Genomic DNA, 134,703 nt, shown 5'->3' with positions numbered 1-134,703 from the left:
GAGGAGTTCGGAGGGCGCGCCCGCATGCTTTGTTAACCGTTTGCTCGGAGAGTCCCGTGCTGCACCTGGAACACGAGGGGATTGCGTCTGGTTTGCGCTCCCGTACGACTGTACTCGATGGATGTCGACACGTGCGGCGGTCAGGCTGATCGATGACCCCGCACTCGCGAGCGGTCAGTCGCATCCCGATCGCTCTGCTATCACTACTACCATGGTTACTGGTTCCGTGAACTTCACTTATTGATTCTCCCACCCCACCCCGCTCCATCCACCATGTTGAGAATTAGGTCTACTAGACTGACTGTTGTGTCTTGTTCACACTGTGTTCAAACACCAGGTCATTTCCTCGCACTCCTCCAATTTAGAATTCCTTCCTATTGTCTCTTTAACACAAGCTCTTCGAATAACCTTTCTCAATAAAAAAATGAAATGTATTAACTGTTATATGATAAAACATCAATCGTGCTTTTGGTTGATGGGCCGCTAGGATATGCTCAACAACCGTGGGATGTATCGACATCAGAAATGAAGACGACTCGCGAAGGCTTCATGAAAACCGTGCCAGTAGAAAAAGTCGGCTAGCACGCCGTCGGTTTTTTTTTTACCTCCACATGATTTGTGACTTGGACCGCATCACTCTGGTGCTTAACCTATGACTGTCGCTCCCTTCCCCCACCCCACCCCCTCCTGATTTATGCCTCCGATGAAGAGTACACACAGTCCCTGTGATCCGCCACGTGGCGCGGAGGACAGAGCGTGCGCGTTGGTGGCACGCGCACGCCACCGCAGCGTGGGGCCCCACCGGCCACGTGGATAGGAACAAGGCCCACAGCAAATGTTTAATAAGGGGGGGAGGGGGGCCCAGGGGCTGTTATAGCTTTTTTTGGGGCCCCCTCTTTGTAGATTATCTGTCTTTCCTGGACTGTTTTACTACCGTCCGTATATATAATAGGGTGCTTTTAAAAAAATGTTAACACTTTATTGGGACTATAGTTTTTTATGGAAAAAGAACGGATGATACACTGTAACATTTTGATTTAAAGCTTTCATGACTGCAGGGATTCATATTCTTGGTTCTTTCGGTAAAAGTCACGTAGAAGGCAAACAATACAATAATAAAAATATATAATACTGTAACATGCTAACAAATGTATTTTAATAGCTTCAAAAAGTCAAAGAGCCTCCACTCGTTCGCCATCGTTGTCAACGCGTGGCCTGGAATCTTCTCTAGGTGGTCTCCAGAGCTCGGAAGGTGACATTTCTTGTGGTGTTGTTGTAAATTCTCTGAAATGTTAACATCTTTTTGAAGCACCCTGTATATACGATGAAGCAACACACACCATCGTGGTTTACCTCGGTTTGCGCTGGTAAATGTGATTCAACGAATTGTCAATGCTGAATCAAAGTTAAAACGAACGAAAACTGGTTTGCATTTGGCACATCCCTGGCAGTCGTGCACATTGCGCTGCTACGGCTCTAAACGCCACGTTACCTGTTGGATTCATCACAGTGCTGCAGTATTGCATTTGAACCGTTATAAAGTAGTGCTTTTGTTCCTTGTGTTACGCCCTGGACTGCGAGCCCGGCCCCAGTTGCAACCACGCTCAGCGAGAGCGCCGGGCGGTGACCGCGCAGTGCAGAGGTTCTGCCATCTGTGCGGTTCCACCGCGGTGCGCGTCTTTCCGGGGTGGCGATTATCAGCTGAGGGATTTATGAGCGACCACACCGGACGCACCGCTACTCTCACCGTAATGTATTCTTTTACCACCAATTGGCAAGCGGGGTTTTTTTTTGTATATATATTTTCTTTCCTTTTCTTTCGGCGTAGTATAAACGTTCGCATCAAAGTTTACACGTGCAAGTGCGCCCCGGCCGCATCTTCTTTTTTGCGCTAGTGGTGCAGCAGTATTAAGCGATTGTTTTCGCAATAAAAGCGATGGACTTTAATCGGCGGTAAAACCTTTATCTTTTTTTTTTAAACCCCTCCGCGTGCCCCACTTACGGAGGCCGCGCGCACTTATTGCACAGTGTGGTCGCGATTCGTTTCAGCGCAAATCGAGTTGCCGCGAAGGGTTCACGAGTTCACGAGCCCGGGCGCACGGTGCGTGCCTGGGCTCTGGCCCCTTTAGCGCCCGCGCCGTTATTAACGCCGATCCAGCTGCGTGATTTGTTGCTTCATTTGAGGCTCACGGCGCAGCGCAGTGTCTCACTGAACCCCAGCTGCTAACTTTAGCACTAAACACCGCGGCAGGTGGGCAGTCTGTACTTAGTGGAGGAGGAGGGGGGGGGGGAGTTAATCCCCAGAGTTCTCTGGTGGCACTTTATGACCTCGACAAAGTAGCATAGCCGCCGCCGGAGCCCGGACGCAGTCGTGTCTCGGTGTTGACTTTGATTTCACCTGAGCCTGTGTCTGACTATAAATACTGCAGCTGAGCGGGGCAGGTGCGCGCATCAGGTATGCAGCCTCGGCCCCACTGCTGTTCATTGGAGTCGGGGGTCTAGGGCACCGTCTACCAAAAGGGAGAGGCCAATGTAGAAAGACCACGGGAGCCACTCCCGATGTCTCTTTTCAAAGGTCACCGCTATCTCCTGCCTCTGAACCCACGAGTGGCGACGCCTGCCAGCACCCGATGCAGTATTTATGCGGTGAGAATGATCGTAGGGTTTCTGGGTCCCCTTGATTCGAGGAGGCGGTGGAGGCGTTTGCTCGAACAGACCACGGACATTCGCGCCGGTTGATTATGCAAGTCGGGGGGGGGGGAACTCTGCACGAGACAAGGCGGCCGTGTCACCGAGGCCACTGTCGGCCGATTTAAAATTTAATGGAATGAGAGCGGACGCCTCGATGGGCACGCTGTGGGCCTGATGCAAAGCGGTGGAGAGTGATACATCAGAGTGAAGGGGGCTAATGAGCCTGTGGGAAGGTTATTTGGGTTCAGGGAGCGGAGGGACGGAGTGCGCGGCGTGACAGGGCGGAGGAGAGGGAGCAGCAGCAGCAGCAGGGGGAGGAGGAGGCGGCGGCAAGGGGACTTTGGTTCGTCATCTGTGAACTAACGGGCGGCCCCTGAGCGAGAATCGCGAGCGGCCAGCGTCGGCTTCGGATCTTCAGTGTGTCACAGTCGAGCGGAAGAGCAGTTGTCGCGGTGCGGGAAGTCAATGGCGATTGACCCCAGGAAACGCATGATTTTCAACATTGCACTTCCCACCACGGGAGGGGGGGAGTGGGGGGGGGGGTGATCGTCGATTGTAATGAGTCGCCCGTGATCGGTGCGGCAGAGAGGGGAAGAGAAAACCCCGTCACTTGTTGGTGCACGTGGTGTTAATGTAACACTTGTGGCGTTCCACTGCCAGATGAAGGCCTTCGCGTGAGCCGCGTCGGTCATGGGTAGGGGTGGCCACCTCTGAGTTACATGAAATTGGGACATATCATGGGGGGGGGGGGTGGAGATAATATATCACATTATTGGGGGAGGGGTGGGGGAGTGGGCAGAACTACATATCATACACAACTGGGACCTTTAATGGCCCGAGAAGACGTGCGGATTTCCCAGGAAAATCGCCTCGACAGGATGACGATCGTGGCACGCAAGCAAGGGCAAAAGGGTGGCAACCCTCGTCATGGGCTTGTTGGATCCACGTGCTCGGCCACGCCGGTCCGTGCGGGTTGGTGGCGAGCGAGAGAGGAAGGCCCCTCCCCCACTCCTCCTGTGTCGGTGTGGCCGTCACTGACTGCTCCGACGTTCGCACTGGCCAGGAAAGAGGCTCGCGCAGTCGAAGTGGCTCTGCCTTTCGCGCTAACCGCTGCTTCCACCGCTCCTCCTTTTGTGCCTTAAGCAGGGTTGGTCCAAAAGTCAGGAGGCGCAGGGTTGTAACATTTATTTTAGCGAAACACGTAGGGTCATTGGGTTTATGTTCAACAAATGTTGAGGCTGACCGCCATTAGCATTAGTGCGTGCATTCATTATCTTTTGAAATGAATGTAGGGCTGTAAAAAAAAAATCCACGTGTAATCTTCAATACATTTATCAATTATGTTTTGTCTCAAGCCGTTCAGGGTGGAGTTTTTGAGGTGACCTCACAGGAGAAAGAAGAAGAAGAAGACGTAAATATTAACAATGATAATATATAAAATATGAAGTTAAAGAATACAAATGTAAGTGTTTTAATGGCAGTGTTAAAATAAATAAAATAATGTTGACTTTTGACCACTCTGTATAACTGCACCAAAGTCAGTGGGGCTTTTGTTCGAGAGATTGGTGGGAGAGGAATTGAGTTTAGCTGTCCCCCGATTGTCCTGTTGTTGGTTCCGCCAAGACTAACACCTTGATTGTTATGCACTGCGCTGGGATCAGAGCAGAAGGTGAGTGGGGGTGAGGATGAGTGAAGAGAAGGGTAGAGGGCTGAATGAATATGCGAGTTGGAGGGTGGGAAAGCAAGGAAATCTCATGAAACGTTTTCCCACGGATCATCTTTGGAGCGTTCGACAATGGAAACAGCGGCCCCGCACGAAACAAACCCTGCAATTTTCCTCAATTCCCATCAGTCGTTGCAATTAAATCGCGCAACGTGCTTCGCACAAGAAGCTATACGGTGGAAGGGGTGGTGGGCCTGGCGTGTGGAGCGGGAGATAAAGCGAGGTGGTTATTTCACGTCTCGGAGCGAAGCTGGATGTTTGCTGGGATGCGAGGTTGGGGCACCGCGTGCGACTCCACGCTCGAGCGAAAGCCTCATGACGTTTCGCGCCGGGGAGAAATTCATACAGACTCACAACCTCTGACCTCCTCCCCCTCCCAAGCGCGATACGATGACGACGTCTTGTTAATAATTAAAATCCCAATTCATCATAAGTCAGCCACTGGCACGCTTGATGCTTGACTTTGTTAATTCAGATTCAACCTTTTGTCAGTAGTGCTGCATCAGCCGATATGTCTTGTTCGCCAAATGGAACTAAATCGACAGCCGAAAGTGCTGGAGATAAATGGACAGTGTTGGCGAGTTCTTTTCTTATTTATTCGATCACTCCATTGCACAGCTCACAGGACTGTTTACTGACATTCTCTAACCTTTATGCCTTCACTGTTGAAACTCGAGAGCACCTCAGTGCTCTCTCTCTTTCTCTTTCCAATCTGTCACGTTGCAACAACGGGCACGGAGGAGCGCTTTAACGCCACTAAGACATACTTTGGCATCGGCACACGGACGTGCAGTAAAGTATTTCTGTTGACTTTTGCAACTAAAATATTGAGACGCTGACTTCTTTTACGGCCAACGCTGTGGAATTTATGACATCACTACATCATGCTGCCCGGGACGGTGATCTGGCGCAGGATGTTTCCCCGTGAGTGATGGAAGCCGAGATTTGAGCTCAGGTCTTCATCCTCACTTCACTGAACAGTTTGATTGGATTTTACCCCCAAGCCGATCCAATCTTAACCCTTCCACCGACGTCCAGCGCCCAATTTACGGCCACAGTAAAATGTCCACTTAAAACGCGTGCCATTCAAATGATTCATTCGGGGACGTAAATTCACTTTTTCGCACCATTAGTTCATTTCTCCCCCCCCCCCCCCCCACTTCGAGGGGAGACAGCAGCACCGCTTGATTTCCGCAAATAGTGGCAGCCTCGGCACGGGAGAACGAGTGAACTTGTAAAATAGAAAATATTGTCTGTCGTGGAGTGCGCCGGGTATTGGAAGTGACAGGGTTATCCAGCATACATCTTATTTCCAAAGGTCAGCTGTAGCCTCCACAGCCACAGTTCAGAAGATGGTTTGAAAGGTGTGCAGTCTTCTGTGCCATGTTTGCGGGGCATTATATAAAGTTTTAACCCTGTGATGGCGATATTCCCCGTGTACAGGCGGAATGCGCAGTTTAAGACGACGTATAAGGCGTGAAATACTGCCGGCTTGTACGCACGATCCCGACCAACAACAAACGGTACAGCGACGTCATGTGTTGTTGTGTGTAGGCATGTCTGTATTTCACGTCGCCTATGGTGAATGCTTTCTTTTTAAGGCGGCGTTTTTTGACAATTTCGTTGAGTTGTTTTGTTGCTCGTGCACCACTGCCAACGTGGCACCGTCACCAAATAATTAGTTTCATGTAATAGAAGCGAGGGATGAGTTTGGAAATTAAAACGTTTCGATTTTTTTTAAATTGACAGTTCAAAAAAATTCCGATTCTTTTTAGATCACTTCCATTCTGTACCCATGTGAAATGCCTTCGTTGTAACAAAAGTTACGTCACCTGATGCCACGTGACACCGCCTTTGGAGGAAAACAAAAACCCACAAGTGACTTCCAGTGTTGGGATCAATCCGAAAAAAGCAAAACATTTGAATCATCCAAAATGTCGCATCTAGACCTAAGTTTTGTATTTTTTTTCGGATGAATTATAAAATAGGTGGCACATACCTAATCGCGATGTATAAATTGTATGGTGCAGTGGTGCCACAAAAGTTATCGGGCTGCGTGATGATCCTCGCAACTTGAGTTTGATTCCCGGACAGGGCTAACATCAGTGGCAAATGAAATCTTAACTGCTCCTTAGCCTCCACTTGTTTTCTTTTCATCACTAATTCACACTGATCAGCATAGTGGTGAAGTATTGCTAAACAACCTCTCTTGATACAGCTGGGGAAGCCTTCAGTCGGGGCTATAAAAAGCAGAAAAGGGTGCTGTGTATAGGAAGATTTAAGGAACGTTTTTCACATCAGGAGTAGCTTTGATATTGGAACTCCAGCCTCATCAAGAATGTTGTGTTCGTTACAAACGCGAGTTGATGTCCCAATTGAAAAGCCAAGGAAAACGAGCGAGAGCAAAGGAGCGTTATATAGGGCTCCATCGTGACAGCCTCAGACCAGTCATGCGGACACTTTATTTTCCAACTCTGTGGTCAGAAACAAAGCGATTATTGAACACCTTCAGCGTCACGGTGCTCACCGTGGGAGGCGCAGGACATTGGTTGGCAAGAGCTCTTCACGTCTCAAGTGACAGCATTCCAAACGTCGGCTCGGTAATTCACCACGAGTTTGTACAGTACGATGCAATGTCATCTCGGCCACCCGGTTAATTTAGGCAGTCGATTGCTCTAACGATTATCGGTTTGATTCCTCCACCGTTCGAATGAGATGTGCCGCCGGACGGGGGAATTGGTGGGGCAAGGGCTTGCTGAGGTAATTGGCATCATCAGCCGTGCAATGCTGGGCGTGCCTTTTAGGGGGGTTTCCCACCTTCGGGAGGCAGGATGTAGGGGCGTCTCTGATTTTAATGAGGCCCTGAGAAATCGATCAGAATAAAGTAGTCGAGGACGATGTTTTGATGGTATATCGACGAATCCATTCCGGCTCGAAGCGCAATCGTTGCGACCCGCATCTCAGTAAAAACGCTGCGCTGTCCAAATATCCCACGAGTGAGTGAGAACACTCTTTCACCAAACCATCTGTTTGCAGCATCAGCGTCGGCAACTTTTTTGTTGCGAAATATTCATCATTCCGCGAATACGAACGCGACCGTGGCCTGCTGTGTCGTTAGCCTCACGTCCTGCGTGTTTTCACCTCGCGCCGCATCATTTTCACTTGCCAGCGAATAATTGCGCGTAAAAAAATATACAGTTAGGGGTCAAAATGTCCTGCAAACACTCTCTTGTCTCCCTTATGTCCACACCATGCGCTCATTGATGAAGGGGAATTATTATTATTATTCAACACTTACAAAAAGCTCCGGCTGCCAGGTTTGCGCCAGCTCTGTTCGTTTCATCGTGGGTATTAAAGATGCAAAAAGTGCCCCCAAATGGGCCCTCTTCCCTCGAACCAAAGTGGGTTTCCAGAACACGTGTACGGACATGCAGTTGCCAAGGGTGGAAATGGTTCCGTGACATCTTAGTGACACCGCATGTCGCAAGCGGGCTAACGAGCGAGTGGCCGTGGGTTTCGAAGCGCCGCGGGAGGGCGCGCGGGCAATTCCTGCGACCGTCGGCGTTGCTACGCCGCCGTCGCCGAGCCGCGTCCCGAAACGACGGACTTCGTCGCGCGCGCGCGGGAGAGGCGGGGGTGGAAGGTGCAGCCACGCCGCTGCACTCAAAGCGGCACCCATGGCCGCAAGAGTGGACGACGTTGGTCAACCGCGACGCGATTTCGTTGCACAGGACGAGATATGGTAAGCACCATCTTTCTTCGTTTGGGGTTTGTTTTGTTACTTCTCATATGTATGTAGACAATTTGTACTGAAGGCAGAAAGGGGAACGCGTGCATACGCAGTTTTCGAAGACATGATGCAAACTGTTTAGAAGAAAGGTAAGTGGTTGCAAGGTGGATTACCGCATCGCAATGTCGTGGGAGGTGGCTAAGGGATGCTTTCATCCAGCAGTGGATTAACCGTGGCTAATGATGAAGAAGGGGGCTTGGGGAAGGCCCGTTGCTTACGAGGGATAATGACTGATCGTCAAGAATAATGATGGAGTGGCAGCCAAGGATTTGAACGTGTCTGAGATGGAACAATAGAATAATCTCTCGTGCAGATTCTTAGGCTAATTATTATATTGCAGAATCATGAGGAATCGTGGCAGCTTCGTGGATGTCTCCATTCAGCAGACCATGGCTGTTGCTGATGATGATAATGGCGTGCATAATATTGTATATATTCTTTATACTTCAAGAAGTGTGCTCTCATGCAATATTACACTGATCTCTTGAAAAAAATGTATAAATCCCCAGTGGGTTTAGTCTGATAGTAGAGTATAAGAAATGTCATGCCTGTTTTTAAATGTCATCTTAAATGACAAGGGCATTTAAAGATAGAAGCTGAACAAACCCACATCCCTTTTCAGTCCCAACCCATCAGCCTCTTTATATTTCATTACGCTTGCAAATTAATAATAAATATATGCGCAGCAGGGAGATCGGTTCATGTGCAGGCATCCGATGGATGAATTACATCGCAGGATCGAGAGAGATGGTGATAGCTTGTGGAGGCCTTCATCCAGCAGTGGATTGACCGCGTGGCTGATGATGACTGTGATGAGCAGTGAGATCATTGTTATGAGAATAGGTTTTACCCTTTCTGGCAATAAAACAGTTGTGTTAAGATGTTAAAACACCAAGCTGAAACCTTTTGCAACGATTCATGTCTGCATTAACCACATATACTTGTGAACATGCAAAAAAACATGCTCTGATTGTATATGATGCATTGTCTTCGAAACTGATTCGTTCAAACCAGAGACAGCTTTCTTTAGAGCCTCGTCTCAAACAGTGTTAGACCAGAGGATATCATTGTTACTGTGTACAAAATTGCCAGTGCGTATGATAAATTGTGACTCATTTTCAGCCCCGCAGTAACGGTTCGAGCCTCTGAGGTTTTTTTGCCTTTTACGCCGTCAATTAATTGAGCAATTTAAAACATTTAGCGAGAATCGCATGCCCAATAAACGACGGCTCCTTAATGCCTCAGTTCTCTTAATAAGCAAGGTAACTTTCTATGTAGGTTGCCATTAAAAACACGTATAAAAATAAATTAACCTTGATCTTACATTTTTAAGGGAACATGGTAAAACTATAAAACTAACCACCCAGAGCCACCGCAGAGTAGCCCACTTCTGAGAACACAGCTCCCGGAATTTAGAGCCTTTATTGCTTCGGTCTTAAAACACGAGTCACAAAAATAGTTTTCGTCTAAAACTACAGCCCTATAGTATATTGCTTGTTCATATCACTGCTGGCAGACGTTCCTAAAATTGCAGGCTTCTCTGGAAAGACCTTTCTAGAGGATACCTGGTCTACTCTTCTACACTGGCCAGATGTGATGAAAGAGGTGAAAGTACCCACACTATGACCCTACTGCGCCAGACTTCGCAAAATACTGCTGGGCGAACAGAGGGAAGGGCGATTTTGCGAAACCTGCACCGTTGTTTCAACTGGCGCGTCGCGACATCGAATGGCACAGGCCGGTCTCTGTTGCAGGTCCAGTGTACCAGAGCGTTACACCGCGACAGCATTCCCTTTTCTGCTAAAGGCTGTAATTTAAAAACCCCATGTGAGAAGAGTGTGCGACCACTCACTGCTCTAGCACTCAAAAAAACAACACCCGAATGTGCGTGGCGGTCCATTTACCTTGTGCCTCCACGCCGAATTATTTTTGCTAGATTCTTGTGGCATTTCTCAATCTCTTTGTTATTTTTTTTTTAAACCCGACTCTCTCCTTCAATTTCAGGAAACGTCACGTTAATGCCGAACTGGAAGCGGCAAAGAGGTGGCCGAACACGTGGGGCTTTCTGACTGCCTCTCCGCAGGAGGTTTGTGAATTGCTTGCTAAGTGAAATTTACAAGCTATTTCGCACGTTAAATTATAGGGGACGTTTTGCTCACAAGTGCTCATTTGTGATGCAATTTCCCCCAAATTATTTCAATTTCTGGAACATTACCTCAACCAAAAATTTGAGCCAATACATTTTGATGCAATTACCATATCTTGTTTCCTGGCCGAGTTCATTTGATCTCGGTGTGTGAATTATTTTACAGTTCCACACCCAAGGCGAGATTAAGATAAAAGACATTTAAATACAAAACACACGAGGGCTCTGTGATTCAAACAACTATCAAAAAATGTCACCGCAGCACAGATGAAAGCTTTCATAAAAACGTGCGAGGTGTCCGGAACCATGCGCATGTGGGGCTCGATGTACCGCGTATAGTTGCAATTCTCTGTATTTCATGGGCCATTAATGATGAAATATCGGCTTTATTAATATTTAATGTAAAAAAATAACATTTAAATTAGAATCGCATAAACAAGATTTCATGCATTTAAATTTTGACGATTCATCAATTCGTGCGTCTTCGCTGTATGTTTTGAGTTTTCGCGTTTTTTTTTCTTGTTGCGCTGAAGGTTGCGTGAATTTGGCATGTGGGACTGCCAAATTACGGTGAAGTTTATAACGCAATTCGTAATTTTATTACATATTTTTTTTATGCTCAAATTTGGCTAAGCCAAGTTGACTAGGGGATTGTTTACAACTCGCAGTAGGCTTAATGTGAGGGCGACATTGTCACGCCTCCGATTGGCACGGTTGGCTACTGTACGATGCGAAGGAAGTTCAACATACACGCAGTTGCCTGACCTCACAAATCACCCGCCTGCGGTGGTCATCATCGCAAGACTCCCTTTCGGGAGAGCCCTGGCAAGTTTTCGCAGTTTGGGGCCGATCTTCCAAATGCGTAATCCCGACGAAGTCATTTGCAGGTACATTTTCAGCATTGGGATGATTTTAGCCAATACCTTTATATTGCGTGTACGTGGGGGAGGGGGTGGGTTAGCTAAAGGAGGGAAAAAAAAACGAATCCTGGAGGAATTCCAGGTGGAACAGTGGGAGAACGTACATACTCCACACAGAAAGGGACCCACGTCGGAAATCAAACTCAGGTGCTTATTGCTGTGATGGCACAAGTCAAACTATTGTGTCACTTTGTCACGAGCATTATTGCAGAATGTGAATGGTCTGAAAATCTGCAAAAAAGTTCCGAAATTGTCCTTAAGAAATCCACTTATTGGCTGAGAGCGACCTCATGACTCCATGAGACCAGTGACAAAGTGTGGGGGTAGGGGCCACGATGGCATTGAGAGCGACCTTTGACACAAAAGCTGACCTGTACAGGCTCACCACAAACTCGAACTATGGGGCCTTACCCATTTTTTATGTTTCTAGCACACACAAAGAAGAAAGTGTGCCGAGAGGTTCAGTCGAATTCAACAACACGAACGCCGCTGTCTATTTGTACTTATGTGTGTTGAACTTATTTCGCACCGTACGTAGCCAACCGTGCTAATCTTAGGTGCGGGCTAAAGGGCAACATACTAAACACAAAATCGGTTCTAAAGAATTGCGTTCACAATCTAGATTCCAAAGCGTGGCTTCCTAATATCCACTGTGGCGCAGATGCGCTGCGATTGACAATTTTGCTTAAATCTATAAACTATTTTTTTTTATTCAATCAGGTCAGTCCCACTGAGGTATACAGCTATTTTTCAAAGGCGACCTGGCCACAAATTATAGCTCAAAGCACGTGGCTTATCACGTGGAAATTTATAGCAGCCAAATAATCTCACGTTGAGCACCGGGGGGGGGGGGGGGGGGAGGGGGGGGGGGCCGGGCGGCTTAGCGCCGGTGATCTCCTTCCCGCATTGTTGTGTGCGCGTTCCGTGACGGACCAGTCGCGGGTGACACGGAGCTGGACGGGGATCCGGTGGAGCTGTGACCGACAGCGCAGTGGCAGCCTCCTGCGCTTGCTGGCGAATATAAACGCGGGGGCCGCGAGAGCCGTCGCGTCGAGCGGCGGCGGCGGCGATAAAGGGAGCCTCGATGCATGCGCAGCCAAGACTCAATTCCCGTGACTTTTTATATTTATTTATTTGGTGCATCCCGCTGTGCTCTTAGCTCTCTCTTTCAGAGGCACTTCTGGCCACACGTGACGGCTCATTGAAGTGGCTTGTATCGTATGTGGGAATTTATAATAGCCAAATAATCTAAAAGGCATGTTTCGGGATAGAACCCACGACCTTATGCATGCCAGGGTAGGCAGATTACATATTCTCGTTTAATTGTAAATGTTTCTATTAGAAAACGGGATGCATGTGCAATCCACCAATGAGCGTTCTGACCAATTTTATACCTCCCATGTCATGCGTGTCAGATGAACATATTAAAAATACATAAAATGCAAAATATAATAATCCCATTGTGACATTTTTTCATGCGAATCAAATGAGATTCGTAAATAGTTTGCTGTATGGCCTTATCAATAATTCAATTTCGAATGCCCTATTAACCTCGACCAGTGTTATTCTTAATGTGCTTTTCATGTGTCGCTGCAGCTGCTTAAAGATGAAATCCCCCGTGTGGAGAGTAAGTCGAGAGATGAAATTCCAGGTGATGGCCATGCGACTCCTGCCACTCCAGCCAAATCAGCAGAGCAGCAGCGGGAGGTACGCTTGCTAGAACTCTTCCCCTTGTTGAGGAGAAAGTACAAGCCAAAGTAATTTCTTTCAGAAAATTAGCATCGGCGGTAAAAATTCCCATGTTTGTATGGCGGCGGGATGTCTTCGTCTATCGATAAGACAAGTATGGCAGCCGTGTTGGGCACCGCTCCCCCTTGCCCCTCCCCCCACCCCCGCCTCCTCCTTTCGCTCCCCCTGTTTCTTCCCTTCCACCCCCCGGCAGCACCGGCCCCCCTTGGCTGTCCCCCCACCCTCCCTAGGGGTTAATGGCCCCGGATGGATGATGGGCCACCTCATCCCTCAACTCGGATTTCAACTCGTGGGGCCTGCTCGCTCTACCGCTGAATAACCTGGCTTGTTTTTTCTTTCTCTCCAAAGTCTGATCCATCAAAAAAATCCATGAGCTACAAAACTCAGAACCGTCCGAAAAAAATGGCGCAATAATGTTGAACACAAAAAAACATCTATGCAGGGTGGCTCAGCAGTAGAGCGAGCGACTCGCAATCAGAAGGCTGCGAGCTCAGATCCCTGGTTGGGGGTTGACTCAGCACATCATCCCGCCGGAGTCAATGCAGTCGGTACCGCTTTGCGTGCAAGTCAAACGGTGCTTATCCTGCACGTAGCGGATACTCTCTTCACCAACACGCGGAGATGGTCCTTTAGTTCCACCTCTGCCACAGCTCCCTCCTTCATCCACGACTCTCTCCTCCCTTCACTCCGCAAGACGTTCCCTCTTATCCGCTCGGCCCCCGTCTCCCATTCCCTCCCCCCTCCACTCATCCTTGTCTACTCATTCCCAGCCACCAATCCCATATCTTCGCACCTCGGGGAACACGTCTCCTCATCTCCAGCCACAAATCCGATCTCTTTACACCTCAGGGTGCTCCCGGTAAACTCTGGTGTAGGGGGTGTAAGGTGGCAGGGAACGCCGATGTTGTGGGGACCGTTATGGAGGACTGTTACATATGGACAGACTGCTCCCGCCTAAGGAATGCGGACTTTCCACCACCGGTTCAGGGCTGTAAACGGGAGATAACCGGCACATTAATGGTCACTTTTTGCAGAAAATCACTTTGCCACGAGGGTATTTTGCCCGTTTGTAGCCAAGGAGCAGAAATTGCGCCCATACCCGTGGGCAACATTTGTTTGCACTCGTCCCTTTGTTGTCACCTCGTCGTCGTCGTCGTTGTTGTTGTCGTTGTTGACGTCTCGCCATGCAAGGTGGTGGACGCCGCCCCCGTGGACCTGCCACGCACCTCGCAGGGCGTCATCGGATGGCGGTTGGATGGGCCAGGCCCGTCCCTCGACCACTACGGCCCCCGCGCCCGCGGGAAACGCGACCTCTGCAAGATGCTCAAGTGGCCGCGGGAGGGCTTCGATTAGCCACGTGCACGCGGGCAAGTGGGTAGCACGAGGCCAAAGCATGTCGAGCAAAAGCTTAGCCGCCCCGAGTATCAGAGTATGTATTCATCCCGGGGGAATCCGATGAGCTATAGCGCTCTTTTTCACAGGTGTCCAGTAGTTTTCACAAATCCGAATAAACACAATTAACTAAATAACAGAAACAAGGCAATTCATCTCACCAGTGTCTGGCTTAACTGCAGCTCTGTTCACTTATTTCACTAAAGCTCTATTTTTGTGTCTCTATTTCTTATTGTTGGAAGGGCGACTGGCCTCCAACTGCCCAGTAGCGACGTCCTTTATGAGCTTCCTCTAAATATTACCCAGTGGCACACGCACACGCATCAAGCCTCCTGTACTGGTGGTCAGGGTCATGGGGTAAATCGGGCACGTGCCTCTTATCAACCAACATTTAGTTAAAGCCGAGTTGTTTTTTTATTGTCAATCATCGATAATAATCGTTTGACGAATCGATTAATGAGAAAAGTCATCGATTACTGGGAAAGCTCGTGCGATAATCGAAGCAAACGCCCATCCATAGTGCCGGCTTCTTCTCTTCACGAGTATCATCTGAGAGGTGTAGCCAACTGAATAGGCCCGAGGAAAATGAATATATCTTATCAGCTAACCTATTCATAAAGATGTGTTAAGTAGGAAGTCAATGTTTTCATTTTAGTGTCTTTTTGCCCTCATCTGCAATGCATAATCTGTGGAGGAACATTTTTGAGATCTTTTTTAACGATATTATTGCAGTGCAGCGTGCATTTTGAGATTTCAGTACAGATTCATGCATTAACTATCGTGTGATTTTACCACTCATTCGTGTTTTTCCTTGGGTTATTTTCTCTTTCAGAGGTGTAACGATGCATTGTCGACTCATACACTAACATTGGTCCTGCGCTTACAATAAACGATGGATTGCAGGTGTACAAATTCATCTTAGTATTCGTATATCTTATACATTTACTTCCTTGTGAGAAAGAATTTGTTCTCAACTGAAACTGCGATTACGGATGATGACAATTTATCGAATTGCCGCTGTGAAGAGAGCATCGGTGTGGTGAAGAGTTACAAGTCGACCTTAAAATGCTCATGGAAATGGAACGTTTGGCAATTGTGAATAACAAGAATGTGGATGCCACCTTTGCAATTGATATAATATCTGTGCTGATATCGCTTCGCACTTCGGGGCCTCCGACAAGCCTGTTAGGTTTTATTTGTTGTTGTTCGGCAAATCCTTTAATGGTGGACTTCTCTGTGGACCACTGGCTTGGCTCTTTGCGGTTTTGATCTTCATCTCTCGCGATGTGTTTTGTAGGCAGCGCGCGTAGCTGACCCTGCTAATCGGCGGTTCGGGGGAAGGACAACAAACTAAACACAAAAAGCAATCCTATAGTGTATGTATGTTGAACTTCTTTCGCACCGTGCGTAGCCGACCGTGCTAATTGGCGGTGCGGGGGGGACGTACTACCTTGAAATTTGCAGTAGTCCACCCACCAAACCTCTCTTGGGTGTCTCTTTGCAACCCATAAAAAAACGACAAGATTCATGTCCTTAGGAAAAGCTCCAAGCAAGCGGAGAGCGAAACGTCGGAGACATCACACTCCCCCCACTCCCCCCCCCCTCCTCCCAAAAAAAACACATTGAAAATCCGTCTCATTGTGTGCGTTTGTGATTTTTGTTTTTTTCACTTAACGCACAGCAGTTGGCCGGAGCGAAAATGTGAAATTGTTAAGGCCTCTTTTAGTGCGATTCTGCGATCCGTCTTCTGACCACTGTATGAAAAAAGGGCAGAGGGAGTTAACATCGTAGTCGAGGATTGCTGCTGCTGATGTTTAGTGACAAGGGGGGGGGGGGAGGGGGGGGGTGTCATTGCAGCCACTAGTACGCCTGCACGGCCGTCGCCCCCGCCGCAAGTAAAGTGTTTTGCGATCGTCGGGCTAACTGAGAACTAACGGAGTCCCACAGTCGCGAGCTTGTCACGTGATGTAAAAAGGTTAACTTGACATTTCGTTCCGGCGAAGTAGATCTTCTTTAAGAAAACTTATGTCGAGGATGATAGGAAAATTAGTTTTCTTTGGGTGGGGGGGGGGGAAATGAAAATCAATCCATCATTCCCCTTCCCACGAATAGATTGACTGGTTTGGTGATAAAATTGAAAGAAAGAAAAATGTAGTCTTTCATCGTGATTAAAGCTTGAAAGAACACTCAATACCAGTACAGATGCTGTTTGGCTCAACAAGTTGGAAATTACTTTATTGTTGTTGTTCAGCTGTGGGCTCAACTATGATAGAGACCCCCGCAACAAGGACACTTTCCAGTGGGAGGTTGCAATGTTCGGGTGAAAATCCAAAGGTAAAAACAAATTTGTGCGCGCTGGAACTGCTCACAAACGCCACTGCTGGCTTAAAAGGGTCTCCACGAGAGGGAGCTGTAGGAGGTTTTTATTTGTCATCATTTTTTTCTGGATTAGATCGCGTAAGTGTAAATGTGTCGTTTACTCGCCGCCACCCGACACAGCCAATTAGTACGGTTTTGTCACGGTAGAAAAAAACGTGACAATTTAGTTGCTACTTCAGCCCTCTGGTCGGTGTGTTTGGAGGGTAAATCTACAACATTTACAATTTGAGTTCCCTGGCGTTTCGCCGGTGATAACACCCCAGCATCGTCTGGCGATTTTGCCAGAATTGTGAACGTTACTTGGTCTGCCCTTCCAAGTTGGCCAGACACCGCCACACGTGACCTGTCGATCGACTAACTGCGGTGTCCCCATTTACACAATTTATATACGGTATATACTGCCAGCTAGAAACTTAGCCCCATGGGAGGTAACCATCAACGTGTTTTGTGAACAAAGAATGTCCCCTTAGAATGTCATTAAAAAAATGTCATTAAAAAAATGACATTCATACTGCGTGATACAAATCAATGAATGCTTCATTGTTATGCAGTAGCAGAAAATCTGTGCAATGATTTTCATCTCAATGATGTGGGAAAGGTAGGCCACATTTAATAGCTGCCCGTGCATGGGCAGCGGGTGCTATCTAAAGAGTTTGCTTCGGCATCGTGTGCCCAACACCAAAATTCAAAGACATCCCACGTAGCCTACACAGGCTCTTGGGGCAAGTACTGTTAGCGAACGCCCATGAAGGTCGGCACGGCGTGCAAGGGGGTTGTTGGTGTAAGCCACTGCACCAGGACCAGTTCAGATAATCACCACTCATGTGGCTGTTTCCTAGCGCCACTAACCACTACACCACCGCTCCACATTCTCCAAGTCCCGACCTTTGAATGACCTTTCATAGATACCAGTTGGCCACACCTTATGCACTTACTAATGACAATTTGGTAAATGTGGAATTTGTCATTCTCATTGTGCAGGGCTATCGCGAAGGCGCTATGTTTCACAGATTGGAAGGGAGGAGAGGGGGGGCAATGCAGCTGTGAGGTTTTATCCAAGACAGGAATTTGCGAGGAACTTTTCAACTTTGGACCGTGACGCCGGCAACATTTTGGTGCGTCACCTTTTCCGACGAACGTCACCGGGACCTTTAACATCTACTTTGAAGCAGACAATGAATACTCGTGCTCAGAGCACCCGCAGTGTTAACCAGGGGCGGCTGTTGGGTTCGAACCTTGAAACCTCTGCAAACGACGTTGCGGATACGCTATCGGCTCAGCCATGTCACCCGCAAAAAAAATTTACTTGACAACAAAGACATAAAAAACACACTTTTAGTTAAGTAGCACTTGGCAGGGTTACGTGTGTTTATTTAGAGACCAACTTGCCATTGCATCAGACTTCAGAGTTCTACAAACACGGCTATTTAAAAACCACAGTGTAAAGAACACGAATGCTGATCCTTGCCCACATGGCTCTGCCTGCCTGCCTGCTGGCCCAAGTTGAACCAAGGTGAGGCTGACAGACACTCTTACAGACAGACACTCTTACAGACAGACACTCAGACAGACACTCTTACAGACAGACACTCAGACAGACAGACACTCTTACAGACACACTTAAAGACAGACACTCTTACAGACAGACAATCTTACAGACAGACACTCTTACAGACAGAAACTCAGACACTCTTACAGACAGACACTTACAGACAGACACGCTTACAGATATACACTTACAGATAGACACCCTTACAGATGCACTCTTATGGCTCCGTTTTATTTTGTTCTGATGTCCCTGTGGCATTTGGGACAAAACAGCAACATCCCACATCTAGATTTACGCGACAATTTTTAAAAGAGAAAATCACTGCAACTGAAAATTAAACTATTTAAGGCATAACAGTATAGCACCGTAGCCACGCTTCACACAAAGAGAAAGATCCACTTGAAGCTCTTTTCAGGCTGCTGCAGCCAATGCTGTCTGTTGAGCACCTATGAAGGCCGGCACAGCACATGATGTAGCGGCACGAACAACGCCACACCCGACCACCTTTGTCTGCCAAGATAATGAAGGCTCAATCAACTTAGGGGAGGCCCAGGACTGGTTAACGTATTCACCGCCAATGTTTGCCATGGCCTGGAATCAAACTCCAGTTGCCGGTTTTGTAGTGTGGTGGGATAACCACGATGTTACCACTGTCCACATATGAAAGACAAAGATCCCCCGTATAAACTGTTGGGGCAAGTGCTGTTAGCGAGCACCGATGAAGGCCAGCATAGCACACGAGGGGGTGGGTGGCCAGCACAACGCCTTGCCACCTTTGTCTCCCTAGTGGTGATGTTTACACATCGCACCAGGTACTCATTTGAGGCCGAGTCAACCTTGGGGAGGCCCAAGACCAGTTCAAACATTCGCCACTGTTATTGGTCGTGAGCGGGAATTGAACGCGGATCACCAGATTCATGGTGAAGTGCGCGAACCACCACGCTACCGCTCCCCGCACACGCGCGCGCTTGCATGCACAGACATGCGCACGCGCAGACACATGCACCCACACATTCCCAACAGGCTTGTAACTCCCTTGAAGCCGCAGTCTGCAGACAGCACACGTCACACATGCAGCAACAGTCATTGCACATGGCCCGACTGATAACATCTCCAGCGGCAGGCTGTCTCAGTCCACCATCTAACACGGGTGCACGCGATCTAACGCAGTGACACACGACGCAACGCAGGAGCATGCAGGGCCGGATTTAGGTGTAGGGGAGGCACACGGGGCATTTGTCCCGCGGCCGACATCTCCAGAGAGGCTGACAGGGGGGAAAAAAAAACTAGGGACTGTGTATGATTATTATTGTTTTAGCATGATGATTATTGTTGCAGTATGACCAATATATGGACTCCACGAGTCCAGCGACCAAGGGGAAGACCTACGAACAGACGGTGGGATTCTGTTACGGCAAATCTTGGAGATCGCGTGTCGACTGTGTGGCAGCTGCGAGCTTTGGCGGAGATCGCTTGCGAGATGTGGTGACATCAACAGTTTTGGGCGTGATGACATCTTTATGAACAATATAAACGATCGCATTTTTTAATGCTGTTTATTAAGTTGTTTTGCATTTCATCCTTCAAGTCTTCCCCCCCCCAACTGGCATAGATTAAGCCTCTCCTATCGTGCTGACAACAAAAAAAAGATGAACACATGGACGCGAGAACACACGCGCAAGGTTGAACACATCATTCTAAGTGATAAGCAAACTAAGTGGGCTTGGGAGGGACACGTCGTTAGAAGGGATGATGACCGAAGGTCAACAACATTCATGGAGCTTGCATCTCGGTCATGGAACACATCCGAGAGAACGTCCACTCGTGTAGTTGGAGCGATTTAAAAGCTCGCGTGCGCGGACGCAAGGTGGATTGCCGCATCGAGGGACCACGAGGGACCACGAGGGACCACGAGGGACCACGAGGGACCACGAGGGACGTGTGTACGTCTCACTTCTTTCGCACCGTGCGTAACCGTGCCGACTTTTGGCGAAGCCGTCGACCAGCAGTGGGATCGATGACGTCCGGTGATAACGATGGTGCTCACAAGGAACTAGCTAAGGATAGAGCGAGGGACTCTTCGCGTTCTGCTCCGGCGTCCCCCAGGGGGAACAGACATCCTAAATCCGGCAGTGAGTGCGCGCGCGCGCGCCGAGGAGGAAAAACTCCGCTCGGGGAATTCCATGCGCCCGACCTACAAGGGGGGTTTCCAATCCCCTCCGCCGGTGGGGGTGGGAGCGGGGGGGGGGGGGGGGGGGGTTGGCTACTCGCAGGGGTCACTGCACGCGTGGCCGCAAGTGGTCTGGCAGCACTTCTGATCGTCGCTGCAGTCCCCGTCGTGCTCGCAGTACTCGGCGCACATCCCCGTCGTCTTGGGCTGGGGGCACTTCCCGGGCTTCACTGAAGAGGAAGAAGAAAAATGATCATAAAGAACAATATTTCATATTTTACCAGGTGTAAGGCCCAACTGAGCTATACAGATATTTTTCAGAAGCGACCTGCCCACAAATTGTAGCGCAACGAAGTGGCTTGTCACGTGGGCATTTAGAGCAGCCAAATATTCTGAACGCGCGCCGATTCGAAATGTGGAGGGGAAAACCGGAGGGGCCCGGAGAAAAATCCACACGACCACGGGGAGAGGCGAACACGCAAACTCCGAATATGCAAGCGTCGGTGGTCGGGATCGAACCCACGACCTCATGCATACCGGGCGAGGTTAGTTAACATCTCGCTAAAGGGCCGCCACCGCACACTGTCACCACACCCGCCACGTAACAATTGTCCACTTTATTTAGAATTGCATCCATAATAATAATAGTAATAGCTGTCCCATGTGTTTTTGCGGTGTAACGCGGGTTGCTCCGCGCGATGTCCGACGTTTTGCTCCACGTGCCGGGGAGCTCATTTGAACAGTGGCAGCCAAAAGTGGGGGGTGATAGCGAAGAGGATGTCCACCGCGGACATGGAGTGATGAAATCATGGGGCCAGTTTGACCATACTTCACCACGCCAATCAATAGGGGTTTGGTGAAGTGGTCCCAGGACCAGTTAAGATACCACTCGCCACGACCGGGAACTGAACTCAACTCAATGGTTTCATAGAGCAGCGGTCTAAAAATGTACGCCTCCACGCCACTCAAATGTTGTTCTGGTAGAGTATTAACAGTAGTAGTTAAATGATGCACCGACTCATATCTATTACAGTATTAAGCTCATGATATGTGACTGAATCACATGTTTGAGAATTGGTGTTTTTCCATTTGTACATGTTGCAGGTAGTGGGTTCATGTTACCACTGCAGCCACGACAGCGGGCTACCATTCTCAAGTACTAATAAAAAAATCAATTCTGAAATTTAATATTGATCCTGGATTGTGAAAATTCTCTGTAAAGTTCCAGCTAGGTGTGGATCGTTCCACCGCTGATAATTAAAACAAATTCCTCCAAACAAATGAAGGGCGTGTGAGTTGCAACTGAGATTCCCCTCCGGGAAGGTTGTGTTGTAATTGTCAACAATATTTGTGTTTAACCAATGCTGACAGCACAAACCAAAAATAAGACATTTCATTCCAGCGGCACGGACCGTGCATGGAAAAATTACCGCACTAAAAGACCCGGAGGTGGCATTCCTCCAATGGGCAGTCTCAGAACATTAATTAGCGGCCGAGCTTCTGGTGCGGACGCCACACTGAGTTATTCAAGCGCTGGGGCCAACGGGCTGCCAGATGCAATTTGGCGCGTGGCACGGCCACGAATTCTCTAGCCCATCGTGGAGCATAATCAGCAAACTGGTGGGGGGAAATGGTTCTTTTTATATACATTCTCTCCATTAGCCGCTTGAACATCCTTCCCTGCTCACGTCAACCAAAACCACCGCAAAGCGGCAGCTTCGCAGATCACAAAGGCGGCTATTGTCAGCGCAACGTGCGTGGGCGAGCGGGCGGGCGGGCGGGCGGGCGGGGCGCTGGCACCGCGTTTAGAAATAGCACCTGTTGTTGCCCGGCGCGTGCCGTGCCGCTGCTGCACCCCGTGCGTGGATTTCGCAGTAGCGGCAGGGTTCGGTATCGAGCTCACCCGCCACCCGCCACCCGCCACCCACCCCAAACTGGTCGTGTCCGAGGTCGGCCGCTACTTTTTTTATTTGGTATTCTTTGTCTTTTTCTTTTTTTACTTTTACCCAAGCTCTAGAGACCAACAACCTCGAGGGGTGGGCTCTGGTGACTCCCTCTGTTGGAGGCCCCTTTCGCCAGCAGTGGCACCAGCGGGAAATTGCAGGGCTGCACCCTTTACAGAATGTTATCCCAACTTTTGCTGTCAAGTTGCCCCGTCTCGCAGACGAATTGCAACCCGCGTCCCCCACGGTCACGGGCCGGAGGGGGCCAGATGAGGGTATTTGGACAGAGGTCCCGTTGTCATTGCTGGTCGCAATGGCCAATGCCAACCACGATACATCACTGCCGCGAGGATTTAACAACACGCAGAGATTAAAATCTGTAAAAGTGGAGGAAACCCATCAAAACAGAATAATAAGTGCAGAATGGAAAAAACAAACAGAAAAGATTTAACAACACACGAACATGGGGAGCATTGCATGTGCAAAATATCTCCGCATATCCAGAACACCAGCTCAAATGAACTGAACGTCTGGCCAATTGCCGTTTATAACCACGGACTCAGAGAGTTGGGGAAATGTTGCCATCCCAAAAGACACTGCTGCTTGTTGGGATAGCCACATTTTCTCAACTCGTTGAGATGGCCACAAATTCAGTTATTTTGAGCCTGTGAGCTGGATAAGGCTGTTCAATGGCTCTCCTAGTGACGTTAAAGTTCCACAACCTACAACACCCAGCAAGCACTGCTGGTCACCCATCCAAGTTTAAACTCGGCTCAACCCCGTTCCCCTTCTGATATACGATGACATCAGGTGAATTCAGGGTGGCTTGGTCTCAAGCAGCCGGTCTCTCACCAGCATTTCTCACCGTAAGTAGTGACACCCAGGAGGAGGTCTCATTCCCATTGATGGGGGGGGGGGGGGGGGGGGGTTGGGGAAATGTGGCGTTCCCAAGCCTGCATTTGTTTTCCCCGCAGCCACCGTTGAGACCGGCTCACCGGCCAATGGACGTTAGGGGGCAGCCTTACTTACCCGAGTGGGCCTTCATGCACTCGTGACCACAGCCATTGCTGCAGCACTTCTCATCACCGGGGCACTCCACATCATCCGTGCAGTACTCGGCGCACATGCCCATTCCGTGGCGCACCGGGCACACGCCAAACTTCACTGCGGCGACAACACAGGACACACAACATGCGGCCGTGAAGCCTCGCAACACGAACAGCAAGGGGCTTTCCTCGAGGCGCCCCAGTGGCGAGATGTTATCTCCCTCGCCGGGTAGGAAGGAGGTGACCGGTTCGAACCCCTACGCCTGTATATATTTGGAGTTTGCGTGTCTCTCTCTCTCTCTCCGTGGTTATGTGGATTTTGCTCCAGGTCCCTCGGTTTTGACCCTCCACATTAAAGAGACATGCGTGTTTGGATTACTTGGCTACTATGAATTCCCACTTCGATGAGCCGTCATGCGTGGCTAGGTCACCTTTAATAAGGCGCTAATGCAGCTCAGTGGGTTGTACCCAATTGATAAGATATCCTTCAGTTTAGTCCCTCGCTCTGTGCTCGTGTGTTTGAGAGTCGCGCCACGTGCTGCTCTCCATAAAGTCTGCCGTTGTCGTGTCCACGCGCGAGAAAACGATCGTCATGAGCTCAAATCGCTCTCCGGATTTCAATTCCTGGATTCAGCACAACTGTGAAAAAAAAAACCTACGCTGGAGTGAGGGAGCTTCGTTTGATTCGTCCAAGGGGAGGTCAATGTTTTGGACGAGGGGACGGGGGGGGGGAGGGTAGAGAGGTGCAACAAGGTAAAGATGTTACTTGGTTTTTTTTGTTTTTTAAACCCCTTCTCAGCCACATTTGAACTCCACAATGATCTCCTTGGCTCACGCACGCCTGTCGTAATAACGATGACACAGCCTACCGCCTATTTGCCTGCAGCATCGTTCGGCCCCCGTGATGGTCAATGACAATTGTAATTAGGTGAGAATGTGTACCCATTAAAAAGGGATGTCGATGGCGGTGTTTTCTTCTTTCCCCCGTTCCATGTCACGTTCCAGGTCATACCAATCAATTTTGTTCCTTTAGACGGTCTCATCATAAACAAGCTGCTGGCCCTAACAAGGCACGCTACATAAAGATTGTTGTTAATAGGTTTCGTTTTTGTTTCACGCTGGTGAAAATAACGCACATAAACGTGCACGATATTATCCACCTTATCACCGTGTATTTTTTTGTGCGTGTGTGTGCAGGCAGGTCAAAGGTTCGCCGTGATAGAGGCCAATTAGCGCCTTTCGGACATCACCCTGTTACCCACGAAGAGGATGACACACACCCAGCCGCCACGACCAAATCAACGTGCCCGACCTTCGGATGTCGGAAAGCTAAGCAGGTTTGATTGAGCCTGCTTAGTACTTTGATTGTAGACTGCCTGGGAATACGAAGTGCTGCGGGCTCGGGTAGCGAGGTGGCCGGGAAACAACTGCACGGTCAAAGGGATTCTTGAATCTATGTACGCAGACATTTGAGTGTTACCACCTCCTCGTACGCATGGTGAATTTTCTCTCGGTATTACAGTTTCTTAAAACATGCCATACACCTATTACTGGAATTGGGCAAAGCATTCCAATGTATCAGGGCCACCCCGAAAAAAATTCTTAAGACTCAGGATTTCCTGGCTTAAAGAGAATTATTATAAGGGCTTTTTTCACATGGCCGTGACAGCATGCCCGTCAACCTTCGTCTCTCAGTGGCTCAGTGAGCTGGGTCACTGAGATCACAGGGGAGCGCCATGAGAAAGCAGCTGACTCGAGCAGAATGACCCTTACGGCGGCTAGAAGATGGAAACAAAAGGTTGATTAGACTCCATATTGTAGCAATCAAGTGGATGAGTAATAATGTTGCTGATGCGTATGTTTCCGTGGTTGTGCTGCATAGCTCTCCGAGGTGTCTGTCTTTTTTTGTCTTTTTCTATTACTTCTTTCGCACCGTACGTAGCCCAACCGAAGCGCGTACCTACGACGGGGGTGACACACACGGGCCCGCAGTCGAAGACGCAGCACTTGTGCAGTGAAGAAGGACAATCCTGGTCGTTGGCGCAGCCCCTCTGGAACGGCTTCTCGAGCAGCTTCTTGGGGCAACTCTTGTAGCCATCTGTCACAGACGCTCACGCAGAGACCCACGTCGGCCGCCGCACTAGCGGAGTGGCACCAGCGGGGTGCCACAGCCTCCTGCTGGAAAATAATACGACCTGTCTTCCACATACTCCCCCTCCACCCCCACATGCTTCCACTCTGCATCAACGCTGGAGACATTGTCTGTAGTGTTTACTACCCAAGAGGGAGATGCCCTCACGCTCCCCCACGCCCCCGTCTCTCGGAATCACTCACTCCGCCAGTAAAATTATGACCGTTCCCAACAGCTGCCCCCCCCCATACCCCCCCCCCCATCCCCACTTCCCCCACCACCCGGCCCCACAGACTCATTTGGAATTCGCTGTGTGCCCGGTGCCTTCCATCAATTAGAGGCACGTGCACGCCTCATTAGAGCCACCACACCGCCTGCACGTGGGGGCTCTGCGCGATATCGCACCCTGACAGCGTGGATTTCTTCTTTTTGGGGGAGGGGGAGATTTTATGCGCCGATCACAGCTAAAGAGCGTTAAAAATAAAAAAACCCTCCAGGTCTAACAGCGCATCGATTCACAGGTTTTTTTATCTCGCGCCGTGATTCGTTATAACATTGTGGAGGTGGTGGTGGTGGTGGTGATGGTGGTGGTGGTGGTTGTGGTGGTGGTGGTTGTGGTGGTGATGGTGGTGGTGGTGGTGGTTCCATTGCCTCGAATCGTATGCGTATCAGGCATTGAGGCATATCACTGATGGCTGCCCAATAACAACGGGTGCATTCTGATGGGACTAGCAGACTCCACTCAGCTACGCTGATGACATGGAATGGCTTACAACATTAAAAGTACAGTTGTAGCCTGTTGCTTTGTTTTAAAACACCATAGATGAAGACGTGAATATTAATTTAAGGGGTTTTTTTTTCTTTTCGTATATCACGTATTTAACGGGGTCAGTCATGTCACCCCTGCCAGCCACTAGAGGAATTCTCCATTAGCCGCTATGTTAAACGACTCACACCGTGGTGCTCAACTCCGACAATTCATCGTGTTATCGGGGACGAGAGGCGGTGTGAGTGAGTTACCGTCTCTCTTAAAAAGATTTCCCTTGCCCCTCCAACAAAATCTTTATCATCGTTTGGAGTGGAAGACGGCAACTTTCGCGTGGCCCACTACTCTGTTAAAATGAAAAATCACCACTAATGCCATCAACCCGGCGACCTGACATTGATCAACGATCTCCCGGTCTCCAGAGCAACAGCTCAAATCACAGTCAACAGGGCTTGCATTCCCTCACGGAATATTTCCCGTGACTAAGTAGCCCCAGCGATAGCGAGAGGCAACACTGGATCCCAAGTAAACGTGCCAATGCTGCTGGGCCAACATTGGCACGTTGGCCCAGCGTTCCGTATTGGAATTCCAGGCTCGGGGGCAGACGCAGCTGAAATAAAGCAACGGTCATCGCCGTGTGCTGTCCAGGATGCAATGAAAATTTCGGGACGGATAAAAATAAAGAAAACGAATCCCAGTTGACGATCCTTGCCGCAGGTTTCAACAACTTTGGGATAATGAATGGAAAAGCACGCGTGATGAAAATGTGCGAGGAGACAGCGTGACGTACGGCGGTTACAACATATGTAATTACAGTTTTAAAATAACACACCTAACCTTAACCTTAATGGGATTTTTTTTTTACTCAACACGAAGCCTCAACCTTAATTCTATAAGTAGCGGCAGCCAAAACCTCTTATTAACCTTAATGTTTGAGAGTAATGGTATAATGTGTACCATTCAACCGCACACCACTGTTCCGGCTATTAGCTACAATGAGGAAGTTATAACCCATAGCCTGGTCCAACTTAAGTAGTTTTACCAATTACCGGGCAGGCTATTACTGGATAATTGATAACAGAATTGTTTAGTTAGTATTTCAACCGAATAATTAAGACACTGGTGGAGATGATTTTTTTTGTTATGAATTTTAACTGCGTTTCAATTTGCACCCCGGTAATGATTTGTGTTCTCAGACACCATCAATAAATGTAGCATTTCCAACTTCCCGCCTAACCAAACGGAGCGCAACCAGCACGGTGGCATTTTGTTCGAATTCCTTGTGGAAGCCGTGTCAAGCCGTGCAACGCAGAGGGTTATTCTGAAGCCTGGCAAATATTTTTTTGAAAGGGTGGCCGGTCGGTTAGATTTTTTTTTATGTTTTTCTTTCTCAAACCAGGAAAGACACCGAGTCCCGCGATTTTATTTCAGGAGACTCTGCCAAATTTTCGGAGGCGACGTCGCTATGTTTAATTCCATATGCGTGATTTGCAGGTAACTGTTAAGCATTTGGGATATTTGGCCAATACAAATGACATTGAATGTTACAGGCGGTGAGGGGGGGGGGCGGGGTGGCGTTTCTGTGGGAGGAAACCAGAGAACCCAGAGAGAACCCACGCAGCACAGGCGAACATGCAAACTTCACGATGAAAGGCGCCCGAGTCAGGAGTCAAACCCAGGATTTTGCTGCTGTGAGGCACACGTGTTACCACTGCACCACCCCGCCGTGGCGATGTGCAGAGATGGCGAAAGACATGGCGGTAGTATTGCATAGTAGCGTGATAAGAGGTTGCCGACTCAGTACTCTTGATTTAATGAGGGGATGTAAATTTAAACGAGTGAATTGTAATGAATTATAATGTACAGCCCTCTGTCCATTCACTGCTGATTAAAGGCCTCCAACGTGCCGTATGAAACATGGGGCTTGCTTCAGCATACTTCACCATGCTGGTCGGTGTGGTTTAGTGGACAGGGGGTGTTGAGGGTCAATTCTGGTTCAGCTTGCCACTGAAGTTAGCCGTGACCCAGAATCAATGTCTATAAAAGGTAAAAGTGCAAGGTTGCACTTTTACCTTTTTACCCATCTGGGCTGTTATATTCCCCCGCTGCCACTGGAAACCACATTTAATTTCCATACCCGCCGGTGCTCAAATAAAATCTGACCTGCAACACTTTTGGAAGACACCTCATTCAACCAACGTTGCAGTTTTTCCATTTTAAGTCCTCCACCACCACCACCACCACAACCACCACAACCACCAACAAAACAAGCAAGCCAACGCTTCACTCACCAGGGCCGGACACATAGCCGAAGGCTTTCACGTAGCCGACCGCTAGCAGCAGGACCGCGCAGACGGCAAGACGGATCTCCATTATCGTTCGGCCGGACGGGCGGCCGGGCTGGCTGGGTTCGGGCGAGCAGTAGCTTCGGGCGGCAGGGTTGCGGCCGCTGTGGTGTCCGTGGCAGCTGTGGTACAACTTTGTCCCCGCTCGGACGTTGTGTGCCGCCGCTCCAGTATCGCTGACGTTGACGCCTTCCCTATTGGGTTTCAGTGCAGCTGCCCTCTGTTACAAACTGGGGGGGGGGGGGGGGACTTTTACTTTTGTTCGTCTTTTTTTCGGGTTGTTCGTGTGCCCATTAACAGGCCGAAGCATGCGTTGCATTAAACCCAGTGAAAGCAACGCATTGTTGACGACTCGGGAGCGCGGATTTTGATATCCGTTATTCTGGGAAGCAGAAAATATCAAATAGCTTTTCCAGACAGGTTGGCCGTGGTGTCGCTGGCAATCGAGTGGGGGAGGCTCGAACGGGGCAGCAGTAACACGAGTGACAGGGCACCATCACTGAAAGCATAATGGAGGCAGCAATGACCAGCAACTCGGTGACCAGTTAAGATCTGTCGAGTCATGTCCTCATTGTTAAAGTGCACCAAGATAAGTTTTACAAAAAGTCCATCAATAAGTAAGACACCGCCACATTCAGGAACTCAACAACAAAACTCCACATTGTGTAAAGCTGCAACATTATTCTGATTTCACGATCTTTCCTACTTCACCGCTGTTTTGCACCCAATATCGTGTGATGTGATGCGTTATCCTGTGATATCATGTGACGATGCGTGTGATGCATTATCCTAACCTTGTGATTTTTGTGCCGGTAGTAGTGTTGATGCACATTCTTGCCATTCGAAACTTGACCACTGTGTACAATTGTTTTTGGTTGTGTTCACGCTTTTTTTGTAAATCGGGTCCCTATCAAAATGTATTGTCCAATGGGTTGTATCTGTGCCAAAACAAACCAAAAACCATACCAAGCTAAGAAACAACTTACTTTTATCATATTAAATATATGCAGCTACTGAATAGTGACTACATACTGTGCCTGTTTGTGCACTCTGCGCATTCAGCATAATCAGCGTTTATGTCACGGTGTTAAATAGACAAAAATGCAGTCAATTATGCCACGATTTTGTCGGGAATGTTGAGCGTTTCTTAGCCATGTATGCAAATGTTTGGAGGTGTCCAAACACTCACGACCCCCACAGTAGCTGCTGCTCCTTGGTACATTTTTACCGCATACCTGGATACGCAGCTGAACAACCCTGCCATTTCTACAATTAAATACAAGCACGTTGTTTATAATAAATGTTTTTATTAGATTACGTAAGTATAAATGTGTCGTTAACCCGCCACCACCCGACACGGCCAATTAGTCAGGTTTGTTATGTAAACAAAAAACGTGCCAATTAATTACTGCAGCCCACCAGTGTGATGGAAAGTAAATCCACAACATTTACAATTTCAGTACCGTTACGTTTTCGCAGGTAATCAATTACATCGTCGGGCGATTTTGCCAGAATTGTGAATTGTGAACACAACCGGTAGGCTGAAGTAGTAACTCATTGGCATGTTTTGTTTAAGTGACAAACCTTAGTAATTGGCTGTGTCGGGTGGTGGCAGGTTAACGCCACATTATCCTTACACGATCTAACCCAAAAAAACCTTTATCATGAATAACATTGGTCGTGAAAGCCTACGGTGTCAAACAGGCAAATTGTTATTAAATTAAGACTCTGTCCTCCGATCTGCAAAAAAGCAGAGATATGTCTTTCTTGATGTCGCCTTTTATTAATGAGCATGGTTTGTGCATTCACGGCATGCCGTGACACAACACTGCCCTCCGCTGGACTGCGCTACCACTTTCATCTCTGCCAGAAAAAGAACATTCACTCGGAGCATCTGCGACCGTTTACACACATTGTTGACTGGCCACCGGTCAATTGGGAAGATACAAAATAATGTATGCATAGCCATCACGCTCACACAAGCATGCACGTTGCGCAAGGTGGTCCTCCTTTACCAGGAAGTGGGAATTGATACAAAAAGCCAAATTCTGGTCACGATGCTTAAAATGACTCTCCGCTGTGTTTTTGTTGCTGTCGCTGTTGGGTTGTGCCGCACGTTGCCCTCGTATCGTGTCGGTAGTACAACTCGAAAGCACATGGGAGAGCCGTACAGCACAACGACGCAAACCTAGACAGCAGCAAAGCTGAACAAGCAGTGAGCATCCGCAAACATCTTCAAAATGATTGACACCAGTCATGGTAATCTCCCAATATAACTTTATTTTTACATCGTAAAATGATTGTTTCTTTTTGGCGTCAAGTACGCATTCGCTACACGATGCTCATAACTCAGTACAGTCGTAGAATGTAATGTACATTATTTAAAGTGTATTGCAAAGACCATTGCTCTCAAACGCAAACGACGTGCGTCAAAATCACCCACCCAGGAACCTTCAAGATCGTCGACCCCAATTCCGAATGTTTAACCGATGGCGTAAACAGCATGACAACACGAAACCCGGGTTTATAACGTACAGTATTATTATTTCACGATTTACAGCTTTTCTTTGTTTAAGATTTCTAACGGTTACCATTTAACCAGACCACACACACACAGACCGGCCCCCACAGCCACCCCCCCCCCAACCACACCCCCACCACCGCGTTTTCAAGCAGAGTTACAACGGCGGCGGTAACGATAGACGATGATTAGCAGAGCACTGGGGCAGCAAATTCATACATCAGTCATTGAGATCAGGTTGTGTTCGAGAAACATGCGATCCTTTTCTAAAGTTACGGATCAAAGCTAATCCAAATGCATGTCCAAAAAAAAGAGGCTTTACATCAACAATTAAAACGTTGGCATCGAGAGATGAATGGACTGCCGGACGCCCGAGCTGGAGAAGGGGTTGTGGTGGCTGCTCTAAATTGTCAGTCGCTACGAGCCGTTTAAACCTGAGCCACGCTCCGCTGCTCAATAAGCAGCGGCCCACCACCAATGAGAAGAATAAACACAGCAACGTCCAGGATTGAGTGCAACGCGTTTCTGTTGGGTAAAACAAGAGCGGCGGTGACAAACATGGGAGTCGGCAATAAAGGCCACGCAGCACCATGACACCGATTCTGCGACAGTGGCGCTTGCACGGCGCTCCCCCGTCAAGTGGCAAACAGGCACGGGCTCCCCGCGGCCGCGATCCGAAGGGGCGAGAGTTTGGCGGGCGACGGTCGCCGCGGCGTTTCCGCTCGTAGACATCTCGTCGCCCAACATCCGAACAAATCTGATCGCAGCAACCTCCAACCAAAATCGCAGGCCTCGCATCGCGGCCCGATGTCGAGCACTCTCGCCTCGTTTGAAAAGAACGGCGGCCTCAAGTCCCTCGCACGAGTGGGACGTGGAACAGTACGGTGCGGACGGTTGGTGCGATGGGGTGGTGGTGGTGGTCGTGTGGTCTGACGCTATTGGACACAAAGGTTTGATGGCGGTATGATTGTGTAGAGCAGTGGTTCTTAACCTTTACGGCAGCCTCGCACCCTTTTTGGTTCTCAGTCGTAAAACAATGTATAATGTTAATAAATACATAGGGTTTAATTTGTGTTTCGATTTACCTTCTAAAAAAGTCTGGTATGTCCCGCATCTCCAGAACGGGCATCTCACACCATCAGGGGGTGCATGTACCCCAGGTTAAGAACTACTGGTGTAGAGAGATAGTGTGGTGGTGTGTTATGATTGGAGGGGGGGGGGGGATGATGTGGGGTGAAGTGGTATGATGGTGTAGTGAGATGTGTGGAGAGATGTGGTGTGCATAGATGGTGTGAAGTGGTATGATGGTGTGGTGAGATGTGTGGAGAAATGTGGTATGATGGGCATGACGGGCCTCCTGAGTAGACTCAGCCGATCAATTTCAGCTGCACACTGCTGTGGGTTGCAGGAGAGAGAACTCTGTCCCATCATTCAGTTGCCCACCAAGCTACCGAAGTCGGCTCATGGTTCATGCGTTGCAAGCAACGGTTGCCAATTATGGTTGCCCACAAGGATTGCCCTAAAATGCCGCTGCTGGCTCCATGGCCTTTGCATTCACGCGAGTGTCCGCGGTCTTTCAAACGTGCTTAAGTTGGAGAAAGAAAAAAGTTTTCGTTGTTGAAAGGATGAATTAAATTAGAACAGCTTGGACATTTAGTAACTTGGTGATGCATTTACAATGCCGTCACAAAAAAAAAACCTTTCACAAACCGTGTGAAAGTGAAGAGCCATTATTTACGCCCGTCCGTTTTATCAACTTTAAACCTCCCACTCGCACAAAGGAAAGCAATTCATCCGTGTGTCAATAAAAATATATATCTGGCACATTCCATTATGTAGAGTTATAATGACGAAAAGAATGACGAACCAACTCCAGTCTGGATCCACACAACTGTATAATTATATTACTGCCCAAGCTTGCCTATTCATATTTAAGACTCAGCCAGACAAGCAGTGCTGAGAATACATATTCATTGTCTCACACACACACTTGTACCTCGATGTACATTTCAGCATGAGCAGTGTTTACATATTACATATCAAGGAATTTATGAGGACAAAAAAGGTGAAGAAATAACAAATGTATAGCTTCAAAAGCCTTTCATACTTGAGAATCTCATAGAACCTTGTCTCAATAGGGCCATGAGTTAAGCGACATGATTACATGAAAAAATATGAACACATGTAACATTGTGGAAGATACAAATGCTAACCTTCAGCCCATTTTTATCAATCAGGTTATGTGATGGCTAGAGGATGCGGCTCGCAATCAGAAGGTTATCAGTTCAAATTCAGGGTCAACAAGATGCATACTGCTGCTTTCTGGGGAAATCAACAGTGGTTGTATTTTGGAAATAATTTTTAGTTTTTACAAACGCTGACATTCCTGCTTAGTCAGCATTATTTTCACTGCTATGCAAATTACATCATACAAATTTAAAGTGTGTAGAAATGTATATACATGCACACTGTGCACTTCCATGCGTACCTCAAAGTGCACCTAGCCTGGCACAAGTGCCATGGTGACATTACCAACCACTTAGTGACGGACGGTAGTTATTATTCGTCACTAAGTGATGGCAGTTGTTATTATACACGCACAACAATTATAGGCACGTGTATATATAAACTAATTTCTATACACAACATAGACTAATTATAAATGTGTGCGCATGTATAATTACACTCTAATATAAACCCACACACACGCATGTGTGTACGTGGGTATATATGTAATCTTACAAAACAGACACTGAAAATCAATAGGGCCGTGGAACAGGTGGGTTTTATTCCCAGTCAGTACTCTCACCCAGGGGATTTTAATTATTTCCAACCAACTGTCCTCAGTGTCTGCCTGCGCAGGAATCCTAACTTGGACTTGCCACAAATTGTCGTCTCATTGAGTGGAGCCATCGGCAATTCCGGGGGAGAGAGAGAGGAGCGAGGTGTACGTAATGTGCAAACACCAGAAAAAATTGCCATTAGTGCTACCTTTTTTTTTACTAAAAAATAACATCCGTAACCTTCACTATCCATGCGAAATCATATTTAACAAGCTGACAGACCAGTTCATTAACCATTTCACCAATGGCATTATTATAATTTTAGCAACACTCCAATTTATTCAGACAAAAAAACCGTGTTATAATTGGGCTAGCAGCCAGTGCGGGTCAGAGGGCCTGGGAGCCAAAACAACCGCTGGTTTTGCACACCGTCAAATGTTTGGAGTGCCGACGCAGGCTGAAGTTTAATTGTTTTTCACTTTACTTTGGGATATTTGTTTTTGCCGACGTCCAAGCGAGAGGGACATCATATCGCAGACGGCTCCTCGCTGGAAGGGGAGAGCAGCAGTCTGAAGAGAGGAACGCCCACGTGCTGACCGTGGGGCATGCATCTCGTCGGGCAAACTGTTCCCATCCAACTTGCCAACATCCCGCCCCCAAGCTTGCCTTCATCTCCCCCCATTCCAGTGGAATTACAATAATAATAACAACCATAATCATTTAAAGCCCTTTGTCAATCCACTGTTGGCTCAAATGTGCCTGCACCATGTCGTGTGTGAAAGGGGGGATATCTGAACATGGTTCATCAGCGTGGGATGAAGTACAGTATGGTCAAACAGCGGGTCGGTGAAGGGGAGGTCCAGAAATCGTTCAGATCCCACTCACCACCGATATTAATCAAACTCAGGTTGCCAGGTTCATTGCATGGTGCGCCAACCACTGTACTAACACTCCACCCCTCCCTGTGCAATGCCCTCTCCAACGAGGCTCCTTGACAAGCACGCATTCCTGACACTGTTAAGCACGAGGCGCAGCGCTCGCACCACCCTGAAAGACTCTTCCACACCAAACCGCAAGCTGCGCCAAGCTTATACCACGATGCCGCGCGGCTTCGCTGGAGCGCAAAACGGGTGCGCGTGGGCGAGTTTTCTCGATCACAGCGGGTCTCCAAAGCAAGCGCAACTTTTGATTCGGAGATCGTTGAGCGGGACTTTCATTTGTAGCGTGTGTGCGCGTCTGTATTGGGAAATCCATGTGGTCGCGATTACTTGCATCATGATTGACTGCGCATCCCCACAACACACGCTCTCTTGTGTTACTCCCGGCAGACGGGGTCTGCATTGGAAACAGATTGGCCCATCTGATGTTTCCACGCCCATTGCTTTCGCAACCCCGGAATATGACCTTCATGTGGCGCCGGCTGGATTTGCATTACGGACCATGGATCTGTGACCTATTGCGCATGTGACATATTAAACTTAGCGATTTCTTCATTCAGAATCCAGAGATCAGCACAACCATCAAATTACATCGAGCAAGGGGTGCAATTATGCGTCATAGCGCTCAAGTTTCATTCTGACAAACGTACGAGCTTATTATTGGACGTTACAAAGTTTTTCAATCACCCCCACATCAGGTATGAATGTCTACAAAAGATCACCAGCTTTAAATATGCATATTACCCGCGCCTTGGCTCCTTCAGCTGAGCATCAATAACTTAGGAACACAACACTCTCTGCCAGGCCATTGAACATCAGTAAGAACGGCGGGAGTAGCTTTACAAATCTCACGGCTGTCTGTCAAGGCATCAGATTATTTAATTCCGTTACGCCACTTTCTGACACTGCATTAGACTTGTATTTCTTCGCGCACTGACCCATGCAGTCTCGTTCTACTCAAATGTGCACGTGAGAAAAAAAAATAGCCCGAACGACACGAGTTATTATTATGAACATGATGTACAAAAAAAAGGTGTAAGGCTTAAATGATTGCTACAGGATGTCGGTGATCTGATACCCAGCATAAGGGCGATTCAACCGTCATGATATTGTCGAAGTCCAATGGAAATAACCAGAAACACAGAATTGGCATGAGCTTCACACTATCATTTTGCCGCATAATTTGAAAGGGGCTGATACACATCCTCCGCCATTTGGTCCACGAGAGAAAGGACAGAAGGAAAAAGAACAGAACAGGCCATACGGGATTTTCAGCTGCCATGTAAGCGTACGAGCAGCTGCGCACAACAACAAACGAGCAACACTGTGAATCGCATGACGTTGCAATGAACAGTCACTTCAGAGCCAAATTAATCAATCACCCGCCCGCAACCCCAAAATCAAACACGCCTGATAAACAAAGTTCGTGCGCGTTAACACCGCTACCCTGTTTATATTTATAATAAACTCAACTGTGAAATTTACCAGGTTTTTTGCCAACGTTAACGCTGCAATGTTTTGCTGTTGGGTTTTTTCTTTCCCCCTTTTTTTCCAAAAGAGGAACTCGTAACCGCGCAAGGCATTCTCGCAGTTTACACTCAGCTCGGGAGCTTTTACATCGTGTGGAAGAGACTCAGCGCTTCCGCCGCCTTCGCTCTCACCGAGGCGGATGGATCCTTGAGCAAAATAATCACAGCTGGGAAAACACAAGGCGGTCATACACAGCGCTGCGTCAATAAAGGCACGGGTTGAACTACGGCTACAAATTAGACGGTCATAAAAAAAATTATAACTGCCAGGCAGCGACGAAACCGGCTTTTAGGAGGGGAATGTTGGTCCGCAGGGAAAAGCCTAGGTCTTATTTTATGCATGCACAGACACACGATACATTAATTTACGTTCACATTCAACACGAGCAATGTGAATCTATATATTGCATACATAAATTACGCGTTCGGTGCTAATGTGGTTGCGGCTGGTTTTTAACGTGGAAGCAGGAGAAATTCGTTAAATGCTTAAGTTTCGGTCCGATCTTTGTCAACAGTACACATTTTTTTGATTTGCTAGAGCAGTGGTCGAAACATGTGCCTGACACTACCCGAGCTTCCTCTCTCTACCTCTGCCACCCTGGCACCAAAATTGGTCCCCGTACCCTGTTGCCGTGCAGAGGCCGACACTCCCAACCCGGCCCGCCAGAGCTCAGGCGGACAAAATTTTATAGCGCGATGGCGGCCGCACAGCGCAGCGTATGAGATGGATTGCGCAGACGGAACGCTGTGTGCCAGCGCTTGATGTGGCATCGGCACGGGCGGCACTCACCCCCGCACACGTGCTCCAGCGAGATGCTCTGCAGTGTCTCATTCGCCACGTTGCCCAGGAAGAAGCCTGCAGGCACACACGAAGACAAAGATCCCACCCCACCCCGTGTAACCTACGCAGATTCGGGGCGAGTGCTAAGAGCGAACACCAATGAGAGCTTGTGGAGGAGAGGGTTGGTGGATCCCAAAGAGTTAGGAAACTTAAAATCCTACTTTGAGTTGGTCAGGAGATGTCAGTACCACAGGAGGGTCCATAGACCCACGTTGAAGAATAAAGTTTGGTTTACATAGCGTCGTTCATGAAAATTGCATCTCAGATCGGTGTGGAACCACGGACTTGGACAATTGCCCAAGCTCTGCAATTCTCTATATATTAAAATATTTTCAGGCAATTAATGAGTGTGTTCACATGCGGAAAGAAAGGGGAGCACCAGAAGAATCCCACACGTGTGAGAGGGGGTAACACTATCCCATACAGAAGGGAGAGATAATATTAGTCCACACTTTTCCATCCCACCATCTCCTGTCAAGCCAGGGCTACGGCCTGGACGCCGCAGGGAAGAGAGTTCTGCAACATTTGTGCAATCCACAAACCCTCGTCTCCACAGTGCTGGATGACAGGCGTGCGACACACCTACCCAGCTATGTGTGGCATTTTGAGAGTTAACCGTTTGTTTGCGTTTTCGTCGGGTAGTCCAGATGCCACCCACGTAGAGTAAAAAAAAACACCCTTAGATGAGGAATTTTGAGAAACATCAGAATGCAGGATCCTACTGAAAAAGAGTGTTGAGACTCATCGTCATCATTCACTCCGTTCCCAGCAGCACACACTGTCCACTCACCGACGAGCATCACAGCGTTGCCCCGGATTTCCGCCCACGTGCTTTTGAAGAACGACACACAGCTCATCAAGTAGAAATTCACCTTGTCGGGAAAATCCTTGATCTGCAAAAAAACAAAATAAGGAAATTTATGCGGACAATTAAATGAGACACCCAACTCAACGAGTCACGGAGAAGTGCACGTTTGGTGGGAGTTTGCACGAAGCCACTGAGCTTTTATAAGGGACATTCAGAAGGAAACGCACGGGAATGAGTCTTCAGTCGTTTGGAGTTTATATCCACATATTGCCGATTGGGATCAACAGCCACCACTACAGGTGTTGGCACAACCATAAATGAAGTTGTAATCGACTTTGTGCTCACTGCATTAAATGTTTGATTTTGTCTTTCTCCCCACTTGTGCCGCTGGCTCCATGCCCAGAGAAGTGTCCATTCAGAAGTTTTGCAGGGAAGTATAAATCATTGTGTGTTGTGCGAGCAGTATGCAGAAGGAAATATTCACAGAACTATTTCTGAGAACCATTCATGTGACCATTTACATCCACATGTTATGGGGCAGCGCCATTACTTAACCTGCCCGAGCTGAGTTGCACTGCAGGGAGTTTAATATTTGACAGTGGTTTGTGCTTGTGCAGTGTTTTCAATTTCTCATGTGACACGGTTGCTTTTGCTTTGCTTTCTGTTTGCTTCATTGCTGTACATCATTCTGTCTGTTTTTCTTTCGTCACTTTTGGTGACCCAGGTCACGCCTACAAAAGAGATTTATCTTGGCCACTTGAGCCGTCTCCTGGTTAAACAAAATAAACTTAAAACTTGAACGTGGTCGCACACCACGCTGCAGACGTGTGTGTAGCATGCCTGTAAACCCGACATTGATCATTCTCAGAGCTGGAATTTAGGCAAATTAAGTGAAAACCCAAATTTTCTGTCACGATTTTTTTTTTGTGCAGTCATTACCCTTAGTGACTGTACTGAGACCATCAACTCACTACACTTGAGATCCCGGGGAATAATCTCGGGCAAAGTGCTCCGATTCAAACCCAGGGTTAGTGCTCTGACAAATGAGCCACGAGCTAGATCAACATTGCATGCAAGATTAACGGGTGCATGACGTTCCTATTAAAAATTCTGGCCTCATCCTCACAGCGAGCACCGTGTTTATTTTCATGTGAAGCCGGCAGTATAGTTGCAGGCTGCCCCGGCACTGCCTTACAATGTACTTGGCCAGGTCGTTCATGAATTCCCCGTAGTGCAGGTTGGCATCCTCCAGCAGGTGCTTCTGGAACATGGTGCCAATGGCCTCGGAGCCCAGCAAGGAGCCGATCGTGCGCAGGGCAAACTTGCACGCCTGCATGGCACAGGAACCGCGTCAAGTCCACGGGCACACAACCATCAAATCGTTAGTACAGTCGCTGTTAGCGCCATTCTCATAGCGCGATGTTATCAAGAAAGTGTGCCATGTTTCATCAGGCGATTATAGTCTGCAGAAGGTTCACTGTAGGGGGGGAAAGGGGGGCGATGTTGCTTCGTGGCTTTACCAAATTATCAGAATCTGAATATTTATTTATACTGGAGGAATCTGATTAGATGCAGAGCTCCGTTTCACGGATGTCAAGGAGGTCATTTGCGAGTAGAACCTTCGCACATTCCGCACGTGACGCCGGCGGACATGGCCGTCTATTTCTCTAAAAACTTTGCGGGATCTTTAGCGTCCACTGTGAAGCAAACTGCGTGTATTTTTGGTTTAATACACCCGTGGTATTAACCAGGACAGCCGCCGTGAAACTTGAACCGTGAACATCCTCTGCAACAAAGCGGAAAACGGGCTCTCGCTCGGCCACTTTCACAAGGGTGGTAGTTCTCAACGAAATCATACGACATGGCAATGCTTAAAATACAAGGCAAAAATATTTGTCATCCTCATCATTATACAATGTTTTACAAGGTGAAATTCTATATTGTTTTTGGGAAACTGTTATTTTTGGCACAAAGCGATAGCAACCAGCCATTCTGCATTTACAGGAGATGACAATTTACAACGCACGTTGCCTTGACAACACTGGCAAACATGACAGTCTCAACTGTGCTTGTGAAATGGCTTAAGAGGAGTCCCTGCATTTACATTTCAAGGTTCTCATAAATTACTGCTTTATAATCCAAGATTCAAAAAGCAATCACTACTCTGTTCATCATACCACTTTGGATTGCCATCGGATTTTACCCTTCTTTTAGTCCTGCGAGATATTTTGTTCTACAAAGTTAAGACCTATACTCTTTGGCTCTATTCTACGTGACTTTACCGAATAGAACCAAAGAGTATGGATCCTTGCAGTCACGAAAGCTTTAAATCTAGAAAAGTTAAGACCTGACCACTGGACTAGTAGGTTTTGCTTTTCCCACTTGAATCAAAAGAGACGGGAGCAGAAATGAATGGTGGGGCACTGTAGGGAAAATCACGAGCGAACAGGGGAGCAGGCGAGAGGGACGGGGGCGACGACGTTCGCGTAACCGCCTCTCACCTTGCGTACGTCGGGGTGCTCGTCGTTGAGGTGCAGCAGGATGCTCACCAGGTTGGTGTGCACCTGCTCCAAGAACTGCCCGCGGGACTCACCGTCACCGAACTTGGACAGGTTCCCGAACAGCACGAACGCGGCGGCGCGAACGGTCTCCTTCTCCTGCGCAACCGCACGCCGCGCGTTGGGACACCATCTCGTTTCTATTTGCTTCATTTCCGTGATTTAATTTTAATTAGTTTTACTTTTGTCATTTTTGGCGAGCAAGGCAACTGTTGCAAGTGGACACCATCCTGGTCCCCTTGAGTTCTCACCGGGCTAAACAAATAAAACTGACTTGACACGCAGCACGTTACGCACGGCACATTTACATGTAGCACATCACACGTTGCACACCGCGTTACGAAACTATGCAACATCATACAGCGCACACTGCACAACAAGCCAAGCATCACGCACAGCGTGCCACGTCAAACACAACACATCTCGCACACCACGTATTACACACCGCGCAGCAGGAATTACACACACAAACAGAAGCTGCATGGATCCAACATCACACAGTACACGCATCATGTCACACGTCAAACACAATACTCTCGCAGCACACACATCAATGACATCGCACACAGCACACCACATGCCCTGCGCCCCACACTCCGCACATCAAACACTCAACACACCCCACAGATTCCACATAGCATCAATGCACCTGTAATGTTTTTTTTTTATCCACTATTAATCTAAGCCAACACTTGTTGTAGCAGTCTTGAAATGGCTTCAGATACACACACACAGACTCCTAGAGTGCTTCTCACTATTATATCCTATCTCACCCTGAGTGCATTTGCAGGCATGTTTTGCGTGGCACACATTGAACACAATTACGCACATTGCTTTAGCAGCTGCCTAATGCCCAGATGCCAGAGCTAATTTTCCTTTTTTAAATTCCAATCTCGCCGAGGACTTAATTGGCTCTATTGACATTTAACGCTGTGATTTCACTCCAATTGTTTTAATCATTCGAGCGATTTCAGCAAGCGGAGAGGTCACACGAAGAGGCAAGACGCAAGAACAAACAAGCAGCGACAGCCGGCTACCAGCCATTTCGTCAGAAAACAAAGCAATCAATTGGCCAATAAATCAAACCAACTTGATCAATGTTTTAATCTTGTTACTCCCTTGCATTGTTTTTGAATGCTCTTTAAAAACCGAAGGAGTAACCAAAAAGCGTGCACGAGTCACGCCTTCGCTGCGCAATGCCGCACACAATATCCCTATCACTTCCCACCCCACGCCCGTAGGGGATGTCAAAAACCAGAACGTTCATTATAAACAAAACACAAAAACCCCTAATCCGTAGCCGCCCTAATTAACACGATTAACCCCTGACCTTTTCGAAGAAGGGACGGATGCGCAGAGCGATGTTGATGAGGATTCCACGCACGTTGCTCTCATCGACGCGCGCCAGAACCTTGGACAGGCCGGACATGGCCTCCAGGGTGATGAGGTCATCCGGGTCTTCCTTATCGTCCATCCCGGCGATCAGCGCCGACAGCACTGTCGTCGAGTACCTGTGAACCTGACGTGCATGGACCCCCATAGTGTCGCGCGTGTGAGGAGTGAAGCCATTATGTCGGGGTTTCCATTTTCTTTTTAAGTATAAGAATTAAAAAAATGCATCCCTGCAATTGCTTGCTCATCCCCACCGCTGGCAGAAGGATCTCCCTGTCGAGAGCTTATTTTGGCACATTCTTCCACACCAACCTGATGTGTTGGAAGAGGTAACAGTACTTACCCCACCACATGCAAGCTGCCAATCGACAAACTGTGCCGAACCCATTTATGCCGCTGGGTGAACAGAGGCGGGGAGGGCAGTTGTTTAAGAACATTGCTCCATTTGTCTCAACTGCAAAGCCGGGAGGTGGAATTGAACCGGTGGTCTCTGGATTCCAATTCCAGCGTGTTAATAATGATACCACGGCAGCATCCCCCTAGATAATTGACTTACTCGAACAAAAACATTGCACTGCCACATTATTTAAATAAGTTGAATAACTCAACCATTTTGCAAACCGGAACGGTTTCCCTTTAACAGGTGCTGGCATAATGCTCTATAATGAACACACTGTTCGAATGCCAGCCACAGCTGACATCAGTGACGAGTGATATCTGAACCGGTCCTGGATCTCCACTAGGCTGATTTATTCCTAAAACGAGTACCCCCCGTGCCATGAGTAAAACATCAGCACTGGTGGAGATGGAGGCGGCCAAACATGGTGGTGGCCAAACCACCTCCTTTGCACGCAATTCCAGCCTCAATACGTGCTCGCGAACAACTTTCCCCAAGAGCCTTTTACAGGCTTTGCAGGGATCTTTGTCTTTGCCGAAGGTTCCCTGTGCCCGTGGCCCCCGCCTGGTGGCCCACGTACCTTGTGCGCAGCGCCCGTCGCAATGTTGCCGAGGCCACGGATGCACAGCATGCGCACTACATGCGAGTTGTCCACCAGTCGTCCCAGCAGGTTGTTCATCAACACGTCCACCAGCAGCAGATCGGACACCGCCTGGTGGTTCAGCAGCTGGAACAGCAATGGAGAAGTCGAATTGTCTTTGGATTTTTTAATTGCACTGAGAATTGCAGCGGGCTTCCATCGATGATTACGGTTGGCTACGTACAGTGCGAAAGAAGTTAAACATCAATACAAACACTGCTTCCTAAAAAAAACTTAGCCATCGTGAATGTGCCAAAACAAACCAAAAGACATCCCAAGTAACTTAAAACGTAGATATCCATAGCACACACAGTGATCTATATCTGTGTTTTGGGTACGATCAACATGGTAGTTTAATGCCAAAATCATTGTCGTTTACCCTCCACGGCCCGCCGACAAGATTGTCACGAAGCTCAAGGCATTTTCTGTGAATCGTCATTACGTGCCGATGGCGAATTCGGTCGTGAAAAGTCTTAAGCCACCAGTGCGAAGCTTTACAGCTCAGAATATGCGTGTAAATACTATATCTGTAAAAGTGACAATCTTGTCGGGTGGTGGAGGGTGAATGTCAATACATTTTTGCATCAAACTACCACGTAGCCTAACCCAAAACAGAGAGCCATGTGTTGAGCTGTGCAGTGTTGGTAATATGATGGGCATCCAAAAATGAAGGAGATTTTTGATATATATTATTTTCTTTTTGGTTATTCACAAATACATTTCAATTATGTTACAGGCATTGAGTCAGAAGGCAAAACTAAATCTATTTGGAGCCATGCAGCTAGCAGTGCACCATCCTGCGTGAGAAAACAGGGCTAGAAAATGTAGTCGCAAAACATCTTCGGAAGTCACCTTAGCAGGCCTCTAATTTTTTATGGCCTGAAAAAATTGGTCATAACATTTCAAGCAAGCCAAAATTGTTACATCTGAAAGCTGTAATTTAACTAAATTAAGAAGAAAAAACCAACAAATTGAATCATGTTATTTTTGTGCAATCATTGCTGGCCCAGCTGAGAATATTAACTCACTTCACTTAAGAATCCAGTTTATTCATGGGCAGCTGTCCAGATTCAAATTCAGGGTCTTGGCATTGCTGGCTCTGTGCTCCAACCTCAGACCCATTCAGCCACCTCCGAGTAAATTTCATACATTTGTTTCTATATATAGAAGTTATTCGATCCGATCTGCAGGCCCCATCTGGTGGGGTAAAGTGTGGTAACTTCCATCTCTTGAGAGAGGTTTGGCCAGCGTGGAAGACCCTAACATACCCTCTAGAGAGGAGTGCCTCACAGAGAAGTCCCAGGTGCACTGCGGAATTTTCCAAAGTGTAGGAAAGTAAGAACCTTGCTGTTCACACGCCAGGAAGAGACGAACTCGACATGTCGGTCAGTGGCCAGTCAAGCTCCCCCTCCCCAGCCCTCTGAACTCCCTCGGTCGCTCGTGCACAGTTGGGTAAACAGCCACTTACAAGCGGCGTGTATCGTCAAGATCGAGCAAGCTCAAAAAGTGTGCCGTGGAATGATAAAGGTTGAGAAACAGCACTGCTCTAGAAGCCCTTCCACCAACAGTGACATGAGCAGGACATATGCAGGGCTGCACCTTCACCTTTGAAATGAAGCTATTTGGGTCAAGACTACAGACAATGACAGGAGCTGTCTCTCTGGCGGGGTCATGCTGCTGCGACCGGCTGCAGTTAATAAGGAGCCTCTGTTGGCTTGGCGAGCCCGCCGTGGCTTGATGGAGACTGGCGGTGACGGCACCTCTGCGAAGAAGGCCACCACCGTGATCCGCTGTCGGTCGTAGACGCTGGAGAGGACGGGCGCCAGGCTCTCGGTGATGAGTGTGAGGCGAGGCCCCGCGTACGTGGCCATTGCACTGATCACGCACGCAAACACGCGCGCACGCTCCAAAACGGTCCAGCGCGCAAGCCCTTATCAGACTGCTGGGGAGAATGCTGTTAGCGAGCACTAATTTAGCATCACATATATATACACACACACACAAAGACAATATGATAAAGACCACTAAATATAATTCACTAATACACAGCTGCTGGCAACTGTAGTATTAAGTGTCCAGCTTGAATTGTTAAGACAGCTGGTATTGTCACGGAAGGCCCATGCATGTCATTGAAAGCTGCCCATCTGCTGCATAATACGCTCTCTAGAATGTGGAAACGACAGACAGCTCCAGTTCTCCTAATGACCAGCACTGCTGTCCTCTGCTTCACAGTTATATGCCTCACAGTCTAGTGTGGCACTCACCCAGCCACCGAATCACCCACCTCCTCCCATAGCCACCAAACTAGTCACCCAACCACCCACCAAGCCACTAAGCCATCCAGCCACCAAATTACTCAGTCATCCAACTACTCACCCAGCCACCCACTCAGCGAGCCGTCCAACCAACCAGCCACCTAGCCATCCACCTGCCCGCCAACCTACTCATACAGTCGCCCACCCACCCACTCACCCAGCCACCCACCTCCCCGGGGTACTCACCGTGCCAGGGCAGCCACCCCCTGGTGGTGCCTCTCCTCGTCGATGATGAGCTCCCATTCCTGCTGGCTCTCCATTGCCTGCACCACGTCGGCATTGCCAGCGCGGCTCAGCATCAGCTCCAGGGCTTCGATGCTGCACCTGCAGTGCGGCAGGGTTAAGTACTATGTCGGCTTCAGCCCTGGCAACAGTGGCGGCACGTGCGGTGTCTCGTAGACGGCTGTGCATGATGGCACATCACGACGAACATTACTCTCAGTGGCTGATTGGATGCCCCTGACTATTTGCAGCAGAGGTCACTTGAAGGGATCTCTGACAGGGCACTGCAGTATCCACTTCAGTGGACTGCTCCCGACAGTGATTGTTTTGTGTACTGCTCTGCGAGAGATCAAAATGGATACTTGGTCTAAGCAAGATTGGGATAAAATTGGTGAAAAAATTAAAACGTGTATTTTTTTTTAAAGGGAAAACATTAAAAGGGTTTTAAAATGTGAAAGAAAAGATCAATTAAAAAACCCTGCCTTCTCATAATGTTAAAATGTATAAAAAATATAATACGTGTCACTGGGTCTCCATTAACATGGAGGGAAAATTACTTCACCTATTCAAATATAAATTGCCCTGTTTGTATTCTTTTAAACCGTTTTGTAAAATAGAATTATTTCTCCTCAACAGCCGCTACTGAAGTTGTGTGCCGTGATTTACACCTTGTTTACATAGTAATGTCCTGATTATAACTATTTGATTGGATTTAATCTATCACGGGCAGCTCATTTCTGCATCCATTTGTATCCTGTTCATGAGGATACATTTATTTTCAAGGATGTATATACATAACCAGCAAATTAAATACATGAGCAATTTTAACAATTTGATGCAACGGAGGGTATCCATGCCAAAGTTCTAAAAGTAATATCATGGACAGAGATAAATGGAAAGACATAATTGCCGATGTCTTTGTGGAAAGGGCCTGGCAGAGGGTGATATATATTAATTATGATTTATGTGAAAAAATTTAAACAAATAAATAATAACTTATAAAACCAAAATGTGAACTGTAAACCCAGCATCTACTGGTATAGTGCAATTAAATTGATTTATTGTACATTTACAGCCATTTTGTCAATCCTCTGCTTGATGAGGGCCTCCCCATGACATGGGTATTATTCGGCCATACTTCACCACGCTGGTAAGTACGAGTTGGTGAAGATGGGAAGCATACCTCATGGGAGCATAATCCAGCCCAGTACAATGCATTTTCCTGCACTGTCTTCTGTTGCCCACAACAAAGCCGCACAGGAAAACTCTAACAACCAGGTATTGCCATAACGCAACGTTCAACACGTGGACATATTTATTGTTTTACTTATAGATATTTACGCGTGATTACCCGGGAAAGCGTCACTGTGCCTCAAGAAGCTATTTTTCAGGAGGGTCCTGCCACGTTTTTGCAGTCGAGGGCCATGTTACTGCTGTGTGTAGACCCAATTTGAGTAATTTAAAGAAACATTTTCAGCATGTGGATGTTTTGGACAATACCAGTTACACTATATTTTTTTTTGTTAAATCTACATTGCAAAATGGACCGTTTATTTTCTAGAGATTGAAAAGAGAAGTTGGTATTTTCTCTCTTTGTCGCCAGGCCACGTTGATATCCCCATCGACCACCCCCGGTTACCCACGTACTGGCAGGCGTCCATGGGCTTGGCCACTCTGGGCAGCCCGTTGGACTTCTGGTTCGCCGTGAGCTCCTTGGGCAGCTGCAGGCCAACGGAGGAGCCCAGCCGCACGAGGAGGGTGGCGAACAGCTGCGGGTAGACGCCGCCCATGACGGCCGCGCACTCGGGGATCGCGAGCACGCCCTTTATCGCGCACGTTATCTGAGACACGACCGCAGACACAAACGCGCGCACGCGCACACAAACGGGCACGGTTGGCTAGAGACGGCAAAAGGGCTTAGGCTGATGGCGGGGACGGCTCCGAGGCCCGGCGGGGTGCCACTTTGGCTGCAAATAGAAGGCCATCGAGCACAGCAGGAGGTCTCTTTGCGAAAAATGCACAATAAGTGGATTAACGTTAAAAGGAGTTAAACTGACGTGGTCACAGACGTTATTTTTTTTGGTTAACAATGCACAGAGCCGACACTGGGTCGTCGTGAGGTTCAGACGAGGGTTGCTACATCTGAGCTACAAATAAAATATATCATTAGGAAGAAGATCTCACAACAGCAAAACAGGGGAGAACTGCATGTTAATGCATTGCTTTGAGCGGTTGGTCATTACACAGCCGACAAAAACTGGCACGTTTAAGGTCCCGGTGGCAAGACTTACAGATTTCCACAGCTACCTCAAAAAGAGGACGATCCTGGGAAAACCAGGACAGGTGGCAACCCTAGTTGAGAGGCAAGAGCGGCACCCCACCCCCCACTCATCCACTGGCTCCCCGCTCACCGCTAGCGACGGAAGTGTGGCGAATCGCAGTGACAGCTTCTTGTTCCGAGGGTCAGGCTTCTCCTGGTAGGGCAGCTGCCGACTCAGAGCTTCAATGAAGTTGGAGAAGATCTTGGCAATGGTCGCCGCATCCGATCCCAGGCACCGCCACAGCTCCTGGGCGTGCCTGCGCGACCGCCAACCGGGGCACAATCTCGTCAGATCAACGCATTACAGAGAGAGAAGCAGCCACTGAAGGTTGCCACCATCCCTGGCTTTCCCAGGAGCACCCTCTTTTCAAGGTTAACTGGTTCTAGGAAATCTCGGAAGTCTTCCCGGCCATTAAACGTCTCAATTTTGTGACAAAACGCATCGTAATACTTCCGTAATCGTAATAGCAAACAATTCAGAACAAAGCGTTCACATGCAGTCGTCCCCGCTTCTGGTGTTGTGGAATGTTCTTTTCCAATGATATGATTAGGTTTATTTGTTGCCTCACCAGGTTGCAACCCCAAGCGGTTACTTGCCAAGTTGTATGCACGGCCGCCCGCAGAATAAACACATCCTGACACATGCATGTGAAACAAAACAGCGGCTGAGCAATACAAATATTTAATTAGTTGATAATTGTGTTGACAGTTTATTGTGCTCGGGTGACCGTAAAAAGTTATTCTCGTGACTGTACTGTGTTCAAAGGCACCGAAGTGTGCGTGGTCTTATCAAACCTTGAAAGCTAAGCAGGGCTCAGTATACACAGTGCTTGGACGGGCAATCACCATGCACAAACAGGCCGTCATTAGTTGTAGGGGTAAACAGTGGGCGGTGGAGGCAGTGCAACAAATTACATTGCTCTTCTGTACTTCTTCGCTCCAAAAGCTATGCTTCCTAGCTTAATGAATCCATACCAAGCAGCATTGTGAAGCGGGGCAAGAAAAAGTTAAGAAAAATTAATAATAACTGCAGTAGTTATGGCTGAGAGGGTTATTGTAAGCGAACTTTCAGGGCACCCGACTTCCTGGATCACTGGATCCTCACGTTTGATGCTTAGGGGGGATTTGAACGAAACCAGATCTCCCAATCCTCCTGCTGCTTGTGCTGCCCTATTAAAAGCTCGATGATGAACGGGACGATGCAAACCAAAACCCTGCGCACGAGCGGGCAACAGGTGTGACAGCAAGGCATGCATGTACGCGTGGCACGTGACGTGCGTGTGTGGCATGTGGCGTGTGTGCGACATGTGGCGCGCGCGTGCGTGTCACGTGATGTGTATGTACAGTGTGATGTGTGCAATGTGACACGTGGCATGTGCATGTATCACTTGACTTGTGTGTGATGCCTGAGTGCGAGTGGCATGCAACGTGGCGGAGAAGGGGTAACACATTGCGCTTCGAGTGACATCAGAACTTGCCGTGTTTGTGTGTGTGGCATGCAAGGTGTGTATGTCACGTAATGCTGGTGTGTGTTATTTGACATGTGTGCGCGGCATGTGACACTTGACGTGTGCGTGCGAGGCATCTAACGTGCGTGTGTCACTTGCCATCTGTGACATACGAACCACATGCAACTACACGCTCAGGTGCGGACCCAGCTCTACACACGCAGAGTGTTTCGTCACGTGACGCGCGCGTCGCCTGACACGTGTATCACTTGGGCACGTCACTCGACGTGCGTGGCAATTGACAGGTCACAATTGGCGTGTGTGTGTGTGTCGCTTGACGTGTGTGTGCGTGTGTCATGCAACGCACTCGTCATAGGGCAGGGGGTAGGTGAGCAGGACGGCGATCGCAGCTTGCAGGTGGTGCTGCGCCAGCAGTTGTGCGGCCTGCAGGGCCCCGTGGCGCACGGGCTCGGCTGACACCTGCTGCAGGTGGAGGTGCAGCGTCGCCAGTATGCTGCCAACCTGCGCCCAGTGCGCACGCGCGCGCCACGCGCCACGCGCCACGCACAAACGCAGTCGCGTAAACAACCGCCATCATGACCTCGACCGCAGGCTCAAACACGGTGGCCACAAACACGGGTGGCCACAAACGCGACGGCCACAAAACACGACAGCCACAAATGCGGGCTCGTGCACACCGACAAACACGGCCACAAACGCAGCCACAAACGTATCCTCAAAGTCATTAATATATCAGAAACAGAATATGTATTTATACAGGATGAATCGGATGAACTACAAAGGTACTTTTCACAGATGTCCAGTAGGGGAGGGTAAGAACGTTACAACAACAAACAATACAACAAACAACGGTATGTGTACAAAGTACAAGAAAGGTAAATAAATCACCCAAACACATACAAATAAAACTAAACAATCCCCATCCTACCAGGCAAAGCCCACTGAAGTATTAACTCATTTTTTTTTAAAGTGACCTGGCCACAAATGATAGCTCAAGCACAGCCACAAACATAACCGCGCTCACCACGTTTCAGGAAATAAAAGCCAAAGCAAAAATTGAATTGGGAGAGTAAAAAAAAAAACTGCATAAGGTAAAAATGATAATTTCTCAATATACACAGGGCCCCACATTGCATTCGGATGCCCTCACACACGCTTAAAAACGTGACGTTAAAATATATAAAAGAAAGTGTTTTGAGTGGCGTGGATAGTGATGGATTTTAATCCCGAGAAAGAAGAAGCCTCTCCATGTCTATTCTTTGATTTCACTTTAAAGCATTAACTGCCTCAAAAAGTTAAACTGTGATTGCTTTTATTGCATTGAAAAACGCAAACAGCCACAAAAGTAGCCAAATATTCCAATATGTCACCACTCGCAAGCCATCAAATTCTGACATTTCATTATCACCATTGGTGGTAAGCATCCGCATAATTTGGCGAAAAATTAATTTCATCCAATTAAAAATAATAACTTTCCATAACAAAAATCTAGCAAACCTATAAACACTCCAGAGAAGTGATAGGGTGCTTCATGCATGACTGCTGGTAAGATAATCTGATTGTGCAAGAGCTGAGGAGCAATACATCATCCATTATAAATGCACACTGTATCATTTGAAGGAGGAGAGCGGTGGCACACTGCACAATGAACCCAGTGACCTGAGTTCAATTCCCGGCCACAGCTAACATCAGTGGCAAATTATATCTAAAGTCATCCTGCTCAATCCCAACATGTATTAAGGGCTTATCAGCACCCCCTGTAATTACTCGCCATGTTAGAGTGCTATAGAAATTGTCGCTATTATGTTAAGCAGAGATGAGCCTGGACAGTGCCTGGATGGGCAACCACCATGGCATGATAGGTGTTACAGGCAATGGGGCTATGAGATGGGCAATAGAAGGTAGTGCAGCACAATCCATTGTTGTCGTGCTGTACTTCGACACTCCGACAGCACCACACCTCCACCGACCCGCGTGGTGAAGTATCGTCTAACGACCTCCACAACTCACATGGCACGGGAGAGGGGAATGGCAAAACAGGGTTGTTGCGAGGATTCGGTCGGCTCATCCAGAACAGCCGCCACACCCATGAAGGTCCAGACACCTGGCCCCATAGGCTCCAGGTACTGACCAGGCAGAGGCACCACAGCGGCGCGCACGCGCGCGCGCGCATGCCACAAGCGGAGAATTAAACGCGGGAACACACGGCGCGCGGCCCGGGCGAGGGACCGCGCCGAACCCACCTGATCGACCAGGACCGCCCCTCGCGTGCGGATGAGGCCGTTGAGCACGACGCTGGCCCCCGTGGCCGAGCTGACCTGGTGGTCACCCAGGCTGCTGAGCAGCGTCGTGAGCAGCGGCACCAGCTGGTCCTGCGGCATGCGCTTGCCCAGCACCTGCACAGGGGGGGGGGGGGGGGGGGGGGGTGGGGGGAAGGCAAGGCGCACAAGCACCACTCGCTCGATAAGTGGCAGGGATTCAGCAATATTATGTTTTTCATGATGGCACAAAGCGGTGAAGGTGTGGATATGCAATTGCCGGTACATGTCCATGCTGGTGGAGAGCCTCAATGAAAAAGAGCTCTAGAGAGCCCTTTCCATAGGGTATTTTGGCCTATCCTTTCACTGGCCAGACATCTCGGAAGAGGTGCGAGTACCCCACACTTTACCCCACCACATGCAGCCTGCCGAGAAATTTACTCTTGTGTACCCATATATTCTACTGGGTGGACAGCACACTAAAAACTATTTTTATTTCATCAGGTAAGACTCACTAAACTATATATCTCTGTTTCAGAAGCGACCTGACCACAATTGATAGCCCACCAAAGCAGCTTATCACGTGGAAATTTATAGCCGCCAAAAACTCTAAACGAACATTTCTAAATGTGGAGGGAAAAACGAGAGGACCCGGAGAAAAATCCACACGATCACCAGAGCATGTAGACTCCAAATATACAGCAGGCATCATGGTCGGGGTCATACCCGCGACCTCCTGTATACCAGGCGTAGGTAGTTAACATCTCCCAGCCACCGTGGCGCCCAGAGATAGAGAATTTACCACAATTTCCCATTGCTTAATCTGACGCGCTAGGAGATGGAAACGAACCTGCGACATCATCTAGATTGCAAGTGCAGTGCGCTAATCGTTACACCATGGCAGTGTACGCCAGCTTTGTAAGCTCTTCCAATTATTCGGAAACATTAGACTGTGCTGGATCCCCCCCTACTGACATTTCTGAATAATAAATTGCTGAGCGAGATGCTTGAACTTTCTGGTATACGACAAGCAATGTTTTTACCAGACGGGGTCATGATACATTTGTATTCAATTTGGCTGCAATGACACTTGCATTATAATGTTGGTTGTGAAGGAAAGGTCAGAGATCTCCACACAAAACCTTTCCACAATGCTTAAAATAAAACAACGGTAAATCGTACACAATCACCCTTTTCTAAACGCTAATGGATCATTCAATAGTACCAATGTTCATCACGAACGTGCAAAACCATACTCCAGAGAGGAATGGGTGAAACCAAAGACATGCTTTTTTTCATAACTAAAATGTTAACTCAAGAATAAAACATTGTACAATAAAAAAATATATTACGAAAATATGCAACAACAAAAAATTCCAATTCCAAAACACTATTTTTGTCGAGATGGCATGAACCTAACCTAGATGGAATTTAGTTTTTAATCAAGTAACGACCTCAGCAACCACCACCTCATTGCCATATGCGACTCCAAAGCAACAGACATTGAGCGAACAGCAGTGTGTGCACAACAGTGTATGATTGGATAAGGCAAAGAGAGAGTTGGCAATGCATGCCATTCATCATCCACACAGTGTGGTTAACAGAAAGCTGAGGACAGGGTCGTGGTAGCGAGATGAATCCCAAAGCACCGCCAAAGCTAATCAACATTTTTTATACTTTTGGTGAGATGTCGCGGCTGGTGGAAAATGTTACTTTGCACGCTCTGAAAAACATTAGCAAGACTGACAATCCTTACACCACATCAAGCAGAGTACTGTCACGGGCTTACCTTGGCGATGTCGGAGCCGGCCTGCTGGAGTGCTTGCTGGTTCAACTGCTCCAGTCTTTGGTTCAGAGTGAGGATCCCTTCCACCATATCGTCCTTGTAGTCAGGGGAAAATCCTGGCACACACAGCCACACGGGTTTCCACATGGTAGGAGTGGTGGAGGGGACTCTTGTGCGAGGGCCAACTGCGCTAATCGCACCCCCGATTAGCACGGTTGGCTATGTACGGTGCAAAAGAAGTTCACCATCCACAAATACATGGAAGCGAACATCACAGAGCTGCATCTGAGGTCTTGTCAAGTGACCTCTGGTTCCACTGATCAAATTGACAATTAAATCAATATATAGTATTCTAAGAGCTGGAGTTGAGCCAAAGGGAAGTCAAAACCAAACATAAGTTGGTGGGGTTTTTGGGTGTATGATCTCAGCAGTGCCAGCTGAATGCTCTGCCCTCTGAGCTGTGAGCACATCCACTCGCCAGACCACAACGAACAACAAGTTCACCAAAAGTGTGGAGACAAAACATCTGAGAGTTGGGAAATATAAGTTTACGTAAAAAAAAAATAAGATTTTAATCGGTCGCTTATTTATGGATGCTAAAATCAAGGGGAGTTTTTTTTTTTAATTGCCTCATAACAACATTCACAGTCGTTACAGCTAACAAATTCCATCGTTAAGACTGCACGTTCCGTGCAGTGCTCCACCCGTATCCCAACGGCTCCTGCTCATAGCTCCTCACGGTGCCGTATATGCACAGGTTTAATGAGAAACCAAATGCGTAAAAAACATTCACTACGCGATAAAAAGTGAGTCATTTGGTGAACCTCGACGCTGAGAAAAGCGGAAGCAAGTGTACACGTATTTTTCCTTCTGGAGCTATAATTGCGCGTCTTTTGTCCTGACAATTCATTGGATAACAATTAATATCAATTTCGCATGTTAAAAAAAGCACTCAAATGCAGACAACTGGAATGATTAGGAAGTGTAAAAAAAAAAATCATAAACATCACGGGTGGCAGTGCTAGATTCTCACTAAGATAATCATTAAACAACGCGTGTTGACGCTCTTGCAGTGGTAAGTATACACCCTGGGGGCTGCGATTATAACTTCCCACATTCGGACAGCCATCACGCTGCCGCACATATCCACTACGTGAATGCAATGAAGAGAAATAAAACTTACGCTCACGCCCGCGGCAGTCGCGACGGGGCGAGGCGCTTACCTTCGTACTTAAGATGGATCCGCAGGACGGCGTACAAGGCCTGAATAGCGCAGCGGCGCACCGACAGCACGGGGTCAGTGCAGCGTGGCACCAGCCGCCCCATCATCGTGCCCAGGTTGCTCAGCGACACCATGCTCTGTGCGGGCACACATTCCGCACGAACCGTGTAAAGGTGGCCCAGACGGAGGCATACCGATGCGTTCCCTATTCATCACGGCATTTCAGGACGTGCGTGTCGAGCCGCGCTGCCCGGATGAAGGCCTCGCCACATTGGTCAAAGGGCTCGTTTAACCGTAATTCATCACGTGGGTCAGTGCAGGTTGGGTAGGGGAGGGTCGGGATGAGGACCGGATCGGATATCACTCATAACCGACGTCAGCTGTGATGGTTAATAGAAACTCAGGTCGCCGCCGGGTTCAAGGCGCAGTGAGTGTGCGCAACCGCCGCACAACAAAACATGACGCGGGGCGAACAAGGGGAAGGACTTGAACGAGGGTTTAGGATTGACTCCGATGGCACAATTGCCGTGCGCCCGGTTTTTGGAAGATGGTCGGCGTACGCCACCGGCGCTCACCGTGACGCGGACGCCGCTGTAGTAGCAGCGCAGCAGGGCGTGTACGGTGAAAAGCGCTCGCTCCCGCTCGTGGTCGCGGACCGACTCGATCCAGCCATCGACCTGCTACTCGCACGGTAGAGACGCACGGCGCACACGGTAAAGAGCCAGGGAACCGAGCGCACAAGCAGTTTCACCACGACCGCTTCGCAATTTTGCTCAGCAATCGGGTTTGTTTGTCATGGTGGCTGAGGTTAGTAGTAAAAAGTGATTTCCTTCCCCCCCCCACAATCCGTTTTTTCCAAATCGTTTGAGATAAATGCAATAAACAGTACAATAAACCGTTCAAACATTTTCGCATCAAATTACTAACTTTTATTTTTCGTGTTTCGATTCTGTTATACTCGCCCCTGATATGGACGGCCGACGAAAATTTAACAGCCAATCCAATTACTCATGTAAGCAGGCAGACACTTTTGACTTGGGAGAGATACTGCGAAACGCCTGGCATCATGACCAGTTGCTGTTGTGTGTTCATCACAAGCACAGTGCCCTGGCAGGTGACCAAGACTTGGGCCAGCGTGAATCCCAGCAAAACCCAGACACGTTACAAAGGTCTTCATGATCACCTCTCGAGCCGTGCTCATGTAACGTTATTGCGAATAATCCTCACAACGGAAAGGCAGGACGCCAGGCGTACACCGAACACATCTGCCACGTGTGACACAGGCGTCATCTAACGCAACGCTTCGGTCTCGTTACCAGCGCACGCTGCACTCTAATAAGACCCTTATTGGTTCCGTCTGCCACCATCGAGTGCGCGGGGGAGTGGGGGGGCTCACACAGTCCCATCTCGAGCTTACACAAAGCTGCCCCCCTGCACACCAGCGAAGGGCTGATAATTAACGAGCACCCATATCCCACAGCCCCCCCCCCCCCCCCCGCTCGCGGCTGTAATGAGCGGAGCCCCGTCGACTGCGTACCTTGAAGACTGTCTGCAGGCCACCGGGGGTGAGGTCCCGGCGGAGGATCTCGACGAGCAGCTCGTGCAGCGCCGAAACTGTGTCCTTCATGAGAGCCTGACGGCGCGAGCGACCGCACGGGCATGCGGGGACAGGAGCACACGAGTCACCACGTGCTGTCCCTGTGGAACCCCACTGACTCAAGGTGGGGGGCAGAACTCTCACCGAGTCCGGAGGGGATTTGACCGGATCTGGCTTTCATATTCACGAAATAAGCCCGACACGAACCGAGTGGTTAAATGTAAATTTTTAAAACTGTTCATACAATTTGGATGTATGTTTGTACTGTATGTCGAACTTCTTTCGCACCGTATGTAGCCAACCGTGCTAATTGGACGGTGTGGGAATGCTTCCACAGTGTTGCAATGGTTAACACACAGGACTTGCATTCCAGAGGTGGTCAGTTCGATTCCATCTCAAGGCGCAGCATTTAAAAGGGTGCAGGTTTCTTAAATGCCCCTAGCCTCAATCCAACACGCATTATAAAGGTGTACACCAGGATTGGCAGTCGTGTGCGATGGAATAAAGTGTGGGTACTGCCACTTATTCCAAGATGTCTGGCTAGTACCATCTAGCAGGTTTCTCAAGGGTTCCCTCTAGTAGAGGCTCAGAGGCGGTCAGAAGATTTGTTTTAAATTATTACCGTCATTAATAAATAAAAATATATTTCTATTCCGTTGTAAACCCACTGCTCAATGAAGTTCTCCCAACACCGTGTAATTCATTGGGGCTGTTTGACCATCCTTCACAAGTCTGGCCAACGCCAGTAGGTCAAGACAACTTTAGATGTCACTCGCCCCCGATGATTAGTCGTCACCAGTATTCAAACTCAAGTTGTGATCATAGCGCAGTGCACTAAACACAGCTATTTACGTAAACTAATAAATGATAAAATCAACATTACTCTTCAACCAATCCCAAAATTATAAAACTTTCGGCACGCAAAAGGCCGGGCCAGATTCCGTGTTCCGCCCTCCGACGTCTCCACCATCCACATGTCACCACCATGCACCACCATGCACTGGTCAACCTACCTCTTTCTTCTCCCCGTCGGGCACGGCGTCGTCCCTAGAGCGATCGGAGGGGAGCGGAGGCAGGATGTACACGCTGTACAAGCAGGTTTTCATCAGCTCCACCGAGTCAACTTCCGCCAGCGGGGGGTCCAGCTTACTGCCCCGCTGTCAAGGTATGAACCCAACCATCGCCGCGACACTTATTCACTTTCGCTCCGCGGATACGGCGCTCTCACAGAGAGAACACGGGAGCAGAGACGCCTTCTGCCGAGGCCACCATTTGGACCGATTAATGGAATGGAGTGCTGCTCAAGCGGGGGGTCCACCGAGGAGATGAAGCGATGGGATCGGTTCACGTGCAAGCGTTGGACGGATTGTTGTTAGAGGTGGTGGCGGCTTGGTGAAGCCTTCATCCAGCAGTGGATTGATCGCGGCTGACGACGATGATGATGATAATGATGATGAATGTGGAAGGCACAAACTTAATGCGAGCGGCTTACTTGGCTGCACCGTCCAAATACAATGGGGCCCCTGTAATGAAAAGCGCCGGGTGCAAATTTGCAGCCGGTTGAACATGCCATTACAAAAGCAGAAATGACAGCCCTAATACTGGGTTAGTAAAAAGAAAAACCTTTGATCCTGGAATCTGCGTGCTACTCTTTAGCCCAACTGTGCTCTATGCACTCACTGAGAAATAAGTATACGTTGCTGCAACACAATTTAACAATATAAAGGGGGCTCTGCCATCAAGAAATCTTCTCTCCCGATTGCACGTGCGCTGCTACTGTGACTCGCTGTGGTTCAGTTTCCAGAACCTGCAGAGTTTGCTCTGCAATAGAGGAGCCGGGCCCTAAGCAGACGTCGTAGCAAAGGACCTTCAGAAGTGGCTCCGTGCGCCAAACTTTTTCAGGCGACGGGTGCAACGGGTGCTTGGCCGCGTGCGTGCAAAGGATACACCAGGTGAGAGCACGCCGTGAGCGCGGTCTGCCTGACTAGCGTGGACAGGGAGCTGCTCGGCTCAGCTTTGATCATCTCCTGCACATGGAAGAAACCGGGGGTGGGAGGGGGTTAAAGGAGAACAGGGTCGCATTGAACCACGATTGTTGCGAGCTCAACGCTACACCCACTGCGTAGGTTTTCACGGTTGCGCTGTATAGCTCAGTTTTATGGTGTCGTGGTTTCCAGTGCAGCAAGGGTTTTTATTTTTATTTACCCGTGTGATTTTCAAGCCCATCGTAAGCTCCTCTTCCTCCATCCAGGCATGCGACTGGCATGACTCATTCAACAAAAAACGGCTATAGCAAAGGTGTAACCTTCCTAATAAGGGCTCGACGTTGGGAGGTGCTTTACGGAGCCATGGACAGGAACAAGCGGCGACGTTGGACTGCCCGATGTGCAGATGTGCACAGGACGGACTATGCACCAAGCGGTTGCAATGCACATTGTTTGGCATGACAGCTCCATATGCTGGGAGCTTATTTCGGAAATGGACCTTCTGAAGCGTAGTTTTGGGTAATAGTAGGGAATGAAGATTCTCAAATCTTTTCAACGGAAAAAATAAAAACCCTTTTGTGCGGCAATAAAAAAAAACTCTCAATTGCTCGTGCAGGAAAGGCCCAGGGAAGGTGTAAATGTTACTGCGATACAAGAGAGCGTAGCCTTGAGACTTGAAAGGTCTGCCAATCGATGTACGTAACATTATTTTATTGCAGCGTTCAAATAGTAGCCGTATCTCTTTATTTATTTATTGCTGACCCGAGTCGTGAACCCCTCAATGGGAATGAAACCTCCTCCTGGGTGTCACTACTCATGGTGAGAAATTCTGGTTAGAGACCGGCTGCTCAAGACCAAGCCACCCTGAATGCAACTGATGTCGTCGTTTATCAGAAGGGAAACAGGGTTGAGTCAAATTTTGATTTAAAGCTTTCGTGACTGCAGGGATTCATAAAATAATATTATTTTATTGTTTCACTTCTAGGTGACTTTACTGAAAGAACCAAAAATAGGGTTGAGTCAAGTTTAAACTTGGATGGGTAACCAGCAGTGCTTGCTAGGTGTTGTAGGTTGGAGGACTGTCACGTGCCCAGGTAATACACTGAACAGCCTTATTCGGCCCACCAGCTCAAAAGAACTGAATGTGTGGCCATCTCAATGGGTTGAGAATGCGGCTATCCCGGCAGGCAGCTGTGTCTGCTGGGATGGCAACATTATCTCGACTCTGTGAGTCGGTGGCCTAGATGACAACATCGCCACACATTCAATCATCTTGAACTGGTGGTTCGGATAAGGCCGAGAGCTTTGATACATGCAATACTGCCAACCTCTCTGTGTTGTTCAATCTATTTGCATTACTTTTCATTTTATTTTTTTCTTCATCATTTACAAAATTGAATTACTGTGTCCTTTAGGCAATGCTTCCCAATTTGGCTAGTGTTCTAAAGGGCAAGCCCGTAATCGCAACATAGCATTACGCTAAAGTGTAATTTGGAATGCATCATCTAAGTGAGAGCCGACTCCACGTCATACAGACAGGCAGACGGATGGACAGCGCTCGTGCATTATCCTGCGATGGAATCACACCGATCTTGCTGATATTAGTCAATCAATTTAAGGGGGCGTGTCAGATTACTCGATCCATGGACCAATCGGTCGGTAATGAATTGACACAGCGATTAACCCGCAAATTACGATTAAGCCGGTATTTTTGATACTTGCTTATTTTGGATCGACTGTGCAGAATCGATGCAAATTAATCTCGATTAATAATCCACAATACCATATACAGTAAAAGCTTGGATTGCGAGCATAATTCGTTCCAGAAACGTGCTTGTAATCCAAAACACTCGTATATCAAAGCACTCGTATATCAGTTGTGATCACGTGACGCTCGGCAGACAAAGTGTATATACGTACTACTACTCGTATTGCAAGACCCTTGCTCGTTTATCAAATTCATATTTATTTAAAATTTTTGCTCGTCTTGCAAAACACTCGCAGACCAAGTTACTCGCAATCCAAGGTTTTACTGTATGGGCAAATTTCTGATCGTCGATTTTTTTTTAGGCGTACGATATCACCACTTCAAAGCGCCGCTGCCCACCTGCATGAGGTGAAGCAGTTCGAGCTTCTTGGCGAATTGGAAGGCGGTGTGCAGGTTGGATGGGTGCACGGCCTGGGCGATGAGCGACACCGTCTTGATGAGACTCAGCTTCACCGTCAGGTCCTTTGGCACACGGGCACTCGCGTCAAGCGACCGCCGGTGTTGAAAAGGAGGATGCGAACAAAATAGAATGGAACGCTTTTCGGAGTTACACCACCGCGTAGATTTTTTTTTGCGGTTGTGCTGTAGAGCTGTCGCGATAAGCCACTTTGTTGAGCTGTGATTTGTGGCCAGGTCGCTTCTGAAAAAGCTAATAGCTTGGTGGATTTCACCTGGTAAAACATTAAAAGTTTACTTATAAAATTGTTTATTTTAATATTTTGTGATTACCTTACCTCCTATCGTGTTTTTGTATTGTTTGTTGTTGTAATTTTCTTACCCGCCTCTACTGGACATCTTTGAAAAATAGCTGTATAGCTCAACGTATTCCGGCAATATACATAAAGATTCTGATCCGATCCTATCCAATATGTTTTCGGGGTTGTACTGCCGCGTGTTGTTCGGCACAAAGTCCGACGTTTCGCTCGACGTGCTGGAAGCTTCAGCACACATCGCACCGAACAGCATGCGGGAACAAGCCGACAACACATCGGAGAGCTTTTGCACATTGTTGCAAGTTTCTGCCGATTAAAAATTACAATTTGTCCTATTGGCGTTGTGACGTGAAAATTTCCATTTGGAACTCGTGCAGCCAGCAGGCGCTACCACTCTGCGTCACAGATTAGCCCTGGAAGCAGACCACAAGGCTCAGAATATTACAGTTTCCTGAAGCTACTCTAAAAGTCATCTTTATCCACAATAGGACGACACATCTCTCCGTGCTATGCAAAGTGTTTGTCGTACGAGCTGGAACAAGCCAAATTGAAAAAACTAATTTCAATATGGTGGTTTTTGTTGGCAGTCACTGGTGACCGGGATGGGCAACATCCAACTCCCAGCACTTGAGGAGAACCTGGATTTGAACCCGGGTTCTCAAGTTGTGCTAACACAGTGCACCGAATACTGGTTCAACCCCTGCCCCCCCTGACTTTTGCCAAAAGTCTCTCCTCTTGCATAAATGTACCAGGGCTGTTAATGCTGGGCCATCCGACATAAGTTTGAAACTCCATTCATGAATAAACAGATATTGAATGAACAGATAAAAATGTTGACGGTGATTACGGAACTCCAGTCCGCATCGCTGTGACATCACGAACTAACATGCCAATGAAATTAGGTCTCTACTGTGCTACGGTGACGCATATGACAATGATATAGAGCCGTTATTAGCATTAAGGAATATTAAAACTTGCGTCATACAGCCTGGTAGACAGCCTAGGTTTGTATCTACAATAGATGTTTGTTTGATTGGCCATGTCTTCCTTCAAGCAGACAAACTTCATCGCCGCAACGTCAATCAACTTGAAGGACATCTCCACTGAGGTTTGAGAGCTTCAGTGAAAGGACGTGGGGGAGGCCCCTCGATGACGGTAGCCCTCAAGAGCAGTTCTGTGAACGCAAGCTCACAAAAGGTCGCCACGCCGTCAAAGAGCCGCTAGAGAAAATGGTAATTGGGGACCAGCGGTGGCAACGGTGCTCGATTCCCGGGCCACGGCTAACATCAGCGGTGAGTGATATCTGCAGCGGTCTCGCAAAGCGTCCAATACGTCAACCCCGCATTGACCAGCCTCGTGAAGTATGGTTAAATTATCCATCCCGCATGGCATGTGAGGACTTCATCCAGCAGTGAATTGTCAAGGGGCTATAAGTTCTTGACTTAAAGCTTTCGTGACTGCAGGAATTCATATTCTTGGGTCTTTCGGTAAAATCACGTAGATAAGTTAAAATCATGTTATTTTTGTTATTTTCTTTGAACCTAAGTGAATTTACCGAAAGACCCAAGAATATGGACTATAAGTTATTGTTATAATATATACAGTTATACCGTGTAATGAAATGTACCATGTTTGAGCCTGCACTGCTTTCGCAATACCATTTATAAAACAGCGCAGTTAATTTGCAAAAACTTAAATTCACCAACATTGTACCTTTGGCCCCCAAATTTTTTTTCAAGTTATTTACAGGCCCTGTTCATTTTAAGAAAACCAGTTGCAATTTGAGTTTCTTTTTTATCTCTCCAAATTTGTTCTATAGAAATAGCAACCGCAGAGAGGCAAACATCATGCTCCCTCCAAAACATTACATTATACGTAAGTGATGTACATCGATGGTGTCGATACAACAATGCCTGGGCCAGTGATGTGCCTCTCGATTGGTCTCATGAGCAGGACCTTAAACCACCTCCTTGAATTTTTATGATTGTGCTGCTTCATTTGCTCTCCGATGTGTTTTCTGGTTTGTGCCACATGTTGTTCGGCGTGACGTCTTCTTTACCTTTCGCTCCACGCTGCTGGGAGATTCTTCCTGAAGACATCAGGGCTAACAACGCGCGGCGCAAACCGAAAACACTTGGGAGAGCCGGGCCTTAAAACCCATGAGGTGGGGACCAGGTCAAACCAAGCCACGCTTCCCAGACCTTCTTTAAAAAAAAAATTACAAACATTTTAATTTGAAATTCACCAGCAAGACCAATCGAGAGATACTCAAACATAAAAACCAGGACCAACACCCTCATTTAAGATTTCAAGATTTTAAAATGATTGCGAGCAACCCAAATTTCCCAACCAAAAGTTCCCAAAAGCAGGGAGCGCTTTTCTGAAGTTTTGCAGCTCTGCATCGCACGCTCCTCAGCCTGTGGCGACTTTGTGCGACGGACCATCCGGCTCGACAGGCACGAGGGGAGATTGTTGTAAAAGGAGACGGACAGGTACTCGGCAATCTCTTGCCCAAACCTTTGACGGCAATTGCCCTGCCACACCCTTGGTGAATTCGTTGCAAAAGTTCAGATATGCATGTGTGTGAAACAGCTGTTTGACAATGTGGCTTTTACAGCCTTTCAATCAAATACTCGAAGAAGAAAAATGTCAAGTTTGGCCTGAATACTTTTACATTATTCTCGAATTGGTTCCATGGTCAGAGCTCTATCAAGTTTTAAAGTAAGTTTTAAAACATGCGCGTACATAAGCGTGATGCATAACAGAAAACGGATGAGAAAAAAGACATTTCCCCTGTGTATAGATATGGCAGGCATTTGTGTAACCAGAAAGCTCAGAATGTTTGAGCGAGGACCTTAGATAACCTTTGACCAGTTTAAAAAAATACAAGGCTGGGTGTTTCATGGAGACAAATGTATTTCATTTTGCTAAAATATTTCTAAGCAGTGGGTGGCTTAGTTAACATCATATAAACTCACTATCACTGTAGGCACCCTACACAATGATTGAATGAATGAAAGACGCCATGCAGTGCATTCATTATTAATTGGTGGACAGCACTGCGGTGACCTACAAAGTAACGCAGTACCATACGGTAAACATTTCCATTGCAACAACGGAACGCAGGGCCTTTAGTTCTCGTGTAATAATCCCATTCGGGTGCCGTCATTTAACATTCAAAGCGTCTGTAACTTGCGCACCCAACGCTAATATGCGTGCGTGGAATGAACAGCCAGCCTTGTTAATTTTTTAAATGTCAAAGCAGCGAAGCGCTCGCGGCCCGCAATTCACTGCTGCAGCGGAGAGGACAGGACAGACCCATAGCGCCCCCTGCTGCGCCAGGAGGAGAGCACCCAGGGACGAACGCAATGCAGTACCGTACCTTCACGGCCACACCAATCCCGAGAATCTGGTTACAAGGCGATAAAGCATCGCGTTATCTCACACAAAACGTGCTTCACACCTGCGCCGTCAACATCGAGGCACGCGACACCGAGACGGGGGTGTTTTTCATTGTACCTGTTGGAGAACTCAACGGTTTCACAGCCGCCCTTCTACTCTTGACTGCCCTCTGCGTCGTGCGTTTCATTCTCGCGTTCACCCCTTGGTACTTTGTTTGACCCTTGCCTCCGAGCACTATCCCATAATATTCCACCACTATCTTTGTCCAATGGTGTGTTCATCTGCCTGGTAAATGCAAAGTGTTATGCCATTTCACCTTCTAGCCACGGGGGAGAAACAAGGAAAAACAACCCCTAGTCTTATTAAACTTTTTTTTCCCCCGTGATGCTCGCCTCTGGGATTCCCTGCCCCATCGTCTCTTTTTGCAAGTTCTTATAACCTTGTTAAAATTGAAAAAAAAAAACCGTGTTACCTCTTAAACCCCCAATAGGGGCTGTGTATTGATGGACGCTTGGCAATTTGGGCCTTTGAGCCTGTGCTCGGTAACCATGATATAAAAACAAGGGGGGGGGGGGGGGAATCCGACATCATCCGTAACTTTAAATGAAATTCAGTGATTGAGAAACAACGTTTGCTAGTCCAAGGGGCAGCTTCTGATGCAATTGCTCCCCTTACACTGGAGGACGAATCAGGTGGCGTGAAGCTGTCATCTGACACAATTCAACAGGGTGGGCGCAGCAGTAGCACTTGTGCCTCACAGCAATTAGGAGCCTGAATTCCATACCAAACTCGGGCGCCGTTCTGCGTGGCGTTTGTATGTTCTTAGCCTGTTCAAAGTGGGTTTCCTCCAGGTTTCCCCATATCATCGCATAAACCAAAACAATTGCAATGCAAGTGGTAATGGCCAAACAACACAATGGTAAAAATAAAATTTTAATTATACAAAGCAATATCGCCCCCCCCGACTGCGGAGTCTTGTCAAGACCCTCGTAAAAACAACAAAAAAAAGAGTCAAGAGACTCTTGAGTGAGGGGCTTACCTGCCTAAACAAGTATAACAAATATTAATCGTCAATCAGAACAACAAAATGCAGTCACGCAAATCGCGAGCTCGACTAACCACAGCTCCCCGAGCGACGCCGCAATTTCCCGGCAGACGGCGGGGGCTGGGCCCCCTTCGGCGCGTGCCCTCGGTACCTTGGAGGTGTAGAGGACGGTCACATTCTTGATAATGGTGGCCTCGAGCCTCGAGGGCAGCAGGGATGCCGGCGCGTACATGCTCACGTAGCCGTAGCAGAGGATGATGGTGCTCCTCACCTTCTCACCGTCCACCTCAGACTTGTCCTTCAAAAACGATTAAAAAAATATCGTGGTTGGTTCCGTTTGGTTTGCTTCCTTACATGTAAAACTATATTTTAGTAAGAGTTGCTGACAATGTAATGTTTTATCGAGGACAGTCTCGCCGAGTATCAAGGCTGTGTTTTTTTTTTTACTGCCAGGTAAGGCCCACTGAGCCTATTTAGTTCTTTTTCAGAAGCGACCTGGATACAAATGAGAGCTCAACTAAGTGGTTTATCATGTGGAAATGTATAGTAGCCAGTTACTCAGAAGGTCCCCTCATCGGAAAGATTTAAAGAAGTATTTTGCATTGAGAAAAACTGGGGTAGCCAGAGAAAACCTACAAGGATAGGTTCATGAACCCACTTGTTGCACTGCCATCTCCTGGCCATTATTGCAGTCCAGTGGATTTGGGGAATTTGACAAATCTGGGTGAATCCACCAATCCTGACCTCCAAAACACTGGACCGCAAGCATGCAATCCCGGCATGGTATGATTTGACACCGCAGCCTTGCAAATAGAAACCAGGTGGGAAGACGGAAGTAGGTCACATAAGGTCCACAGTGGGGCAGTACAGGGCATGATGATTGTGGAAAAGTGATTTGTGAAGTCGGCAAGAAAAGACAATTTACACTTTTGTTTAAAGTATTCATTTGTAAAAATGCACTTGTGACAATATGCATGACTTATTTATTATCGTAGTGATAATGTTACTACTATTAATAACCATTTTATCATAGTTCTATGCAGCTCGCTCTAATGACCAATGATATATGTATATTTTAAAAATCATTACATGGGCGATTTCCTTGCTCAGTTTCATGCAGGGACTTGCTCATTATGCAATTACACTTAGGTGCTCAGAGACCCTGAGACCAGCACATTTGGACAGGAAAATATCCTTTAATACTACTTGCAAGATTACACAAGTGGATAAAAGGCTGATTGAATGAAATAATTTCAATTACACCCTAATTTTCTTACAACTAAACCAGGTTGGAGCTTAGTACGGCAAAATACCTCCTTTGCAAGGTAACCCCGGTAACCATACAAAACAAAATTTCCGTGGCAGATAATTTTCAATGTCAATGACTTGCAATCACACCGGTACACAATAGCCAAAGTCTTATGAACAATAATAATATGAGTGCGAAGAGTATAACCAAAAACATTTTCATTATGATTCTAACGGTGAGAAAATATGAAAGATACTGGGGGAGCAGGATTGATCTGGCGTCAGTCAGCCGACAACCTGGACAACCTTGCAAGAGTAATTCCAGGCGAAATATTATCATAAATCATTAATAATGAACACTGATGGATCCCTGGGGAGTATCGAGACTCCAAATAATAAAAAATACAAAACACGAAAAAATTTGACAATTTATTTTACTCTCGGCCAGCAGGACACTGTGATGCAAAAGATAAAGACAGGTTTATTTGGTGTTGATGTGCGAAGACAATGGGGGCAAACACGCGTGAGTATGTATAATATAGGTTTTCAAATGTTGTGGATTTGCTCTCCAACACACCGGTGTGCTGTACTAGTAACGATTTGGCACGTTCTGTTCACGTGACAAACCTTATTAATTGGCTGTGCCGGGTGGTGGCGGATTTAACGATACATTTATATTTACGTGATCTAACCCACAAATAAAACCTATATCATTGATGATATTGGTTGCGAAAGCCTACGTGTGAATGTACGTTGAACTTTTTTCCCATCGTATGTAGCCAACCATCCTAATCATGGGTACGGGGGAAGGACAATAAACAAAACGCAAAAAAAGTGGGTGGACGGAGCAAGAAGCACGGTCGTCCATGCAAGACGTGGACTGATGGTATAAAGGACTAAAACAGAGAAACGTAGGTCTACATTAAGTTCATCCAGCCTCTAAAGCACCGCACTATGTGACAACTGACAGAAGAAAAGAGCAAGAGATTATAATGGCATTCCCGACGTTGTACCTTGAGAAGGTTGAAAATGTTGATCGTTTTCTTAAGGACTTCATTCTTGGCCACTTCCTCCAGCTTAGAAATCGTGTCATCGAGGTGAGCAGAGGCACTGAACCCAATGCCAACAGCCAGACCCTGCCGCACACACAACCAGGTCGCGCGACGCGGTCGGCACAACTCGCGCGACGCGGACGGCACAACAACACGCGGCCACCGCTGAACACGCCCCTTCTAGCGGCGACCAACAACAGCGCTCACCTCTCTCTCCATGGTATCCGTGTGCTTGACGTCGCTCAGCATCGTGTGCAGCTGCGTCTTTACGAAAGTCTTGTTGGTCGACTGCCTGAGCACCACGCCTATGCACTTGTAGAGGAAGCCCTGTGCGCACGGGGTCACAATTAAATAAGAGTCATCATGCCTTCTGCGCAGCTGCCAGCGTCAAACGTGGGCACAATGTAGCCCTCTCCGGAAACCTGCGGGGCATTGCTTCGGTGTCACGCATGTCTCTAGAACAGTGATGTTATAATAATGAATCATAATAATTATAATGTCAAGTGTCAATGTTTAAGACACTTTTTATTCAGGAAGGACGTTCCTGCAATGGGAGGTTTGGTCAATTCACTGAATGAGTGTTTGGAAACCTGAGATAAAATGAGTAATTTAAAATACTTTTTTTTTAAACACGCTTTAATGAAATGTACCGTACTCGTAATGGCAAAACTCCACGACTTCAGGAAGTGGCCCTGAAGCTTGCCATAACGTAAGGGACTGTAGTGATTTACAGCCAACGTCAGTTGACCGTGGACAATTAGACAAAAGCCGAAACATAAGATATAAAAAAAGATTGCTTAAAAATGTATATGTTTTTATTTTTAATGATAGTATATATTATTGTCATCAGTATGACATAGGTATACCAACTTTGCAGTCGATACCACATTGAGAAGTGGGTAAAAGTTGAGTTACAAGATTTGAGGATACAACAGACAGAGCGAGTTAAATAAAAGCGTGTATAATCCAAACGCATAAGGGGGTGACGCCGAGAGCTCCACACTGAAGTATTCAACCCACTGCTCTAACTGTCAACTCCTGACCACCGCACAGCCCAAGCCTACGACACCTGGTATTCACCTGGCAATCTCCCATCCAAGTACTAACCAGGCTCAGCTCTCCTTAGCTTCAGAGGTGCAACGAAATTGGATGGACATGAGGCAGCAGAGAGATGCGATTTTTGTATACAAACCAAATACACCATACATCTCCACCATACACCTTCCCTCACACACCCCCCACCCCCCCCCCCCCCCCCCGCATGTTTTCAATTCTCTTAATTTAAATCTCGTTTTGCGGTCCCCTAAAGAGGCCGTAACGAGAGCAGGCGCGAGGACGAGGCGGCTCCGGCGGCACGGCGCGTGTTGAGATCGAGCACAAGCACGGTGCATTGGTAACGGTGCATTGGGCACGGGGCACCGTGCAAGTGGGCAAGCCGTGGGATGAAAAAACCACGACGGTGGTCGCCGAGCAGATCAGAGCCGCAAGAAAATCTGGCGATATTGGATCGCCCCCCAGCCCCCCCCCCCTCCCCGGGTTGGCGTGTCCACTGACCCCGACTCACCTTCTCTCTGGGGACGCTGCTGTAGTTGGGCAGCTGCTTGGACATCTCCTCCCCAAGGCGACAGGTCCATCCATCGTCGGCAATCGCCTCCAGGGTGCTGGAGAGAAACTACGACCGATGCAATGAAAGCAATAACGTGTTAATAGCAATAATAAAAATAGGGCATCTATAATATCGCATTACACGAGCGCAATACCAATAACAGTGAGAACTGTGAATGCAGCGGCGGTGTTAACCGGGTACCTTGAGAAGCAGGTCTTCCCACTTCTTCTGTGACCATTGCTCCTCAGACTCTGCCAATAGCAAAAGCACCTTTGCATTGAGTAGCCACGGCTTAAATCCCAGCATTGCAGTGCCTTGCTCTTCCCCCCCTTCCTTGGCCAGAGCTCAGATGCCAGGTGCAACATGCATCCACACCACTGACCATCACAAGTACGTATAACATTTGTCTATAGCACTGCCATAAAAGTAAAACTATTAAATCCGTGACATGTTGGGCAATAGCCCTTCTTCATAGCATGTAAATTGCGAGATCAGAGACATAGAAACCCTGTGTTTATGCGCTGTGAAGAAAGGACATTCGCCGACACGTCTCGTATTATACACTTTTTCTTGTAAGGCAGCATAATTGATGAGTGCGCTGGGTGTTTAACTTGTGTTTGTGCGCCGCTGTCAAAGAAGTATCGCCAAATAATTTGTTTAAATTGTGTGAACAACACCACCACCGGCACTCGCTACCGGCACATTCGCCAGCAGCAGCCCGTCCTCAGGCCAACGGTGGTGGCCGGTACATGGATCACAAAATATTTTTTTGTGCAATTATTTTCGCACCAACCGATGGCATTATAAAATCTCCCGTCTGAGACTAAGGCATCATACATTAAAAAAAGATGTTCTACCAGTGGATAGAACTAGTCCATTATGTCTAATTTATTTTACAGGGTTAAAGCCAGCTAATTGTTGATCCATAGGGTTATGGTGGATTGGGAAGCTCCTTGAGATTGACAAGAGTAGATCGCTGTGCTTGGGGTCCCAGCCACCACTGATGTAGACTGTACGGGGGATACGTTTTTGTGCGTGTGTGCGTGTGTGTGTTCCTGTGTTACTTATGTAACTTTGCTCACAGTCTAAGGCTATACATCTTTGTCTTTGTTCCTGTGGGGCACGGTGGTACGCTGTGCTATGAACCCGGCAACCCGAGTTCCCGCCATCAGCCAACAACAATGCTGATTATTTTAAGCGATCCTGGGCCTCTGTTAGGTACCGAGTGAGCCTCCAATGAGTACCTGGTGCAGCGTGTAAACATCACTAATAGGGAAACAATGGCAGCCGGATGTGGCGTTGGCCACCCAACCCCCTCGCGTGCAGTGCCACCCTTCATGGTGCTCGCTAACAGAACTTGCCCCAACAGTCTGTTAGAGGCTATACGGAGGAATCTTTGTCTTTGCGTGTGCAAGTGCTCGTGGAGGCAAAACCTTCCAGGTGCTGGACGAGCGTGGGCACGTGCAGGTCCCACGCCGCGCGTGCCGACGGGTGCACATTGTCGGCCATGACCTGCAGCAGCCGGAGAGCTGGGACCCCCCGGTCCGGTCCCTCCCACGGCATCGACGACACCACCTGCATCACCGCCACCACCACCAGCACCACGATCAGAGCAACGCGAGCACACTTGCGGTATTTTAAGTTGCTGTTTCGATAAATGTAAATAAAGAATTTAAATATTTTTGGAGGGAGTAACACAATAATTTCGGGAATACAATAACCTCAATTTATCGCAGTGTGTGACTTGACCTTTCTCAAAGACATCGGCGATCATGGCCTTCCTTCCATTTACCTCTCTCTGTGATATTACTCAAGAACTCCGCTGAGTTGCACACAACTGTTCAAGTTGCTTATGTAACTTTGCTCACCGTCTTCCCCGGCTTCTTGTACCTACAAGTTTTCCGGACAAAGCATTATATACAGTCTCCTGTTTTCTCATTACATGTCCATGAAATCTAATTTGCATTTCTCTACTTTTGTTGTACCTGCTATCCATAATACATTTCTTACATTACTCCTTTGCCTGTCTGTGAAATTTTAGTACATTCTCCTTCTTAAAGAACACATTTCTGTTGTTTGTAGGGCATTTGTAATTGTTCGGATTTCACATCCATACAGGAGAACGAACCAGCACATGTAGCCCTGCAATATTTAAATTCTTGTTGTCGTAATTATTGTTTGATTTTTCGATACATTAATCACTGCAAAAGAAGAACAGAACTACAGTGACGGCCACTTCCTTCTGGGAAAGACGTGTTTTGTTTATTTATTCGCAAAAAACTAAATTCACAACTACAGCACAAATAAACCCCACTGCGTTTAGCACCTATGCTGTCTATTTCCAGGAAGGACTGAGCCAAAAAACTTGGGGATATATGTATGATTAACTTATTTCGCACCGTACGTATCCAACCGTGCTAATCAGAGGTGCGGGGGAGGACAACTAAACACAAAGAGCAGTTTTAAAGAAATTAGTTTTCAATCTAGATTTAAAAGTGCGTAGATCCAGTGGCTTCCTAATATCGGAAGGAAGAGCCTTCCAGATGGCCACAGAAGCACACCTGAACGCGCGTGATGCTGTGACCATCCTTGTTCGATCACTTGCCAAAAGCCGTTGCGAGGATGACCAGAGCTCGCGTGATGGTTTATGTTCCTTGACGACATCATCAAGGTATTGTGGTTCATTTGTGGCAAGCACTTTGTGTGTAATGAGCGAGACCTCATAATGTATTCGTTCAGCAACCGGAAGCCAATAAAGTTTCGCGAGCACTCAACGGACATCGTCGGATCTTGCAAATCTGGAAGCGAAACTCGATTGAAACGCAAGAGAACTCCGCCCCCTATGCCCTTCCCTTGGGGGAAGGCAGTGGTTTGAGTCGGGACAGTGCCTCACCAGCAATCGAGTGAGCAGGGCAGGCGGTTTCGGCAAATTTGCTGGAAAAAAAACAACAAGAAACAGCAAACAAATAATGAAATGGATCAGAGCAAACTGCTGCAACAATGCGGTTGGCTAAGATCCAAACACACACAAACTACAACAAGTTTCCGGCTATCATAATAAATGTGTTTTCTCCATTTGGCTCTTCTCCGCAGATGCTAGGTTGTGCCCATTGCATGCTGTTTGCTGTCAAATCAAGTGTCCACTCTTCGTGCGTACCTAAAATGTTACGAACATATGTTGTGAAGCGCAACAGTACTGGATCAAAGTGTTGAGCTTTTAAAATGCTGTAACTATACCAGCGATGCAATGAATCGCCCCCACAGCTATTCAATGAAATTCATTCAGGGCCTCAATGAGATTTCAGGAATGGATTCTCTCCACGGTGGCTTTATGTTAGTTATTTATTTTTCTATTTTTCAGTTTCATTTTGTGCCATTCTGTTGGTTCAATTAGTATACATGCAAACATCAGTGATGAGTTTGCAATGTATAATAAACATAACATTATCACGCGCATGATTCTATACATATACCGTGCATGCAATAAAGTATTTCAATCGGTTCATTTTTGCAGTAGTACTTGCCTATTAACTACACTTGCGCAAGACAATAGATCACTATACTACTCGGCTGCCAAATGCCTATTGTTCATCGTCACCCTGGCGATATCGCTGCAATCCGTAAAGCATCGACTGCCCCCTTGGATTGGTTGAAGGACGTTAACATTCAACTATGACATCTATACAAACTGCTGCTTACATGCCAAACGAAAGAAGATCATCAGACATGATCTATCCACTGCCGGATGAAGGTATCCCCAATCCGTCACACTAAGTTAAGATCTCACAGTCTTATTCTTGGTTCTTTTGGTAAAGTCACGTAGAAGGGAAACAATAAAATAATTGTTTCCCTTCTACGTGACTTTACCGAAAGAACCATGAATATGAATCCCTGCAGTCACGAAAGCTTTAAATCAAAATCTCACAGTCTTGTTGCCTACTGCTCTCGCTGCATCTCCATTCGCCTAGGAATTCCCTGGGGGGTGTGCAGTGTACATTTATTCCGACCTTGCATCTCGTAGTTGAGGAGGTAGTCGGGTGCCTGACTGTCGCGTTTCTTGAAAGCCAGGAAAGCCGCGTTGCGACACACGGTGGCCAGCGCCCCCGAGTATTGCGGCGGACACACGAACCCGAGCAGGTACGGCCACAGCACCTGCCACGAGACGCCACCCGATTCACCGGTGCGCCGTGGTGGCAGCGCCCAGCACTGCAAACAGCCACGGGGGCTCTAACAACCACGTGATGCTTCGTGTTTAGATCAGTGGTTCCCAACCCACTGCTTGCTGTGCAACCCTCAACAGAACTATCCATTGTTCTTTGCTCCCACGACCAGCATATATATAGGTTTAATGTATTAACAAGCGAGATTTTAAATATATATTTTTGCACACATATTAATGCCATGTACACGTAAATAACAAATGAGACAGTTAATTAAGATTTTATAACATAATAACAAACAGGTCCCTGCAGGGTGGGCTGGTAGGAATATTGGCAAAGTAATGTCACGGTGCCTTCGAACTTCGCCTCGCAAATGGTATTCGGCTGTGGGCTGTGTGTGAATTTGCCACATCCCCAAAAGCGAAGTTCGCAAATGAGATAATGTGACTTCCAAATGTTGGGTGCAATAAGACATATCAAGTCTCTGCGCTGTCTATTGCTGATTTTACACCCAACAGCACGAGATTTCACTTCGTTAAAGTATTGAAAGGGGACGGACGGACACATTAATCTATTGCAGGCTGGTACACTCAGTTTACAACTTAGTTCCTACCAGTATAACATTTCAAATGATATATCATAATACTTCTAATCGCACTTTTTTTAATCATCACTTTACTGCAAAGTTTATGCAAAGTAACCTACCATCATGGTGAGTACATCAACCACAGGGAAACACTGGTTTAGAGCAGAAGAATGTTAATTTTAAGCAAAAATAAAATGCTGATATCCCATTTACAGCTGCGAGCCTATGGTAGAAATTCGACATTCCTGTGTTGGAGACTAGTTTCTCCACATGACACTTTCAACAAAGTGGTACTTCTATTCCGGTCCCCAAAGGGGAAGGAAGGGCCGAGTTGACCCCAAATTTAAATAAATAAATAATACCTTCCCTTTATTGTATCCTCCCACTCCGTGCTGATCGCGGGCCAAATAGCAAAAGGGGTAAATTCCACTCAAGGAGTTCCGTGCTACGGACCACCGCGCTCGGAGCGGTGCAGCACCAGCCGGGTGGCGTCGCACCGGCCCAGACCAGGGTCCGGCTTGCTCACCCCGTGTATGTTGTCGATGGTGGTGGTGACGAGGTGCAGGATGTTCTCGGACATTCCCCGCAGCGCTTCATCCGTCACCTCCTCGGGGTCCGGCGGCCGCGGCTTGCCCTGCACCTTCACGGCAGCATCACGGTCACCCACCGACAGATGTTTTAGTACAACTGGAACTGAGGATGCGATATACATACCCGTAATTTTTCAATAATACAATTATATATTTTGACGTAATGATTTCAATCGAGTGCTTAAACACGGAGCATATCAGAAAGTATTTTATAACCTACACGGAGACATTATGAAGATAAAGAAAAGGGTGTAATGGAGGCGCAGTGGTTAGCACACTACACTATGAACCCAGTTACCCGAGTTTGATACCCAGTCATAACTAACATCGGTAGGGTCCCCAACTTCACCAACCACAACTGTCCAGCATAGTGATGGATTTGGTCAAAATACTCATCATGGAAAGCGTCATCAAGTACCAACATTTTGGGGGAGTTGTGCATCGGAACGTTTAGAAAATTTAAATTTTAGGAAATGTTTTGGGAGGAAACCGGTGTGCCTGGAGAAAAGCGACACCTCAATCAAGGAGACAACAATGAAAGGTTCCACATGGATAGGTTCGCATACCCATTTCCAGTGCTGCCATTTCCTGACCACATTGTAAAGCCCAGGGGGTTCAGAAGTTTTACAAGTCTCTGATCCACCAACCCTTGCTTCCAGAGCAATGCGTTATTGCTGGTGTGTGTGTGTCACCACACACACACCAGCAATAAACAGAAACTGCATGCACAGTTATTTAAACACAGGCAGAATGTCATCCCTTTCATACATTTGCTTGCTATAGTATAAGCATTCTGCCATTTTTACTGGTTTGTTCATAAAAAATGTATATGAGTCATAAATGTATAGGTTGTACAGTAATTGTTTATGTAAAATTAAGCTTTGGCTCTGTATACATATGCAAATTACACTTATTATAAACCTTCATTCCAGGTTTTATGATTAAAATGCAAGTTATTGTATTTGAGTACTTGTGTTCATGACACAGGGTCACATGCCGCATGCAAGCCTACAAAAAAGCAAATGCACAAGATGTGATGTAATCTAGTTAGCTAGCAAACAAAATGGTTTAGCTCTTTCCCAATGTTTTGATGTGCATCACAAGTTCTCTTACAGCATAGCAAGCAGCACGATAGCATCAGCTGACGGTCTATCTTACACAATATTGCACAACCACAAAACTCACTAGAGGTAAAACCTCTGTCCTGACTCTACATATCAAGAGGTAAAACCTCTGACCTGACGAGAGAGATCTAGAGGTAAAACCTCTGACCTGACACTAAATATCTATAAGTGTATATATGTGCCGTGTACATATATAAGCGTATAAAGCTGCTGTGTGTATATATATGCGCTTGACAGAAAACGTATTCTTAACATGCGCACTCTTGAATGGCACGGTACGATGTTATTAGTACTACCAACGTGATGTATTTTAAACATCGAGAAGGTAAAACTCACAAAATCATACCAGAGTGAACACAAAAGACCTTGCAAAATACACAGGGCAATACATTTACGTTAGAAAATTAACAGTAGCACTCAACAAAATCAACAGCTGTCCGACTGTTATTTCGCTTGTTGTTTTAATGGCATCTCAAGACTCTTTTTCAGGAGTGGCCCTGCCAAGCATACACAGTAGGGGGTTGATTTTGCTACTTGGAATCCCAATTGCGTTATTTTAATTTCAGCATTGAGATGTTTTGGGTTTTGAGCTATGGGAAGGAACCAGAGAACCCAGAGGAAACCCATGAAGATCGGTGGAAGAACACACAGAAAATGTGCCCGAGTTTGAAATTTAACCCAGGTCCTTGCTTTGAGGTACAATGGTTACTCACTGCGCCACCGTGCCACCCCCTAGGTGCAATCCACATCATTTATGGTTGTTTATAAATGGGCAAGTAGGAAAAGTAGAAAATGCCAGTGAATATGAGGCTTTGGACGTATACATGTGAACTTTCGCACCGTACTTAGCCAGTAAAAGACTGTGTCATGTGCTGTGGGCAGTGTTGTGCAATGCATTTCCTGGGGAAGGAAAATGTCAAACTGCCAGACATTTATAGGTTAGCTGTACAGTTTGGTGATATGTGTATCACTCAGAAGCATGTGTGATAGGACTATTGCACTAGGCTTATTGCGCCATGGAATGGTCAATGAATGATTGGGCACACAGAAGACGTAGAGACTGAATGGTCAATTAATGATCGGATAAGCCAAAGGAGGAATGAAGGACCTACGAATGAATAACCACACCAACGGTGAAGATATTTAAGTGAACAAACGAATGGACACGCCTATGAGGAGACCGAATATCGAATGGTGACGTCGAATCAAAAAGGAGATGCTAAAAAGTCAATGAATGAAATGGATATGGCAAAGGAGGAAAGACTGAAAAGTCAAGGAATGAATGGACATGCCCATGGACCTGACACTGCGGTCAAGACACAGCGCGCACACCCGGAGCAGCCTCACCGGTGCCGTTTCCCCCGTGTTCGCGCACTGTTTGATGATAAACTCCACCATCTGGTCGCCGCCCTCCAGCTCCAGGTATCCCCTGTGAGCCATCGTGATCACTACCTGTGCCAGGGCCCTCTTCACCTGCACGAACATTCAAGCGGCTTGCTGGAAACAAGCAGCGGGGCATCGCAATACAGCACTCCCGACATTTTCCCATGACACACGTTAGCCCTGTGACTAAATCACCCAAAATTCATGTAGAGTAGATCATAGATAATTTTCCAACGGCTTCAGCGGGAAGGGGGGCGCCGGATTTTCAGAAACGCCAGATAATCACGTCATTATTTAAAATAGCTTATTTTTGCACATTCTTGCAAAACATTATGTTTTAGCTGCTGTGTGTATGTTTTTTTGAGCTTTAAATGTTTACTCCATGAAATTGGCATGAATATACAAATAGACAACCGAACCTCGAAGACTCTGCATGGGGTGATGTACGTACTATGCTCTTGTTTCAACAACATGATGTGTTTGACGATCGCCGTTTTGCCGGTTTCGCCGGATCGGCCCGGGACCACCGGATATTGTTGGAAGCCGGATAATCGCGTGCCGGATAAACGATGATCGACTGGATATAGGTATTCTTCATTTAACCAGGAGATGAAATAAACCGATTGAGCAGCCTCGAATATTGTTGTCCAATTGTTAAGATCCCGTTTGTATTGTTTCTCAATTGCTCCATGTGGTGTGTACATTGTTGTTTGCTCCATCAGCCAAAATGTAAACACTAGAAAATCATAACTGAAATTAACGCATTCTCGTACGCTTATTGCGAGTGCAAGAAGCACTTAATTTGTTTTATCGAGATTCTACGGTGCGACACGTACATTTATAGACAAAAAATACAGTAACAATTTGAACAGTCAATTCTAGACCATGCCGGTTCATTGGCCACTACAAACTAAAATAACACGGGGGGGGGGGGGGGGGGGAATGGTGGGGGGGGTGCGTTTACACAGCTTTAAACCTAAAATAATCAGTGTCTGCTTTGTGCACTTACCTTATTGCTCTGCTCGAGCAAGAGGAGTTTGATTCCAGAGAGAATGACAGGCTTTTTGTCCTCGATCTGAGGGGCTGAGCGAGACAAAGAGAAAACCTCTGACCGCTTGCAGACATGTTTGCGTCTGCACGGTAAAAATGAGGCTCGGGAAATCTCAGCCCTTACTTGGGGGAGAAGAGTTAAGATATTGGCACTCCAAAATGTATTGCTACAGAAGGATACTGCATCTGAGCTGGACCCAAAGAGTGACCAACGTAAGGAGTAATAAAAAGGTTGCACGTAGAAGAGGACCTCATGATGCAGGTAGTGATGAGGAGGAAACTGGCACAATTTGGACATATATGTTGGATGGACAACAACAACAAAAAATTGTTGTTTGGAAAAATGGAAGGAACAGGAAAGCAGAAACCCTAACAGAGAATGAGTTGACGACGAAATAAGAGATTGGTGCCAGAAAGATGTGGCACGACTTGAGCATGTAGACACAAGACAGAGGAAAGTGGAAACAAATGGCGAAATGTGCAGTGGACACCTACAGGCTATCTCCTCCCATGCATTGTGGTGATGATGATGATGATTGGGGAGCAGGAATTACACAGAAGAGCTGCCCGGGCCGATGCTCTTTACCCGCAGAGTTGATGAGGTGCTTGAGGATGATGAGCGTTCCGATGCGGTTGCGCTCGTTGTTGTGCTCCAGCTTCTGAAGCAGGTACGTCAGCAGGCGGTCGGGGATTACCCTGCCTGTTGGGCGGAAAGGTCGCCGCAACAAGAGCACAAGAAAAAGGATGAAGGGGAACCGGAGTACGCATGGTTGGTGATCATTGTTATTATGGATAGCAGGCTGCGTCCAACCGCTCTTGTCATTCAAATTAGATGTTGCCGTGTCTGTTTGCTGGCCGAGACACCCTTGAAAAAGATGGGTAACTTAATCGGATAATAAACTCCTGATTCTGATTATATTTATTTATATTTGAGGAATCCGATGAGCTATAAAGCTCTTTTTCTCAGATGTCCAGTAGGGGCAGGTCAGAACATTACAACATGTGCAGCACTTATGTTAATCTACCGCAGGATATGGGCCTCCAAAAAAACATACCTGTCAACCCATACGGTTTACCGTATTTTCCCGCATATAGCCCGCATACGCATATAACTCGCAGACGCATATACCCCGCAAAAACAGCGCTTGGTGTAAAACAAATTTCAGATAGTCCGCATCGTCATATACCCCGCATGCATTCATATCTTTAACGTCGTTACCGCAGCTTAATTCCATCATATTAATGCAAAGTTTACATTTGTAATACATTCCACTATCAATTGTTAACATTAAAATCATAACGTGCACAAAGAAAACAAACTACTTAAAACAGTAAATAAGTAACAAAAGTAAATATCCAATAAATAAGTAACACATAACTGGTAGATAAGTAAGCGTACTGTTAGGCTTACCAGCATTCGACCTCATTATATAACAGCTACTGGACCGGTCGTTACCCCTGTACAGTTTTAGCACTGGTAGATTGCGCACTGCGCAGACAATAGCGGCACTACGGTAACGCCATTGCCTCCTGGAAACAAAGCCATTGGAAGTTTGAAACAAAGCTCATGGTCGCGACTGTATAGTGCTCAGCCAATCGCAGCGGCCTAAGGGACTCGGCAATTTTGATTCCGCGTCTACCAGACGCTTGTTAAGGCCCTTACCATTGTGCAATCCATAGCCTCAGCTGAAACCGTAGCTTACAGGCAAATGTAAACATTGTACAAATAATTTGAATAATTTAAAACGTGATAACATGTGCAATTTTAGTGCGAGTGGTTTAATCAGCAGTGCTTTAGTCAAAGGTAAGTGTTGCACAGTGGATAGTCCTACCATGAAAAAATTAAACGAGTTATGACATGTCACACGTGTAAAATATTTTTGGGATAGCCCGCACCTCCATATACCCCGCAGGGTCTTGTTTTGTTTGTAAAAAGTGGTATACACCGCGGGTTATATGCGGGAAAATACGGTACCCATATTTTTGTACAGGGGAATTGAGTTTTCAGGCGTACACAGCCGTTTCAATATGGGCATAAAAATGTTGGCTATTTGTTTGTGTTTCTCCCTTCTGATGGGACTTACTAGGATTAATGTTGAGATTTATAAGGGCACGGTGTGACCAATAAGGTCTGAATTGTTCATCTGAATTGGTCTGTAATAAGGTAGGCACTGATAAGGGGTTGACACGTATGAAAAAACCACGCGGGTCGTTGGGGTTACTTGACCATACTTCAGCACGCCGGTCAGATTTGATGAATTTGGACAAAGATGCCGGCGGCAGACATGACTCACTCTTCATCAAAATAACGTTTATGGACCTCCGATGTCTCCCAATAAGCAGGGCGGCGCAGATTTTACGGTTGATACACCCGCCGGAATCTCAAGACGCAGCGCAGAAACAGCGGCGTGCACTCGCTTACTTATGACAGTGAAGCAGCGAAGAATCTCATTGTGATTTTTCATCGCCAGGTTGTTTGAGAAATCGACCGGGATGCACACCTGTGGCAGCAGCAACAGCAACAGCCACACTGTTCAACAAACTCCTCACTGACCAAGCACAATCATTTCAGCTCAATGCAGAAACATAATGCGGGCTCAATGTGAACCACTTGGGGGGTGGGGGGGAAAGATATCTGTCGGGGTAACACCCCGCTAGAAGAAATGTCAGAGCTTGAATACCTCGGGCATCTGTTGAGGGTGGACCGGAAACAAATAATTACATTAAGAGAAGGAAGACGGCATGTTTAGTGTGCTTTTGAAAAACTTAACGTAATGTTGAAGTTGCAAAATACCAGTCTGCCTACAGAAGACGTTTAAATCAGGGTGTATTCCTCTGTTATAAGGTATGGATTGGGAAAAATGGGACATGCACAAAGAAAATGGAACAAATTGCTGAAAAGCGAGGAGAGGTGCGCGATTGGTGTGGTGGCGAGCGCAGGGATAGGATTGCCTGGCAGCATCTTGTGGGGACCACCATGCCCCGAGGGGTTTGCGACTCATGATGATAATGACAGGAAGAAAACCACATGCATTAGACAAAGATCCCCCAATATAGCCTTAACAGACTATTGGGGAAAGTGCTGTTAGCGAGCACCTATGAAGGCCGGCACAGCACACGAGGGGGTGGAGTAGCCAGCACTGCCCCCGGCCGCCTTCGTCTCTCTAGTGGCGAAATTTCAACACATCGCAACCAGGATACTTATTTGAGGCCGAGTCTACCTAAGGGAGGCCCAGGACCGGTTTAGATAATCGTCACTGGTGATGGCCGTGAGCGGAAATCGAACTCGGGTCGCAAGGTTCGTAGCGCAGCCCGCTAACTGCTATACGACCACTCCCCACACATGTGTAAGAGAACACACACATGTATGAAGGCATACTATTTACCCCGAAAGAAAAGTTGGTGTGCTTTAGGCCAGACATGTCGCTATAAGGGATGATAGCCGGTGGCTGCGACTCATGGTGAAGGGAATATTTGCACTGCAGAGCAGGAGCGATTAAATCAGCTCGTGTGCTGCAGGTGCTTGTACGAATGTACTAATTTTTCCCACCGTACGTAGCCAATAATGCTAATCGGAGATGCGAGGGGAAGGACAACAAACAAAAAAAATATATATTTTCTAAAGAAATGAGTTTTCAGTCTATATTTAATGAACTGTTACATCGTGAGACCGTGGGAAATGGCAACGACCTTGGAAGGCCTTCACCAAGCTATGGCAGGGGGTCATAGCTAATGATGATGATGATGACGATCAATGTGAACCAGAGAGGGACCTTCTTCTTTCGTATGGCCATGTACGCAAAAGTTTGTACAGATGTCACAGTTGAATGTTAAGGTCCTTCGACCAAACCATGGCGGCATTGGACGCCGTACGGATTGCAGCAATAACGCCAGGGTGTGCATGGTTGGCGCACTCGTAGGCGATGCGTTTGAGAGGGATGCTGTTGTGCTTCATTACCTGATGGTGGAGCGTGTTAAACAGTACATCCACTTGGGGTTCAGGAACACGGCGGCCCACATTCGCTGACGCGTCCAGCACTTGGCACAGACCCTGTTGTCAAAAAAGGCATTTGAAATGTATTCTTCAACGCGCAAAAACACACCGGTGGTGTTGGAGATACTTGACAAAAAATGGGCTTATTACATACGTTTCCAATCTTTCTATGATTGGCTAATAGTTTCCTGGTATCTAACCGGATGTTACAAATTATTTCCTATGAATTACATCAGCAATTATAGAGCTAATGCTAAAATAGAGTTATAAGATGAGAAGACTTATGGATATACAACGCTTCTGGATGTTTAAACATAAACAAAATTACTTGTAAGTAACATTCATATATATATAATTTTAAATGAAATACCCAACGTAATGCTAATTGGGCTTTCGGTGTTACGTCAGGAGACAATCCATTCAGATCCCACACAGAGCAGAAAAACATTTCCATCTCAGAGAATGGACCCCAGGAAGTGGATATCCCAGAGCTATCTCTGAAATCCCTTCATGTGAGCTCTGGTCCACACAACGGGAACACTTTCCCACCCACTTCTGCCAAATAAGAGTACCACTTCCCACATTACAGTGAAAAATCTGTATTTAAATTCGCAGGACCGTAACTTAGCAAAATTACGTGTGGACCCAAATTTTTATGCGGTGATTTATTTTTTGGTGCACTCATTGTTGTACACGTTGAGATAATAAAATAACACTCCACTTGAGGTTCCACTTAATTCACGGGCGGCTACCCGGATTTTAACCCAGGAACTTAGTGGTGTCACCTCAGCGCTACGAGCTCTGTGGCCCCCGGTCCAACTCTGACGGTCGCTCATTACAATTCACACAACCCCCCACGACAGCACAATGAGCCCAGATCTAATCGGACCTGAAGCAGGACCCAAGATACGGACCCCGCACCTCCGATTAGCCCGGTTGGCTACGTACAGTGCGAAAGAAGTTCAACATGCATACGTACATACCTTCTGGCCCAGCTGAGTGACCCGTTCAGGCCGTGCCCGCTCTATCGCCTTACCTGTGTGATGTAGAAAGGCTCCGAGTGCTTTTTGTACAGCATCATGAAGCCGGTCAGCAGGCGTGGAAGCTGCTCGTCCAGCTTCTCCCAGGTGAGTAGGTGCGCCATGTGGCCTAGCGCCTCCACTATCATCAGGCGAAGCTGCGGCAGAAAATCCAGAGCGTCTGGTGTCTTGGCGGCGGCAGCATTACAGCACGTCCTCGAAATTCCAGGATTCATCAGGGGTGGGGTGGGGTCACCGCCCCCCCCCCCCCCACTGCATCCATCATCTTAATGAAACCATGTTATTTCCATGCATACAATGAAGGCCGTCTGTAGCTTGCAATGTTAGCCGTATAGTTGTTTTTTCATTATAAATATATTATGGAAAGCAACCGCATAAGAAAAATACTTTTTACACAATCAAACGCTCAAGTTGCTACTGTACAGCAGTAAACCGGTTGCTACATGGCTGTGAACATGAATGAAGAAGCAGCTGGCAACAAGTCAGCTTTGCATCACGCGCTGTTCAGTCTTGGAAGTGTGATTTTCTATTCTTTCCTTTTTATGTTCAAATTTTAGAAGTCCTCCAAAAAAAACCTCTCGTTTTACGCAGGACACGAAATAGCTGCCCCCGTTATTTCCAGGACACGATATATTAGCTGCCCACGTTATTTCCAGGTATTTCCAGAGACCCATTGATTAAAAAAGTGAACGCTATGAATTCCCAACAGTGTTTCACTCATTTAGTTTTACCTGAAAAATCTGCGAGGCACAAAACAACAGACGTGGCCTCTGCTGAATACAAATATGTATGTACTTCTATATCCAACACATTAAACAAAACTACTGCAATAAAATTGTCATTTACAACAATGCGTAGGGATATAAAATGAGCACTTTGGAGAGTTCAAGCAGTGCACGAGACAGTTGGGGTGATTGCTCAATTTCCAACAGACTGACCAACGTGTTTTACTGTCAGCAGTGCCATTTCATCTTGAGAAATTGACTTGCCAAATCATAACACGATCCTAAATCTTAACCGAATACCAACATGAACCTCAACCCCTATTTTAACCCTACCCTAAACTCTATCTACACCCCAACCATTTAAAAGATAGAAACGCTTGCGCGTCGGTATTTCTCATGGAATCAGGCAGCCGGATGATCTGGCCGTGGAATTTATGTCTCCACTGACGGGGCGAACGGGGAAGATCGTCGCTCATGTTTCCCATGGAGGCTGTCTCACAGCATAGAAAATCTAATCTTGTGACGTAACACTATAACTGCAGAGGTTTTGGCCACATGGGTCATGGAGTGGTAATTTGGATTTAACTAAAGTAGCGATGTATTTTTCAATGAGCATCAAGTGTGACAATGACTAGGACTGCCCAACACAGACCAAGGCATGCATAACTGTTAATTAATTTATAGACTACGCGATAATGTATTAATGTTACGAGTGACAGAACTGCACTCAGAAAGACCAAACATGGTCATTGGCTATATATGTATAAAAAAAACGTACTGAATTCACAGAAATTTGTTTGACCTAATAATACTGGGAGGGCGAAGGGTGTGAGGAGAGGGGGGAAATGACACGCTCTTCACAACAATATTTAATGACCGAGATTGGACTAAACCTTTTACTGCTTTCCTCGACGAGACTGAATGAATGACCAAATTGAATCCACAGACTACTTTCCCCGCAGGCTGTCGTCGCCTCGACTGAGACCAACGACTAAAATTCAAATGTTGGCTCAAGAACAGTGCGCAAGAGAGCCCAGCCCAACCTTGGCCTCCTTGCTCTGCAGCCAGACGTTGAAGAGGACGTCGTAGGCAGAGTAGATTTCATTTTGGAAGGCCTCCTTCCGAACCGTGGGGTCGGGGGCCTTGTCCAGATTAGCCACGTACTCCAAGATGCTCTCGCTGAAATGGCTCAGCGCTGCACGGAGAAGGCCCACAGTGAACGTCAAGATGCATTCCTCCACAAACAGGGGGCAGCGCAGTGGGAACCAAACAAAAACTAAACTATTTTTTAACTATGAAGAAAAAATAATAGATATTACCCTTTGTGGCAATTTCTTTTTAAATGTATTACGTGCAGTTTTAATTCACTCTCAGAGCGATGAGAATAATCTAGAGGCATGGGAAACCACAATTACACATGACAGCCAGAACTGGTACCAACAATTGCCCAAGCTTATTTCTTAGATGTTGGGGTATGGTCAACTCCATCAATGAGTGTTTATACGAGCATGAGGAAACCGAAGTACACGGAGAAAATCCACGTGCGCGGGGAGGGTAACACCCAATCCCCGTACAGATAAAAAATAATCCTTTTACTTTACTGCCAAATCCAAGCAATCCAAGAGATGGCGACCTCGACTGCCACTGGTAGGGAGTTTCAGGAATCTGCGATTCATCAACCCACAACTACAAAGCACTCGATTATAGGTCAGTGCCACCGGCACATACGTGTGATATTATGTTCTCAATGCACAAGTAAATTATTGTAACATGCAAAGTATATATATTTTTTATAAGTGAGCATGTCAGTCACTCAATCCAATGCTGGAGGAAATCACATCACCATACAGTTGTGGCCATGGGGGTTGCTTGACCATGATTTAACCATGCTGGTCAGTGCGGGTGGGTGAAGGTGGGGGCAGGACCAGCAGAGAAATCAGTCGCCGCTGATGTTAGTCACGGCAGGGAATCGAACTCAGGTGGTCGGCTTCAGAGCACGGAGCGGGAAGCACTCAACGGCGGTATAAATTAACAACTAAAAAGTATAGGAAAATTTGTATTTATGCATAAAGAAATAAGGGACTGTGTTGTCAATGGTGCACAGGAACATGGAAATAAACAACTAACCACTTTCATCATAAGCACTACCCCATTTCGAAAAAAAAAAGTTTCCAAAAGTGGCTTTTCAAAATGATTACCCCACAAAGTAGTCACTAGGCCACAAGAAGGAAACCACCAGAGCATCGACTCCTCTGCACACAGGTTTCTCCTATGTGCACGGATTAACCACAAGTGTAGAACATGACTCGGTAGGTCCTCGCCATTTGGGCCATACGGCTCTCCCACAAGCTTTCAGGTCATACCGCTTGTTGTTCAACGAGATGTCTGACGTTTCGCACCAAGCGCTGGGGAGACTCTTCTTTAGCAAGCTCACCCGCACACGGAGCGAAACGTGGAGCAAAAAAGTCGGACATCGTGCCAAACAACACGCTGCACGACCCGAAAACACTTGGCAGGGCTACGAGGCAAGAAGCTTTACCCCAAGTAAAGTCTTCAACCGCAGTGAAATTGCACAACTGATGAAGCGACGCTCGTGCTGGCCAATAGTAGAAGTGGCAACAACAAAAAAGGGGAAAAATAAACCAAAGTCAAGTGGTGGTGACAAGCTGTCGGTACCAAACGTGAAGACCCATCTCATGTTGTCCTGTTTTGTCACTCCAAGCATGGGCAGCATGATGCCCATTGTGGCGGTCAGGAAGGGCACCATCCCGTACACTGGCAGAGCAACACAGCGACAGCCGACGCACACAGGAGGGAAACTGTAAATCAAACTCTTCTGTCAAAATGTTTTTCCAAGGAACTCTTGAGGATACGATCGAGGTGGCCGCGTGGCTCAGATGGATCCAGCGCCGAGGCCGGCATTGCTGAAATTCCAGGTTTGAATCAGGGTTTCAACAATCCGTGATTAACCTGGGCTCTCAAGTGTAGCAAGTTGATGGTCTCAGCCTGATCACAAGCAAACTAACAAATACTCACAATGTCAAATTTGGTCGTTCACTGCATTTAACCAATTCCAGTTCTGAGACCTAAATATATTAGTTTAATTGGCATACGACAAACGATCTTTGAAGGGAAAATAAAATGTGTCGCTCAACCCCAGGTAATGAAGTCTATTCGAGTCAGTTCAGAAGTAGTTCTAAAGGATCATCTTCTGGGACTATTCTTTGACACAAATTGATGCAATTCAAGATGCACAATTCTAAATGGAAAACATCTCATGCCATGACACCGTTAGCTTATTTCACATGTAGACAGTAAACAAAGTAAGACGTATAAAAAAACACTGCAAAAACTCATGCAGTAGGTCAATGAAGTGTTACCATTGGCAGTGGCCAAATTAGCCAGCGTCTTCATGGTAAAGAAGTGCGGTATCATTCCTGGCTGAAACTTCTGCAGCAGCTCCTCCATGACCACACGGACGAAGCCACTACCAATGGCCACGAGCACGTTGCTGGCCGCCTGCTGCCACTCCGGGAGCACCTCCTGCAATGCGCCACACGCACATGGGTTCCAAGCCACTTCTTCACGCAGTGCAATGGAAAAGCATGTTGTAGCTTGCTGGCCTGTCCATGCTGGACATCTGTGAAAAAGAGCTTCATAGCTCATCGGATTCCTCCGGGTCTAAATCAAAATTCTGATTCTGCCTCCCATTCTATCAGTGGCCTTTACTAACTGTGCAGAGTTATTGTGCAGGTGACTTAATTGTATTATTATTAAATATTTATTGCTAGCTTGTATTTATTTCTGCAGGAAGGGCCCAATAAGGCTCTTTGTCATGCGCATCCTGCGACAGTACAGATGATACACAGTACAGATCTCGGTTACATTCAGGGTTACGTAGGTCGCAATACAAACAGCAAGTATTACTCTTTGGTTTTTTCGGTAAAGTCACGTATAAATAAGAAATAATAATAAAATAAAATTACATAATAGTATAAATACGACGTTTCGATTGCAACGCAAGCAATCATCATCAGCTATAGAAGAGCTAAATTTAAGAGAGAGAGGAAACACAGAGAGATGGTGAAGCACATTAAATTAAAACAAGATTCAGTAAAATTTGGAAACAATATAATGCAGCACAGAGGGTCGGTCAAAACACAATAAACGCATGGTTGGCTGATTACGTTATTTCAAAGATTGCTAAATTAAAGGTTAAGAGTGATAGAGTACCTATAATTTAGCAATCTTTGAAATAACGTAATCAGCCAGACCATGCGTTAATTATGTTTTGACCGACCCTCTGTGCTGCATTATATTGTTTCCACATTTTACTAAATCTTGTTTCAATCTAATGTGCTTCTTCATCTCTCTGTGTTTCCTCTCTCTCGTAAATTTAGCTCTTCTATAGCTGATGATTGCTTGCGTTGCAATCGAAACGTCCTATGTATACTATTATGTAATTTTATTTATTATTATTTCTTATTTATACGTGACTTTACCGAAAAAACCAACGAGTAATTCCTGCAGTCACGAAAGCACCAAATCAAGTTAAACAGCAAGTATATTACAGTAATAGGGATGTGGTCCAAAATATAAAAAAATACATAATTTTCAGCCAAAAATAACTGAAGGAATTTTTTTTATTGAAAAAAGTAGAGAATCATTTACCGATAACTTAATTATTATTATGATTACAACTGTTTACCCAGGAATGGCTCACTGAGTCTCAAGAACCTTTTTCAGGAAGATCCTGCCAACTTTAAGCACTCGGTGGTGATGTTGCTCTGCAGCTGCTGTGTGTAATCCCAATTAATTAATTTGCTTAATTGGGATTTTTGGCCAAAACCAGTTACAATTTAGTTTTTTTTTATCTTTGGGAGGAAAACGGAGAACCCGAAGGCCACCCCATACCTAATAGTGAGAGAGAATACAGCACACTCGCTGGCCAGTACACTATACTTCGTCATCATATCAATGATTGCCAGCTTTGCTACAAGTGGTTATACAGATTTTAGCACAATATAAATTACCACAGCAAATGTTCAAGGATTAAAAGAGTGTCATATTTTATCTTTGAGAAAGCAATAAATGTAGTGATCAACTCCACAAAAAGGAGTATGACTCAATTCAGGGCAACAAAGTTGAACAGTGTGTTTTAAAAAAAAAACTACTACCTAATTAAGGTAGGTGGCTTTTTTATATCCAACATTGGAAAAACTTAATAACTATAACCTGGTTTTACATGATTTTTTTAGTCAAACAGAGCCCCGTTATGTGTCCACATATAAAAATATATTCTTAAGCCTATCGCCACCCTATTGACGTTCCAAACTAATACTAACCAGCAACATTTGTTTAAGCGAGCAACCAAACATTGGACTGGTTTTGACCTTCTGGCTGTCATCAGCAGAGTTACACAAAAGCTAGTGGGCTGAGCGGGCACCTTGGAGCGAGTCATCTCCTCGGAGGCGAGCGCCACAATACTGCGCGCCAGCGGCTCCGACAGCTGGTGCAGCGTGTCCTTGATGATGAGCTCCATGCTGAGCAGGATTACCACGCGGTGGCCCTGGGGGAGCTTGCCGGGCGACAAAGATCCCCCGGATAGCCTTTAACAGACTGTTGGGGCAAGCGCTGTTAACGAACACCGATGAAGGGCGGCACGGCACACGAGAGGGTGGGTGGCCAGCACCACACCTGGCTGCCTTTGTCTCCCCAGTGGCGATGTTTACACACCACACCAGGTACTCATTTGAGACTAAGTCAACCCAGGGGAGGCCCAGGACCAGTTCGGATAATCGTCACTGGTGTTGGCCGTGAGAGCGAATCCAACTCGGTCACCGGGTTCGTAGCGCAGCGCGCTAACCGCGACACTACCACTCCCCAGGCCACAGACACAGCAACACGCACACACAAAGATCCCCCCTCAAGCCTTTACAGACTGTTTGGGCAAGTGCTGTTCACGAACACCTATTAAGGCCGGCACACGAAGGGGTGGTGGCCAACAACTGTGCCCTGCCACCTTTGTCTGCCCGACACCAATGTTTACAGGGCTGAGTTGACCTAGGTGAGGCCCAGGACTGGTTCAGACATTCGTCACTAATTTTAGCTATAAGCAGGAACCTAACTCCGAAGTCGTGATTGCAGCGTGGCACGCAAACCAGTCCCAAAATACTCATCGCAAACCTGCAGCATACACCATCTCGGCTGTGCCCATACACTCTGTGAGCATCTGCACGCGGGCCAGTTGTCTCAGCCGTGTCAGGGGGCGGCCCGCAATCGAAAAGATTGCGCGTTCAAATCCCTGGCCGGGGGGGCCAACTCGGCCCATCATCCTGCAATGGTCAATAAAAACCGTGCCGCTCTGTGTTTAAGTCAACAGCGGTCGCCCCGTGGATAAAGTCGACCATACCATAGGCACGCAGAATTTCAATCACTGGCTCAGAGCTGTAAAGAGGCGATGATTGAACACTAATTTCTTTAAAATTGCATTATAAGGTCGCACTCATTACACACAAAGTGCTTACCACAAATGAACCACAATACCTTGATGATGTCAAGGAACACAAACCATCACGCGAGCTCTGGTCATCCTCGCAGCGGTTTTTGGCAAGTGATCGAACAAGGACGGTCACTGCATCACGCGCGTTCAGGTGTGCTTCTGTGGCCATCTGGAACGCTCTTCCTTCCGATATTAGGAAGCCACTGGATCTACGCACTTTTAAATCTAGATTGAAAACTAATTTCTTTAAAACTCCTTTTTGTGTTTAGCTGTCCTCCCCAGCACCTCCGAATAGCACGATTGGCTACGTACGGATTCACAAAAAAAGAATAACCTACATACGAGCACCAAAGCATCAATGCTCATTTCATCAGGAAATCACTTTGATTTGCACTTCTGAATTAAGGTACCCCTTCCCCCCGTCCCTCCTTCCATGTAGAGAACGGCACCTTGCTGTGCTTGGTGAGGTAGGAGAGGCAGCACTCGAGCACCGGTTCTGGATGGCGGCATCCAAGCTCGTTGAGGGAGCGAGCGATCCTCTCCCGCACCGCCTCGTCCTTGTCGAACGCCGCGTCTGCCAGCGCAAGGGCTACCACTGCCCAACGCAAACGGAACATCAATAGTCACGCGTCGCCGCCGCCACCACCAGAACACACACTGGGCTGGAACAGCGGCACCCATTGTTTCACTGTGCCTCTATGCTCCCCGTTCGTATTCTCCCTGTATGCATCCCCCACCCAGTGATCAGCGGCGATGATAAATAAGGTCCAACAACCCCCCCCCCCCACCCATTGGCCTCCTGTGATCCAGCACTTTGGGAGGTACAAATTGGCTGCAAGGAGGACAGGGGATCAAAATTATATTAAACGTAATCGTAAAATAATTTGTAAAGAGCATGCATTTCTCGAAACAGAAAGATTGGTGTTTCACTGTGAACTCAGCAGAGCAAATATGTTTCTTCAATATATTTGTGTGGAGATTTCTGAGTGTCATCACCTATTTGTGTGCCGGGTTTTAACTGCTATTCTGGTTTCCTCATTCTTGCTATAAGCTTGCTAAACAGCCTGATGCAAGACCCGCGAGAGAAAAAATAATTTTTCTCAAGACTTAGTGAGGTTTTCATGGCTAAACGGCATTATTATTATTAGACCACCATCAAACTACATAAACCACCACCCACCACTACCATCACACACCACAAGTTAAGCACACACCACAAGCAAACACCACTCACCACATACAATCATCCACAAAATGCACTCCCCCCCCCATACCATAGATTCCTCGTGTAAAAGTGTTTTTGGGTTTATGCTGATTGCTTTACTTCTTTCTTTCTTTGTATGGAATTTGTCATTCACTCATGCAAATGTGCCTCATCCCCAGTCTCTCAAGTTGTATGTATCACCTGGTTAAACAAAGTCAACTTGAACATGACCCACCACACCGAATCCCACAATAGAAACTCTGGAGCCAGCACACACCTTAACCCACGATCACACCACGCAAAGATGACACAATTACCCAAACAACATCCACTTTCACACGCTGCAAAATCAAAAATGCATCACGCCGTCCAAAAGCATCACCTACGACACACGCACCACGACTCATCACCACACCGCTGCGCATGACACATTTCTAAAAGCCTCATAAACATTGTTCCCTCTCAATATATTGCAGTGAAAAGCTGCCGTGACTCCTGCAGCAATCATTCACCTGGGACTTGCTGAAACGCGTTCACTCTCGGTTCTCACGTGTAAACTAAAGCCGCCGCCCCCCCCCCCCCCGAAGGGATGATGTATATACAAGCCTGTGTACGAGTGCATTTGTTTGTTTTATCCTGCTCCAACAACTGAGAAAACCTCAGAACATTTCAGACTTAAGATTGTAATCGTTCGCCATGACTGAACAAGAAATCGTCAGTATCATTGCTGTTTACAGACGGTGAGTTTTTTTTTATAAGAGAGGCTTAATGTTTCAAGCTCTCATTGGCAACGAGTGCATTTTAATCCCAGATCATCGTTTGTTATATTTATAACACTGGGGACGTGTAGTAAGAACCGGATATTTAGCAGAGCAAACAGTAATACAAGCAATCACATGCGCACATTGCGAAAAAAAAACCCAAAATAACAGAAAATAGCGCAGGGCGGACAAGCATAATTTTTCAAACAAAATAAAGACAAACGTGTAAAAATCATCAGGAGTTCCTGAACCAGAAGATACCAACAACGCACCTCTTCGGTAAATGCTCGTGTTTTTTTTTTTGCATCGTGCACACGTGTTGAGTGTTTGTGTCCGTTTGACGCATAGGCTTTCGCGACCAATATTAGCCATGCGTTTTTTTTTGGGGTGAGATCGCGAAGTTACTTGATACAATGTGTGTGTGTGTGTAAAATAAGGAGCAAATGGATAAGGGGCCGTCCATAAATGACGTCACGCGATTTTTGACCCCACCCCCATCGTCACACGACGTCACAAAAAGTCAGACCCCCCCCTCAAATAGACGTCACTAAGCTCCGCCCCCCCCCCCCCGAAAAAAATATAAAACATGCTTCAAATCGCTTTAAACTAGTGTCATTGTAGTAGTGCGTATTTAATGTGCCGCAGCACTCTGATGTTGTACGAGAAAACATTTATTTAAAAAAAGTATATTTAATTAAGTAGAACGTGTTGTCTATATTTATTTAAAGTTGCGCGCAATTTTGACGTGACGTCACATTTCTCAAACCCCGCCCCCCTCCTCGTCACGCATCGTCACAAATGTCTGACCCCACCCCCCTAGGTGCGTGACGTCATTTATGGACGGCCCCTAAGACACAACACTAAGCACTGAATTTGAGACCATATAACCAGACCAGCACACTGCACTGTATTGTACGAGAGTGCAACGGGTCATTAACAGAGGAATGTTGGCAAAGAATTTCCTTTCAAGCACATGACATTACTATGTAAACACTGCCATTTCCTTATGTTTTAAAGTGTGCACTTACTACTTCTTTGATTCTTTCGGTAAAGTCACGTAGGTATAAAATAAAATAAATCACGTTTCCATTGCAACACAATCAATCGTCATCACGTGGGAAACCACAGCAATAAACATTTCTTTTGCTTAAGTGGGGGGAAAAAAATGTTCTTGCTGTGGTTTCCCGCCTGATGATGATTGCTTGTGTTGCAATCGAAACGTCGTGATAATTTTTTTTATTTTCTACCTACGTGACTTTACCGAAAGAACCAAAGAGTGTGGATTCCTGCAGTCACGAAAGCTTCAAATCAAGATTGTAAGGCACTTACTGTATACAGCTGCGCTCAGGCATAACTCAAGTACAGGATCGTTATATTCTGCAGTCACGAAAGCTTTAAATAAAAATTTACAGGATCGTTGTTTACAACAAGATGAGAGCCCATTGAGACAAAGGTATTTTTTTTTCGCAAGGGAAACCGGACGTGCAAAGTTACGAATTTGAAATATCAGTGATGACAAACAAAGCCAAACAACTTAAACAGCTGAATTGGTGAACACAAAAACGAATTCTCTCTAGAAAAAAAATACATGTGAACGTGAAAAAAACAATGTACGCTACACGTTCAAGAACATTCGCACACAAAAACAAACAAACCCCCATTGAGCTTCACAAATTACACATCACAGCTCTGCTGAAAAGGTAAACCTACCGATATAGCACCAGCCACCAAGAGCCATCGGCCAGATGGTTACGCGACTGCATTCAGAAGGTTACAATTTCAAATCCTAGTTGAGAGTTTGGCTCGGCCCATCATCACTTCGGCGTCGACAAAATGAGTACCACTTGTCGGGGGGAAGCTAAGAGTTGTTTTGTTTTTTTGTTGCCATATGGATAGACTTAGCCCTGTCAAAGGAATGTGTAAATTCTACAATTGGCTCACATCTGTAAGCTGGAGACGAGTACCACTTCGATGCTCGTTTGAGCAGAACTATCGGATTTATATTTTTTTTAACAAACATGAATCGACTACCAATGAGTTCACTGAAAAACAGGTCCCTGCAGGGTGGGCTGGTAGGAACATTGGAATTTTTCACTTCGTTAAAGTATTGAAAGGGGACGGACGGACACATTAATCTATTGCAGGCTGGTACACTCAGTTTACAACTTCGTTCCTACCAGTAAAAAGTGTTCTTAGAGTTAATGCTTAGGCCATCCGGGTTGGAGATTAGCTGCACTTGAGGAAAAAAACAAGGTAGACTAAAGGGACAAATAGGGGTATTCCACTCTCATTGTGACTTTAGTGTGGACGCCGTTTCAATTATTATCCACTCCTAATTAAAACTCAGTAACCCATTATTTAAGGATAAAGAAAAACACACTGGCAGAACGTACGAAGTGTTGGTGAGTTATGGCTTTGTCATCTTGATCTTGAAACAGACGTTATACGTCTTCAACGTACTCCAAGTAAACAATACATGTTTTTATAGCCGAATTTACGCATGTATTACACTCCCCATGGTTTTGTTTAACTCATAGCCCAAAAGTTAGTTTACCGAGATAGACACGCATTTGTTATTTACATTTTGTTTTTCATGTACATCAAAATTACATTGTTGGATGCCTGCATTATTGAATCATAAAAACCACCATACATTCGTCAAAATGTCAAGGTTTTGCTCTTTCTAAAACAGATTAAAAGCACAGGCGTTTGACAACTTTAACGCCACAACGACAATGCTGAGTTCGAAGAGCAATTAAAAACTTCTGTTCGAGGCCTCCCTGCGACTATGAACAATTACAAAGTGTGAAAAACGCATTTCTCAGGAGCCGTGTTTTGTGTTCAGCCTGTTGTCCTCCACCCCGCACCTCCGATTAGCACGGTCTGACAGCGTACGGTGCGCGAAAGAAGTTTCACACAAATACAAATTGCATTTGAATTATTTCAACGAGTAGTTTGAGCAACCCTAGCTAGCTAGCTACTACAGAGGTGGTGCCGCTAAGAGGGTCCCGGCTGGTGGCGAGCTGTTAACTCCCTCGCCCGGTGTACAGGAGGAGGAGGAGGTCGTGGATTCCATCCCGACCTCTGCTGTATATTTGGAGTTTGCATGTCTCTCTCAGTAGACCTTACCTGGTAAGATAAAAAATATATATATAGCTTAGTAAAAGAGAGAGCGTTGTTGCGCTATGAGGAGTATGAGCCTGGATACCTGAGTTCCGAGTCCCGGCAAAAACATCAGTGGCGTCTGATATGCGAACTGGTCCGGTACTCAACGTCACCAACCCGCACTGACCGGCATGGTGAAGTATGGCGAAATAATCCCCCCCATCCACTCACAACCAGCACGGCGTGAGGAGCCTTTCAGTCAGCCAATCTCTCTCTCTGCTCTCTACTGTACTCTGAAGGCACGTTGCCCGAAACGTCAGTCTGCTGAATACCATCCTCGTAGTGCGGTGACGATGACAAACCGTGGCAAGTAGACGATTGATAAATCTCTCGGGATAAACAAAAAAAGACCAAGAGGCGTGTGTGACACGTCCCGCTTGACGACGATAAACATTCACTGCCGCTGTTTGACCGGGCAGTCCGTCCGTGGACACTGGCAGTGCGCACGAGAGGCGACCGAGGAAACCTCTTCCCCGCGTGCACCCCGTGGGGCCTAGCTCACTCGACCCGGCAAAACGGCGCGCCCTTCCCGACTGCGATCTAGCCGAGGGTCGGCGAGTGCGACAACAAACGAGGCGGGTGCTGGGTGGCGACGGATTACCTTCGACTTGCGCAGGCGACATTGCGAGAGGGTCTTCGGTCGAACGGGTCGGCAGCGATGTGGTCAAATGTCACCTCTCGGCATCGTTGTTGTTGTTGTTGCTGTTTCTGCCGCTGCTCTAAAGAATATCGGAGACAAGAGTTTGGAGTTCGATGCGGCGTAGAAGCGATGCCGTCATATGATGACACACGTGAGCGGTGGCCACCGCCTCTGCGTGAAATGAGACAGAGGCGTGTGTTTTCACAGCCGGGAGTCACTCAGACAGAGGCGTCTGTTTTCACAGCCGGGAGTCACTCAGACAGAGGCGTGTGTTTTCACAGCCGGGAGTCACTCAGACAGAGGCGTGTGTTTTCACAGCCGGGAGTCACTCAGACAGAGGCGTGTGTTTTCACTGCCGGGAGTCACTCAGACAGAGGCGTGTGTTTTCACTGCCGGGAGTCACTCAGACAGAGGCGTGTGTTTTCACTGCCGGGAGTCACTGAGGCACAGGGGCCTAGAGACCTATCGGCACGAGGACAGGCATAGAGACACAGGGACATGGTCTCTGGGACAGAGGCACAAACACATGGGGACATCGATATGGGATCAGACACAGAGACGTGGGTGGGGGGGGGCAGAAACATATACGTAGAGACGTGGACATGTACACACAGAGACGTGTGTTTACACAAACGGAGATACATTTTTATTATTGTTATTTCTGTTCTTGTTTACTCAGTGGAGTCTCAATACTCGTTTTTTCACAAGAGTCCAGCAAAGGCTGTCGCTACGTGTAATCCCTACAGGTACTGTTTCAAGTTTTCAAGTTTCATTTATTAGGTATAGCCCTATGAGCCATGCGGCTCTTAAGTCGGGTGCACGCAACAAACAAAATTTGAACACAACATCTAAAGCGACAACGCGTAACAGAAACATCCTGGAATAAACCAGCAAATATTCCACACACACAAAAAACGTATTAATACGCTGTGTGCAAAAATCAATGTGGTGCAAGCCAACAACAACAACCATAAGACAATTTAGATTAACCATATGTTTTCGAATCAACAAAATAAAGCTATAAAAACAATGTAACAGTAATCATAGGAACTGTGATTTTAAATTTAACAATAAACGATATACATAACACGTACGACAAAACCTGCAGCCATAGCTGGCAGCACGACACTCCCAGTATATGATGTGTGAGTGAGTCAGCGGCAGTGTGAGTGAGTGTATGATGTGTGAGTCAGCGTATGATGAGTGAGTCAGTGTATGATGTGTGAGTCAGTATTAGGTTGAGTGAGTGTATGATGTGCGAGTCAGCGTATGATGAGTGAGTTAGCGTATGATGTGTTAGCGCATGATGAGTGAGTCAGTGTATGATGTGTGAGTGAGTGTATGATGTGCGAGTGAGCCAGCACACGATGAGTGAACCTGTGTATGATGAGTGAATGGGTCAGTGGATGTGCGAGTGTATGATGTGTGAGTAAGCGCATGATGAGCGAGTCTGTGCATAGTGTGTGAGCGAGTCAGTGTATGATGTGTGAGTGAGTCAGTGCATGGTGTGTGAGTGAGTCAGTGTATGATGTGTGAGTGAGTCAGTGCATGATGTGTGAGTGAGTCAGTGTATGATGTGTGAGTGAGTCAGTGCATGGTGTGAGTGAGTCAGTGTATTATGAGCGAGTCAGTGCATGGTGTGTGAGTGAGTCAGTGTATGATGTGTGAGTGAGTCAGTGTGTGAGTGAGTGAGTCAGCGTATGATGTGTGAGTGAGTCAGTGTATGATGTGTGAGTGAGTCAGTGTATGATGTGTGAGTGAGTCAGTGTATGATGTTGGAGTGAGTCAGTGCATGGTGTGAGTGAGTCAGTGTGTGAGTGAGTCAGCGTATGATGTGTGAGTGAGTCAGTGCATGGTGTGAGGGAGTCAGTGTATGATGTGTGAGTGAGTCAGTGCATGGTGTGAGTCAGTGCATGATGTGTGAGTGAGTCAGTGCATGGTGTGAGGGAGTCAGTGTATGATGTGTGAGTGAGTCAGTGTATGATGTGTGAGTGAGTCAGTGCATGGTGTGTGAGTGAGTCAGTGCATGGTGTGTGAGTGAGTCAGTGCATGGTGTGAGTGAGTCAGAGCATGGTGTGTGAGTGAGTCAGTGTATGTGTGAGTGAGTCAGTGTATGATGTGTGAGTGAGTCAGTGCATGGTGTGAGTCAGTGCATGATGTGTGAGTGAGTCAGTGCATGGTGTGAGTGAGTCAGTGTATGATGTGTGAGTGAGTCAGTGTATGATGTGTGAGTGAGTCAGTGCATGGTGTGTGAGTCAGTGCATGGTGTGTGAGTGAGTCAGTGCATGGTGTGTGAGTGAGTCAGTGTATGATGTGTGAGTGAGTCAGTGTATGATGTGTGAGTGAGTCAGTGTATGATGTGTGAGTGAGTCAGTGTATGATGTGTGAGTGAGTCAGTGTATGATGTGAGAAAGTCAGTGTCGGCTCCCTCAGCTCGCGCCGTCGCCCCCCCCCCCCCCCCCCACGTTTTGGACCACAACGCCGTTGCCGGAGGGGTTGGTGGTGGTGGTGGTGGAGTTGGTGGTGGTGGAGTTGGTGGTGGTCGAGTTGGTGGTGGTGGAGTTGGTGGTGGTGATGGTGGAGTTTCTACCGGAGCGCGTGGGTCGCGAGGCAATGAACGCACCAGTTGGCTTATGCACTTTTAAATCTTAAGTTGAAAACTCATTTTGTTTCCAATTGCTTTTTGTGTTTCGCTTGTTGTCCATCCTCCGCATAGCGCGGTTGGCTACGTACGGTGCGAACGAAGTTCAACCTACAAACGGCACGGCCGTGCGCAACTCTGATTGGCCAGCGGCAGCAGCCTTACAGCACCTGCACCAGCCGCATTGAATCCCACGTGGCGCGTTCGGTTCTCAGTTACGGTAAAGGTGCAGCCCTGCAATTCCTCCCGTCACTGGTGGTGGATGGGCCACCAGTGGCGTAGGCGGTGTCTGTTCGTCTCTTCCCAAGCAGAGCAATCACCCACCACCACCACACGAAACGTTCCGATCGACTCACGGCGTGCGCGCCCATATTCCACAATACGATATCACATTTCACAATTAAGGATCGTCACGATATCCGTGTCGCATAACGTCATTTGTACATATTTATGGTGCAGTATCGTTGTTGCACTTCTCATGCACAAATATTGCCTAAAAGTTTTTCAATTTCAGTTCACTAAAGTCTGTCCATTCTTATTGCAATATATAACCCTTATGACCCAAACCATTGGTGCACTATGAATAATTTAATATTGAACCAGATCATGACATAACAATAGCCGCTGTGCCATCAATTATGCCAAACATGTTTTTGCAAAGTATTAAAACGTAAATGAATTACCATTTTTCAACTATGCACACATTGAAACTCACGATTTAAAATATTGCATTTTTTTTACACGAAACAAAGCACTAAAAAAAGAGGCAATCACACGGTGTTAATTCCCAAATCCACGTGTCACTGTTAGGGTCTACCAGAGCCGAAATAATAATTCATAAACACAGACGATGTCTTAAAAAAATCAAGACTTTATTCAATAAAAATAACATTTAAGTAATGACAACGCTTACAATTATAACTCAAGATACAACCTCAACTAAAAGAGCACCACCAATGTTAAAACAACTATTTTTTTTAAAAAAGATCAACACAAATAACGTTAACGAATGATTACATCCTTAAGAAGAGACGCTTCAACTGAAATTACAGGATACGGATTGTTTTCACGTGATTTATTGGTAGGTATACACTTTGAAGGGGGAAAACAATTATTTCCCACTTGTATTTCCCATCTGTTATAGAAGCATTTTTAGAGAACAACGAATTTCCAGGGAAGAAAATCACTTTTTTTGCACAAAACAAAGGCACTTGGTTAAGCAGGAAAGGATGTAATTGCACGTAACACAGTGACGTTTTAAGCTTCTGCAACTGGGCAAAATAACACAAACACCCGGAAGACATCTGCCTAAATTAAACACTCAAAAATTAACAGCGTGTTAAATAGCGAACCCATCACACCAAAGAACAATCTTGGAAATTATTCAAATGTTATATGCTGATAACAAAATAAATAATACCCACTTTCCATATTCTCTACTCACAACGACTGAATTACTGTGTTATGTATTACTTAATTTCGTGTTGAACAGGGACAATTTCTTACATTCAGTGACCAGTACTGAATTGGTTCAAGCAAGCGTAACTGCTAATGGGACGTCGAACCCTTGGAACCAGTGGAGTTTTATTGTTTTGAACCAATACAGTGCTGCCAAGATGCACTCAGAAAGTCGAGCAGCTGGTGGCATGTGTAAAAACATATTTTCATTTTATTTTCATTTTTTACGTGGAGACACAAAAATGGAGGCGTTGTGTGTTATTATTGTTACCCCTCTCCGCAATGACGCTTAACGATTATTCTGTTATAGATACAAACACATCATCATACTTGGGTTATGTAAAACCCATTGGGACGGTGCTTACAGTGACTTTACACAGACGCCAAGCGCAACAACGTCCAACATTCAGTAGGTTGCATTCAGGTTTGTGCTGTAAATATAACTGTAAGCTCACATGCGAAAGTCACAACTAGAATTAAAAGCTTGTTCATACACGGGGAATCTGTCATACTTATTACAAAGCCTCCCAGTAAGCAAGGAACTTTGGGCCAATGTTGGCACCTTTACCGAGCTCTCACAACATATGGTTATCCCGAAGAACAGGTATACAACGATATGCAGTGTAGATTTTAAATTGGAAACTTCCATAGCCCTGAAATCTCCGATTATTAATGCTAGCAAGTGGATAAAATACCAGAGCCACACGCTTATAGGTAGGTCCTAAGCACCCCCTTTCCTCGAGAATGCACATGACCTGGGTGCGAATGGCATACGTACAATGCCCAAACACGAGTTATCACACGGTGGAAATTAAAGCGTGAAAAACATCTCAAACGGACGCCCACTTAATGTAGGAGTATCGTGTTAAGTGGAGTGAAGACTTCAAAAATCTTAAAACATGTGGTACTTAAAAATTCTGAAGTACCGTGATGTAAACAAAGCCCAACATAAATGTTGCATTATTTGAAATGCACCACTGACCTAAGCTTTACATATTTTTCTTCACACATTTCAAGCAGTAAAAAAAATAATTTGCATAAAAGCAAAGGTTTGCCGTACACATCCACCACATTACAATCTTAAATTATTTAGACTCTTAAAAAAGCAATGAGACTGTACCTTCACCAAGCCGAATTGAGATAATTGTGAATTAAGGTAAAAAAACCCTCATGACTATTATTGTTGTATTATTTTAGATGGTAATTGTTCCGATATTGCAAGCTGCCCCAATTTGGTGGTGTACAACAAAACCTCCCCCCCATCCAAATTCCCAACATAATCCCGACGTCGCAGGATCGTGTGAAATTACGAGAACTGCGTGGGCGGGAGGGGCTTCATCCAGCGGTGGATTGATCACGACTCAAGCGTCGCGAAGTGAAGAGCGCAGAGTGTGGTCGAAATGACTCGGGACGGTTCGATTAAACGTTGACAATTCAACTCGGCAATCCAGTTTCTCACGAGGTGGACGGCAGCGGCTCTCGCGGCTGCACGAGTGACACTAATACGCCTTTTAATCCGACGCACCGACGTCCACGCACGCGCAATTCCGTGCATGTATCATGAGGTCAAGAATCGACGTTGATAAAAGAATCAACGCATTGTTTCCACCCCCCCCCCCCCCAAGTGCATAGCATTAAACATAACAGACACACCGGGAGGTACGCAAAGTTTTACCCGTAATAATCTCAACCTACCTTATCCGAGTATGAACACAATCAGCACTGAAACCCACTTCAGTAGTATCAATCATTTGCATGCAACCCTATCACTAAGTGAGAAACACACAACTCTGCATGCCATTAGGCGCTTGCACGGTATAAACGTGCAAGCGAGATTCACTTAATAAAAGGCCACGTTTAATTATTGTTACAAAGCGGGGAAAAAAGCTGCAAGAGCTGCCCCGATGCGTTTTCAGGTTGTATCGCGTGTTTGTCCGGCACGAAGAGCAGCAAAATTGTCAGATATCGTGCCAAACAACAACACGCGGTACAACTCGCAAGCACAGCGGAGAGATGTACAGCGTAACCTGGGAAACATCTGCGTAGCAATAAGGCAACAAGAGTGCTTCAGAAAAAAAGTAAAAGGTTTTAAATGCAGTTAAATTCCGACCACAATTTAAAAACCATACGTAAAATTAAGTGGGTGCTTTTTTTACACGGGCATATCATTTGGTGTTTTCATTCAAGAAAAGTTTCCTTTGGCATTCTTTGGCTCCTTGTCGCACTCTCTCGTCGGAGTTGGCGTCAGCGTTTCGCTTCCAGCTCTCTTTGAATGGAGTCAGCCCTGGGGCCACCACTTCTCCATCCTGTAACAACATCAACTCAGTTGCACGATTCGTACGTAGTTTGTTGTCCTCCCCGCCCCCCCCCCCCACCCCCACCTCTGATTAGCACGGTTGGCTACGTATGGTGCAAAATAAGTTCAACATACATACAAATACGGGACGAAAACATAGGTCTATCATTTTATTGGCATGACTTGTATTCCATTTGGTGCGGAGGTGACGAGATGTTAACTAACTCGCCAGGTATACAGGAGGTCTTGTGTTCGATCCCAAATCTGACACCACCTGCTGTATATTTGGAGTTTGAATCTTGTCCCCGTGGTCATGTGGATTTTTCTCCGAGTCCTCCGGTTTTTCGCTCCAAATTTAGAAACACGCATTTAGAGTATTGGGCTGCTATAAATTTAAATATGATAAGCAACTACCATTGGGCTATCATTTGTGGCCAGATCGCTTATGAAAAAAAACTGTATAAAATAAGAAATTGTTTAGTAAAGAGCATTGTTGCGCTATGATAGTTTTCTTTATAAAAGTCTAATGAGTGTCCCTCGTGTATGCGGAGGCATCAGACCTGAGGCATGATGAACTTCTTGTCCAGACACCACTGCACGAAGTACTGCTTGGCAGCTTTGAGGTATTCCGGCTCCAGTTTCCTGATGTAAACGCGAATGTGCTGCTCCTGAAATATTTCCGGCAGCATCTTTGACACCTGCAGGGAAAAAAAGGCCATGACCTTGTTTGGTTCTATTCGGTACGTAGGTAAAAAAATAAAACAACAAAATCACGACGTTTCGGCCACAACCAAAGCGGCCTTCATCAGGTGAAGGGACCAGACTGTCTCGAGGACAGCGCTGGAGTGTCCTCGACACAGTCTGGTCCCTTCACCTGATGAAGGCCGCTTGTGTTGTGGCCGAAACGTCGTGATTTTTGTTGTTTTATTTTTTTATCCACGTGACTTTACCGAATAGAACCAAAGAGTATGGATCCTTGCAGTCACGAAAGCTTCAAATCTAGAAATGACCTTAAATTTTGATTTAAAGCTTTCGTGACTGCAGCAATTCATATTCTTAGCTCTTTCGGTAAAGTCACGTTGAAGGGAAACAATAAAATAATAAAATATATATAAAACAATAAAAATTCTCACGACGTTTCGACCATAACACAAACGGTCGTCATCAGGTGTGAAAAAACCAACGGCAAGGAACATTTGTTGTTTTTATTGTTTTATATATATTTTATTATTTTATTGTTTCCCTTCAACGTGACTTTACCGAAAGAGCTAAGAATAGAAATGACCTTGTTTGTTTGTTTGTACCGGTTCCGTATCGTTAATCGCACAAGTTCTCTCTCGTCATCGTCGTGCAAGGAGCGACTGCTCTCAAGGCAACAACAATGTCAGTTGCGTAGCTTCTGCGGCTCCCAGCTATTAAGATTATCTGGCTGCCATAATTTTCCACGCGCCACTTCGTTGAGCTATCACTTGTGGCCAGGTCGCTTCCTAAAAAAAAAAGCTATATAGTTCAGGGGAGCCTTACCTGGTAAAATAAAAAATAAAAACAGTTCAATACTTTAGTACTACCGTCGCAAATAAACTGTACATTAGGTCAATCTATATTAATAGCAAGGGACAAAGAGTTACTTATTTAAGTCTGAGCAGAGCTTGAGAGAGCCAATGCAGTTGACCACAGTGTTATGATGACGTAACGTTCTGCCCCTTTGTCAATCCACTGCTGGAATAAAGGCATCTGCCCCATGCAGTGCCGCCCATGGGAATTCGTTTGCTTGTACTTCACCATGAGCATCGGTGCCGGTTGGCGAACGGTTCACGATTTAAGGTTATTCTACCTAACCAGGTTGATAACTCAAGAGACCAGGATCGGTCTCACTTGTAACAATGACCTGGGTATTTGCAAAGTTCTGGGAGAACACACAAACTCCAAATATACCGCAGGGATCGTCCGGGTCGCGATCGAACCCACGACCTCCTGCATAGCAGGCGAGGGAGACAACACCTGGCCGTCACTGTGCTAATGCTCGCACTCGCCTGTGTCCTGCAGATTCTGAACGGCTTGTCGGGATCCTCCTTGCAGTAGAACCACACATTGTTGATGGGGTTCTTCTCCTTCATTCCGTAGTCCAAGTTAATAACCTGCAAGGGCACAACGTCACAACGCTCGCTCTCGCTTCAGCCGAGATTCAAATGTGACGACGCAGCACAAAAATGAAACACTCAACGCAACACCTAGTGAATAATAGTTAAAAAAAGCAAAAAGCGATTTATCGCAGTAATTTAATCATTTCACAACTTTGTAACGCGCCGCTCAGTTATTCGCTCATTTTCGTAGCGAGAGAACGACTCTAGCGGCGCGAGGGGGAGCGGCCACAGACAAGCAAGACGGCAGCCACACAATGAGCTGGCACCAACCATTGCCCAAGCTCTGCTGCGGTCCCTCTATACATCAAGGTGTTATCGGCCACTTGATGAGTGTTTACATGCGGGATAAAACCACAGCAGCCGGAGAAAACCCACGTGTGCTCTGGGGAAACGATCTCATACAGGCGATACGGGTGGAGTTCACATTTCTGCTGTACTGCCTTCTCCTGGCGGGCCAGGGTATGGCACACCTCAATACCCCACGGGCAAGGGCGTTGGATAAAACTTCTTCAATCCACCAACCCTGACCCACCCACAGCGCGAGATTAGAGGCGTGCGGCACCACCGCCCAGCTAATCTACTGCTGGATGAAGGCCTCCCCCAGGATATCTCAATCATGGGTTTCATTTGTTTGTGGGGGGGGGGGGGTTATCAAACTTCAACGTGCTGGTGAATGCAAGTCGGCCGGGGGTGGAGAGGGGAGGACTGGTTCCGATATGGCTCGGCAATGATGAAGCCGTGGCCAGGAATTTAAATCGATTTGTCAGGTTTGTAGCATAGTGTGCTAACCACTGCATCACCACTCCACCCCAATACATAATATAATAACATTATATGGACCGAAACAGGAGGATTTCTCCACAACTCTGGCTTTCGCCTGATGAGGCTGGTTGTAATTACGGGCGAAACGTCATGGTAATCGATTTGTAAATGTTGTGCATTTACTCTCCAACACACCGTGCGCTGAACCAGTTAAGAATTAGCATGTTTTATTTACGTGACAAACCTTGCTAACTGGCTGTGTCGGGTGGTGGCGGGTTTAACGACACATTTATATTTACGCAATATAACCCAAAAACCTCTATTATGGATTATATTGGTTGCGAAAGCTTACGTGTTAAACTCATAAAAGCCTCACTAAGATTCACATTTATATTTTAAGAGAATCCTGCATCAGGATGTTAGCCAATACCATTACTGAATGTTTGGTGTGGGACGAAATTAGAGTAACCAAAGATAACCCACACATGATAAATGACACTCAAATCTCCAAACAAACAGATCAATCCATTGCCGTACTGCCAACTTCTAGCCACCTGCAATGGACATGTGTAATGATTAACAACGGTGGTCTCAATACAATGGCAATACAACAAAGTATAAACCCACTCACATTTTCATCATCATTACTAGAATACCATTATAACCAATAGAGTAATCATTACTGGAGTAACCATCACCATTATTAAAGAAAGTGAGCCACTTACATGCACCACAAAGTCCTCTGGGTTTAACTTGACATTGAGTGGCATCTCCGGTTCCGAGTTAGCAATCTCCTTCGCCAGTTTGACCTCATCCTGCAAGGACGAGGTCACCAACACAGGCGCGTCAGACCAGACGATTAAACCCACATGTACACAAACGATGCACAATTCAAGTCCACGCGTCGCAACAATACCCACAATTCGACGATATTTAGCAATCCAAGAGATACAATTAAACGTGAACATCATAGGCTCACAGAATATATTGAAGCGTATAACATTATTAATACATTTAATATTGTTTCACTGGGAAATATTTTCTTTATGGTACTTAAAAAAAATCGTCTCTACGCAGACAATGGATCACTCTTTTTTATAAGATACCACCACACTGTAACATGGTTACCCAGAATGCAATGTGGCAGAATTACTTGTTTTATTTAACTTTTAACAGATGGGTTTGTGCAGGAATACATTGTGTATTTTTTTTAAAGGTTCGTATGTTACTCATTATGTACTCAGAAGTAACTAATTGTGAACCAATTTAACCGCTCATCTGGATATTGTTTTAACAATTAAATTCTTATCGGAGCCCCATTGTGGAACAGTGCGGTCTCAAACTCGTAGTCTGTCGCTCTGGGCCTCTGTTGTGATATGAAAAAAGGGCACTGCATGATACATCACCTATATATTTTTTTCCCCTCCTTTCAAGGCATTGTAATTGACAAATGTACTCCCTTCCCTCTCAGCCTCCGGCTGGTTACCCCCTGGTATTTAAAGGACTAATTCCTTGTTGATTATTTGAGTCAACCTCCTTTACAATCCATAGTCTATCCACTTTTAGGTTACGTACAATTCAGCTCAGTCAAAAAAACAAATCACAAAACTCTTGACGTCTCTGCAAAGCAACAAATATACCTGATCTGTAGTCTGGCTGCTTCAGGAAGAGGGCGCTGGATTTTCAAAAAAGCCGGATAATTAATTACATCATTATTTAAAATTGGTTATTTTTGCACATTATTGCATGACATTGTGCTTTTTGGGTGGTGTTATATATATTTTTAGTATACTCTGGTTCTTTCGGTAAAGTCGGTAAAAAAATATTTCTTAGTGTTTTAAATTTGTTTACTCGATGAAATTGGCACAGATAAATATACAAACGTACAAAAATGAATATCCTGTAAAAAGTTACTGATTTACTGTACCATAATTACTACTCCAATCTCGAAGACTCGGCATGGGGTGATGCATGTCGTGCAGTATTTTTATTGTTTAAGTTGTATGTAGTGTATAATGTACTGCATATAATATTTTACGCTAAATGTAAGTATTAGCTACTTTTATTGTCACGCACATGGTTCCAACCGTGGGCCTGGTAACGGCCTTTGGAGCGGTTTCGCCGGATCGGCCCGAGACTGCCGGATAATGTTGGAAGCAGCCGGATAATCGCGTGCCTGATTATCGATGATCAGTCCAGTTAATCTTTAAGTCAAATCTCAAGCGCATTTCATCACATGGGTCCGCAGGGGGCCCTTTCTTGCGCACTTACAAGAGGGTTCTTCCCTTCCCCGGGCTGCGTGTGATTCACAAACTTGTAGAGGCGCCGGCAAACCACGTTCTCCAGGATGACCCTGGCCTCCTTCAAATTGGGGTCGCGCGAGTGCAGGATCTCGTAAAAAATCAGGTCTGAAACGCACGGACACCAAAAAAGAAATCGCCCTTTTTAAATCAGCCCAAGTGATTAACGCCGAGAAAATTACACCAGAGATATTTTTGGTCAGCAATGCGAGTGAAGCTTGTTTATTTTGTTGCTAAGTTTACAAGGGGGGAGATGTGTGGTGCGTGAGCACAGCAACAACACATTTGGTAAAAAAAAAAAAATTCAATGCTCACACAAAAGTAGAAAAAAATGTATTTTGACCCCAGAATTAATACAATTTGATGTGCTGAATAAAAGTGGGTGGCTTGCATAAAAGCAAATGAAACATCGAAAGGAAAAATAAATAATGAAACATTTTCAAGTGGGTGGATTGCTTCCAGAAAATGTAACGTACCGAAAGGAAACCACCCACTTTTATTCAGCACGTCAAATGTGATTTATTCTGGGCTCCAAAGAATGTATTCCTACTTTTGAGTACAAATAAAAGTGCGTGCATTGAAAAACTAGTTTTTACCTAATTTATCTTCACGTTAATGTTGTCAAAATTATGTGTACATGTACATATTCATTCGAAGATCTCAATACAGACAATAACAAAAGTTCATTATTTTCTGGATAATTCTAATATATTTGAAATGGTGCAATAAAAAAATTAGAAAAAAAGCTTTGAGGCTCAGTATTCATGCGAGAATATGACGGGTCTGTGTCTACAACATTTCAGCTCATTAGGATTCATAGATCTGAAGATATTAAGTGTCCAATATTTAAAAGAATATAAACGGACAATGGGGCAAGTTAAAATAAAAGTGTGTAATAATAAAAACAAAGACAAGCACGTCAATATTGCACATAACACGCACAGGGTGCCCTAATAAACATTTCACAACTAACAATCGATCGCCAGCAGCCACCGCTGTGTGCGGCCCCAACCTGTGAGCTTTGTGTAGGCCACCATGTCGTCAATCGCCCCGGAAATGGAGAACATCTTGCCGCCAGATCCCTCGATCTTGATGTACTTATCTGCCTTGAGGAAAGCCTCCTTGATCCTTGGAGGGAGCATACCGACGAAAGAGCACGCAATTAACGGAAGTAAAAAATATATATATACATGTATTAATAAATCATGCGTCGAGTCGCGTTTGGCCTGTAGTCTTTCACTTGCGCTGAATGCGCAGCACCTTATCTTTAGTCCGGATTGCGAGTGCTCGTGATTTGACATTGGCGAGTGATATCTAAACGGGTCCCTGACCCTCCCCACTTCACCAACCAGCATTGACCAGCGTGGTGAAGTCTGGTCAAATAACATCCGTGATCAATATGGCGTGGGCAAACCTTCATGAAGCAGTGAACTGGACAAAGGGTTGAATATTTTATTTTACTCGACAATATATTACTGTTCTTAGTTTTTTTGGTAAAGTCACGTTGAAGGGAAACAACAAAATAATAAAATATATATATAACAATAAAATTTCTCACGACGTTTCGACCATAACTCAAACGGTCGTCTTCAGGTGTGTTGGTTTGCATAAATTTATTTTTAAACGGCGCATTTATTTATTTATAAAAACGTTAGCACCACGTGCAACGATTTGGCAGTTTATTTAGGACTAGTCCATCTATATTCTGAAAAGAGGAGGGGGGAGACAAAATTTTTATAATGTATGCTGTCTGAAAGCCACTGTAAGCGTGAACAATCAATTAAGACCTGAAATGGTTTATCAAATCTTTCCAATGATTGCTAAGATAGAATCCATCTTCTCGGTTGAAATTGTCTCTGTGCTTGTATATGTGGATAGCCTCATGAACGAATCTCTCATGGAAGCCAGATGGCTTACAAAGAACCTCTTTCTTGGAAAAGTCAATGGCATGTGAGCCTACTGAATTAGAACAATGATCTGCCACGGCCGAGGTGTTGGTCCTACCGTGTTTAAGGTCTGCTTTGTGTTCACGAATGCGGTCCGAGACATGGCGTTTGGTTTCTCCAATGTAACTACTACCAGAGGCAACTTAGTTTGTAGACACCAGGGTATTGTATGTCCGGAATCATGAGGCTATCCACATATCCACATATACAAGCACAGAGAAAATTTCAACCGAGAAGATGGATTCTATCTTAGCAATCATTGGAAAGATTTGATAAACCATTTCAGGTCTTAATTGATTGTTCACACTTACAGTGGCTTTCAGACAGCATACATTATAAAAAAATTTAGTCTCCCCCCTCCTCTTTTCAGAATATAGATGGACTAGTCCTAAATAAACTGCCAAATCGTTGCGCGTGGCGCTAACGTTTTTATAAATAAATAAATGCGCCGTTTCAAAATACATTTATGCAAACCAACACACCTGAAGACGACCGTTTGAGTTATGGTCGAAACGTCGTGAGAAATTTTATTGTTTTATATATATTTTATTATTTTGTTGTTTCCCTTCAACGTGACTTTACCGAAAAAACTAAGAATATGAATTACTGCAGTCACGAAAGCTTTAAATCAAAATATATTACTGGTTTAACCATTTCATTTGTAAAGAGTAAAGTTAGTCTTTAAATAATTTTCTGGTGTTCCCATCCTCAAACAAGCAATAGAGTAATGGGAATGATCTATGTTATCAATTTTGAGCCAATGGGGGGAAAATTCATATTCCTGCAGTGGACACAGGTTGCTGCATAGGTGGGACCACTATGGACCTTTCCAAAAAGTGGTACGAATTTTATTGACCCTGGAATATTTGACCCGCCCCCCTCCTGCCCCACGAAGTTGAAAACTATGATACGACCCAAGTGCTGTGCAGCGAGTTTCCGCTGATGTGTCAGGCACGAGTCAGAGGCACGCAAGTACACGTGTGTGTGAAGAGTGCGTTTGAGCAAGTCAGTGATGCGCGAGTAATAGTGCGTGCGTGCGCGCAAGTACTGGTGCGTGTGTGTGCACGAGTGGGCTGCAGGGGGCGCTGCGTACATGAGTTCGATGATGTTGCCCACTCGGTGCTGGTACGCGCGGCGGTGCAGGCAGTTGCGCGTGTGGAACATGTCGTAGAGGTTGCCCACCTCCTGCGGTGGCGAGCACAACAAAGTCGGCGTGGGTAAGTCACGCGGAGCCCAACCCCTCTCACCGCACTCACCCCCCCTCACGTCTCCAACGCACATCCCTGCATCTCTCCACGTGGCTAGCAAACGCTTGCTAAGCTGTCGCCGCTCTGAGTGTTGCCGCGGGAAGGCAGAAGTGTGAGTGTGGCAGAGAAGTCGTTTGTGCATGTAAAGGGTGCGTGTTTGTGATGCGCCGTCCTCCCACCGTATATATATATATTTTTTTATCACAGCTAAAAAGCACAGCTCCGACAGAAAAACTCCCACCTCGTCCGAGACGTATGACCAACGTGGAAGAGTAGACACACTGCCCTCAAGAGCACGGGTCGACAAACCGGCAGCTCCAGAGCCACATGCAGTTCTTTGGCTCCCCCGTGACAGGGCAGCTGTTTTTTTTTACTTCATCTACTTTATTCGTTTTTTTTACACTATAAACCAGGGGTCGGCAACTTGCGGCTTCGGACCTGCATGCGGCGGGCTCTTTCGGGACTTGCTTCGTGACGTTATTTATGAAGGACCCACCGTCTCGTATTCACGTGCATTGCGGCTCTTGAAAATTTTATTTTTTCCGAATTAGAACAAAAATGGCTCTTCTTGTTATTTTGGTTGCTGACCTCCCCCTCCCCCCCCCCCATGCTCTAGAGCGTCCTGTAACGGAGGCCCGTCGGCCAGCAGCAGTGATGAGCAAGTAATTTTACACGTAGGCTTTGACGTCGGGCATCTCACCTTGTTTCGGAAGCAAATCACTTTTTTCGTCCTTTCATTTTCGACCTCACAGACGCGCACAAACTCGATGAAGCGCCTGTGGTCGAAGTTGTTCTGAATTCCGAGGTGGTGGCAGTCCCTGTGGAGGGAAATAAACGTTCCTGGGTTACACAATTGGCAAATGAATGTAAATTGCCACCTCGGGCATGGCCTTATCATATGAGTTATAAAGAAAAGCGAAATTACTAAGTGGGGTGGAGTGGTGGCGCAGTGGTTATCAAATGCTAACATCTATGATCTGTTTTGGGATTTTTGGCCACGGCTAACCATCAGTGATGGGTGATATCCAAACTGGTTCTGAAGAGTACCACTCCTCACAAATCCGCAGTGACTATGGTGGTGAAGTAAAGCCAAACAACCCCGATCAGTGATAAGGGCACGGGAAGGCGTTAACCAGCAGTGGATTGAGGGACCACTGTAAATTTATCTCGTAATTGCATTCACGACTGAGTTAAGTTCCCAAGAACGAGAGTTGTCAAATAGCGTCAGGGAAAGAATGTTACTCAAATATGAGCCTCTAACAATTTTCTCCCCTAAAAATGCAAAAAGAATGTACCAATTGAGGTTTAAAATACAAATCCTCGCAGCCTCTCGTGGTTGGAGGGGTCACGTGAACGCATTTCATACAATGGTACGTGAATTTAAAAGCGTCAATTCTCAGACGAGTGATTCGATGCATGTATCCTTAAGTTAGGAATCGATATTGTTGGATCGATGCATTCTCACGCCCCTAGCAACACGCAGCAGAAACGCAAGTTAATTATTTGGCATTGCTGCCGCTGCTGCTGCTACTTTGGCAGTGGCCCACTAAGCACAAATCGACACATTCGTCATGAACACTGTGTGGCCTTAAGAACGACTACATCATAGGCGACGTTTAGGGCAATAGCCCTTCTTCACAGCACAGTGAGAGGCCAGAGAGGCAGAGTTGAAGAAACGTACATGAATCCATGTTTTTTTATGCTTTCCAACAAATATTGTGATTGTGATTATTACACTTTCTTAAGCCTCACCGAGCCTCATGACTATTGTCGAGGGGCATCTTGCCAAGTTTTCAGACTCAAGTTGAAAGTGTCTCAAGGTGGCTTCATGCCGGTGAAGACAACAAGGATGCGGCGTCGAATTAAACTCGAGTCGAAAAGCGTTACGCAATTCGTGCGCATTCATTTTTCCTCACTTGTGTAAGGTAGCAAGCGTAATAACAGAGAGTTTGTGGATTCGCTGCCCACCAATTACCCACAAAAGAACGTATTTCAACGTAAACAGTCGCTAAATTACGTGTTAAAAAATCTCAAATTGCCACGCCGCGCAACGGAAGGTTAGGATGCGACATGAGCACCTGGCAAAGTAGTCCCACTTGTCCACATCTATGCCATTGCTCTTGTTTGCAACAATCTCGTACAGGAATCCCTTGTCCTTGGTCCTGCCCTTGTACGGCCACTTTTGGAAAAACAAAAAACAGGATTTGTAAACCATTCAACATGGGGAGGGGGCAGGTGTACAGAGATTTTGCATCGTTTGAAGAATACAGCTCGAGGCAACGTTATCCCACAAAATGCCTATGAGACAATCACCCCAAATGGATCTGACCTTGTAGGATTTTTAGAAGCTAAGGCGGGAGAGCCTGGTTAGTCGTTGGGCGGGAGACCATCAGTGCCCAACGGGTGTTGTGGGCATCGGGCCGTGGAGTGGCCAGAATGTGGCTCAGCAGCAACTCGACGGGGTAATTAGGGTCACTTGAAGGTTTTTGGAGAATACCTGTACACATCTTATCCACAGCCACTCTCTTTTTCAAGGGCCACACTTCTCTGCAAGACTTCCCAATGGATTATATTATCTGTCGAATGGCTCAATGTCGATGGCACAAATTGGGAGTAAATGGTGCAACAAAAAAAGACACGGAAAAATACATCGTACAAAATTGTATACTTTCATTAACCAACGTAAAAAGTTTCTCCCTGCTCAGGCAATCAATGAGGAGGTATTCACCTCTATTGGTGGTTCTGAGCCAATGGTGGAAATGCCACATTCCATGGTGGGCGTCAGTCTCCCAACATAACCAATCAATGTTGACTTCCAAAGCAAATATCACTAATCTTAAGCTACTCAATGAAACAAGAATTTGTGAACTCTGATGCTGAAGCAGACTACTGCACACCCCGTGGACGGCAAGAAGCACCAATTAAAGTGAACTACGACAGGAGGCTGTTGAAAGAGCTAGACCGTACACCGGAATAAATGAAGGAGACTAAAGTGTATTGGATGCCTGGCTACAGGCGTATTGGATAACACTTGGGAGAAACTGCCGATTGGCAAAGTGGAAGAAAAGGTTGAGAAAGACTAAGATGGACAGATGGTCTTTGACACAATCAGAGGAAGCCCTTCATGCGAGTGTGGAAATTCAGCGGAGGCCAGTGAAGACATCATTCAGCTCGCCCTAGGGCTATACATGTTCACTACTTTGTGCACAAAGCTATATGTGCAAGAAGAACAGGGCGTTATAGCAAAGATGAAAATCACGGCAAAGTAGTTTCATAATCGAGGTTTCAAATACGCCACAATGAGTAGCAGAACAGAGTGAGAGGAAGCATGGATATAGGCCGAGTCATCCCTCGACCAGAATTTTCAATCGCAACCCTCCGATTACGGGCTGAGCACTTGAACCAAAGCGCCACTACACAAACCCTTCGATATCGACTCACGTCTTCTTTTGCCTGCACCTGCTGGCCACCCTCCCGGTCTACGTGCGGCGATTTGGCAAAGCAGTTATTGACGCCACTACCAGGCCCCGAGCTATCGGCGATGTCAGCCAGGGGCCCAGCAATCTGCTCTTTGATGAAGTCCAGGTCTTCCGGCAACTTAAGGCCATACTCCTTGCTCAGAACCTCCTCCAGGCCGTTGGCCTGGACTAGGTGGTCAAACATCTGCACGGAGGCCACCTCGTGCTGAAGGAGACACGGACAAGCAATGAGTTGTGTGCGGCCGTGGTAAACCAGGCGATGATTAACAATCGGTACAGATGTGTGTGATTAATATGTTTAGGCTTCACGTCAGTATGATTAGATGGATGTCCATAACCATTAGGCTTACAATCAGTACAATAAAATGTATTATCAGTAAAACTGATTAATTATCAGTATAACTAAGACATTTCCTAAAGGCCATTCAGCTGAAATGTTAAGATCTTCCTTTTTTGCTTTTATTGACAGTAAAAATACAATTTGATCTGTTATTTGACAGATGAGTTCACAAACGAAGCAATACTATAAGTACAGACTTATGAACAGCCCACTTACTCATCACCAGCAATAATATGGATCGATACTAGTTATAATGAGTTACAGATTTACGATTAGTGAAATTAAACGAACGACCACAATTAACTCATTACGAGTGCTGATGGGGTTCTAAGTGACAGTCCTCTTGTCACAGAAAATAATCTGATGGTATTACAAATTCTAGCACATTGGGAGACACCAGTTGCATGAGTTATGCTACCATAAAGCATCTAAATATTATAACAATACTGCACGTGAGGTGTCACTGACAACAAGAATATTGAAAACTTGTCAAAGGTATCACCTTCCATTTGCATCCGGGGCGAGCAGCAGGGATGAAGCTGTTATCAAACATGTGGGAAAATGGGCCGTGTCCTAAACAAAGACAAAGGTAAAGATACCCCGTAAGCCCCTGACAGAATGTTGGGGTGAGTGCTGTTATGAAGGCCGGCATGGGCACATGAGGGGGTGGGTGGCCAGCACCATGCCCGACCTCCAATTGGTGATGTGTACACACAGCACCATGTACTCATTTCAGGCTGCTTAACCTAGAGGAGGCCTAGGATCGGTTCAAATATCTGCCACTGTTAGTTAATCGTGAGTGAGATATCGAAATGTTAAGATCTTCCTTTTTGCTTTTGTTGACAGTAAAAATACAATTTGATCTGTTATTTGACAGATGAGTTCACAAACGAAGCAATACTATAAGTACAGACTTATGAACAGCCCACTTACTCATCACCAGCAATAATATGGATCGATACTAGTTATAATGAGTTACAGATTTACGATTAGTGAAATTAAACGAACGACCTGTTTGCCAGGTTCGTAGCGTGCTAACCACTATACTACCACTCCTCACTACCCTAAACACACAACAGCACATCAAACATTAAACCGGATTCTGCGGCAGCTGCGAGGGCATTGCAACACACTATTTCCGAGTCTCATGAATATTCTTCAGCAGGTTTCACCGAGTTGTCGCTGGAAGGGCCGATGATTGTTATCTAGATTTTTACTGAGTAATTTACAGATACAGTTTTCAAATTTGGATCATGACGCTAGCACACAATGGCCGACAGTCTGCGAACAATGTCAAAGAATCATTAGCATCCCCTGTGATGCAGACCCCTCGTATTTTGAACATTAATTCACTCACTATTAACCAGGGCAGCTGCTGGATACGAAACCGTGAGTCTTTGTAACACAAGCAGCGGACGTAATAATCATGACAATAACCTAAAGCCGAACAAAGGTGTCCCTTTGGCAAAGATAAAAAATGTTGTATCCACAGCCAGAGTCATTTCACTGCTGTAAGGATTTGTTGCCGGTCATGGAGTACGTGTGACCGTTCCCACCAAACTGGTCAGTCTGGGTTTGCGAGGGTGGGGGAGGGGAGGCCAGGATGGGTTCAATGTCACTCGCCATTGTCCTCGGCTATGGGCAGGAATTGAACTCGGACCGTTGGGTTTACAGTGCAGTGAACAAAATCAGAATATGTATTTACACTGGAGGATTCCGATGAGCTATGAAGCTTTTTTTCAAAGATATCGAGTTGGGGCGGGTAAGAACGTTACAACAAGAAACAATACAAAAACATAAGAGTATTGCAAAGTACAAGATCGGTAAATAAATCGCCCAAACACATACAGATAAAACTAAACAATCCCCATCCTACCAGGCAAAGCTCACCGAGGTATTAACTTATTTTTCAGAAACGACCTGGCCACAAATAATAGCTCAACACAGTGGCCCATCATTTGGACATTTATAGCAGCCAAAATAATCGAAATAATCTCAATGCACGTTTCCAAATGTGGAGGGAAAAAACCGGAGGACCCGGAGGAAAAAAATCCACACGACCACGGGGGGTAGAACAGCCACTGAAACACCAACCGCTCTTCCGCGTGCGTCCCTTTAAGGAGCCGCTTTCGTGACGTTATTCATTGAGGGCCGTCTCGTATTCACGTGTATCGCAGCTTTTGAAATGCTGATTTTTTTTGTTTTACCGAATAAAAAAAAAAGACGACTCCTCTTTTTATTTTGCTTGCCGACTCCTGGTCTACTCAATGACAAACCGTGGAATGTTCGCCAACTCTTAGACTGTGCCTATAATGTAGTCATTCTCTTTGTCTAAAGCATGAAAACATTTTGTCACTCTTAATTCAATTTTGGTGAGAAAATGTTGCGCACACAAATGAAGCGAATTACCGCCCTTGGTAATCGACACGCTTCACGATTTCCATCCACCCGCCAGTCATCGACGTTTGCTGGCGAAAACTCAAACACGGCCGTGGGCAGACGCGCCTCCTCACCCAGGTCGTGGCAGAGTCCCGCAATCTGCACACACAGCACGTCCCTCTCGTTGATGCCCAGCTCGGGCTGCCTGCTCTGGATGGCCGTGGCGAGCTGCCCCGCCAGGTAACCCACCCTGCCGGCGCACAACGCGGGGGGGGGGGGGGGGGGGGGAGGGGCAACACAATGCACCACGGACCCGGCGGTGTTTTGCAGGGGGCCAAACGTTCGCGTGCACGCGTGGTCGGAGCTCTCGGTGATACCACGACCGACAGCCCCGAAGCGACTGCGCAGTAAACCTCCCCCCCCCCCCCACGAGTTACCGATGGAGAAAGAGCGACTCAGCGTTTCGGGCGCGGGACGTAAATTGGACACATTCATGCTGGGGGCTGTGCCGAGCCAGCCCGGCACGGCTCGGGAGGTGCCAGGAAGTTTGAGCTGTACCCTGGACGTGAGACGCAATGGACGAGTCGAGACACGTCAAGATGACACGGTGTCCTCAAAGCACACCTATCCAATGTCAAGTGCAACTAAAGTGTTACTGTAGCCTCACTCCTGAGCCCTGCTTTGCACCAGAACCAGTTTCATACGCCGGGGCAGTGGTGGCTGTGCATGTCGGTGGATCGCACGAAAGTCATTAAACTCCCTTCCCATCTGAACGGGGATAGAGTGTTGCCCCCTCGTACGCGTGTGAGTTTTCTCAAGGTTTTCCAGTTATCTCCCACATGTATACACGCACATGAATTTCCCTCCACCTCGGTGTGGCTTTCCTGGTTAAATAAGTACATTTAAATTTTCAAAGTCTCGTGAGGCCAGAGTTTCCTAGTTTGTTTCGGCTCTGCATGGCATGTAGACAAGTGGAATACCATCGTACCACGAGGGCCCTCCATTGGCTCGGCTCAGATGTGCCAGTGGAAAATGTTCTATGAGCATCCAGCTCTGCTGTATGTATGTTGAACTTATTTTCCACCTTATGTAGCCAACCGTGCTAATCGGAGTTGTGGGGGAAGGACAACAAACTAAACACAAAAAGCAGTTCTACAGAAATTAGTTTTAAATCTAGATTTAAAAGTGCATAGCTCCAGCGGCTTGATAATATGGTGATAATGATGAGATTGTGATGATGATATGGTAATGATGATGATGTGGTAATGGTATATATGTACGTATGTTGAACTTCTTTCGCACCATACGTAGCCAACCGTGCTAACCGGAGGTGTGGCGGAAGGACCCGTAAAGGGACAACCCACCCCATGGAGTGCTCGAAGCGGTTGTGCGAGGCTCCAGGGAACACCCAGTAGGTGCCACCCAGCTGCTTGATGTTGCGGAGGCGCTGGAACTGCGGGGTGTCGATGATTCTCACGAGCAAGGGGTGCATCACAATGTGCCCGTGGATGGGGTCATTGAACACCTGTCGAAGGTGAACGTGCGCACAGGCGTCCCCCGCGTTAATGACGCGAGTACCAACGCTTGCGTTACAGAGTTTGGAGTAAGAATGGAAATTGGTGAGAAGACAACGATGATGATGATGACGATGCATGAAAAAAAACGGTTGTACTTGCCTTCATGTTTTGCTTGGAATCCTGGCACATGATCTTCAAAACTTGAAAAACTTTCAGCTGATTTCCCAGTTTCCTGCCAGTGGAAATAAGGAGGATTGCAATTTCACATTATTATTTTTTTATTACGGTCGGGATGATGGCGCTAATCCTGCAGAACTTCCAATACCCAATTCGGCTTGCTTGCAACATACATTTTACATGATACGAGTCCAACTTCACAATACGTGTATTATCGCGATATGAGTATCGCATAACTTGTTATTTCATAAAAATTCGAATTAGAAAATACAATTTCTTAAATGAGTAACGACAATCACAATATGACAACATATTTAAAAACGAGACGACCTGATAATCGTGAATATTATATCGTAGTATTGCCATGACCAACGGAAGCGAATTCTGCCATTTGGAACCAATGTGGTTTCCGATGAGCACGGTTGGCTTCGTAACAGTGTGAAAGAAGTTCAACATACATACGTACGTAACATATATACAAAATAAGGACCATGCCTAAGAGTCCGTTCACAGTGGGAACAGAGCGATGTAATCAGCTCGTGTGCAGAAGCCAGATGGATGACTATCTCCCGAGACCATGGGGTGGCAACAACAGGAAAGTCTTTATTCAAGCAGATCGTGGCCGATTACAAGGGCTTTTGCCATTGGCCGTCGTTTACATGCGTGTGCTGCAAGTCGAAACACGTGCACAAAACCGTCTGCACATTTTTCTTCACCGAGTCCACACTGTGAACCGACTGTCGCGTAGCAAATGTTGATATTGAAACAGATTCCTAAGAACTAATATCACTGCCAACGGCTATTTGGGGCCTCGAATATATGAAATGCATTTTATAGCAACGACGTGTACAAACGTCTTCTTTTTACTGCACGTATGCAAAGCACAATACAGTTCCTGTGCAGTATGTATACTGGCCAACTATGTACTGCTGAACGAATACTTGGTTAGGATACAACTATTCGACGTTTACCGAGTGGTGTGCAGTCAGCTTGAAAATAACGGACACCTCAACTCCTAATTTGTAGTCTATGTTGTATGCGCTGTATGCTGTATGTATGTAGCCAACCGTGCTAATCGGTGGTGCAGGAGAAGGACCACAAACTAAACTCAAGAAGCAGTTCTAAATAAATTCGTTTTCAATTTAGATTTAAAAGTGCATCGCCTACTGGTGCGTTCATTCCTAACGTCCCAGCATTACCTGTAGGTAATGCTGCAAGCGACGACACCCCATATACTGTGAACAATTTAACTTTGCAGGAACAGTCTGAAAAAGGTTGAGACCCCGTGAGACTTTGGTGAAAGATGATCTCAAACAGCCCTTAGCTTCGGCACCTTGAGAGGCACCACATGGGAGACAGCGCCGCCTTGGCTGCGGGGGGGGGGGGCGGGCGGGGAGGGGTGGTGCTGGGGAGGGCCCTGCGCAGCCGTCCACTCAAGTTCACTCTCCTGTCACGATGGCCCCCCACTCAACAGCTGTTCTGCCCCCCCCCCCACTACCCTGATCAGAGAGGAGCCGGAGCCGGGCATGATGGCAAGCACGGTAAAAAAAAAACAATACTTGATGACGAGAGATGTTGATTTGTGATGAATCGGTCATCTCTGCTTTGAACCGCGAATGAGAAGCAATCAGCAGTTGCTAGCAAAAAAAAACACTTCCCCTTTGTTAGCTGTTGCCGATGCCAAAATGCACAACCGCATCCCCCACCCCCACCAGCCAACAATACATTTCGGACAAACAAAAAACAATTTCAACACTTTCTGTAAATTATAATATATAGTAATTATAGTAAACATCACCATTACTTAATATATACCGCGCCTCCCATGTGCGACAGGGAACCCCCAGTGGTAGCAGTCTCTGTGTGGCTCAAAATGAATGCAGCGCCGGCCAGCAATTGGAAATTAGTCTGCCACTGATTAAAAATAGTAATATGCGCAAAAATGTATTTCGAGACAGCAAGAGGCATCATTGTGACCATGCAGTGGTTTAGACAACCAATAGCGGGACAATTGTACATCATTTTTTTTTTACAGTATATTCTTCAGCACATTAAAGCCATAATTGCTAACGGCTGCCTTGTGGAAGAGGCTAGTGAAGGACGCTACTGGGCAGTTTGAGGCAGACGCCCTCCAGCAATAGAGGGCAGAGGAGCAACGCTCACAACAACGAGTGGAGCGCCAGGCGGCTAAAACACAGCAATTTGGCACAGTACGGGGCACAGGTGGTGCATCGGCCACTCATCTCAGTCAACCCAAGGCAACCCAGGGCTGTCCCATGACCTCCTGTCAGTGGGCGTTCGACACTTCACATGGCCTTAAAGTGCACATAGCCTGGCACAAGCGACATAGTGACGTCACCGCCACTTCGTGGCAAATGGCAGTTGTTGTTGTGTGATCAGGCCATCCCTTCTGCATATATATCGTTACTGAATTATGACGAGATAATACAATACTGAATTTCACTCATCAATGAATCACTAACATTGGGTCTACAAGTATCAATCACAAAAGAATAGAAGCTTCAAATACAAATTCAAATACGCATGGATCTGCGTGAGGGTGAAGTGTGACCCTGTGGCAAGTTTGGAGGTTGAGGAAGTTTTGATTTAAAGCTTTCGTGATTGCAGTAATTCATATTCTTAGTTTTTTCGGTAAAGTCACGTTGAAGGAAAACAACAAAATAATAAAATATATATTATATTATTGCTTATATATATTTTATTATTTTGTTGTTTCCCTTCAACGTGACTTTACCAAAAAAACTAAGAATATGTTGAGGAAGTTGTTAAAATGTTACCGTGCTGTACTTACTTTACACCAATTGTTTTCAGGTGGTCTTCTGTGATGTCCGGTAGCACTGTGCCCGTGATGTTGTGCTCTGTGAAAAACAAAAGTAAAATCTATTCATAACCTGACACCCAGCAGATGTTTTTTTCTCATGGCCTCCCTTGCAAAAATAGACCAACCTTGGCTACTCGGCAGTGATATCATGTTTTCCTTCTGTTTTCTCCACCAAGTTTTAAACGCCCTCCGTCAACATTTTATTGCGTTAATTATCTTTTGCCCGATTAAAACAAATCATCTGAAAGAGACTGGTTGTGCTTAAAAAGATACGGCCTATTCCGTAAGTTTTCCCATTTTCCGGTTGTGTTATATTTCTCTACGGTGGGTGTTTGGGCTGGACCAGGCATGTTCAGCTCCTTAAGATCCTGCAGAAGGCCTCATCACATGCAGCGAAAAGTAGAACACCATGCCAAATAACACACGGGTACGATCCGAACGCCCATCATAAGGCAAAGCCTTGTTGCAAATGTTGTGACGAATTGGCATGTTCTGTTTACGTGCAAACCCCTTAATAGTTGGCTGTGCCGGGTGGTGACAGGTTTTAACGACACATTTATATATTTACACGATGTAACCGAAAAAAACCCCTCTATTACGGATGATATTGGTCACGAAAGCCTACGTGTTAAACTACATTTGTGTATATTCTTTAAAGCCAGTTGCATATATGGTATTAGGTCACGAGATTAACTTCCTTCACACGGTGGCCCTATTGCATGTTGCTGAGGTGCGGTTTGTTGGGATGTGTTGGCAACCGGCTCAAGCCCCGCTTGACAGTGTTTGCAAGTGATCCAGCCCATTGCTTTGTATTCTATTCAGTGATGAACGAGATTGGACAAATTAGGCACTGCCGTGTTTGGTTTTCCAAGCTCTCACTTTAAAAGGCAACAAACTGCTTTATTTGCGTTTGTTAACGATACTGCACCAAATTCAAATACCATTAGGTTTGGCCCGTTGTTATTTTTAGCTTTTTTTGACCAACACAGTACAACTACATAAAAGGTTAAATACGTCAAACTGTCTAGATGTCGCTGGAAGGGACGTGGCCGAAGGTCAGCAAATAATGACGGAGTGACGGGAAAGTAATGGAACGCGGCCACAAGTACATTCAGCGAGGAGATGGAGCGATTGAAACACCACAATCAACATAATCTAATAGCTGTCAACCCATACGGTTTACCCGTATTCTTGTACGGGGAAATTTAGTTTTCAGGTCCAAACTACGTACAGCCGTTTCAATACGCGCAAAAAATGTTTTGTCTATTTATTTGTGTTTCTCCCTAGTGATGGGACTTTGTAGGATGAACGTTGAGATTTATAAGGGGGGCACGGGGTGACCAATGAGGTCTGAATGGGTCTGTAACAAGGTAGAGGCGCTGATAAGGGGTTGACATGTATGCAATCTTAATGACATTTATAAAGCTTTAACCAAAGCGCTGTGCAGTGAATTAACGATGGTGCAAAAACACAAGTGTGGCATGGAGCGAGATGGGGCGGTGAACGTTGTAAATGAGGACGGCGACGACGACGATGATGATGCGTGAGAGGAAACGGGAAGTGAAGTTGACGTAGATGAACGAGTCGATGGAGAAGGCGGGGAGGTTATCAGCAACGCCGCGGGGGAAGGGGTAGACGAGGATGGGGTAGGCGACTGCGAACAGATGGGTCTTTAAGAAGGAGGGGAAGATAGAGGCGTCGTTCATCTCTAAGTAGATGATCTTGGCTGACGTTGATGGTGATCCCCCCCCACCACCACCCCGGGGGTTTTGTATGCCAAGATCTCATCAAGGTCGTGCTCGAGTTACCCAACCAACATCTGGTCAAAGTTCCCAGCCTGCCGAGCCTCACGCCAGGTCGTTTGTTGTCCTTCGCTCCATGGCACCTGCGATTAGCACGGTTGGCAACGCACGGTGCGAAAGTTCAATATGCACAACGTATACGCAGTGATAAGCGCACTGCGCTACGATCCCGGCGAGCTGAATCGAGTCCCACGAAGGGCCAAAAATCAAGTGAAAAATATCTGAACCCGTACCGGACCTCCTCTGGGTGGCCTCCGCTTTGATTGCGTACCCTTGGTTCGGGGTGCCTCCTAACACCAACACCAGGGGGGGGACATACAAACGCAGCCGGGCGGCGTGCTGGCCACGCCACCCACCCGTTCGCGCGCCGTGCCGGCCTCCATAGGCATCCTACGGCGGATGATTCTCCACGGCGTGAGAGCCGCGCCGCGTGTGAGCGTTACGCACTTCTGAAGGCGCCGCAGACCTCGTCCGGCACATCCATCTTCCCCAGCCACTTGGCCACCGTCTCCGCGTCCCAACGCCGCCACGATTCCGCGCCGGGCGCCCGGCTCGCCGCGTCGGCGAGTTCCCGCTCGAGCGCCGTGGCCTCGGAGGGCGGCCCCCCCTCGTCTCCGTCGCCGTTCCCGTCGGCGTCTCCGTCCACGAACCGCGCGCGCTTGCGGTCGGGATCCATGGCTGGCTGGCCCGCGTGTGCGAAGTCGCCTGCCGCGAGCGCCGTGACCAGGCAGCGGTGTCGTCAACAAGGACGGACGGACGAGAGTTCTGCGCGGGGTTGGGGGTGGGTGGGTGGGTGGGCGGGCACGGCGGTCTTCGTATCCGCAGGGCGGGTGGGCAGCTTTGCCCTTCAGCCCAGCACACGCTCGATTGTATTGTCGGCAGCGCGGAGAGATTCCTGCAGGAACAGGGCTGCTGCTGCTGCCGCCTGAGTGGACGCGCAGAGGATGAGTCTGCTTGCTGCTGTTGTTGCTGCTGCTGCTGCCTGCTACGTGCCCGCTGTTGCTGCCTGCAACTGCCTGCCGTTGCCTGCCGATGCCTGCCACTGCCTGCCCACTGCCTGCCGTTGCCTGCCGTTGCCTGCCGATGCCTGCCACTGCCTGCCCACTGCCTGCCGTTGCCTGCCGTTGCCTGCCGATGCCTGCCACTGCCTGCCCACTGCCTGCCCACTGCCTGCCACTGCCTACCGTTGCCGCTCGCCACGTGCGGCGCGGCGATCAGCTGTGGGTACAGCGCTCCACCGGCTGCTGACGGCTTCTCGCGCCAAAATCCTTCGACGTCACGCGTCGCTCCGACCAATCGCAGAAGAGCCGCAGTCGGCGTCATCATCATGTCGCTATACAGTACGATATATCGTACGATATACAACGCGATATATCGTACGATATACAACGCGATATATCGTACGATATACAACGCGATATATCGTACGATATACAACGCGATATATCGTACGATAGACAGTACGATATATCGTACGATATACGACGCGACATATCGTACGATATATAACACCGTACGATATATCGTACGATATGTTCGACTGTTTATACCTTGCAATATATCGTACGATATCGTACGATATATATGATTATATACACGATTATATCGTACTGTAAACAATATCGTACGATATCCGCGATAATCGTTTCGTCCTCTAACTCTTTATAAACAGTCTGCCTCAGCAGATTCCCCCTCTTTTTTCACCTGAAGAAGGTTGCTTGTGTTGCGATCGAAACGTCGTGATGTATTATTGATTTCTACCTGCGTGACTTTACCGAAAGAACCAAATAGTATTTTAATAAGCACCCCTAAAGGCTCATCACCCGTTCACTCGGTACTGAAGTGACCGAGAGGGAGATCAAACGTGGCCCCGTGCACGTAAACATTAATATAATTAACTTTTAAAAAATGTTGATTTAAAGCTTTCATGACTGCAGGGATTCATTAAAATCTTTTTGCAGATGACACGATACTGATTACTGCTGGCCGCTCTCCGGATGACGTGATTGCTAAGCTCCAGGGTGATTTCAACAAACTACAACATCAGCTAGTTGCTCGTAAACTAGTCCTGAATACCTCCAAAACCAAGGTGCTATGCTTCTCACCAGGACTAAAGCAGGAAGTTATTTTTCCCCAATTACATTCCTTGAATAATTATCAAATAGAGCAAGTCAAGATCTATAAGTATCTTGGGGTCATCCTGGATTCAAAACTTAGTTTTGAAGATCACATTGATTGTATTGGTAAAAAGACAAAAATAAAAATAGTTTTTCTGTATCGACACAAGCACTGCTTCCCCCCTATGTTCCGTTTGGAATTGATAAAAGCTACCATACTGCCTCTACTTGACTACTGTGACATCGTGTATAAATCAGCCCCAAGTACTGTACTGAAGATGCTATCACTCGGCCTTAAGATTTACATTGAACTGCCCATATAGGACTCATCACTGTGATCTCTACATTGGGTCAAACTTAACATCTCTTAATGTTTGACGGCTTGTGCACCAGATCTTATTCATTCACGATGTACTTAAAAAAAATTCCACAGACTACCTACTGGATCTCCTCTCTATTTCAAAGAACAAATTTGACCTCAGGTCTTCGTTCATTTACCAGCTTCACATTCCCTATTGCCGTACAAAAACTGGAGGAAGGGCCTTTGCTATTGATGCCCCCAGGGTCTGGAATGCTATTGCCAATAAACTGCAACTTGAATCACTACCTATGAGATATTCGCTCAAAACTGCTCTAGAGGAGTTGTACAACCCTAGCTGCCACTGCTATTCAGTGGCCTAAAATATGGCTCTAGATTTTGGTGTTATAATTTATTTATTGTAGTTTATTGTAAAAAAATCGGTCACAGTCCCTATGATCACTGTTACATTGGATTTATGGCTTTTATTTTGGTGATTTTCGAAAAGGTTTTTTTGTTTTGGCCATGTTTTTGTTTATTGTAGTACGGAGTTAGACTGACGGCCTTAATCTTAGTTGTCTTGTGGTTGTTGTTGGTGTTGTTATTTGACTTGCATCCCACTGGGATTTTTGCACACAGCGTTGGTGTACGGTGCTATTTCAGGAATATTTTGATATTTTTTTTTCCTGTATTTTCTGTTTGCACAGTCACATAGTCACTTTAAGATGTTTTCTTGTTCATGTTTTTTTGTTTGTTGTGGTTGCACCCGATTCAAGAGCCGAATGGCTCACAGGGCTACACCAAAATAAATGAACTATGAACTATATTGTTGGTTCTTTCGGTAAAGTCACGTAGACGGGAAACAATAAAATAATAAAACATATAAAACAATAATTTTTGTTTTATATTTTTTTTAAAAAATAATAAAAATATAAAACGATCATTGTTGTTTTATATTTGTATTATTTTATTGTTTCCCTTCTATGTGACTTTACAGACATAACCAAGAATATAACTTTAAAATGTTTTTTTTTATCCCGTGCGGTGGGGTTGTTTGACCATACTTCACCACGCTGGTCAGTGTGGGCTGGTGAAGAAACCAACGAATTCAAATGTCTGTAGAAGGATCGCTGTCTCGAGCGCCTCTTCATGGCCATTGACCGAGCAACGTTGGGTTGCTCGGTCAATGGCCAGGGTCAACGGCGGCACCACGTGGTGTATTCCGCAAATATGCCCGACTGTGAGGGCGGGCACAAGCCGGCGTGAGTAGGTTAAACGTTGAGTTTTATAAGGGCACCACGGGGTGACCAGCCCCTCCCCACCCTCCCCCCAACCAGCCCCACCCTCCCCACCCAGCGCCTCCCCACCCTCCCCACCTAGCCCCTCCCCACCCAGCCCCTCCCCCACCTAGCCCCACCCCTCCCACCCCCCACCCAGCCCCTCCCCACGCTCCCCTCCCCACCCTCCCCACCAAGCCCCTCCCGACCCAGCCCCTCCCTCCCCACCCGGCCCCTCCCCACCCTCCCCTCTCCACCCAGCCCCTCCCCACCCTCCCCTCTCCACCCAGCCCCACCCCTCCCATTTTTGGATACACGACGGACGGACGGACACAATAATCCCCTGTGGGCTGGTGTAACCAGGAGGTTCCAACCAGTATAATTTGTCTGTTCTCGGTGTCCTTTGCGGTGTTGTTCGCTCAAATAGTTGATTCTTACGGCAGAGGGCAGTATAAGCGTACGGTTGAGAGAGAGCGAGAGCTAAATAAGATGACTTTAATTGTATAATTATCCCAATTATCACAACACTCTCGGCTCGAAGTCAACATACACCCGCGCCTCCGATTAGTACGGGTGGCTACGTACGGTGCGAAAGAAGGTCAAAACTAATACATAGACTCACACAGAGACCCACAGACTCACACAGGGACCCACAAACACACAGACTGACAGACTCACACAGAGACCCGTAGACCCACACAGAGACCAGTAGACCCACACAGAGACCCGTAGACTCACACAGAGACCTGTTGACTCACACAGAGACCCGTAGACTCACACAGAGACCCACAGACTCAAACAGAGACCCGGAGACTCACACAGAGACCCACAGACTCACACAGAGACCCGTAGACCCACACATAGACCCACAGACTCACACAGAGACCCATAGACTCACGCAGAGACCCGTTGACCCACACAGAGACCCGTAGACTCACACAGAGACCCGTAGACCCACACAGAGACCCGTAGACCCATATGGAGACCCGTAGTCCCACACAGAGACCCATAGACTCATACAGAGTCCCGTAGACTCACACAAAGACCCGTAGACCCACATAGAGACCCGTAGACCCACACAGAAACCCATAACCCCACACAGAGACCCATAGACTGACACAGAGACCCGTAGATCCACACAGAGACCGGTAGACCCACACAGAGAACCGTAGACTCACACAGAAACCCGTAGACTCACACAGAGACCCGTAGACCTACACAAAGACCAGTAGACTGACACGGAGACCCGTAGACTCACACGGAGAACCGTAGACCCACACAGAGACCCACAGACTCACACAGAGATCCATAGCCTCACACAGAGACCCACAGACTCACACAGAGAACTGTAGACTCACACATAGACCCGTAGACTCACACAGAGACCCGTAGATCCACACAGAGACCAGTAGACCCATACAGAGACGTGTAGACTCACACAGAGACCTGTAGACTCACACAGAGACCCGTAGACTCACACAGAGACCCACAGACTCACACAGAGACCCGTAGACCCACACAGAGACCCATAGACTCACACAGAGACCCACAGACTCACACAGAGACCCGTAGACCCACACAGAGACCCGTAGACCCACACAGAGACCCGTTGACCCATACAGAGACCCGTAGTCCCACACAGAGACCCATAGACTCATACAGAGACCCATAGACTCATACAGAGACCCGTAGACTCACACAAAGACCCGTAGACCCACACAGAGACCCATAGACTGACACAGAGACCCGTAGACTCACAGAGAGACTCATAGACTCACACAAAGACGAGTAGACTGACATAGAGACCCGTAGACCCACACGGAGACCCGTAGACTCACACGGAGACCCGTAGACCCACACAGAGACCCGTAGACCCACACAGAGACCCATAGACTCACACAGAGACCCGTAGACCCACACAGAGACCCGTAGACTGACACAGAGACCCGTAGACTCACACAGAGACCCGTAGACCCACACAGAGACGCGTGGACTCACACAGAGACCCGTAGACCCACACAGAGACCCGTAGACCCACACAGAGACCCGTAGACTCACACAGAGACCCGTAGACCCACACAGAGACTCGCAGACTCACACAAAGACCCGTAGACTCACACAGAGACCTGTAGACTCACACAGAGACCCATAGACCCACACAGATACCCGTAGACTCACACAGAGTCCTGTAGACCTACACAGACCCGTAGACCCACACAGAGACCCGTAGACTCACACAGAGACCCGTAGACTCACATAGAGACCCGTAGACTCACACAGACACCCGTAGACCCACACAGAGACCCGTAGACCCACGCAGAAACCCGTAGACTCATACAGAGACCTGTAGACTCACACATAGACCCGTAGACCCACACAGAGACCCGTAGACCCACACAGAGACCCGTAGACTCATACACAGACCCGTATACTCACACAGAGACCCGCAGACTCACACAGAGACCCGAATTCTCACACAGAGACCCGTAGACACACACAGAGACCCGTAGACTCACACAGAGACCCGTAGACCCACACAGAGAACTGTAGACTCACACATAGACCCGTAGACTCACACAGAGACCCGTAGACCAACACAGAGACTAGTAGACCCACACAGAGACCTGTAGACTCACACAGAGACCTGTAGACTCACACAGAGACCCGTAGACTCACACAGAGACCCATAGACTCATACAGAGACCCGTAGACCCACACAGAGACCCGTAGACCCATACAGAGACCCGTAGTCCCACACAGAGACCCATAGACTCATACAGAGACCCGGAGACTCACACAAAGACCCGTAGACCCACACAGAGACCCATAGACTGACACAGAGACCCGTAGACTCACAGAGAGACTCGTAGACTCACACAAAGACGAGTAGACTGACACAGACCCGTAGACCCACACGGAGACCCGGAGAGTCACACGGAGACCCGTAGACCCACACAGAGACCCGTAGACCCACACAGAGACCCGTAGACTCACACAGACACCCGTAGACCCACACAGAGACCCGTAGACTCACACAGAGACCCGTAGACTCACACAGAGACCCGTAGACCCACATAGAGACCCGCAGATTCACACAGAGACCCGTAGACCCACACAGAGACCCCTAGACTCACACAGAGACCCGTAGACCCACACAGAGACTCGCAGACTCACACAGAGACCCGTAGACTCACACAAAGACCCGTAGACTCACACAGAGACCCGTAGACTCACACAGAGACCCATAGACCCACACAGATACCCGTAGACTCACACAGAGACCTGTAGACCTACACAGAACCGTAGACCCACACAGAGACCCGTAGACTCACACAGAGACCCGTAGACTCACATAGAGACCCGTAGACCCACACAGACACCCGTAGACCCACACAGAGACCCGTAGACTCACACATAGACCCGTAGACCCACACAGAGACCCGTAGACCCACACAGAGACCCGTAGACTCATACACAGACCCGTATACTCACACAGAGACCCGCAGACTCACACAGAGACCCGAATTCTCACACAGAGACCCGTAGACACACACAGAGACCCGTAGACTCACACAGAGACCCGTAGACCCACACAGAGAACTGTAGACTCACACATAGACCCGTAGACTCACACAGAGACCCGTAGACCAACACAGAGACTAGTAGACCCACACAGAGACCTGTAGACTCACACAGAGACCTGTAGACTCACACAGAGACCCGTAGACTCACACAGAGACCCATAGACTCATACAGAGACCCGTAGACCCACACAGAGACCCGTAGACCCATACAGAGACCCGTAGTCCCACACAGAGACCCATAGACTCATACAGAGACCCGGAGACTCACACAAAGACCCGTAGACCCACACAGAGACCCATAGACTGACACAGACACCCGTAGACCCACACAGACACCCGTAGACCCACACAGAGACCCGTAGACTCACACATAGACCCGTAGACCCACACAGAGACCCGTAGACCCACACAGAGACCCGTAGACTCATACACAGACCCGTATACTCACACAGAGACCCGCAGACTCACACAGAGACCCGAATTCTCACACAGAGACCCGTAGACACACACAGAGACCCGTAGACTCACACAGAGACCCGTAGACCCACACAGAGAACTGTAGACTCACACATAGACCCGTAGACTCACACAGAGACCCGTAGACCAACACAGAGACTAGTAGACCCACACAGAGACCTGTAGACTCACACAGAGACCTGTAGACTCACACAGAGACCCGTAGACTCACACAGAGACCCATAGACTCATACAGAGACCCGTAGACCCACACAGAGACCCGTAGACCCATACAGAGACCCGTAGTCCCACACAGAGACCCATAGACTCATACAGAGACCCGGAGACTCACACAAAGACCCGTAGACCCACACAGAGACCCATAGACTGACACAGAGACCCGTAGACTCACAGAGAGACTCGTAGACTCACACAAAGACGAGTAGACTGACACAGACCCGTAGACCCACACGGAGACCCGGAGAGTCACACGGAGACCCGTAGACCCACACAGAGACCCGTAGACCCACACAGAGACCCGTAGACTCACACAGACACCCGTAGACCCACACAGAGACCCGTAGACTCACACAGAGACCCGTAGACTCACACAGAGACCCGTAGACCCACATAGAGACCCGCAGATTCACACAGAGACCCGTAGACCCACACAGAGACCCCTAGACTCACACAGAGACCCGTAGACCCACACAGAGACTCGCAGACTCACACAGAGACCCGTAGACTCACACAAAGACCCGTAGACTCACACAGAGACCCGTAGACTCACACAGAGACCCATAGACCCACACAGATACCCGTAGACTCACACAGAGACCTGTAGACCTACACAGAACCGTAGACCCACACAGAGACCCGTAGACTCACACAGAGACCCGTAGACTCACATAGAGACCCGTAGACCCACACAGACACCCGTAGACCCACACAGAGACCCGTAGACCCACACAGAAACCCGTAGACCCACACAGAGACCCGTAGACTCATACGGAGACCTGTATACTCACACAGAGACCCGTAGACCCACACAGAGACCCGTAGACTCACACAGAGACCCGTAGACTCACACAGAGACCCGAATACTCACACAGAGACTCGTAGACTAATACAGAGAACCACAGACTCACACATAGACCCGTAGACTCACACAGAAAACCACAGACTCACACAGAGACCCATAAACTCACACAGAGACTCATAGACTCACACAGAGACCCATAAACTCACACAGAGACCCACAGACTCACACAGAGATCCATAAACTCACACAGAGACCCGTATACTCACACAGAGACTCATAGACTCACATAAGAGACTCATAGATTCACACAGAAACCTGTAGACTCACATAGAGACCCACAAACTCACATAGAGACCCACAAACTCACATAGAGACCCAGAGACTCACACAGAGGCCTATTGTTTGTTGTGTCCCCCCCCCCCCCGCACCTGCCATTATAACGGATAGCCATGTACGGTGCGAAAGAAGTCCAACATACATAAATACACGCAGACTAAAATACACACTCCCATAACACTTGCTCCTGCACGTGAGTTACAGCACTAAGATGTAAATGACCCCAGCGTTGCTTTCTTTGGGTCAACGCTGATTTTATTTTGTATGGCTTACCACACGGTCCTGCGATGTCTATGGCTCTATGTTATCCCTTCAATCCCCGTGGTGGCCACTCCTCTCGGGCGTATTTTCTTTTTTCACCCATTTGGCTGCCATTCTGTCACCAGTCTAGTTCATCTACCATCGTCCCTGACTTTAAGGGGCCAGACAGCGGCGGAGAGGTTAACTCCCTCGGCTGGTACACAGGGGGGCCGTGGGTTCGAACCCCATCCCGACCCTGACGCCTGCTGTATATTTAGAGTTTGTGGTGTCTCTATTCCCCCGTGGCCACGTGGATTTTTCTTCGGGTCCTCCTATTTTTCCCCCTCCACATTTAGAATCAACATTGACGCGTTTAGAGTATTTGGATACGATAAATCTCCACATGGATAAGCCACTTCGTTGACCTATCATTTGTGGCCAGGTCGCTTCTGAAAAGAGCTATATATAGCTCAGTGGGCTTTACCTGGTAATATAAAAAAAAAATAGTTTAAACATGTACACGTGCACAACACTACCCTCTCTCTATAAGTCAATTACAGTACAATAGTTACATTATAACGTCATTGCCTGTTTACAAGCTACGCGAGAGCTCATGTTAACGGTGGGTAAAGAAAGCATTCTCGGTAAAAAAAAATTGTGACCAAAAAAATATTGCTCAGTTTTGCCTGAAATGAGCCCGTTTTTTTTCGTCGAATATTGTAACGCAATGTAACACTGCCGATCAAAAAAGCCAGCCTTTCGTCAAGATAACGTACACAACAGGTCCACTAATCGACGTGTTGTCGTGCTTCAACGCTGGTACTTGTCTGCCTCTGCAAAAGGGCGTCGCTGCACGCGATGACTCCACCTATTGGTGTGACCCACGAATCCGACATCCACATTGCACAATACAGATGGGATTTTTTTTGGTTTGGTCGTCAGCTCAAGAGACTTTCCATTAACAACGGCGAAGGGCACGCGTAATTACATCGATTTGAACAGTTTAAAATACATCAATGAGACATGGAGATTATTTGTATTGTGCAAAAAAGACAAATTTATCCTCTCCAATTATAAAGCACACATGGACGCAACGCTTTAACGATGATTAAAAAAATAATGTGAATAAGCGTACTTTTTAAGGATTAAGCAACACCAAAGTGTATATATTCTGGCTTATAAGAGTACATCAGAAGAAAATGTGATTAAGTATTGTAAATTGTGAATGTCTTAATGCTTTATTCGTTCGGATAAATACATTTCATTCCAAATAGAAGATTGTTTTCAATCATTTATAAACGGATTTAAAGAAAGCATTGACACACGTAATTTATTTTACAATTATTTCAATAAATGAATATTAAAAACATAATAGCTTGCATATCCGACCAGGAACACATAGCCAGTGAACTCAAGCACGTACACCAAGCTCTTAAGGCTAATGGTTACTCCGACTACACAATCCGCAAAGCTATCACTCCAACCATGAAGAAGGACCCTCTTGAGGAGCCTTTCAAAACCATCACTTTACCCTACATTGCGGGGATCACAAAAAACATCTGCAAAATCTTGAATAAACACAAGATCCAGGTCCGTTTCAACACATTACATAAAATCCGTCATCTGGTTCCGTCTGTAAAATATGTGATTCCGGACATACAGTACCCTGGCGTCTACAAACTAAGTTGCCTCTGTGGTAGTAGTTACATTGGAGAAACCAAACGACATGTCTCGGACCGCATTCGTGAACACAAAGCAGACCTGAAACACGGTAGGGCCAACACCTCGGCCGTGGCAGATCACTGTTATAATTCAGTAGGTTCACATGACATTGACTTCTCCAAGACAGTGGATCTTTGCAAGCCATCTGGCTACCATGAAAGATTCGTTCATGAGGCTATCCACATATACAAACACAGAGACAATTTCAACCGAGAAGATGGA

At 46.8% G+C, this 134,703-nt stretch overlaps 4 protein-coding genes across 5 annotated transcripts; 1 reads left to right on the top strand and 3 right to left on the bottom strand.

Moving 5' to 3' along the window:
• Window positions 1-6,188: 6,188 nt before the first annotated feature.
• CIMIP1 (ciliary microtubule inner protein 1) lies at window positions 6,189-16,223 on the top strand. Its single transcript, XM_032971158.2, has 4 exons — window positions 6,189-8,156; window positions 10,209-10,290; window positions 12,867-12,977; window positions 14,211-16,223. Exons 1-4 carry the CDS (start codon window positions 8,092-8,094, stop codon window positions 14,370-14,372), a joined length of 420 nt encoding a protein of 139 aa, XP_032827049.1. The 5' UTR covers window positions 6,189-8,091; the 3' UTR covers window positions 14,373-16,223.
• Window positions 16,224-18,144: 1,921 nt separating this feature from the next.
• LOC116952106 (uncharacterized) lies at window positions 18,145-28,936 on the bottom strand. The gene is made up of 4 exons (XM_032971159.2): window positions 28,687-28,936; window positions 25,459-25,596; window positions 23,482-23,616; window positions 18,145-20,739 (listed from the first exon to the last, which is right to left on the bottom strand). The coding sequence occupies exons 1-4, from the start codon at window positions 28,766-28,768 to the stop codon at window positions 20,603-20,605; spliced, it is 492 nt and encodes a 163-aa protein (XP_032827050.1). The 5' UTR covers window positions 28,769-28,936; the 3' UTR covers window positions 18,145-20,602.
• A 2,064-nt stretch (window positions 28,937-31,000) lies between these two features.
• MROH1 (maestro heat like repeat family member 1) lies at window positions 31,001-96,281 on the bottom strand. 2 transcript variants are annotated; one of them, XM_032971154.2, is made up of 42 exons: window positions 96,041-96,281; window positions 90,759-90,904; window positions 89,254-89,385; window positions 87,188-87,350; window positions 86,484-86,582; window positions 84,851-85,002; window positions 83,079-83,219; window positions 82,007-82,099; window positions 80,471-80,549; window positions 78,635-78,748; window positions 78,008-78,081; window positions 76,963-77,088; window positions 74,428-74,541; window positions 73,163-73,307; window positions 72,049-72,089; window positions 70,589-70,730; window positions 69,357-69,406; window positions 69,114-69,221; window positions 67,757-67,876; window positions 67,511-67,633; window positions 65,401-65,547; window positions 64,185-64,211; window positions 60,429-60,551; window positions 58,284-58,363; window positions 57,350-57,485; window positions 56,277-56,372; window positions 55,315-55,419; window positions 54,741-54,876; window positions 53,521-53,633; window positions 51,717-51,869; window positions 49,820-49,974; window positions 48,096-48,261; window positions 47,332-47,525; window positions 45,649-45,786; window positions 44,908-45,022; window positions 43,088-43,234; window positions 42,049-42,237; window positions 40,662-40,817; window positions 39,356-39,490; window positions 38,143-38,245; window positions 37,302-37,367; window positions 31,001-36,678 (listed from the first exon to the last, which is right to left on the bottom strand). In XM_032971154.2, the coding sequence occupies exons 1-42, from the start codon at window positions 96,060-96,062 to the stop codon at window positions 36,596-36,598; spliced, it is 4,947 nt and encodes a 1,648-aa protein (XP_032827045.1). In that variant the 5' UTR covers window positions 96,063-96,281; the 3' UTR covers window positions 31,001-36,595. The 2 variants fall into 2 exon arrangements, with proteins under 2 accessions (XP_032827045.1, XP_032827046.1); XM_032971155.2 differs by lacking the exon at window positions 64,185-64,211.
• Window positions 96,282-99,573: 3,292 nt separating this feature from the next.
• Window positions 99,574-124,712, bottom strand: SAMHD1 (SAM and HD domain containing deoxynucleoside triphosphate triphosphohydrolase 1). Its single transcript, XM_032971018.2, has 16 exons — window positions 123,857-124,712; window positions 121,578-121,644; window positions 118,748-118,820; window positions 118,436-118,596; window positions 117,206-117,321; window positions 115,195-115,265; window positions 114,315-114,557; window positions 112,952-113,052; window positions 111,574-111,691; window positions 110,720-110,811; window positions 108,693-108,808; window positions 107,652-107,788; window positions 106,106-106,195; window positions 104,508-104,612; window positions 103,035-103,172; window positions 99,574-102,484 (listed from the first exon to the last, which is right to left on the bottom strand). Exons 1-16 carry the CDS (start codon window positions 124,083-124,085, stop codon window positions 102,344-102,346), a joined length of 1,998 nt encoding a protein of 665 aa, XP_032826909.1. The 5' UTR covers window positions 124,086-124,712; the 3' UTR covers window positions 99,574-102,343.
• Between the last annotated feature and the right edge of the window lie 9,991 nt (window positions 124,713-134,703).

Source organism: Petromyzon marinus, chromosome 45 (genome assembly GCF_048934315.1).
Source record: "Petromyzon marinus isolate PM22_M1 ecotype Great Lakes invasive population chromosome 45, UKy_Petmar_22M1.pri1.0, whole genome shotgun sequence".
In the NCBI taxonomy this organism is placed as follows: domain Eukaryota; kingdom Metazoa; phylum Chordata; class Hyperoartia; order Petromyzontiformes; family Petromyzontidae; genus Petromyzon; species Petromyzon marinus.
This window is presented reverse-complemented; position numbering and strand designations above follow the sequence as displayed.

Bases quoted from the DNA above. Each gene is read 5' to 3' on its own strand.
- SAMHD1 (XM_032971018.2), bottom strand. From the start codon at position 124,085: ATGGATCCCGACCGCAAGCGCGCGCGGTTCGTGGACGGAGACGCCGAC. The intron at 115,266-117,205 runs GTGAGGAGGCGC...GTCTTTGTTTAG, and splicing joins GGGACTCTGCCACGACCTGG to GACACGGCCCATTTTCCCAC. The intron at 106,196-107,651 runs GTAAGTGCGCAA...TCGTCCTTGCAG, and splicing joins GGGAAGGGAAGAACCCTCTT to GATGAGGTCAAACTGGCGAA.
- CIMIP1 (XM_032971158.2), top strand. From the start codon at position 8,092: ATGGCCGCAAGAGTGGACGACGTTGGTCAACCGCGACGCGATTTCGTT. The intron at 8,157-10,208 runs GTAAGCACCATC...CTTCAATTTCAG, and splicing joins GTTGCACAGGACGAGATATG to GAAACGTCACGTTAATGCCG. The intron at 12,978-14,210 runs GTACGCTTGCTA...TCGCCATGCAAG, and splicing joins CAGCAGAGCAGCAGCGGGAG to GTGGTGGACGCCGCCCCCGT.
- LOC116952106 (XM_032971159.2), bottom strand. From the start codon at position 28,768: ATGGAGATCCGTCTTGCCGTCTGCGCGGTCCTGCTGCTAGCGGTCGGC. The intron at 25,597-28,686 runs GTGAGTGAAGCG...CGTCTGTGACAG, and splicing joins CGGCTATGTGTCCGGCCCTG to ATGGCTACAAGAGTTGCCCC. The intron at 20,740-23,481 runs GTAAGTAAGGCT...CTTCCTCTTCAG, and splicing joins GTGCATGAAGGCCCACTCGG to TGAAGCCCGGGAAGTGCCCC.
- MROH1 (XM_032971154.2), bottom strand. From the start codon at position 96,062: ATGTCGCCTGCGCAAGTCGAAG. The intron at 57,486-58,283 runs GTATCCTTTGCA...ACAGCGGGGCAG, and splicing joins ACGGCGTGCTCTCACCTGGT to TAAGCTGGACCCCCCGCTGG. The intron at 39,491-40,661 runs GTGAGAGGCGGT...TGTGCCATGCAG, and splicing joins AGCACCCCGACGTACGCAAG to GCGTGCAAGTTTGCCCTGCG.